The sequence below is a fragment of the Chionomys nivalis genome, chromosome 6, assembly GCF_950005125.1.
Source record: "Chionomys nivalis chromosome 6, mChiNiv1.1, whole genome shotgun sequence".
Taxonomy (NCBI): Eukaryota; Metazoa; Chordata; class Mammalia; order Rodentia; family Cricetidae; genus Chionomys; species Chionomys nivalis.
In genome coordinates this window covers 796417-940595 of record NC_080091.1, presented here as the reverse complement: position 1 = coordinate 940595, position 144179 = coordinate 796417, and the positions used below count along the sequence as shown (strand labels likewise).

General features: G+C 41.7%; 2 protein-coding genes and 1 pseudogene across 5 annotated transcripts; 1 reads left to right on the top strand and 2 right to left on the bottom strand.

Moving 5' to 3' along the window:
• Positions 1-28457: 28457 nt before the first annotated feature.
• On the top strand, positions 28458-31246 carry LOC130875395 (cartilage intermediate layer protein 2-like; the record flags this gene model as incomplete). The annotated part of the gene is made up of 5 exons (XM_057771097.1): positions 28458-28521; positions 29132-29230; positions 29402-29674; positions 30116-30271; positions 30402-31246. Coding segments are annotated over exons 1-5 (1437 nt in total), but the record flags the coding sequence as incomplete, so codon positions are not given.
• Positions 31247-39309: 8063 nt separating this feature from the next.
• On the bottom strand, positions 39310-98479 carry LOC130875741 (protection of telomeres protein 1-like). 4 transcript variants are annotated; one of them, XM_057771875.1, is made up of 17 exons: positions 98378-98479; positions 89192-89287; positions 87482-87529; positions 83257-83371; positions 74288-74418; positions 70558-70848; positions 66888-67043; positions 62595-62764; positions 58155-58243; positions 56955-57017; positions 54365-54521; positions 51002-51207; positions 49183-49318; positions 46967-47055; positions 45313-45404; positions 43198-43303; positions 39310-41908 (listed from the first exon to the last, which is right to left on the bottom strand). In XM_057771875.1, the coding sequence occupies exons 3-17, from the start codon at positions 87488-87490 to the stop codon at positions 41796-41798; spliced, it is 1923 nt and encodes a 640-aa protein (XP_057627858.1). In that variant the 5' UTR covers positions 87491-87529; positions 89192-89287; positions 98378-98479; the 3' UTR covers positions 39310-41795. The 4 variants fall into 4 exon arrangements, with proteins under 4 accessions (XP_057627858.1, XP_057627861.1, XP_057627859.1 ...); XM_057771878.1 differs by having other exon boundaries at positions 51128-51207; XM_057771876.1 differs by lacking the exon at positions 98378-98479 and adding an exon at positions 96281-96508.
• A 27200-nt stretch (positions 98480-125679) lies between these two features.
• LOC130875867 (tubulin alpha-1A chain-like) lies at positions 125680-127315 on the bottom strand (annotated as a pseudogene).
• Positions 127316-144179: the final 16864 nt, after the last annotated feature.

Here is a 144179-nt window from a genome sequence, read left to right as displayed (position 1 = left end):
TGAAAGCATGTAGAGAAATTGGAGGGCCATTATCCAACGCAGGCTTAGCAGCTGCAATACTAACTGCTGCCAGGTCCACAGGGGGAAAGAATGGAGCATGCTTTAAATGTGGGAAACCTGGACACATGAGAAAGAATTGCCCAAATGGAAGCCAGAGAATTGATGAGGGAGGCCGTCAACCCGGCTTATGCCCTTGATGTAAAAAGGGGAAACACTGGGCCAATGAATGTAGATCAGTCAAGGACATTAATGGGCGACCCATAACAACACCACCTGGGTCAAAAAACAGCAAACAGGGCCCTTGTCCCCAGAGCCCTCAAATGTATGGGGCATTGCAGGGTCAGACAGAACATTTCCCACAGAAGCCAGAAGAGCAACCTCAGGCTCCGCAGGGTTGGACATCTGTGCCACCACCTGGATGGTACTAACCCCTCAGATGGGGGTGCAACCCCTTGAATCTGACTTCCGAGGTCCCTTACCAAAGGACACGGTCGACCTCTTGTTGGGACGGTCCTCCTCAGCCTTGAGGGGATTGGTGGTGACTCCAGGAGTCATAGACCCAGATTATACAGGAGTAGTTAAAGTCATGTGTATATCCCCTTGAGGAATCTCAGTTATCTCGCCAGGGGATCGCATAGCCCAGTTATTAATATTGCCAAGCTTACACAACAAATTTCCTGCCAAAGAGACCATTAGAGGAGAAAAGGGGTTTGGATCCACAGGTGTAGATATGGTGTATCTGTCCCTGGAACTCGATAAACGACCCGTGCTAGGCCTAAAGATAGAAGGAAAACACTTCAAAGGCCTTTTGGATACTGGGGCAGATCGCAGCATCATTAGAAAGGAAGAGTGGCCAGCTCGCTGGCCCCTACAGTCTTCCTCACAACTCTTGCAAGGGCTGGGGTATGCAAATACACCAGAAGTCAGCGCCAAAGAGTTGGTTTGGGTTTGTGAGGAAGGACAGACCGGTAGAATACAGCCCTTTGTGCTCAGTCTACCAGTCTTTCTGTGGGGCTGGGACATATTGAGGCAGATGAAAATGAGGCTTACTACTGACTATTCTGAGACCAGTTAGCTCCTTATGCTTGATGCGGGTTATGTCCCAGGGAAAGGACTTGGAAAGAACCTCCAGGGAATAACATGCCCCCCTGGAGCCTGTAGGAAATCAGGGGCGAAAGGGGCTGGGTTTTTCATAGGGGCCACTGAGGATGCCATTCATATACCCTGGACCACAAACACTCTGGTCTGGGTCCATCCAAAGAAAAATTAGAAGCTGCCTACTCACTGGTCCAGGAGCAACTCTCCCTGGAACATTTAGAAGTTTTCCATTCTCCCTGGAATACTCCTATTTTTGTTATTAAAAAGAAGTCAGGCAAATGGAGGCTCTTACATGACCTTCGTGCTGTTAATCAACAAATGCAACTGTTAGGACCAGTACAGCGCGGCCTACCTTTACTCTCTAGCATTCCTAAGGACTGGGCAACAATTATTATTGACATTAAGGACTGTTTCTTTTCCATCCCACTAGCGAGGGAGGACTGTAAGCGTTTTGCCTTTACCATTCCATCTGTCAATCATGAAGAACCTGACAAGAGGTTTCAATGGAGAATTCTACTTCAAGGAATGGCCAATAGTCCTACCATGTGTCAGTTATATGTCCAATTAGCACTTGAGCCCATTCAAAAGGCTTACCCTATTGTTAGGATGTGCCATTATATGGATGACATTTTGATAGCAGCTCCATACAATGATGTGTTGGAAACAGTATTTGCTAGTACAGCAGAAGCTCTTAAGGCCAGAGGGTTGTTAATAGCCCCTGAGAAGGTACAGAGAGATCTCGTGGGCCGTTTTTTGGGAGCTGTTATATGTCCAAAGTATACACGCCCTCAAAAGGTACAGCTAAGAGTGGGTGCCTTAAAGACATTAAATGATTTTCAACGTCTCCTGGGAGACATAAACTGGCTTCGTCCGTACCTCAAAATAACCACTGTGGAACTCTGGCTGCTGTTTAAAATATTAGAAGGGGATTCCAGAGTTACCTCTCCCAGATATCTAACTGAGGAAGCTAGGTTGGCCCTCAGAAAAATGGAAAAGGCTATTGAAGAGGCACAATTACAACACATTGACTACAACAATCATTGTGTATCTTGCCAACTGAAGAAGCCCCTACTGCAGTACTCTGGCAGGAGGGACCTTTGTTGTGGATCCATGCCCATGCCTCCATCCCTAAGGTTATTCAATATTATCCTGCAGCAGTTGCTACAATTGCTATGATAGGCATAAAGTTGTCTTTGACATATTTCGCTATACAACCTCATTTGCTTATACAGCCATATAATCCTAAACAGATTCAAATTTTATGTGCCACCGTAGATGACTGGGCCGTGTTGATTACCACCTTTAATGGCAGATTTGATAATCACTATCCATCAGATAAATTGTTACAATTTATTATGCACCATCCGGTGATTTTTCCTAAAATAACAGCCTCACATCCGCTGGAAGCGGCGGCTACAGTTTTTATTGATGGTTTCAGCACAGGCAAAGGAGCTTATGTGATCCTGGGCTGAGAGACAGTGACGAAATGTTTCCAGTCCGACAGACCACAAATAGTTGAGTGTCAAATGGTGTTGGAGGTATTTCACAACTTCCCAGGACCCTTGAACATCTATTCGGATTCTCTTTATGTAGTTAATGCGGTCCGCTGTCTAGAGGCCTCAGCATTAATATCAACTACTAGTCCTGTATCCTGTGTTTTCCTGGCTCTTTGTCAAGAGATCAGGAGCAGGAAATATCCCTTCTATATTACCCATATTAGAGCTCATTCCCTTTTGCCCGGCCCTTTGGCAGATGCTAATGTGCAAGCTGATGCTGCAATAAAAGTTTTTCCATCTTTAATTATGGACCCCTTAGCAGCCGCAAAGCAGTTCCATCAATTATATCATGTGTCTGCTAAAGTCTTGAGATTAAAATTTGGCATAACCAGACAAAATGCCAGGGAAATAGTTAAGGCTTGTGAAGCATGTGTTTCCTTTCATCATCCTCCCCATGTTGGAGTCAATCCTAGGGGTCTTAAGCCTGGGGACCTTTGGTAGATGGACGTCACCCATGTGCCCGCCTTTGGGCGCCTTCGATATGTTCATGTATCAGTAGATACTTGTTCAGGGGTTATTCATGCCACACCCCTGACTGGGGAGAAGGTCACCAATGTGGTAACACATTGTTTGGAGGCTTGGGCCGCTTGGGGCAAGCCCCGGCGTTTAAAAACGGACAATGGCCCGGCTTATACATCCAGAATATTTAAAGGTTTCTGTGAACGCATGGGTGTTCAACATCATACTGGCCTGCCGTACAACCCACAAGGACAAGGAATAGTTGAGAGAGCTAATCGCTCCCTGAAGGAACTTTTACAAAAACAAAAAGGGGGAATAGGCCATGGCCTACTACCAAGGAATGCTATATCCTTGGCAACATTTACCTTGAATTTTTTAGCCTTGGACAATAAGGATAGCTCTCCTGCTGATAAACATGCGAGCATGAGCACCATAGAATCCACCCTAGTAAAGTGGAAAGATGTGTTAAAAAATAAATGGAGTGGATCGGATCTGGTGATGCCAGATCCAGGGGAGCTGTTTGTGTTTTCCCACAGGACCAGGAGGACTCAATCTGGGTGCCAGTAAGACTGACCAGAGAATTGAAGATCACTGCGGAGGATGAAGACAACCCAGTGGATGCTGATCATCCTGCTGTGGGTGACTCAAACAGATGTGAAGAATATGACACTCTGGGCAGTGACGAGGGCATGGCCCGTACCAATACCAGTTCATGTTAATTATCCCTTTTACCCACATTATTCTCCACCTCCTGCGATATGGATGCACCCTGTTTACCTAGCTCAGAACCAAAATCAGAAAAGTTTAATGCAACCAGAGTTGATTTAAATGGAACCATGTGCTTTTCCTTAGATAAGAAACCCCCTTGCATTTGGCTCCGACGTAAAAATCTTACTAATTGGATGGATCCTTTGGTGCATAGCAAGATAGGGACAAATATGTTGAGTGAAGCACTCAGTCAGGTAGCATCAGGAACATCACAAGGGTCTGGGTCAGGTAGTGATGCATCGGCCATAAATGTTACTACCTTGGCCATGTGAGTAGAATCCATGGTGCCTACTGGAACAGGATCACTCGTAAGGAATACAACTTATTTCAGAGCATCACCACATTGCAATCCGGATTTTTCGTTTCCACCCACCTTTACCACCTGCCAAGCAAGAACTTGGGAAAAGGAACAGGTTACATTTGGGTTTTCCTTATCCCCCTCTATGGAAAGCTATTTTTATAATAAAACCAATGAAAAATCCACAACAGGGTCAGGATGGTCCTGGTACCAATGGCTGCTCTCTAATGAGGCAGGAGCTATGGCAGATATTTCTGCTTTGGCACAACTTCGGCCAATTACAACATGGCTGCTCAATGTTACAGGCACTATTAGTGAACAGGCAGAATTAGGAAGGCGGCTTCATTATATTCAAGAAGAAGAGTTAAGTAATCATACTCTCCCAGAGGCCGCAGTCTGCTTGCCTTCCCCATTTGTTTTTTTACTTACTAATATTACCCATGGAAGCGAGGTTGATTGTAAGAATGCCTCAGTGGAGTGTTTTTTGTCTGAATGCTGGAATGGAACATGGAAACTGGCGATAGTGCTAAAAGGTCCTACGTTTGTACCCCTCCCTGTGGAGGCTGACCCTGAACAGTTCCCTATTGCTATGCTCCTACGTGAGCGGCGTGATCTTGGAATTACCACTGCCATAGTCACTGCCATTGTGGTGTCATCAGCAGCCGCTATTACAGCGGGAGTGGCGATGGCTAGCCAGACACAAACGGCTGCCGCCATTAACGAGATTGTTACCAAAACTGCAGATGTATTAGATACTCAGACCAAAATCAGCAAACACATGCTATCAGGCATAGTGGCTGCTAATCAGAGGATCGATTTCCTACAAACTCAGATTGATGAGTTAGCCAGCTTAGTTCAAGTTGGTTGCATAGCACATCAGAAACATGTTTGCATTACTTCTCTTGTTTTTAATAATTCCAGGAATGAGTCTGAACGAATTGGACGATACCTGGCAGGAAATTGGTCGCAAGAGACGGAACTGCTACTTCAAGAGCAGCTGTTTCAAATCACCATTTTGAATAGCACCCACGTGCAGCCTCTCACTCTTGGACAGTTTTCTGACTGGCTTTACTCTGCCTTTTCTTATTTCAAAGAGTGGGTGGGTGTGGGAATTTTCAGTGCCCTGTGCTGCCTTGGTGTGGTCATATGCTTATGGCTCCTTTGTCGATTTAGGACACACCTGCGCAGGGACAAAGCAATTATGGTACAGGCTCTTGCTGCCCTTGAACAAGGAGTCTCCCCCCAGGTCTGGCTAAGCAGCCTTAAAGATGACCTCTGAGCAAAATGCAGCCTCAGCACCTCCAGTCTTAGGACATTGCACGGAGATAGGTGCATCTTTGCTGATGGCCTCTGAGTAAGATGCAGCCTTGGCACCTCCAGCCTTAGGGCATTGCACGGAGATAGGTGCATCTTTGCTCCCCTCTTCTCTGTCTCTTTCACCCGGTCTAACAGTCCTTGCACCTCGTTGACCTTGTTGTCCTAGCAGTCGAGAGGATGTTGGACTAGGGTACTCTTGCACCCTTGATCGTGAGGAAGGTCATGAAATTCCCCGCTAGATCGGGTGTTCTGTTTTAAAACAAAAAAGGGGGAGATGTAGCGCCCATGGCGCTCTGCACGCCACGGTGCTGTCATGTTCTCAGGGTCTGGCACTAAGCCCGTTGCCGCCATTTGCTAGTTGTCCCTAGTTAGTAAACAACTTCTGTGCACGCTCGCCTCTGGCCCAAGAGTGGTTTGAATTCCACCTATCAATTGCTCACACGTCTTGCTCATGCGATCGCCTCAGTGTGGGCCAAGCCAATCAAGCAATGACACATCATAGGCAGACCAGGCGCCTATATATTCCCCGCGTGGTCGGGCTCGGGGTCTTTTCGCCTCCCTCTTATCTTCAGTCTTCTGCGCTCCAATAAAGTACGTTCCAAGAAGAATCCTGTTGTGGTCGTCTTCTCTGCTGGCAGAGTTGCATGTCACAGGCAGGAGCATTCCAGAAGGCTGTCAACAGCTCAGAATGGCAGTTCAGACTGCTTCACAGAGAGCGACAGGCATACAGTCTCCACGGCCAGGATAGAGTGGAGAGGCAGCCTTCAGAAGGGGGAAAGTGTCTGTTCCAGAATACACGAAGAAAGAAAAATCTTAAATACCCAAGTGTTCAATCCACTCATGTCTGCAAAAGTATTGAGCAAAAGACACAAAAAAGTAGGAAACACACAATTCAGTTTACAAAAATTTCAGAATTGTAACCTGATAGAGAAAGCACAAGTTAAATTCATATGAGATTTCTTTTCAACCCATTGAGAATGGCAAACACTCAGAAAATAAATGCAACCCAGTGGGTAGGATGCAGGGGGAAGAATTCCCTCTATTTCTAGTGGGAATGGAATCTAGCTACCGTGGCTATTATGAAAATTAGTATAAAGTTGGATCAAAAATTACAGTTCAAACTAAGTGATCCCTGTATACCGGTAACTCCTGGAAATGTAGCTGGCATGTGTAACTCCGAGTCCTATAGAGACAGCCGTATCTATTGCCATATCATCCAGGAGAGTCAAGATATGGGAATCACAAAATAACACCATAAGATAAAAGAGAAACATATGGGCTATATAACCTTCCAGAAATAACAGTGGAGCTCACTCATTTGATGCACTGTCTGTATCTTTTCTGTCCTCCTCAATGATACACGAAAGAGACTAACCCAACACTTGTTCATGGACTCTACCAGACAATGAGTTTCTACATTCCAAACAAAGAAAGGTTCTTTCTATAGTCAAAGTCTTAAAAGAAGAAACTCCATCTGGAAATTAGATATGATACCTAGAAGAGGAGCCTGTGTGGGGGAACCCACAGTTCTAAATGAAGAAGTGTTTTATTGGAAGACATTAAACATAGGAACTGAACAGCAGATGGAGGGATGATGTTTTAGAAATCAATTTGATTGTCTGCATTAGTACGCATATTGTATTGGGAAGGTGTTGAGTTACTATAATTATTAACTAATTAATTAATAAATTTCCTGGTACTAGCATGATGACAGATTCTCCAAAGGGCAGGAAACAGAGGTAGTTTGTTGTGTCCGGGCCCAGCCTGAGCCGAGACAAATTATTTCTCAGACTAGAGTGGAAGCATGGGAATAATTGAGGCACAACTTACATGACTTTATTGGGAAGGAATTTTCGGGGATTCCTCACAAAATCCTGAGTTCACATCCCGAAAAATAACCCATGTTTATTCTGCAAACAGCTTTTTTTTTTCCTTTCTCCTTTCTTTCTTTTTTTTTTTCATTCTTTTTTAATTAAAATTTCCACCTGGTCCCCGTTTCCCATTGCCCCCTCCCCCCAGTCCCCTCCCCCTATCCCCACTCCTCTTCTCCTCCCCCCACACCATTCCCCCTCCCTCTCGATACTGAAGAGCAGTCCAAATGCTCTGCCCTGCGGGAAGATGAAGGTCTTCTATCTATGTCCAGGAAGGTGAGCGTCTAAACAGGCTAAGCTCCCACAAAGCCAGTTCATGTATTAGGATCGAAACCTAGTGCCATTGTCCTTGGCTTCTCATCAGCCTTCATTGTCCGCCATGCTCAGAGAGTCCAGTTTCAACCCATGCTTATTCAGTCCCAGGCCAGCTGGCCTTGGTGGGCTCCCAATAAATCAGTTCCACTGTCACAGTGGGTGGGTGCATCCCTCGTGGTCCTGATTTCCTTGCTCATGTTCTCCCTCCTTCTGCTCCTCATTTGGACCTTAAGAGCTCAGACCGTTGCTCCAAACTGAGACTCTGTCTCTACCTCGATCCATTGCCAGATGAAGGTTCTAAGGTGATATGCAAATTCATCAGTATAGGATAGGGTCATTTCAGGTTCCCTCTCCTTAGTTGCCCAAGGTACCAGCTGGGGACATCTCCCTGGACACCTGCTAACCCCTCTAGAGTCAAGTTTCTTGCCAACCCTAAGATGGCTCTCTTAGTTAGGATATATACTTCGCTGCTCCCGTATCCTCCCTTCCTATATCCCAACCATCCTAATCCCCTGAGCTCCTCCCATCCTCCCCTTCTCATGTTTCTCATCCCATTTCCCCTTTGCCCCTTGCCACCTCACCCGCAAGTTCCCAGTTTTTGCCCTGCAATCTTGTCTACTTCCCCTCTCCAGGCGGATGACTATATGATTTTCTTTGGGTTCACTTTCTTATTTAGCTTCTCTAGGATCACAAATTATATGCTGAATGTCCTTTATTTATGGCTAGAAACCGATTATGAGTGAGTACATCCCATGTTCCTCTTTTTGGGTCTGGGATACCTCACTCAGGATAGTGTTTTCTATTTCCATCCATTTGCACGCAAAATTCGAGAAGTCATTGTTTTTTACCGCTGAGTAGTACTCTAATATGTATATATTCCACATTTTCGTCATCCATTCCTCCATTGAAGGGCATCTAGGTTGTTTCCAGGTCGCGCCCGATCTCGTCTGCAAACAGCTTTTTATACTAAAATGTAAACTGAGGGGGAAATTCATTAGCATCCTCTCTCCTAGATAGGCGGGAGAACGAGTATGGTCACATTCGCACCTTTCTATGCCCAACTTGTCAAGTCCTCCTGCTCTGTATGCCTGCTCTGCATGCCTGCTCTGTATGCCTGCTCCGCATGCCTGCTCTGTCATGTAGATTGAATCAACACCTTTTTCCCAGGCAATGTCCAAATGACAAAGAAGGAGCAGAGTGGCATTAGCATATCTTGACCCTTTGTTGAGGACGGCATCAGTTTGTCTCAAAAGGCTGGTGACCATCTTCTGTGTGGCAGGTGCAAACCGTGCCCTGAAAAATCTGTCTGCCATACAATGCAGAAATATGGGCCGGTACAATAGAACCCTGCAGTAGTTTCCTGAGATTCTGCACATGTGTCTCAAAGACATTAATAGATGAACAACACAGAGAGGGTTGCCCTGCTGCTGGCGGAACGTTGTAGGTGAGGCTGCCCTTCCATGTTATGGACGATGGAGGACATGTCCCATAGTTCAGCAATAGCTCTGACTAGCATGGGACTTTTATGACGGTCTCTCCTCTCATCTTACTATGGAGTTCTGATGAAATCCACTGAAATGATTGCCAATGGTGTTTATTCACATGGCTGTTGTCCCGGGGGGTGTCTGCAGTGCTCAGGAGGAGACTGTTCCTGGGGCATTTATGCCATGGGCATGGTTGAAATCATGTCACCTGAGGCTGCAGAACATGATCCTCACAGTATGTTTTCTGGCCTGTGCTGATGAAAATGTTGCAGACCTCAGATGCAGATCTTGAGGCCAGGATTTTCCAGGTGTATCCAGGGGCAAAAGTGAACTGGGGTACATGTATGTGCTTCTTAGTCAGCAGCGGCAATGAAACAGGCACATAGACATGAATGTGTGTGGAGTCTGTCTGCATGAGAAACAGGTTTCATCTCTGCTCTGTCTTACTTCCTGGTAGACATGAAGAAGCTGTGTGCTTTTATTATTGCCTTCTTGCTCCTGAAGTTTTCTCTCATTTTGTGCAGTTTGACAGAAACCAGCTGCTTTTGGATAATAAAGCACAGGAAGATGATGATGGAGGTTTGCGGACTGACTGTGTTTTTATTCTTTTTATGACTCCAGAACCTATAGAGGAAGATTTTTTATAATACTCTAGTCAAATTAAGGTAAGTCATTAGCTTCTTCATTTCTTGCACAAATATCATGACTTAGAAGTCTGTGCTTTCTGTCCTGCCTGTCTCTCTGTGACGTTAGTAACTACAGAAAATTTTCTTCTTTATTGATCCTTATTTTAATATTTTCTAATGCATTTCATAGTAGTGTGGTTTTTTCCCCATTAAGTAGGTTGTCTTTTTGTCTTATTGACTGTGTCCTTTGCTTTACAGAAACTTCTCAGTTTCAGGAGGTCCCATTTATTTATTGTTGCTACTGGGGTTATATTTAGGAAGTGGTCTCCTGTGATCATGTATTGCAGGCTAATTCCCACTTTCTCTTCTATCAGGTTCAGTGTGGTCGAATTTATATTGAGGTCTTTAATCCATTTGGACTTGAATTTTATGCATGGTGATAGATATGGATCTATTTTCATTCTTCTACAAGTTGACATCCAGTTATGCCAGCACCATTTGTTAAACCTGCTTTCTTTCTTCCATTGTATAATTTTAGTTCCTTTGTTGAAAATCAGGTGTTCATAGGTTTGTGGATTAATATCCGGATCTTTGATTCGATTGCATTGGTCAACATCTCTGTTTTTATGCCAATACCAAACTGTTTTCATTACTGTAGCTCTGTAATAAAGTTTGATGTCAGGGATGGTAATGCCTCCAGAAGTTTCTTTATTGTATAGGATTGTTTTGGCTATCCTGGGCTTTTTGTTTTTCCATATAAAGTTGATTATTGTTCTCTCAAGGTCTGTTAAGAATTTTGTTTGGATTTTAATGGGGATTGCATTGAATCTATAGATTGCCTTTGATAGAATTGCCATTTTTACTATGTTGATCCTACCAATCCAAGAGCATGGAAGATCCTTCCATTTTCTGGAGTCCTCTTCAATTTCTTTCTTCAAAGACTTAAAGTTCTTGTCAAATAGATCTTTCACTTCCTTGGTTAGAGTTACCCTAAGATACTTTATGCTATTTGTGGCTATCGTGAAAGGTGATGTTTCTCTGATTTCCCTCTCTGCTTCTTTATCCTTTGTGTATAGGAGGGCAACTTATTTTCTTTTTTTGAGTTGATCTTGTATCCTGCCACACCATTGAAGGTATTTATCAGCTGTAGGAGTTCTTTTGTAGAGTTTTTGGGGTCACTTATGTACACTATCATATCATCTGCAAATAATGAAACTTTGACTTCATCCTTTCCAATTCGAATCCTTTTGATCTCCTTATGTTGTCTTATTGTTATTGCTAGAACTTCAAGCACTATATTGAAGAGATATGCAGAGAGTGGACAGCCTTGTCTTGTTCCTGATTTTAGTGGAATGGCTTTGAGTTTCTCTCCATTTACTTTAATGTTGGCTGTTATATTGCTGTATATTGCTTTCATTGTATTTAGATATGATCCTTGTATCACTAATCTCTTTATCATAAAGTGGGTGTTGAATTTTGTCAAATGCTTTTTCAGCATCTAATGAAATGATCATATGGTTTTTTCTTTCAGTTTATTTATATGATGGATTATATTGATAGATTTTTGTATGTTTAACTAGCCCTGCATCTCTGGAATGAAGCCTAATTGATCATAATTGATAGATTTTCATATGTTAAACCAGCCCTGCATCTCTGGGATTAAGCCTGCTTGATCATAATGGATTTTTTTGACGTGTTCTTGGATTAGGTTTGCCAGTATTTTATTGAGAATTTTTGCATCAATGTTCATGAATGAGATTGGTCTGTAATTCTCTTTCTTGGTTGAGTCTTTGAGTGGTTTGGTATCAGGGTAACTGTAGCTTCACAAAAAGAGTTTGGCAATGACTCTTCTGTTTCTATTTTGTGGAATACATTAAGGAGTATAGGTATCAGCTCTTCCTGAAAGTTCTGGTAGAATTGTGCACTAAAATGATCTGGTCCTGGGTTTTTGTTTTGTTTTGTTTTGTTTTTTTTTGTAGGGATTTTTATGACGACAGCTTCTATTTCCTTGTGACTTATAGGTCTTGTTCACCTGGTCTTGATTTAATTTTGGTATATGGTATTTATCTTAAAACATGTCCATTTCTTTTACATTTTCCAATTTTGTGGAGTACAGGCTTTTGTAGTAAGACCTAACAATTCTCTGAATTTTCTCAGTATCTGTTCTTATGTCCCCATTTTCATTTCTGATCTTGTTAATTTGCATGTTCTCTTTCTGCCTTTTGATTAGTTTGGATAGGGGTTTGTCAATCTTGTTGATTTTCTCAAAGAACCAGCTCTTTGTTTCATTGATTCTTTGGATTGTTTTTTGTGTTTCTATTTTGTTGATTTCAGCCCTCAGTTTGATGATTTCCAGTCTTCTACTCCTCCTTGGTGAGTCTGCTTCTTTTTTTTTTTCTAGAATTTTCAGGTGTGCTGTTAAATCTCTAATGTGAGCTTTCTTCATTCTCTTTATGTGGGCACTTAGTGCTATGAACTTTCCTCTTACCACTGCTTTCATAGTGTCCTATTGGTTTGGGTATGTTGTGTCTTCATTTGCATTGAATTCAAGGAAGACTTTAATTTCTTTCTTTATTTCTTCCTTGACCCAGAGGTGGTTCAGTAGTTGACTGTTCAGTTTCCATGAATTTTTAGGCTTTCTGGAGGAAATTGTTGTTAAATTCTAACTTTATTCCATGGTGATATGATAACACACAGGTGGTTATTAATATTTTTTTCTGTATCTTTGGAAGTTTGCTTTGTTACCATTTATGTGATCAATTTTTGAGAAAACTCCATGAGACGCTGAGAAGAAGGTATATTCTTTTCTGTTTGGGTGGAATGTTCTATAGATGTCTGTTAAGTCCATTTGATTCATTACATCTGTTAGTTCTCTTATTTCTCTGTTAAGTTTCTGTCTGGTTGACTTGTTTATTAGTGAGAGAGGAATGTTGAAATCCCCTACTATTAGTGTGTGGGGTTTGATGTGTGCTTTGAGTTCTAGTAATGTTTTTTTTTTTTTCTTTTTTTTAACATATGTGGGTGATTTTGTATTAGGGGCATAGATATTCAGGACTGCGACTTCATCCTGATGAATTGTTCCTGTTATGAGTATAAAGTGTCCTTCTCCATCTCTTCTGATTGATTTTAGTTTGAAATCTATTTTGTTAGATATTAGTACAGCAACACCCACTTGTTTCTTAGGTCTGTTTGCTTGGAAAACCTTTTCTCAGCCCTTTACTCTGAGGTAGTGTCTGTCTTTGAGGTTGAGGTATGTTTCTTGTAAACAGCAGAATGTTGGATCCTGTTTTTGTATCCATTCTCTTAACTTGTGTCTTTTTATAGGTCAATTGAGTCCATTGATATTAGGCGATATTAATGACCAGTGGTTGCTAACTCCGGTTATTTTTTTGGTGGTAGTGTTGGTGTGTTTCCCTTTTTTGAGTTGTGTTGGTGGAGGATTGTCAGATGCTTGTGTTATTATGGGTGTTGTTGGCTTCCTTGGTTTGTGGTTTTCCTTCTAGTACTCCTTGTAAGGCTAAGTTTGTGACTACGGATTGTTTAAATCTGTTTTTGTCCTGGAATATCTTGTTTTCTCCATCAATAGTGAATGCAAGCTTTGCTGGGTATAGTAGTCTGGGCTTGCATCCATGGTCTCTTATTGTCTGCAGCACATCTATCCAGGACCTTCTGGCTCTCATGGTTTCCACAGAGAAGTCAGGTGTAATTCTTGTTTTTTTTTTTTTTTTTTCGAGACAGGGTTTCTCCGTAGCTTTTGGTTCCTGTCCTGGAACTAGCTGGAACTAGACCAGGCTGGCCTCGAACTCACAGAGATCTGCCTGCCTCTGCCTTTGAGTGCTGAGATTAAAGGCGTGCGCCACCACCGCCCGGCTCAGGTGTAATTCTGATAGGTTTACCTTTATATGTTACTTGACCTTTTTTCTTTGCAGCTCTTAATATTCTTTCTTTATTCTGTATGTTTTGTGTTTTGATTATTATATGGTAAGGGGATTTTTTTTTATCCAATATATTTGGTATTCTGTATGCTTCTTGTACCTTCATAGGAATATCCTTCTTTAGGTTGGAAAAGTTTTCTATAATTTTGTTGAATATATTTTCTGGGTCTTTGAGCTGTAATTCTTCTCCTTCTACTCCTATTATTCTTAGGTTTAGTCTTTTTATGGTGTCCCAGATTTTCTGGATGTTTTGTGTTAAGAATTTGTTGGATTTGCTGTTTTCTTTAAGCAATGAGTTTATTTCCTCTATAGTATTACCAGTATCTGAGATTCTTTCTTCTATGTCTTGTATTCTGTTGGTTATACTTGTCTCTGTGGTTCCTGTTCATTTACCCAGATTTTCCATATCCAGCCTTCCCTCGGTTTGTGTTTACTTCATTACCTCCTTTTCATTTTTCAAGTCTTGAACTGTTTCTATTACCTGTTTGATTGCTTTATCTTGGTTTTCTTAGGTATCTTTGAGAGATTTATTCATTTCTTCTACCTTTTTGTTTGCCTTCTCCATTTCTTTTTCTTTTCTTTTTTTAATTCTTTTTTTTATTAATTAATTTATTTAATTATTAAAGATTTCTGCCTCTTCCCCGCCACCACCTCCCATTCCCTCCCCCTCCCCCAATCAAGTCTTCCTTCCTCCTCAGCCCCAAGAGCAAGCAGGTTTCTCTGCCCTGTGGGAGGTCCAAGGACCACCCACCTCCATCCAGGTCTATTAAGGTGAGCATCCAAACTACCTGGGCTCCCACAAAGCCATTACGTGCAATAGGATCAAGAACCCATTGCCATTGTTCTTCAGTTCTCAGTAGTCCTCATTGTCCATTATGTTCAGCGAGACCGGTTTTGTCCCATGCTTTTTCAGTCCCCGGCCAGCTGGCCTTGGTGAGTTCCCGATAGAACATCCCCATTGCCTCAGTGTGTGGGTGCACCCCTCGCAGTCCTGAGTTCCTTGCTCGTGCTCACTCTCCTTCTGCTCCTCCTTTGGATCGTGAGACTTCAGTCCAGTGCTCCAATGTTGGTCTCTGTCTCTGTCTTCTTTCATCGCCTGATGAAGGTTAATATTCAGGGGGATGCTTATATGTTTTTCTTTGGGTTCACCTTCTTATTTAGCTTCTCTAGAATCATGAATTATAGTCTCAATGTCCTTTATTTATGGCTAGAAACCAAATATGAGTGAGTACATCCCATGTTCCTCTTTTTGGGTCTGGCTTACCTCACTCAGGATAGTGTTTTCAATTTCCGTCCATTTGTATGCAAAATTCAAGAAGTCATTGTTTTTTACTGTTGAGTAGTACTCTAATATGTACATATTCCATACTTTCTTCATCCATTCTTCCATTGAAGGACAACTAGGTTGTTTCCAGGTTCTGGCTATTACGAACAATGCTGCTATGAACATAGTTGAGCATATACTTTTGTTGTATGTTTGGGCATCTCTTGGGTATATTCCCAATAGTGGTATTGCTGGGTCGAGAGGTAGGTTGAACCCGACTTTCCTGAGAAACCGCCACACTGCCGTCCAAAGTGGTTGCACAAGTTTGCATTCCCACCAGCAATGGATGAGTGTGCCCCTTTCTCCACAACCTCTCCAGCAGAGGCTATCATTGGTGTTTTTGATTTTAGCCATTCTGACCGGTGTAAGATGGTATCTTAATGTTGTCTTGATTTGCATTTCCCTGATTGCTAAGGAAGTTGAGCACGATCTTAAGTGTCTTTTGGCCATTTGAACTTCTTCTGTTGAAAAGTCTCTGTTCAGCTCAGTGCCCCATTTTATAATTGGATTGATTAACCTTTTACGGTCTAATTTCTTGAGTTCTTTGTATATTTTGGATATCAGACCTTTGTCAGTTGCGGGGTTGGTGAAGATCTTCTCCCAGTCAGTGGGTTGCCTTTCTGTCTTAGTGACAGTGTCCTTTGCTTTACAGAAGCTTCTCAGTCTCAGGAGGTCCCATTTATTCAATGATGTCCTTAGTGTTTGTGCTGCTGGGGTTATACGTAGGAAGTGTTCTCCTGTGCCCATGTGTTGTAGAGTACTTCCCACTTTCTCTTCTATCAGGTTCAGTGTGTTTGGACTGATATTGAGGTCTTTAATCCATTTGGACTTGAGTTTTGTGCATGGTGATAGATATGGATCTATTTTCATTCTTCTACAGATTGACTTCCAGTTTTGCCAGCACAATTTGTTGAAGATGCTCTCTTTTTTCCATTGTATACTTTTAGCTCCTTTATCGAAAATCAGGTGTTCATAGGTTTGTGGGCTAAAGTCAGGGTCTTCTATTCTATTCCATTGGTCGACTTCTCTGTTTTTATGCCAGTACCAAGCCATTTTCAGTACTGTAGCTCTGTAATAGAGTTTGAAGTCAGGGATGGTAATGCCTCCAGACGATCCTTTATTGTATAAGATTGTTTTGGCTATCCTGGGTTTTTTGTTTTTCCATATAAAGTTGATTATTGTCTTCTCCAGATCTGTGAAGAATTTTGATGGGATTTTGATGGGGATTGCGTTGAATCTATAGATTGCTTTTGGTAGAATTGCCATTTTTACTATGTTGATCCTCCCAATCCAAGAGCAAGGGAGGTCCTTCCATTTTCTGGTGTCCTCTTCAATTTCTTTCTTCAAAGACTTAAAGTTCTTGTCAAATAGATCTTTCACTTCCTTGGTCAGAGTTACCCCAAGGTATTTTATGCTATTTGTGGCTATCGTGAAAGGTGATGCTTCTCTGATTTCCCTCTCTGCTTCCTTATCCTTAGTGTATAGGAAGGCAACTGATTTTTTGGAGTTGATTTTGTATCCTGCCACATTACCAAAGGTGTTTATCAGCTGTAGGAGTTCTTTGGTAGAGTTTTTGGGGTCGCTTATGTATACTATCATATCATCTGCAAATAATGAAAGCTTAACTTCTTCCTTTCCAATATGGATCCCCTTGATCCCCTTATGTTGTCTTATTGCTATTGCTAGAACTTCAAGCACTACATTGAAGAGGTATGGAGAGAGTGGACATCCTTGTCGTGTTCCTGATTTTAGTGGGATGGCTTTGAGTTTTTCTCCATTTAATTTAATGTTAGCTGTCGGCTTGCTGTAAATAGCTTTTATTATATTTAGGTATGACCCTTGGATCCCTAATCTCTCCAAGACCTTTATCATAAAGGAGTGTTGAATTTTGTCGAATGCTTTTTCAGCATCTAATGAAATGATCATATTGTTTTTTTCTTTCAGTTTATTTATATGGTTGATTACATTGATAGATTTGCGTATGTTGAACCAGCCCTGCATCTCTGGAATGAAGCCTACTTGATCATAATGGATAACTTTTCTAATGTGTTCTTGGATTCGGTTTGCCAGTATTTTATTGAGAATTTTTGCGTCGATGTTCATGAGTGAGATAGGCCTGTAATTCTCTTTCTTGGTTGGGTCTTTGTGTGGTTTTGGTATCAGGGTAACTGTAGCTTCATAAAAGGAATTTGGCAATGACTCTTCTGTTTCTATATTGTGAAATACATTAAGAAGTATAGGTATTAGCTCTTCTTGGAAGTTCTGGTAGAATTCTGCATTGAAACCATCTGGCCCTGGGCTTTTTTTGGAAGGGAGATTTTTGATAACTGTTTCTAATTCTTCGCGACTAACAGGTCTATTTAGATCGTTCACCTGGTCTTGGTTTAGGTTTGGTATATGGTACTTATCTAAAAAAGTGTCCATTTCTTTTGCATTTTCCAGTTTTGTGGCATACAGGCTTTTGTAGTAAGATCTAATGATTCTCTGAATTTCCTCTGTGTCTGTGGTTATGTCCCCCTTTTCATTTCTGATCTTATTTATTTGCGTGTTCTCTCTCTGTCGTTTAATTAGTTTGGATAGGGGTTTGTCAATCTTGTTGATTTTCTCCAAGAACCAACTTTTTGTTTCATTGATTCTTTGGACTGTTTTCTGTGTTTCTATTTTGTTGATTTCTGCCCTCAGTTTGATTATTTCCAGTCTTCTACTCCTCCTGGGTGCGTCTGCTTCTTTTTTTTCTAGAGCTTTCAGGTGTGCTGTTAAGTCCCCAATGTATGCTTTCTCCGTTTTCTTTAAGTGGGCACTTAGTGCTATGAACTTTCCTCTTAGCACTGCTTTCATCGTGTCCCATAGTTTTGAGTATGTTGTCTCTTTGTTTTCATTAAATTCAAGGAAGACTTTAATTTCTTTCTTAATTTCTTCCTTGACCCAGATGTGGTTCAGTAGTTGACTGTTCAGTTTCCATGAGTTTGTCAGCTTTCTGGGGGTAGCATTGTTGGTGGCTTCTAACTTTAATCCGTGGTGATCTGATAAGACACAGGTAGACACTGATATTTTTTTGTATCTGTAGAGGTTTCCTTTGTTTCCAAGTATGTGGTCAATTTTCGAGAAGGTTCCATGAGCTGCAGAGAAGAAGGTGTATTCTTTCCTATTTGGGTGGAGTGTTCTATAGATGTCTGTTAAGTCCATTTGATTCATTACCTCCAACAATTCTCTTAATTCTCTATTAGTTTTCTGTCTGATTGACCTGTCCATTGGTGAGAGAGGTGTTGAAGTCTCCTACTACTAGTGTGTGTGATTTGATGTCTGCCTTGAGTTTTAGCAATATTTCTTTTACATAAGTGGGTGCTTTTATATTAGGGGCATAGATATTCAGGATTGAGACTTCATCCTGCTGAATCGTTCCTGTTATGAGTATAAAGTGTCCCTGTCGATCTCTTCTGATTGATTTTAGTTTGAAGTCAGTTTTGTTAGAAATTAGTATGGCCACACCTGCTTTTTTCTTAGGACCATTTGCTTGAAAAACCTTTTCCCAACCCTTTACTCTGAGTAGATGCCTGTCTTTGTGGTTGAGATGAGTTTCTTGCAAACAGCAGACTGTTGGATCCTGTTTTTGTATCCAATCTCTTAGCCTGTGCCTTTTTATTGGTGAATTGAGACCATTAATATTAAGTGATATTAATGACCAGTGGTTGTTAACTCCGGTTATTCTTGCTGCTTTTGGTAGAAGAGTTTGTGTGTCTCCCTTCTTTGAGTTGTGCTGTTGAAGGGTCGCTAGATGCCTGGGTTATTGTAGGCAGTGTTGGCAATGTTGGATTCCTTGGGTTGTGATTTTCCTTCTATTACTTTCTGTAGGGCTGGATTTGTGGCAACGTATTGTTTAAATTTGTTCTTATCCTGGAATGTCTTGTTTTCTCCATTGATAGTGAACGATAGCTTGGCTGGGTATAGTAGTTTGGGTTTGCATCCATGGTCTCTTAGTTTCTGTAGTACCTCTATCCAGGACCTTCTGGCTTTCATGGTTTCCATAGAGAAGTCAGGTGTAAGTCTGATCGGTTTACCTTTATAAGTTACTTGGCCTTTTTCCTTTGCAGCTCTTAATATTCTTTCTTTAATCTGTATATTTTGTGTTTTGATTATTATATGGCGAGGGGACGTTTTTTTTTGATCCAGTCTGTTTGGTGTTCTGTATGCTTCTTGAATATTCAAAGGAATATCTTTCTTTATGTTGGGGAAGTTTTCTTCCATAATTTTGTTAAAAATGTTTTCTGGACCTTTGAGCTGTGACTCTTCTCCTTCTTCTATCCCTATTATTCTTAGGTTTGGCCTTTTTATTGTGTCCCATATTTCCTGAATGTTTTGTGATGAGAATTTGTTGGTTTTGGTGTTTTCTTTGATCAGTCCGTTTATTTTCTCTATGTTGTCTTCAGAATCTGAGAATCTTTCTTCTATCTCTTGTATTCTATTGATTATGCTTGTTTCTGCAGTCTCTGCTCGTTGACCTATATTTGCCATATCCAGCTGGTCCTCAGTTTGTGTTTTCTTCCTTGCTTCCATTTCAGTTTTCAATTCTTGGACTGCTTCCATTACCTGTTTGATCGTTTTTTCTTGGCTTCCCAGGGTATCATTTACGTATTTACTCATTTCTTCAAACTTTTTGTTATACTTCTCATCCATTTCTATGAGGGCGTTTTTTACATATTGTTTAAGGGACTCTATTGCTTTCAAAGAGTCAGTTTTTTTTCCTCTTCTCCTGTGTTAGGGTGTTCAAGTCCTTGTGTTGTAAGATCATTGGGTTCTGGTGTTTTCATGTTGTTTTTCAGATTGATGGGTGAATTCTTGCCTTGGCGTCTGCCCATCTCCTCTTACCGATGCTATCTATTGGGTTTGATTTAATTGTAGCGGGGCAATCTGCTCTCAGTGCAGGCTTCACTGTTTCTTGCCCGCACTATCCTGCATCCAGTGCCTCCGCCGCCCGGGTCTGCCTGCCGGTGCCTCCGCCGCCCGGAACTGTCTGTGCGCCGGTGCTTCCGCCGCCTAGGCCTGCCTGCCGGTGCCTCCGCCGCCCGGGCCTGCCTGCGCGCCGGTGCTTCCGCCGCCTAGGCCTGCCTGCCGGGCCTGACTGCCGGTGCCTCCGCCACCCGGGCCTGCCTGCACGCCGGTGCCTCCGCCGCCCGGACTTGCCTGCGTGCCGGTGCCTCCGCCGCCCGGGCCTACCTGCGCGCCGGTGCTTCCGCCGCCCGGAGGCCTGCCTGCCGGTGCCTCCGCCACCCGGGCCTGCCTGCCGGTGCCTCCGCCGCCCGGAACTGTCTGTACGCCGGTGCTTCCGCCGCCTAGGCCTGCCTGCCCGTGCCTCCGCCACCCAGGCCTGCCTGCCGGTGCCTCCGCCGCCCGGAACTGTCTGTGCGCCGGTGCTTCCCTTTTTAATTCTTTTTTAATTAAAATTTCCACCTGCTCCCCGTTTCCCATTTCCCTCCCCCTCCTCCCAAATATTGCCCCTCCCCCTACTCCCCTCCCCCTATCCCCACTCCTCTTGTCCTCCCCCCACTCCATTCCCCCTCCCTCTCGATACTGAAGAGCAGTCCAAATTCCCTGCCCTGTGGGAAGACCAAGGTCCTCCCACTTCTATCTAGGTCCAGGAAGGTGAGCATCCAAACAGGCTAAGGTCCCACAAAGCCAGTTCATGTATTAGGATCGAAACCTAGTGCCATTGTCCTTGGCTTCTCATCAGCCTTCATTGTCTGTCATGTTCACTGAGTCCAGTTTCAAATCATGCTTATTCAGTCCCAGTCCAGCTGGCCTTGGTGGGCTCCCAATAGATCAGTTACACTGTCACAGTGGGTGGGTGCACCCCTCGTGGTCCCGACTTCCTTGCTCATGTTCTCCCTCCTTCTGCTCCTCATTGGACCTTAAGAGCTCAGACCGTTGCTCCAAATTGGGTCTCTGTCTCTAGCTCGATCCATTGCCAGATGAAGGTTCTAAGGTGATATGCAAGATATTCATCAGTATAGGATAGGGTCATTTCAGGTTCCCTCTCCTCAGTTGCCCAAGGTACCAGCTGGGGACATCTCCCTGGACACCTGTGAGCCCCTCTAGAGTCAAGTCTCTTGCCAACCCTAAGATGGCTCCCTTAGTTAGGATATATACTTCACTGCTCCCGTATCCACCCTTTCTCTATCCCAACCATCCCATTCCCCCAAGCTCCTCCCATCCTCCCCTTCTCACGTTTCTCACCCCATTTCCCCTTAGCCCCATGCCACCTCACCCGCAAGTTCCCAGTTTTTGCCCGGCAATCTTGTCTACTTCCCCTATCCAGGCGGATGACTATATGATTTTCTTTGGGTTCACTTTCTTATTTAGCTTCTCTAGGATCACAAATTATATGCTGAATGTCCTTTATTTATGGCTAGAAACCGATTATGAGTGAGTACATCCCATGTTCCTCTTTTTGGGTCTGGGATACCTCACTCAGGATAGTGTTTTCTATTTCCATCCATTTGCATGCAAATTTCGAGAAGTCATTGTTTTTTACCGCTGAGTAGTACTCTAATATGTATATATTCCACACTTTCTTCATTCCTCCATAGAAGGGCATCTAGGTTGTTTCCAGGTTCTGGCTATTACAAACAATGCTGCTATGAACATGGTTGAAGAGATACTTTTGTCATATGATAGGGCATCTATTGGGTATATTCCCAAGAGTGGTATTACTGGATCTTGGGGTAGGTTGATCCCAAATTTCCTGAGAAATCGCCACACTGATTTCCAAAGTGGTTGCACTAGTTTGCATTCCCACCAGCAATGGATGAGTGTGCCCCTTTCTCCACATCCTCACCAGCAAAGGCTATCATTGGTGTTTTTTATTTTAGCCATTCTGACAGGTGTAAGATGGTATCTCAAAGTTGTTTTAATTTGCATTTCCCTTATCACTAAGGAGGTTGAGCATGACCTTAAGTGTCTTTTGGCCATTTGAATTTCTTTTGTTGAGAATTCTCTGTTCAGTTCAGTGCCCCATATTTTAATTGGGTTAATTAGCATTTTAAAGTCTAGTTTCTTGAGTTCTTTATATATTTTGGAGATCAGACCTTTGTCTGTTGCAGGGTTGGTGAATACCTTCTCCCAGTCAGTGGGTTGCCTTTTTGTCTTAGTGACAGTGTCCTTTGCTTTACAGAAGCCTCTCAGTTTCAGGAGGTCCCATTTATTCAATGTTGTCCTTAATATCTGTGCTGCTGGGGATATACGTAGGAAGTGATCTCCTGTACCCATATGTTGTAGAGTACTTCCCACTTTTTCTTCTATCAGGTTCAATGTGTTCGGACTGATATTGAGGTCTTTAATCCATTTGGACTTGAGTTTTGTGCATGGCGATAGATATGGATCTATTTTCATTCTTCTACATGTTGACAACCAGTTCTGCCAGCACCATTTGTTGAAGATGCTCTCTTTTTCCATTGAATACTTTTAGCTCCTTTATCAAAAATCAGGTGTTCATATATTTGTGGGTTAAAATCAGGGTCTTCTACTCGGTTCCATTGATCGACTTCTCTGTTTTTATGCCAATACCAAGCCAATACTGAAGCTCTGTAATAGAGTTTGAATTCAGGGATGGTAATGCCTCCAGATGATCCTTTATTATATAAGATTGCTTTGGCTATCCTGGGTTTTTTGTTTTTCCATATAAAGTTGATTAATGTCCTCTCAAGATCTGTGAAGAATTTTGATGGGATTTTAATGGGGATTGCATTGAATCTATAAATTGCCCTTGGTAGAATTGCCATTTTTACTATGTTGATCCTCCCAATCCAAGAGCAAGGGAGATCCTTCCATTTTCTGGTATCCTCCTCAATTTTTTTCTTCACAGACTTAAAGTTTTTTCAAATAGATCCTTCACTTCCTTGGTTAGAGTTACCCCAAGATATTTTATGCTATTTGTGGCTATCGTGAAGGGTGATGCTTCTCTGATTTCCCACTCTGCTTCCTTATCTTTTGTGTATAGAAGGGCAACTGATTTTTTGGAATTGATCTTGTATCCTGCCACACTACTAAAGGTGTTTATCCGCTGTAGGAGTTCTTTGCTGGAGTTTTTGGGGTTGCTTATGTACACTATCATATCGTCTGCAAATAATGAGAGTTTAACTTCTTCCTTTCCAATTTGAATCCCTTTGATCCCCTTATGTTGTCTTATTGCTATCGCTAGAATTTCAAGCACTATAGACCTGTTAGTCACGAAGAAGTAGAAGTTGTTATAAAAAACCTCCCTACCAAAAACATCCCAGGTCCAGACGGCTTCAATGCAGAATTCTACCAGAACTTCCAAGAAGACCTAATACCTATACTCCTTAATGTATTTCACAATATAGAAACAGAGGAGTCATTGCCAAATTCCTTTTATGAAGCTGCAGTTACTCTGATACCAAAACCACACAGAGACTCAACCAAGAAAGAGAATTACAGGCCAATCTCAGTCATGAACATCGACGCAAAAATCCTCAATAAAATACTGGCAAACCGAATCCAAGAACACATTAGAAAAATTATCCATTATGATCAAGTAGGCTTCATCCCAGAGATGCAGGGCTGGTTCAACATACGAAAATCTATCAATGTAATCCACCATATAAATAAACTGAATGAAAAAAACCATATGATCATTTCATTAGATGCTGAAAAAGCATTTGACAAAATTCAACATCCCTTTATGATAAAGGTCTTAGAGAGATTAGGGATACAAGGGTCGTACCTAAGCATAATAAAAGCTATTTATAGCAAGCTGACAGCTAACATCAAATTAAATGGAGAGAAACTCAAAGCTATTCCACTAAAGTCAGGAACGCGACTAGGCTGTCCACTCTCTCCATACCTTCTCCATTTCTTTAAAGGAGTTTTTCACATCCTGTTTAAGGTCCTCTATTATTTTCATAATGTTACGTTTAAAGTCGATTTTTTCTACTTCTTCTGAAATAGCGTGTTCAAGTCTTCTTGTTGCACGATCCCTGGATTCTGGTGTCATCATGTTGCCTTTCAGGTTGTTGGAGGAATTCTTGCATTGGTGCCTGTCCATCTCTTCCTTCAAATGCAGCCAGGAGAGTCTTGTCTTGGTCCAATCTTTGCTGTGAATGGCTGTGTACTTGGGGGATTTTCTTGGTCTGCCCTCTCTTAGGGGCCCTCAGCACTGGAGCAGGTTGTGTTGGTAGATCTAAGGACCCTGCAGATGGAAAGGAGTGCCCTCTGGCTTGATCTCCTCAGTGCAGGCGCAGGATCTGTTCCTGGGCCAAGGACCTTGCAGACAATAGGGCAGGCTTGGGGGAGGCAGGGTCGTGTGGAATAAAGAAGCCCCTGCAGCAGGAGCTAGAGGTGCCCTGCACTCCCTTCTGGAGATCTTCACACACTCACCCCTCTGGGTGGATCGCCTCAGCACAGGAGCCTTGACCTGCCCTCTTTAGAGTCCCGAAAATTGCTTTGAGAGTGCAACTGAGGTTGTGAGAGTGAAAAACCTAAGTTTGTTTTCAACATGAGCCGAAGATATTTTGAACAGGTTCTTTGTTGGCTGGCTGGCTTTTTCTGAAAATTCCTTTATTGAACAGGATTTATTTAGATGTCCTGGGTTTTGTTTTTCCATATGATGTGGATTTCATATGAAGCCATTCTTTTGAGGTTTGTGAAGAATTGAGTTGGGATTTTGATAGGGTTGCATTGAATCTTTAGGTTGCTTTTGGCAAGATTGTCATTTTTACTATATTAATCCTACCTATCAATATGCATGGGAGATCTTTCCATTTTCTGTTATCTTCTTCAATTTCTTTCACATGTTTGGTTAGAGTTTCTCCAAGATATTTTATGTTATTTTGGATACTGTAAAAAGTGTTCTTTCTCTGATTTTTTTCTCAGACCGTTTATCCATTGTATATAGGATGACTATGAATTTTTTAATTAATCTTGTATCCCACCACATTACTGAAAGTGTTTAACATCGGTAGGAATTCCCTAGTAGAATATTTGTGGTCACTTATGTATAGTATCATATCATCTGCAAATAGTGAAAGTTTGACTTCTTCCTTTCCAATTTGTATCTCCTTGATCTCCTAAGGGAACTACCAAATGTTATGACAAAATTGATGTATGAATGGGGGCAGTCAAGAGCATGATGGGGGAAATCCACAGAGATCTTACCCAAGCTAGTGAGAGCTCACAGATTATTGACTGACAGCTGGTGAACCTGCATGGTACCAAATAAGACCCTCTGAATGTGTTCATACAATCCTCCTCCCTCTCTTTAACAGATCTCCATGAGTACAGCCCAGTGCTTGGCAGAAGGTCACTGCATGAGCTTCCATCAGTTATTCGATGTAGGTTATCTGATGACAATTAGTTTAGTCAGTATTTTGAGAAGGTATTTTCTTTTGTGTTTAGGTGAAATGTTCTATAGATACCTATCCAATTTTGTAGTTCTCATATTTCTCTGTTTATTTTCTATCTGGCAGACTTGTCCCCTGGTGAGAGTGGAGTATTGAAATTTCCCACTATTAGACAGTAGAATCTTATGTATGATTTAAGTTTAAGTAATGCTTCTTATAAAAATGTGGTCCCCTTGTATTTGGGGCATAGATGATTAGAATTGAGATTTTTGTCTTGATGGATTTTTTTTCTTGTGATGAATATGAAATGTTCTTCCTCTCTTTTGATTACTATCAGCTTGAATCCTATTTTGTTATATATTAGGATAGTTACACCAGCTTGTTTCTTAGGTTTTGCTGGCTATAGTAGCTTGTCTGGCATCTGTAGTCTCTTAACATCCACAAACATCTGTCCAGGACCTTCTGGCTTTTATAGTCTCCATTGTAAACAAGGGCATAATTCTAAAGGTGAACCTCTATTTGGTATTTGGTTTTTCTTCTTGCAGCTCTTAGTATTCTTTTTTCACTCTGTATGTCTAGTGTTTTAATTACTATGTCTTGTGGTACTTTTTTCTTTTGGTCAAGTCTATTTGGTGGTTTGTTTTTTTTTTTTTTTTTTTTTTTTTTTTTGGTTTTTTGGTTTTTTTCAAGACAAGGTTTCTCTGTAGCTTTGGTGCCTGTCCTGGAACTAGCTCTTGTAGACCAGGTTGTCCTCTAGCTCACAGAGATCCACCTGTCTCTGCCTCCTGAGTGCTGGGATTAAAGGTGTGCGCCGCCACCACCTGGCAATGTGTAACTCATGATCCTCTTGCCTCTGCCTCCTTCAGCAAATACTACCAGCATGTGCCACCACAACCAGAAGCCCCTGTAAGCTTCTTGTATCTTCAAAGGCATGTCTCTCTTTAGGTTGCAAAAGTTTTCTTCTATGATTTTGTTGAATATAAATTCTGTGCCTTTGAGCTGGAATTCTTGTTCTTCTATCCCTATTACTCATAGGAAGGAGGGAGAATATGAACAAGGAAGTCAGGACCACGAGGTGTTGGTCCACCCACTGAGACAGTGTGCCTGCACTAATGGGAGCTCACCAAATCCAGCTGAACTGGGACTGAATGAGCATGGGATCAAACTGGACCCTCTGAATGTGGCTGACAAATGGGGAAGACTGAGAAGCCAATGATAATGGCACTGGGTTTTGTCTCTACTGCATGTACTGGCTTTCTGGGATCCTCTTCTATGTGGATGCACACCTTCCTAAGCCTGGATGGAGGGAGGAGGGCCTTGGACTTCCCACAGGGCAGGGTACCCTGCCCTCTCTTAGGACTGGAGGAGGAGGGAGAGGGGGAGTGGAGAAGTGGGAGGGAAGTGGGAGGAGGGGAGGAAGTGGAAATTTTGAATGGTATTATTTATAAAGTAATAAAAATATGTAATAATCTAAAAAATAAAAAAACGAGCAATGGGAAAATCATGTCCGTGTTCTCACAGATGCTGTTGATGACATTACTTCCATTGATGACTTCTTGGCTGTCTCAGAGAATCACATTTTAGAGCATGTGACCAAGTGTGTCATTGCTCTTCAAGAGAAAGATGTGGATGGGCTGAACCGTACTGCTGGCGCCATTCGAGGCATCCATGTAGTCACCTCAGAGATGCACAACTATGAGCCAGGAGTTTACATAGATAAGGTTCTGGAAGCCACCAAGCTGCTCTCCAATACAGTCATGCCACGGTTCTCTGAGCAAGCAGAAGCCCTTGGCCCAGCCTATGAATGAGTTTATCGATGCCTCCCATCTGGTATATGATGGCACCCGGGACATCGGGAAAGCAGTGCTGATAAGGACCCCCGAGGAACTGGATGACTCTGACTTTGAGACAGAAGATTTTTTTTTTTGGAAGCCTCTTGTTAGAGAGAGGAGCAGGTGGCTTATTTATTATGGTTAATGCCTGAGGCAGGAAGGAAGTCCGAGGTGCTTGTCCTCGGACAGGGTTGACAAAGACTCCTGGATGGTTTGGGATGGGCCAGAGGGCCAGGGAGACGTGAAACCCAGTGGGAGGTAAGGGCACAGTTCTGAGGGAGGGTCACAGGTACAGACAGGGTGGGAAACCTGGTCGGGGTGGGGGCTTGGGGGTGAGGAAGGTCTGGTCTGAGCAAGGCGGCTTCTGTCTGCTGGGACACAGACAGAGGGACGGTGGAAAGGGAGTAAGCGGTTCTGCGGTCAGCAAGTCTGACCGCTACCCACGTGTCGGAGGTTGAGGCACGGAACCTGGAGGGAGACAGGGCAGACCCTGTCCGGGAGCCGCGGTCCTTCCAGCTCCCCCCCTTCCGCCCTCAGGTTGGGACACCGAGGCTGGCGGCGACGCAAAGGATGAGGTGCAGCCCGACGTGCTAGTGTCCTTCGCTGCGCCCAAGAGCTGCGCGAGTCGCTTCTCCGGGCGCCACCACTTTGTGGTCGGAAGGTTCGTGCCTGACGACGTGCGCCGCAAGTTTGGCCTGCTCCTGCCAAAATATACTGGCACCGACTGCGTGGCCGCGCTGTGACCCGCACCAATAAACATCTCCACCACCTCTCCCTCCGCCTCCTTTGTGCGCCAGACCAAGGGGGTGAACGAGTGGAGAAGGAACTTCCCTCGCGGTTTGAGGAGAGGAGTTGCGCCGTGGAGCTTCCTAGAATAGAGGGTAGACTCGGGTGGGACTTCCGGCTGTCGGGAGTCTCTTAAGAGTTAAGACCGAAGTTAAACACGATAGATAAATTTCCAGCCGCCGAAGTGTCCAGCAGTTTCAAGTTTAAGACCAAATGGCGCCTCCCACGCGACGCGGGATCTAGTTGGAGAAGGCGGAGGAGGAACGTGGGACGCAGTCTAAGGGCGAGGCACCGCCGGAGGCCTCGAGGAAGGGCAACCTAGAGTAGTTTATAGGGGCGTGGCTTGCCGCCGCGTCCCGCCCCCATCAGTCCTTAGCAAGCGCTCGACCCGCCCCAGTCGGATCCGAGCGCTTTGCAGAGCCGCTGTGGCCTGGCGATGGCACCACCGCTGCCCTTGTTCTGTCTCTGCATCGCAGCCGCGCACCTAGTGGGAGCGCAAGGTGAGATGCCCTGGGGCCGGGAGGCTGATCACTGTGCGCGCATCAAAGGGGGTGGGTGGGGCACCTCACGAGCTTCACAGAGAGCAGAGCGACCGAAAGAGACCTCTTCTTTCCGTCCTCTCCGGGGATAGAGCACGAGGCCAGGAGTTGACCATGGATCGGAGCTGTCCCTATGCGTAGCTGGTGACAGGCCCATTTCTCAAAAGACTGAGGCTCCAGGAAGAAGGGGTTCGCCTGAACCTGTCACCCCTCCTACTCCATCTTGGAAAGTTGGAGACCAGAGAAGCCAAAGACTTCTTTGTTAACACCTTGAACCCCATCTAGAAAGACCGGGGAGAGTAGAGCAAAAGGAACTTCTAGGAAGAGAACGCAGCGGTCTGCGGGCAGAGGCACCGCCGAATGCACGCGACTAAGCTTGTGTTTGATGAGCACTTGAGTCTGATGGACAGGGCTTCAGGGTCCACTGCAAGGAATGGGACTAGCTGCCGAAGGCATAGCGCTGCAGACCCCAGGGCTAGAGCTGTTTCCTATCCCGTGAAGTGCAGTGGTCATGGTCCTCCCGTTGCACCAGAGGGGGGTCCCAGCGGTCCCCCACCTTGCACTCTTACAGATGCTAACCCCACCAAGGAGCGCACTGCAGCCACCAGGGAACTTGTAGGATGGCCGCCAGACCCCGGCCAGCCCTCGCCAGCCCTGGAGGACTGGGAGGGTAAGTCGTCTCTGCGACCGAGTTGTGTGACCTGGGCATGGTGTAGATATGGGGGAGGGTGGTGAGAGTAGTCCTTGGACATCGCAGCTTCTGGAAACCCTGACCCCAGGGCCCCAAGCTGGAGGGACTGACGGGAGGTGGGGACCCGGGCTCAACACGCGGTGCCCGCAGAGGCCAGCGAGTGGACGTCGTGGTTCAACGTAGACCACCCCGGAGGAGATGGCGACTTCGAGAGCCTGGCCGCCATCCGCTTCTACTACGGTCCCGCGCGCGTGTGCCCGCGGCCGCTGGCGCTGGAGGCGCGCACCACAGACTGGGCGCTACCGGCCTCCATGGGCGAGCGCGTGCACGCCAACCCGGCACGCGGTTTCTGGTGTCTCAATCGGGAGCAGCCCCGAGGCCGCCGCTGCTCCAACTACCACGTGCGCTTCCGCTGCCCAGTGGGTAAGGTAGTCCTTGGCGGGCGGGGACAAAGAAAGTGTGACCCTGAGGAGCAAGATCCGGTGAGAGCTGGGCCTGCGTTTCCACCGAGATGGGGTCGTTTCCACCGAGGTGGCTTCGATGAGACACACCTACACCCTGCGGGCATTGGTTTGAGGGGGCGGAGCTGGGCCCAGGTGGTAGTGTATCGACGTGCCAGGACCCCAACAATCCATCCTGAATAGCTCAGTGCTGGAGGATGGCTTGAGCCCCCTGTCATATTCAAGACTGATGGGGAACAGCAGGGCTAACCAGGAGTGCACCTGGCAGGGAGCCGGGGTGTGTTCTGCAGGACTCTGTGACCCTGCAGCCAGGGTGCGTATATGCCAGGGTACCGGATCCGCTTAGTCCAGAGAGCCCGCTGTAGGGGGCTGACAGCTCCTTATCTTCCTCCTTGCTCCGCAGGGGCCGCGTGGGGCGAATGGGGCGCGTGGGGTCTCTGCTCCAAGAGCTGCGGGCCAGGCCGTCGCCTGCGCCGCCGCAGCTGTCAAAGCTCTTCTGGGGATACGTGTCCTGGGAGCCCCCAGGAGGCGCAGAAGTGCGTGAGGTCCAGGTGTCCAGGTAGGAGGGGACGGGGCCTGAAGAGGGCCGGTCAGGGGTGGGGCCTGGTAAAGCACCCCGAGTCCCGAGTGAGAGAGGCAGGTCAGCACGTGATCTTCTGCTGCAAGGCTTCGGGGACCCCCATGCCTAGACGTGGGCCTGTACACGGACACGCGCTTCCCGGGCCCCGAGGGCTCCGGCCCTCGCTGTGGGGACGCGGGCGCTCGCTGCTGCTCGGTGCTGCGCCTGGAGAGCAGGGACATCCGCTGCTCCGGCTACGTACTCCCGGTGAAGGTGGTGGCCGAGTGTGGCTGTCGCAAGTGCCTGCCCCGACGGGGGCTGGTGAGGGGCCGGGTGGTGGCTGCGGACTCGGGGGAGCCCCTGCGCTTCGCCAGCATCCTGCTGGGCCGTGCGCCCATCGGCTTCACCTCCTACCAGGGCGACTTCACCATCGAGGTGCCGCCGGCCACCGAGCGCCTCGTGGTGACCTTCGTGGACCCGAGTGGAGAGTTCGTGGACAGCGTTCGCGTGCTGCCCTTCGACCCCCGCGGCGCCGGCGTGTACCACGAAGTCCGTGCGCTGCGCAAGGCGGCCACAGTGCTGCTGGACGCGGAGCGCGGCGGTGCAATCCCGCTGGGCGGCGTGGAAGAGGCGCCGGCTCCAGCGCTAGGTGAGCTGGTTTTGCCGCCCGGTACCTTCCGCCACCCCGACGGCCGTCCCTACGCCGGGCCGGTGGAGGCGCGTGTCACCTTCGTGGACCCCCGTGACCTGGCGTCGGCGCGCGCGGCGTCCAGCGACCTGCGCTTCCTGGACAGCTCGGGCGAACTGGCGCCGCTGCGCACCTACGGCATGTTCGCCGTCGACCTGCGCGCGCCCGGCTCTGCAGAGCAACTGCACGCGGCGCGCGCGACCGTGCGCGTGGACGCCGAGCACGTGCGCATGCCCGGCCATGCGGAGGCTCTGGCACTCTGGTCGCTGGAGCCGGAGACCGGCCTGTGGGGGAGACAGAAGATTTTGATGTTAGAAAAGGACAAGCATGGAGACAGAAGACAACTGGATGGCTGGACAAAGTACCCAGGCGATCATGGTTCAGTTTCCTTAGGAGCAAAAAGCAAAGATTGCAGAACAGGTGGCTAGCTTCTGGGAAGAAAAGAGCAAACTGGATGCTGAAGTATCCAAAATGGGATGACAGTGGCAATGACATCATCGTGCTGGCCAAGCAGATGTGCATGGTTATGATGGAGATGACCACTTCACCCGAGGTAAGTCACTCAAAAACACACCAGACAGCGAAACCCTGCCTCGAAAAACCAAAACCAACGAACCAACCAACCAACCAACCAACCAACCAACCGTCAGATATGATCGGTGCTGCCAAGAAATTCGCCGAGATGGGATCCAGGATGGAAAAGCTTGACCGAACAGCCGCAGATCCTTGCCCAGACTCCGCCTGCAAGCAGGACCTGCTGGCCTACCTTCAGTGCACCGCTCTCTACTGCCACCAGTTCAACACCTATAGTAAAGTCTGAAGTGCAGAACCTTCCTTGGTGGAGAGCTTGTTGTCCCCGGGGTGGACAGAGCCGTGTCCCTGTAAAACAAGAATCCACATCTGTTGTGGCTTCTGGCAAATGGTTTCCTTCCTCACCTTTCATTTGGCCACATGACCAACCAAGGGAAGATGTTCTGTGATGTGTGACATTCTGCCTGCTGATGCTCCCCAGCAGAGCCTACTCCCTAGAGGCAGCCCCTGCCTGCTGAGACCCAGGAGGAATACAAGAAGGAACATTAGAGACAGCAGCGGGTGCCAAGTCCTGGTGACACAGGTGGCATGCAGGCCAATGATTAGGAGAGGCGACAGTAATTGGTTTTGAAACCCAAAGTGGCTGTGATTCCTCAATGATACATAGAAATTACAGAGTTCATTCAAAAAAAGAATTTGTTGTGTTTAATTTTTTTGATTGATGAATGTATCCTCTATCGTATCTTCAGCGCCTAAGTTGACATATCCATATTCAGATGTGTCTGTGTCAATAAGCGGAGGTGATATTACCAGCCAGATTCCACAGAGAACAAGCTGAACCAGGGTACAGATGGGAACGACAAAGTTAGATGTCCCTGATACCAGGATCATTCTTGTCTTTCTTCCTGGAGCAGTGAGCTTGAAGGCCAGGACTACAGTAATTGTCTTTGCCAAGACAGTAGACATAGCAACTGAAAAAGACCCAAATGTGGTCTGCTTCAGGGCGCAGGTGACTATGTTGGGATGCCCAATGAAGAGCAGTGAACAGAGGATACAGAAAGCGGTGAAACCCAGCAGGATGTGGCTGAGAATGCAGTTATTGACCTTTACAAAGGGAGTATCATTGTACTTTACAAATGCACCAAGAACAAGAGCTGTGAGGGCAGAGAGGCACAGGGACATGCAGGCCAGTGTCATCCCCAGTGGGTCTTCAAAGCTAGAAAGGAGACATGTCTTTGCAGCCGTGTGTGCTCTGTGTTAGGATACTGTCATCTGGACGTCAGGCCGTGTGTGTGCTCTGTGTTAGGATACTGTCATCTGGACGTCAGGCCGTGTGTGTGCTCTGTGTTAGGATACTGGTCATCTGGACGTCAGGCCGTGTGTGTGCTCTGTGTTAGGATACTGGTCATCTGGATGTCTCACACACTGCTCCACATCTGCTGAAGGACATTGACAACAAATGGTCATAAAATCTCATCTTTATATATTAGCCATTTAGTATCTGTATTATCCGTGGATACCTCAATTAACCGTTTAGGTTTCTAGTAACACTTATCTTCCTTGTTGCTGTAGGGGCAGTGAGGCAAGGCTGCTCCAGAGCAGTCCATCCCTGGTGATGGAGCAACCACCTCATGATAAAGCAAGCTGAGAATTGATGTGTATTCTTGTTTATTATCTTCCTTATTCATGAAAGTTTTTTAAAATAAGAAAAGTACTTGGTTTCTTGCTCCACTAAAAATGGGAATTTAAAACATCTCATATTAACTTTTCAATGTTAAATTATTATGTACAGATCTGTGGACAGAGTGAGTATGGACACCATATGCTCACAGATTTGAATGCTTTGTACCAGGGAGTGGGCACATTGAAAAGTTTTGTCGTCTTATTGGAGTAGGTGTGGCCTTGCTGGATGAAGTGTGTCACAAAGGATGGGCTTTGGTTTCTCAAAAGGGGAAGCTAACCCAAGTGTCCTTATCTTCCTGCTGCCTGAGGGTCTGGGGGCAGAACACAGAGGTGCTTCTCCATACCCATGCCAGTGTCTGTGCTGCTGCGCTCCCTGACATGATAATGGACTAAACTTCTGAAACTGAAAGCAAGCACCAGTTAAATGGTTTATTTTGTAATGTTGTCATTGGCATGTTTTCTCGTCACAGCAATATAACATAGACTATATATTAAAATACTAGGGAGTGGGATATTGCTATAAAAGATCTGACCATGATTCTAGTTGGCAGAATGCGGACACTGGGACTCTGGATTAGGAAAGCAGTTGAAGGCTTTAAGTGAGGCTTAATAAACCATACTAACAGGAGCATGGAAGACAGTCCTGGGGGACATTTGAACTGTGGGCACACAGCTTAAACATTCTCAGAGGGGAAAAAAAGTAGTAAGTTGCCTAGAGACATTTTTAATATTTTGGCAAAGAATGTGGTTGATTTTTTCCCCTTGTCCAAAGCATCTGCCTGAGGTTAATTTGAGGGTGTGGATTAAGGGCATTAGCTGAGAAAATTTTAAGATAGCCACTCAGTGTTCACGCTCTCATGTGGCTGTTCGTGGTCACTCTTACAAACCTATAATGAAAAAAAACACTAGCTGAGCAAAGAGAATTACAAACTGTACAGTTTAAGAAAAGATGGAGCACCAGGAAGTGCAGTGGAGCTAATTCCAGAGCTCAGGGAGACAGAAAGTTTTCAGGAAAGCCGGATGCTAAATGGCATAGATGGAGCGGCAACCTCCGGGCAGGAACCCACTGATGTATGGAAATAAAGTCAAGAAAAAACTTTACACAGTGAAGTAAATCATAAAACACAGAAAAAATTTGAAAATGTATTTGAGAAAGGGGACCAAGTTTCAGCCTCACGTAGAAGACATCGGAAGATTTGGCCACATGGTTCTGACAGGAAATAATGAAAGAAAGGTTGTGGAATCTCCCTCCATGGCTAAGAAAAGCCACTAGAAATGGTATTTGTCAGGGGTGTCCCTGCATGAAGGCCAGGAGGGGCCACTGAGTGAAGCCCAGACTTTATTGGAAATCCCAAGGTATTGTAGAGCCACAGGCATGGTATACCTGCCAAGAAGAGCTGCTGACAGTTTGAACCAGTTCAAGAGAGGTTTGTTGCAGTCAGTAAAACAGAAAGGAATTGCAGATCCGAAGTGCTTTAGCATCAGATATGGAGATATGGAATTTGCAGCTTAAGTCCATCACCTCAACAATTGATGTAAGTATTTGGGAAAAAGGACATTACTTTTTCCACTAAGTTTTATTCCTTTGATGTCTGGTTGTCACTACTCACATGTGTATTAGAAGAAAAAAGAAGATCCAAACTATCCATCAATTTTGAATACATCACAAAATATGGATTTCTCAACATTATATTTAAAATTTACACACACATATAATGTACTTGTATTTAATCTGCATTTCTAATGCTTTTGCTATTGACTTGAGACTGAAAGGGACATGTCAAAGTGTTTCAAGTGAGGCTAATGGTAGATGCTGAAGGGAGAAATGAAGGGGATGAAAATAACTTTCAATTATTTAAATTAAGTATTTTCTTACATTTACATGGTATGCCTAAATGTTTATCCAAGTTGTATGTGTGAGTATTTTTGCATGTCAATGTGAGCACACTTGGATTTCTGCATGTATTTGCAGTTCAGAAGACTTTTTTTTTTTCATCAGGTGTTTTTCTTCATTTCTTTGATGTTATGGTAGTCTCTTCTTGTTTCCAACTATACATTCCAAGATAGATAGCATCCAAAATTATTTATATTCTGGATGCTTCTCTTATCTGTTGGTAGGGTGAGGTTGCTGAAGAATACTGCCACATGTTTATGTGTGTTCTTGAGATCTGCACTTCTATTTTAATCTTAACAGTAAATGCTGCATTCGATAAGCTAGTCCCCAAAATTTTAAACATATTTCATTAATAACGATAAGAGCCTGAACCTCTGGTGTTTGTCAGGGACCACACAAACACACACCTGTCTCATTAAAAACCTCATTCTCTGGGCACATCTGAGACCATTAGTCCTATCCAGATCCATGTAAAATAAAGCAGCAAAGAGACCATGGCATGGGGGCAAACATGTATTCTTGTGTGCTATCACAGGATAGGATGAAATTGTCCAAAGAAAACCTGAAGGATGAAGTACAGAAGAAGGAATGTGAGTAATATGATTGACAGGAAGTTCATTCTTAGATATGAGTAGTGTTACTCACCATCCAGGGCTCCTATCAGGGACAATAAGATCACCCTGTAAATGTTGTGTATTTGTTCTATTGTATTTTAGAATATTTCAGAGACGTCTGAATGCTTTACAAAACTTTTGCATGTTTTCCCCATTCATATATTCCTGTAATACAAGAAAATGTTGTTGACATCTGATTCCTTAATCCTTCAGAATTAGAATGTGTAGAACAGCACACACAAACGCATGCTACCCATTCATTCTCTGTAGGGACTGGGATTGGAATAGAAAAAACTGTTGCCTCTACTTTTACCACACAGCCTTACGGCTGGAGACCTGGCATAGGTTGCCAATTTTATATATGTAGTTTTTTATGGTCCTGTAAATTCTACAACACACACAGATATTCCACAGTCATAATTAAGAATTTTTGAGACGTTATTTTGTAGTGAAGTTAGTTGATTGATTATTTCCAATGTATCAAAACACACAGCAGCAGGGAAGGAAAATAACAAGGACATGTTGGGTAAAAGATAAAGGTTCCTGTTGATCTCATCAGTAGCAAAAAAACAATGTCAGAAAAAAACTTGTGTTTCCATGTTGTTATTCTAAAAGAAGACACATGAGCATCATGGAGGATGTTGCAAACATAAAATTTTCAAAGCAATTTAAGTAAACCTTTTTACATGACCCTTCTAAATTTCTGTATTAATTGTTTTTCCTAATGTAAGGGCACAGAAGAATAAATATTTTAAAACTGAAAGCATTTTCAGAATTCATCTAAATAGATTATTCTGATATAAGACTTTTTATCTTTGTGAAATCCTTAAAGAGCTTGTGGGAGCTCTGAATCCCCTAGACATTCAACCTGCTATATATTTGTCTAGGGATTCTCATTTTAGAGAAGCATTAAAAAACAATATATCTAATTGATGGCACCATATCCTTTAACTATTAAATGATAATTATCAAAGGATTAAATTTAACAGATTTTATTAATTAAATATTTTACTCATATATAGAAAGAATCTTGATCATGTTGAGTATATCAAAAGTTGTACAACAGATCCTGGCCCACAATCTTCACTAGAAGAACCCTGCTCTACCCTAGGCCACACTGATATTAGTAATTCCAGTCCCCGACAGCAATGCCTCATCTGGGCTCATTATTATGGCACACAACCCAGCAGAAATATTCCTCTCTATGGAAACCAAGGTGTACTAGGAATCCCAGAACACTCCCACTCTACCAGAGGCCACGCCAGTACCATCTACTGTCACAGGCTGCAACATCATCCTGTCTTCTGGGTTCTGTATTCTGACATACAATCCCGGTAGAAGACCCCTGCTCTACCAGAGGCCACACAGGTAATAGAAACTGCAGGTAAGATACTACCTACAACCCACTAATACCCCTTAAATCTCACCCAGAAATTCCCAATAGCACTTTCTCTCTTGGCTCCATATTCCAGTCCTAAATCTGGCAGAAGACTCCCACTACACCAGAGGCCATGCTGGTATTAAAAACTCCAGGTACCTGGAGGCCCATACTGGTAACCAGAATCCCAAAGGCTCACAGAATGTTCCCAGAATCCCCAAAGAAAAGGAAGCCCTCTAAATTGCATAGGCTATGCAGGCCTTGAAAACTGTACAGTGGTCATCAGAACCACAGGCCATTCAGTCCAGAAGACAAGAGAGGAAACAGAAAGCAAGGGAGAAAACATCCAAAAAATCCATACAACAAAGATAAACTCAGAAATTAGCATTTAAACTAATAGCTCCAAACCCACATGACTAGAGGTCAGAATAAGAGCACAACACCACCCAGGGACACATGGTACCCCACCAGAGATCCTACTACAGAAAGTCTTGGGTACTCCAGCACGGTGGAAACTCAAGGAAACGGTCTTAAATACAAGCCACGAAGATGGTAGATGCCCTTAAAGAGAAAATGAGCAAATTCGTTAAAGAAACCCAGGAAAACACAAACAGGTGCAGGAGATGAATAAAACCATTCAAGACCTTAAGATGGAAATAGAAAGAATAAAGAAAACACAAACCGAGGGACTCCTGGACATGGAAAATACAGGTTATTAAACAGGAGCTATAGGATGAAAGAGAGAATCTCAAGCATAGACAATATAATAAAAGAAATTGATTCAGTGGTCAAAAATTGTTAAATATAAAATCTTCTAACACAAAACATCCGGGAAATCTGGGGTACTATGGAAAGGCTAAACCTGAGAATAATAGGTATAGAAGAGGTAAGATTCACAGCTCAAAGCCTCAGAAAATATCTTCAATAAAATTATAAAAGAAAAATTTACTAACCTAAGGAAAGAAATGCATATAAAGGAACAAAAAGCATACAGAACACCAGTTCTGACCAAAAAGGACACACACAATCGTCAAAATACTAGACATACAGAACAAAGAAAGACTGTTAAAAGGCACAAGGGAGAAATGGGCAAGTAACAGAAAGGCAGACCTATTAGAATTTAACCCAACTTCTCAATGGAGACTATAAAATCCAGAAGGGTCTGGAAAGACGCCTTTAAGGCTCTAAGAGACTAAAAATACCAGCTCAGAATACTATTCCCAGCAAAACTTTCAGTCACCATAGATGGAGATGGAGAAAGCAAGTATTCTGTGACAGAGGATCTATCTACAAACCCAAACCTACAGATGATGTTAGGAGAAAAACTCCAACATAAAGAGGTGCCGCACTGACAACCCATCTACACAGATGCTACATAAACTGGGAAATTGAGTAAGAAGCTGTAAACAAAATACCTCATTAATTATGTATAACGGTTAATCAGGAAGATGTTACCAAACGAAAGATGGACAATTGGCCGTGGCGTGATGAGCTACCACTATACAAATGTTATAGGGGTGAAAATTCCCAGAGTAAGGATAATATGTGTATGTTGTCACTCGAAAAATACTATGTATTGGTGGAACACTCCTCCCCAATTGAGGACAAAAACCACCCAGCAAAGACAAAAATCACGCAATGAGCGCTTATTTAATGCAAATGGAAAGGAAAGCAAGGTTGAGTTTCCCTCTGTAAACCTGCAGGCATGACACATTCAGAGTGAGGGTGTGATAGCTGAGCCCTCCTGAGAGTAGACTGGGTGCTTCCTGACGGCAGAGGAACGTTTATTCCAAATCCCAAGAGTATGGGTAATTTTGAATATATTTACTCAATGGGTTCCCTATGAAAGATTTGAACCAAGAGTTCATTGACTGAACAGCATCAGTCTCTCACTATCTCAAATGAGGGACGGTGGGAGCTGGGTGTAGAAACATATTGACACAGCAAAGAAATGGAATTCGGGGCTATTGAAAGGGGTAATGAGTCATCTATGGTGACTTCTATAATGAGTCATCTATGGTGACTTCTATAATGAGTCATCTATGGTGACTTCTTTTTTTTTTTTTTATTCTTTTTTAATTAAAATTTCCAACTGCTCCCCGTTTCCCATTTCCCTCCCCCTCCTCCCACATATTGCCCCCTCCCCCCGCTCCCCTCCCCCTATCCCCACTCCTCTTCTCCTCCCCCTAGTCCACTCCCCCTCCCTCTCGATACTGAAGAGCAGTCCAAATTCCCTGCTCTACAGGAAGACCAAGGTCCTCCCACTTCTATCTAGGTCCAGGAAGGTGAGCATCCAAACAGGCTACGCTCCCACAAAGCCAGTTCATGTATTAGGATCGAAACCTAGTGCCATTGTCCGTGGCTTCTCATCAGCCTTCATTGTCCGCCTTGTTCAGAGAGTCCAGTTTCAACCCATGCTTATTCAGTCCCAGTCCAGCTGGCCTTGGAGAGCTCCCAATAGATCAGTTCCACTGTCACAGTGGGTGGGTGCACGCCTCGTGGTCCTGATTTCCTTGCTCATGTTCTCCCTCCTTCTGCTCCTCATTTGGACCTTAAGAGCTCAGACGGTTGATCCAAATTGGGTCTCTGTCTCTCTCTCGATCCATCGCCAGATGAAAGTTCCTGTGCCATTCTCCTTGGCCTCTCGTCAGCTCTCATTGTCCACCACATTCAGAGAGTCCGGTTTTATCCCATGTTTTTTTCAGTAGCAGTCCAGCTGGCCTTGGTGAGCTCCCAATAGATCGGCCCCCCTGTCTCAGTGGTTGGGTGCATCCCTCATGGTCCTGACTTCCTTGTTCATGTTCTCTCTCCTTCTGCTCCTCATTATAACCTTGGGAGCTCAGTCCGGTGCTCCAGTGTGGGTCTCTGTCTCTATCTCCATCCATCGCTAGATGAAGGTTCCGGCTGCTGTCTCTCCTGGTCTATGGTGACTTCTATAATGAGTCATCTATGGTGACTTCTGTAATGCAGGAGAGCACAGTGGCTCCTTTCGGTATTTCCTACAGCTGTCTGGAGTATGGCTCACAGCATCCTCACCTCAAGAGTCCTGGCTGGGGTGGCTACTCGTATAGACCGCGTGTACTCAACTCATAACTCCAGCACAGAGGAACATATGAATGTATTGAAGTCCGTTTTCCAAGAGGATTCAGCTATCTTATTAGATTATTTAGTTGTTCTGAGGTTTAAATATGTGAAGATTTGAGCATAGCATCTGGAATGCAGACAGTTCCAGTAACTGGTCTACAAGCACTATAGCCGAGTTAGATTTCTGTTACTGTGATAAAACATTTATAAAGAGGAAGCATTTAATTTGGCCCATGGTCTCAGAATTTCCAGTCCATGGTATTAGGCCCTGCTCTTTTGGGCCTGTGTCTGATACGATAGTCGGGTAACAGAAAGCAGGGAAGGCCCATTTGCCTCATGGCAGGAGGAAAGAGTGAGACAAGATGTAGTCAGGACCAGGGCATGCCACCCACAAACTAACTTCCTCCACAAGTTCCATACCTTAAGTTATCCACAACCCCTAATGATGCCATGGTTTTAATTTATGACCACCTGAAGGACAGTCAAGATTCAAACTACAGTAGCCACATCACCATATCATATCACCGCCAATCACTGAAGCTGTAGAAATACATGCATTTATTTCTTACTATTTTAAGCACACAGATCTGTTATCCCTCTATTTTTAGCAAATACACAAATGCATATAAACACATATGTACATGTTTGTGCAGAAGTAATTGACTACTCATGATTTTAAACTTGATAAACACTGAGTTAAAAAGCATATCATTCATTGCAATGTAGGAATATTTTTACATAAGGCTATTAAAAATATAATACTTTTTCAGCTAAGAAAAATCCTAAATTTAATCACCTCTTAGCTGGTATAGGATGGAATATTTACAGAGAGAAGTAGTATCAAATACATCTGGTTTAAAGTGACAGACTCATCCTAAAATGGGCAACTTAAGCAGCAAATAAAACTCCGCCACTCTTCCCTAAACCAAACACTCTCTTTAGTACATCATAGCTCACTCAGACAAACATTTGTTCAGCTGAACTCAAGCAAACACGTGCGTGTGAAGGTACAGGGAGACTTCCTTCCCAGGACTGGCTAAGCACTTCCTCTGTGCATAAATAAAGGAAAATGGAACAGGTTGAGAGAAAAGTAGCCACCACTGTTTTATCAGTGAACACAAGAACTCAAGAATATCTCATCTAAACCCACATTAACATCAAGTGCTGGTGTAAAACTCAGGATAGAAAAAGAAACCCAACGAGGGGACAGTGGGTGGCAGCATAGAAACAAGCGTCTCGGTGGGAGACGGAGCCTCGGGGTCCACCAGAAATAACACAGCTCTCTCGCAGGGGCGGAAATAACAGAGCTCTCCCGCAGGGGCGGAAATAACACAGCTCTCCTGCAGGGGCGGAAATAACAGAGCTCTCCCGCAGGGACAGAAATAACACAGCTCTCCCGCAGGGGCGGAAATAACAGAGCTCTCCCGCAGGGACGGAAAGAAGAATGAAAGTTTGGTCCCCACACAAAGTGTGCTCCTGTCTGTGACTGTAGTAGTAACCCTAGGCATGTTGAACAACAGGTGTTGTAGCATATTCACAAGAAATGTCTTTCTGTACAAAAGAACTTAAGCTGTAGTGAAAATCTAAAGGTACTTTAACAGCAGCAACGTGTGCTGTGACTGTAACCCCAGGCACGGCACCGAAGAGTCGCACTAGATGATGTCTTCCGCGACCGTGGTGTTGAATATCTGGTAACATATGCGCTGCTCTGTTCCGCTTGTGACGTTGTAGGACTTGACGAGGCACTCGAGCCACGGGTATGCATCTACACAACAAGAGCACCCCGATTAGCCATTGAACCAAGCATATAACGAGTAATGGCGATTAATTAGAATTTGTACCAGCCTCAGATGAAAGTGATTTAAGTTTCCCAACACTTGCCGCAGAGGCCACCAATCGTCTCGCCCACACTTTGCTCCGCTCCTTGTGCTGACTGCTTATGGGCTGCCCCCCGCTTCGCCTTGACTGACTACCAGCAGTCGGAACCTGAACTTAAGATCGTATCAGCTTCAGCCTTCTTGTGACTTGCCCAGGTGGGAGCAACTTTGGGCCTTGCAGTGATGGCACCACTGATGTCAACTCCATGTTTGGTGGGCAGTAGGACAGGCTCATTTCTTTCAGCAGAAAGCTCCGGTACATCCAAAAGGCATCTGGGACAGCACTTGAGCTCACCCAGGATAAAGTGAGGGGCTCCTGTGCATGACTGGTATCCAGTACATTGTACACACACACACACACACACACAAAATTTGCCTGTATATGACAAAAGTTACCATGCACAGAGACTTATTTCTGGAAATCTAAGCATGGTATGTGCAATAGCTAACACAAATTAAAATTGAAAACAAACGATGCATCTGGATTAAACTTTGCCTTAGGGGAGCAAAATTCCCCATGTCCTGGAAACGGATGTTACCATGCAGAGACCGACTGTGGAGGAAGAAAACATCTAAGAGACACATCAGCATCAGAGAGGCAGACAGAGAAGAGACTTCTCACTGAATCCAACAGCTTGACATAATTTATGTCTGCAGGTTCCAACAGAAAGGAATTGCTGGCCACAGAAGCACCTGCTAGCAGCAGCTACAATGGCCACAACTCTCACCTATGCACAAGCTGGTGTCTGTGCAGAACTAACTAAACTTCATAGGCTGTGCACAATGAAAATGGAAAATTCTAAAGATCACTAATATTACAGAGGAAACACATTGAGTCAAACAAGACAAATGCATTTTATTGGAGGGCATTTTTTTTTGTACAAACTGCATCCATTTGGTATAAAGAAATTTCACTTTAAAGAGTTTCAGTGTCTCTATGCTATATGGGCAAACTCTGAGTCAGAGGTGCTGTGGCCATAACTGCTATGCTTTAAGTGTTTCACAACATTTTAAACTTCTTTATTTCTATTAATTTTACTTCTGCTGTCATCCCATAAAGTTATTGGTCACATTTAGTAATTCCCACGGTTACAGAGTTCTCCTCCTTCCACCCACAGTCTACACAGTAGGTGATTTTTCAAGAAAGGGAAAGAAGCACCTTTAAAATACTGCCTACCAATTTTTATTCCCGGAGGACAAATCACATTCATGACCTTTTCCAGATTCCCCTGAAGGCTGTCATCAGTGAGGACTTCGGATGCTGGGATCTGGAAAAATTTCTCCTAAAAATGATGACAAACAAAGGAAATATTCATCATCTGAAAAGCTTTAATGCACAGAATGTCAGTAACTAATTTGCTAAAATGACCTTTTATACATGTATCAGTCTGTTAAGGATGTAGAATTCATAGATTGGAATTGCCTACGCTGAAGCCCAAGCCTCCACTTTAACTGTGAAACAGCCTTGGGACGCATACAGACACATGGTCAAGATCATGCAGCAGGGCTGATGACACTGGTTTACCCAGGAAGTGAATCCAGTGTTGAGTGCGAATGATGCAACATTAAGAAAAATTTATTTAATCTCTTCCCCTTCTACATTATGTTTAGGGGAAGGGATTTTTCTTGCCTTGCTAACTGTTTTATTTTGAACACAGACACGGCACACAGCAGCTGCTCAGTAAATATTCATTTAATAAGTGGTTACGTGAACTTTGCAGCCTGGAGGAAAAAAAACCACTTAACCTCAACTTGTATTGTTTTCCATTTTTTTGTTATTAAAAAACCAAACCAAACCAAACCCCAAATATAAAATAATAAATATATAAATAAATAAACAAAACAAAATAACAACAGCAAAACTGTCTTACTCAAACGAAACATTGGCCCTCCTCTCTGTATTTAGTGTGGCATGGCTTGTGGGAGCAGGTGGACTTTTCCTGCAGCTGCGGGTCACTCTGGAAAGCCTACGAATGCCATTTGAAGTTGGGGAGCTTGGGGTACGCAGGAGGAGAGCAATCAGCCACATGAGCAGTCAGCTATGACAATGTACGTGCTGAAATCACACCAGGGCCTAGGTCACTGGTACTCAGCCTGTGGGTCGCCACCTTTGCAGGGGTGGGGGTATGAAATGACCCTTTCACAGGGCTCACAAATCAGACACTGCACATCAGATATTTATATTACAATTCAAAACAGAAGCAAAATTAGTTACAAAGTAAAAACAAAATAATTTTATGGTTGGGGTCACCAAAAACGTTAGTTAGCAGGCAGAGAACTACTGGTCTAGCCTAGTCAAGCATCCCTAGCTGCCAGTACTCCATGTATACCGTTATATTCAGGGCAAGAGAATTAAGTCCATGTATTGAAAAACATCTGGACCTGCAGAGACCCACAGCCAGATACCATGAGGGGGGAAGAGTCTAAACTGGAGGTCCCCATTAAATCCCTCCCCCTCAGAGCTCAGGGAATCCTGCAGAAGAGGAGCAGGTAGAAAGATTCTAAGAGTCAGAGAGGATGGAGGGCAGCAGCAGAACACAGGCCTTTGAAACAACTATGCAAGGCGCGTGAGTTCACAGCCCAGCACGGGTCTCTACCAGGCCCTCTGTGTGTATGCTATCGCTATCGCTTATTTTCATGGGACTCCTGACTGTGAGAACAAGTTTGTCATGACTCTTGTGCCTGTTGTTGGGATTCTTTAACTCCTGCTGGGTTGCTGTGTCCAACTTCAATATTAAAGTTTTTGATTCATCTTATTATAAAAAAAAAAAAAAGAGGATGAGCTTGGGAATTCCAAAGCTAAGGGAGGCCTCAAGGAATTCTCAACTTAAAACTACTAATGTCAGAAATGACAGCAGTGTCTGGGGCTCCTCCACATCTCATACAACACTACATGTCTGCTTATCACGCAAGCTCAGTTCCTTTAAGAGGAAAGCACGGAGGCTTGCCCGGTGCAGTGAGCTCACGACGGAACGGCTCCATGGCTGCTCTTTGCAGAGCCCTGGAATTTCTGAAGGAATGGCTCCTCAGATATGGATTCCTCAACTTCATATTTTTAAAATTTTGATCTAATCAAAAGCTATAGACCATACAGTTTTAGATTTATGTGGCTGTATTGCTGTTATATATTCTAAGTTATTCTAAATCCTTTTAAAAACAAAATACAAAGAAATTGAGTTTTAAGGTTCAAAAGGATTCAGTAAGTTATACTGAAGTAAAACTAAGTAGGATTAATATTAAAAATTTGAAATAAAAACTTTAGTTAACTATTTTTACCAGGTCTCTTACTTACAGAATCCTTAAGGTAAGCGTCCAATACTCCTGTTCCATCATCAAAACTGAACGTCATGACAAACACATACTGCAGAGGAACAATGCCCAAAACTAGTGGAAAAAAAAGAGCATATTATTCCAGGCTGCTAGATTTTTCTATAACGTAAACCCAAAATACTCTACTGTAGTGAACAGGTGCAGACCATGACTACTCAGGGTATTACAACAAAGAACTGCTTTCTTCTCTAGGATCAATTTGTTAAAACCATGCAACAAAAACCCTCGAACATTCCACCATTTTTTTGCAGCTATAGTCTCATAATATAAGGAACTGCATTCTAATACTTGGTAGAACCATAACAATTAATTATTAATTAGCTAATGAATTAGGGCAATTCATTACATGTTAATTATATGAAAAATGAAATTAAAAGCATAGAATGCTCTAGAAAGCAACACACAATATTGTTAAAGGCTTATACCCCTTTATACTGAATAGAATATCCCTTATTATTATTAATTTTTTTCAGAGATGTCATCCGATTGAAAGAATAAACATGCTAGAATCTGGGGTTCCATAATTGCCAGGATGAGAAAGAGTGAATAAAGTGTAGGCACTGCACATGACAACTTTAGTTACAGGCAAACGTCTCTGAAGACACTGCCAGGCGTATGGGTTGTTTCATGACCTTCCATTCTCACAGACCATATTATGGCAGGAAGATTGATTAGGGAGGCAACACAGACGAATAAATTGGAGCACAGAAAAAAATTAGTATGGAAATTCTGGCTTAAAAAGGTCTCAGTAGTTTCACTGAAGCAACGCGAAGGATGAAACTCAAACCACGGTGGATGGGAAACGGTGTTGTCCAGCTCTGCAGGAGAAGCTCACGCGAAGTGACAGGGTATGAGACAATTGTACCACAAAACAAAACAGGATTTCAGTTTAGGAGAAAAAAGCTGGGTGTACACTCTCACAAAAATAGTAATTCTCACTGTATTTTGAGTTGCCCAAACTAAATTCACAGCTCTCAATCGCTGTAAAGGGCAAACTCAGAAAAACAATGGCAGAGTGAAGACTGATTGAGGAGACAAAGAAGTCAGGAAAACGGAAAAGCAATAAAGCAGAGGAGACGGCCAGCCTGAAAATGTGGACTCAACAGGGACACAACACTGAGGCCTCCGAAGAGCACTGTCCTTATAGAAGAGGAAAGACATACGTACACAAGAACAGGATCCATCTTAGTAGGCAGACCTGACTTGACTAATAAGGGCTTTCTAAACCTTATGCCTTATAATGTACCCTGCTCCTGGAAGCTAAAACCAAAGGCTGGGTGATTCATGTGTGCAGTCGTCAGCCTCCTATGTGCTGACTGAAACTCGAAGGTAACAGCCATCCTGACACTTTGTCCATCACTAGGTATGTGCCAGGATCTGTATCTGTCATCAGTGATTACATGGAAAACAAATGGCCGACACTGAGATGTGGTTCTGACTGCGGTCCTTGTAAAGGAACACGAGTCTCTTAAATACTTAGTCCTTATTTTAGTAAAATTGTTACAAATAGGATTAAGAAAAGTTAAGCTAGTTTTGACATAAGTATTCACAAATACTGAAATATAAGTCAGTGAGATGAAAGAGCATTAAACTTTTAGGACAAAGATCCGACTCACCTTCTGCCACAGAAGAAGGAATCCTCAGTCCTTTACTAGGAATGGTGCTTAGGTTTTGTATGGGTTTCAAGTTTGAGCACTGTTTACATCTAAAATGAGTAAACGAGTAAGAAGAAATGGGAAGTATTTCAATATAATCAAATTTATTCAACTATGACATCTGTTTAAGCACGGACAGTTTTAGAAGTCAGCTACTGAGCAGAAGAGCACCTCACTATCTACGCTCTAATGCGGTTGCTCCGATGAGAACGGCCCTCGGGGGCTCCTATGTTTGCGCGTTTCTCTCCCAGCTGGTGGAACTGTTAGGGAAGCTAGGAGGTGTGTGTGGCTGAGGTTTCAAAAGGCCCGGTTAACTTTTTTCCTCTCACTTGTGGATGTAGCTGGGAGCTCTCGGTCCCGGCCCCCTGCTACGCCAACCATGGACTAGCACTCTAAAACTGCACGCAGGTCCGGAACTAGAATGCTGCCTTCTATAAGACAGCTTGGGCATGGCGTCTCCTCACACTGTAAGAACAGTCACTGAGACAATGGGCTTCAAAATAAACAAACTTGAAGTTGAGAAGCAGGAACTGGACTCTTGGTCCTAATCATTACATAATTTGGCTGTTAAGTTTCTTATCTGTTAAAAAAAAAGACATAAGAGAGAGAAGTTGCAGGAACATTGAATTTATAGCTCTGTGAGCAATATCTAGTGGTCAGTCTTAAAAAATACAGTAAGAAAAAGTTATTCTGAATGAACATGGGGGACAAGTTGGATTTCAGGCAAATTACTATTTTTAGTGAGCACAAATTCAAAGGCATCATGTATGATGCCTGCAAGTCAGTTCCTGTCTGGAATATAGAACATCTGAAACAAGACAATTACTAAAACTGAATGTCATTTGGTACAACTTGTCCTGTTGATATAGCAGTAATTTAATTTTATTAGGCAAGATGAAATGTGTATGAGATGTAGTAAGAAAATATGCTTACAAAATATATTTGAATAAAAATTAGAACTCAAGAGTACCTGTAATTTATAAATTGGGAAAGAGGATTCATTTAATCATTAAATATATAGATATTTCTTCACTAACAGTAATAATGAAAAGATAATGGAATGAAAAAGAAATCACTAATATTAGACAAGTTGATAGTCAATCTGGTACCTAATTTTTGGTGTCCGGGGTTAGACTTTGGTACTGTGTACGAGGAAGATTAGAAGAAAGGAAGGGAGAGAAAAGAATGATGGATGATCCTGTCAGAAGCAAAGCCTAGTCCATGGACCTATTCAAAGAACAACAGAAAATGATGTGTTTTGATATTTCAACTAAGTGGTATATAACCTTCCAGGACATTCAGAGATATAAAGACACTGGGTGCTTCAGAGAATTAGGTACAGACATTCATTTTTATTTTATTGCTTAAGTTTTTCACCCATTGTGTATGAAAGAAAACCAAGGGCAAAGCCCATCGGTTACTCTGGTTACTCTAAGGGCCACAATCACGCAGCTATGATAATGGCAGAAAGTAATTTTTAATGAAAATTAAAATTTAGGTTCATCATAACAACAGCAACAAATGCTATACATTTAAAAAGAAAATGAGGGGGTCAAGGTATGGGATAACAAGATCTCTCTGGGTTACAGTTTCAGAGTGACTGTTTCATCAGAACTATAGGGCGCTTTACTTTGCCCTGCTTCTAGCCGTAGGCTCCACGCTTTCTGCCAGTCTTCAGTGGCAGTAACTCTGCAAAATGCTGTATGCAGTTCTGGAACTTACTCAGTTCGCAACTCTGAAATGTCCCCTTAGCTGATTCCTAAGTTCTTGTGTAAGAAACAAGTTTAGTTTGTGTCTGAGATACAAAATGTTGTAAGCCTTATATGTTGCACAGAGTGTTTAGATCTCTATAAACGTACAAGAAAAACTGAGTAAGGGCCCTCCAGAACTCCAATAGGGTTGCGTCAACACATCTAGACGTAGTGCTCCGCACAGCTGTTCACCCTGATGGACAGCCACTCCCTAGCATGCTGACTATTTCATCACACAGCACCAGACTAGACAGAGAGAGTTTGCTGCCCCTGTACCAGTCTGTATCTCTGGGACACAATCACTACTCCTTGGGAACTGTCTCTCGGTAGGAACTGGCACAATTGTATCAACTGCACACAGGGCACCTGGAGGACAAGCAATGGAGACACAGCTGTAATCCTCAGATGCTCGAGATGAACACACACCCATAGTGACACACCTTTCCTCGTATGAGGAATGGTGCTGCCAGGTCTAGGAGCTCCAGGTCCTCAGGGCCGGACCTCACAGGGATCACACCACGAAACATGCTTGACAGTTTAGAGATTTCACAGAGCCGTCCTCCTGTAAGACAATAGAGGAACTCTTCAAAGCTACACGGAATCAGAGCAAGACGCAGGATGTAAGTAACGTAAGTTGTTGGTTTAACTTAGCTGCCCCCAGAATCAAATGTCTCTTTGTAGTCAGAGAATTCAAGAAAACAATAATGTGCATCACCCAGACTCTGTGTGCATTCCATCTTTACATGGTTTATTTTCCTTTACTCCTTTAATCTAAGACTGTCTGTACTCTGTCTCTTTAAAGACTGCTTTATTCTTTAAACTATTTACTTCTTTTTATAACTTTCTATGCTCCTTTCCTTCTCTCTCGCAAGCCTACGTCCATTTTAAACACAGTGACCCGTTCAGAGGTTTATTTTTGTCTGAATCTGTCTTCACTGCATATCTGTAGTCATTTTCTGACCAAGAGCGCTTCTTAAAATGCTAATGGCGTGGCTACGACTAAAGCTGCTTTGACTTTTGGCTCTGCACAGTCGAGCGTGGTTGGAGGTCTGTTCTCTGCCAGCTCTGAGAGGCACGATCACGGACCCAGCCAGGGATGCAGCGGGTCCATGTCACCGTTAACCAACTTGTAGCGTACCGCTCACAAAACTCCATTTAAGTTCAGGGCGTCCCGGAAGAGCCAGAGTTTGTGCTACCAGCATGAACCAGAGAGCCGCTGTTTAAAGAGGTCTTGCAGTTTCTGCTGCTTATGCTGAGTCAGGAGGCCTCTCTTAGGGGAGCCACACCTCTGTTCAATGTAAACACTAGAAAACAGAACCTATCTGAAAGAAAAACGTGGCTACCAAGAAGCTGTGCTCAACTCTGTTCTCTTGTGTCTAGAATTCCTTCCCAAGCTCTCTCAGTTTTTATGTGGATGTAGTTGCCCCAAGCTGGTGCCATTTTGTAAACGGAGAGTACTCTTTAGTTTCCAGCCGCCCAGACTCAAATAATCACACAGAAACTATATTTATTACAACACTGCTTGGCTAATTAGCTCAGGCTTCTTATTAACTAATTCTTATATCTCAAATTAACCCATTTCTATCAATCTGTGCATTGGCACGAGGCTGTGGCTTACTGGTAAGGGTATCTATCTCCTTCGGCAGCTACACGGTGTGTCCCTGGCTCCGTCTACCCTCTCTCTATATCTCTTACAGCCTGGCTATATTCTGCCTTGCTAGAGGCCAAAGCAGCTTTATTCACTAACCAATAAAAGCAATACAAATACAGAAGGATCTCCCACAGCAATATGTGACACAGCAAAGGAAGTTACAAGTTTAGAAAAAATGTAAACTTTGCATGACAAAGAAAAAAATGAACTGTTACATAAGAATTAGATGGAAAAAGGACAAGAAATAGCACAATTTCCATCTATAGTTGGCGATTTTCATCCCAGTATTATGACTCAACAGTGACACCCAGAGGCCAAGATGACAGCTTCACATGATTTATGAAATCCACTCTGAGCTGATGAGATTAGACAGGAACCCAATAACGTAGGCATATGCAAGTTCAATGCTACTATGAAAGTGCAATTCAAGTAAATGTGTGAGCTCACACATTTGAATCTGATATACTGTGTTGAGAAATTTAAATTAAGAGCACTTTTACTTCATAGGTACAAAGTACCATAAAATATAGTCAACAATAACAGGGGAGAAAATATACAAAGACTAGTTGAAAAATCAAATCACAAGTGTCTTACCTTCTATCAAAATTAGACATTCATTTGAAAGAGGGAGGATGCCATCGTTTTTCACAAAATGGACAGCAACATGACGTCCTCCTTGACCTTTGGTGGTCCAGACCTCTGAGTCATACAATGACGTACCTTGCAGTTTGCTCTCTGGAGATTTAGTTGCAGCATCTTGAAAAATTTTATCCACGTTTTCCTCACATGGAACTTCTTGCCTAAAATGATTGATGACAAATTATTAGCAAAAAATGTAGGTATATTTTTAAAAATTCCAATTGAACAAATGACTCAAAAGCAAATTATTTTAGAGGCTGAAGAGATGGGTCAGAGGTTAAGAACACTTGATATTCCTGCAAAGGACCAAGGTTCATTCCCCAGCACCCATATGGTGACTTCCAAACATTTGTAACTCCAGTTCTGAAGTTTACTGGCTACCACAGCCTTGGGGATCAGCCTCAAGGCTATACAGGTCTCAAAGGGAAAGCCACAGCATCGGCGCAAAACTTTTCTATCTGAGAGGTTAGGGAAGAAGACATTCACATGCTTTCCTGATGGTTTCTCTTTATATTCTTTGTACTTCTGTGTTCTTCCTGTGTTCCTTCCAACACCATCTTTACTCTTGATATTTCCCTTCTAACTCTCTCATCCCTGGCGTTTTCTTTCTAGCCCATCTCAATTCCTTCTTCTGTTCCCCGTCTAGCTCTCTTCTTTCCCCCACAGCTTATATACCCTAACAAAATCTTTCAGGCCAAGCGGAAGTCGCAAATGGCTTACATTTCCTTTCTCAAGCGAATGATTAAAAACAGTCATCCCGACAACTCACATGCAATATATCTAAGTAATTTGTATCGTGGAGGGCTGCAAATTGCAGCTGTAAAGATCAGTCACTATATTATCTGTCTTGAGAGGTAATCTTATAGGAGTCATAAACTTAAACTAATGAGGAGTCCAAGGAAAATAAGAAAACATACTCACATATCCTTTATAAACGTTTGGTTCTCTCAGACTCAGAGGGAGGAGTCTAGGACAAGGAGCCTCTTGGTGACATAAATCCTCCAGTATGGGCTCAAATCAACACTCCTGAGATAACGTATGTCTTAGCTACAGCTTAGTGGGCACTCCCAAGACGTTGTGACACCAACAGTGTTTTATATCTCAGAAGTATACTTTCTTTACTGTAACTATTGACAGGAAGTGGAAACTTGTAGCTCTTTCTCAAGGCTATAAAGTCAAATTATTCTCTGTAGCCCTGACCAGCCGGAAATTCTCTTCCTGCTGTTTCTGTTTATAGACCTCGGGTTTGTGCTGCCATCAACACGATTCCAGGACCCATTTCATACATAAAGTCAGTCAGCTGAACCTGAGTCTCAGGGTGCATACCCACATCAGAATTTTATACATAAAAAGTCAGTCAGCTGAACCTTGAGTCTCAGGGTGCATACCCACATCAGAAAACGGAGGTCAAAATCTGCAGATAATTAACCAAGCAGACCTAGCAAGGAAAGTGCAAGCAGCAATCAGTTTGCTGTGCACTTTTAACCCTAGCCCAACAAATCAGACGCTCAGCTATCTGTCCTTGTAAACTTTTAAATTGTTTTTCTGGGGATGTATATCTTAAAAACCACTAGCAAGGCATCTGTTCTAAACTAACATCATTTTAAAGTTTTGTTTCTGCTAAATGGTGCACAACAAAATCTGAAAATGCATATTTTCAGCATTAAGATAATTCGAGCCAGCCTGCTCCTGGGGACCTCACAGGCCCTGACTGGGAGGCATGTCCTTGTGTTCATCACAGCATCACAGCCCTGCATCACCAACATCGTCAATGTCAATTAGACAGTACAGCTAAGAGGAGTCATCTTCTTAAAAATTCACAAATAAAAATGCTCAGTAGACTGAGAGATATTCATGAAATAAACAGTACAATATAGGCAGTGGGGACTCCCCACATCCACCAGGGAAAGACAGCAGGAACAGGCAAAGTTACAACAGAAGCAAAGAGAGATCGCAGAGTCTGCAGTCTTGTGACCTTAACGAGTTTTTAAGAGAGTTTTCCTCCTGGTGCGCCGACACCTTGAGTTTTAATTGCCATTTGCTGTTCTTGTGACATGGCTCCTGGAATCAGGCAATAGATAAGGTACACCCCCCCCCCCACAAACACACACAGGAAAAACACTCACACAAAATAAATTAATCTACAACAAACTTTAAATACTATTTTATATGCAGATTAAACTAGCTAAGCTTGTTTAAATTAAGGACTTAAGATTTAATGAATTTCATTTAATTTAATTTCAGATTTAACAAGTTTTATTCAATAGGTATTCAACATCGTATGGCTAGATAAATCCATTCCCATAATCACAGAGAGGTTGTATTTACAGGGTCTGTAGAGGTCAGACAACAATCTCCTACTATGGTGGTCACAAGCTTGGCAACAGGCATCTCCACCTACTGCCCAGTGTAGCGCCCAAGGTGACCTGTAGTTATTCCCAGGCCCAATTAGTTGTCCTGAACAAGTTTTTACCCCAGTTAATCTCATTGTCATGGGGGACCTACTTTAAAAAGTTATTAGCTTCATTGGAACGGAAAGGCTGGAGTGCTCATCCTGATTTTGTCAGCAGCTGGGCATCAGTGTCTCTTTAAGTTCTCTCTTACACTTTCTAAAACGCTTTGTCTAGAAGGACATCATAGCATAGCTTTATTCTGGAAAAGCTCTCAGTTACAGGGCATCTGCCCGAACACCACCATGCTCCCCATCATAAGGAAAACAAATTGAACCTCTGAAATCATAAGTGAGCCACCCTGATTACATGTTTTTCTTATAAGAGTTATGCGTTCATGCCGTCTCTTCACAGCAATAAAAACCCTAAGACACACACTATCCCAATGTGCATGTTTCTGCACTACCTGCATCTCCCCAAATGCCATTCTGTATTTTGAGGAACTATGGTTCACTGCATTGAAAAAATAAACAGGATTTAAAGTTCTTTTATCATGTTTTGAGATGAATATGCATTGTTGAGAATAAAAAACGCCCTGTGCCTGTGTTTATACATACAAGCTGATGTCTGGATTGAAGGCACTGCACTAACTACATTCGTATCAAAGCTACCAAACATTAGATTCCAAGCCTGAAAATATCCATTTTTATTTATTATTACTAAGAATGACCCAAAAAAATTTTTTGTAGGAATTTAGCACTTTCCCCCAAATCATTAGCATTCTTTTAAAATACAACAAATTAAATCATAATTTACCCATTTCTTAGGACTGAAAACCACATACACACACAAGCAAACACACATATGGGCATGCATAGAGTCAAACAATATGAGAAGAAAACTTTTTTTTTAATTGGAAAATACTTACAATGAATTACATTTAGGACAAAGAAGTTTAACAGACTGGAAAAGTCTTCTGGGCTCATATGATCTCAGTTTTGCTAGGATTCGATATTGTTGAGGAGCTCTTTGCTGCAAAATGGCACGCAGCGGTGTCTTCTCTAAATAGTGGTGATCTATAAGTTCTGTAAAGAATATTTGCATAAGAGTGAATAAAGTACAATGTCTTAGGTATGCTCAGCATGAATTTCCCTGAAACAAATATACACCATAGCATCAAGTTACTCTTGGCTACAGTCGCAGTGATGAGATGCGCACTTGGCCATGGACACAGAGCCAGGAGCACAGCAGGACAACAGACATGTTAATTACATACGAAGCACATAAGTATTTCTCTATGGGACTAATAGAAATTCCCAGGAAAACTCTAATTTGTGGGAAATAGTAAGGTTTATTTCGCCAATAAAATGAATGGTACCTGTATAACATGTAAAATTGTTCACTGCCAATCTCTTAGATAAATATTTTCAGGTGGTAGCTTATGCTATTTATAACTCGAATTTGATCAAGAGATATTAAAAAAACACATTCACCAAATATTATTTGTCACACGGTCTTTTGACCTGGGTTCAAGACTTTACTGAACTGTCCTTTATCAAAGAGCCAGAATGTGATGGAAACGGTTATTAGGAGGAACCCAATCATCACAGTGTTTGCACGAGAAGGGATTTATTTTGCAGGTAGAAAGGGAAGACGGTGGAAGAGGGATGATGAAGAGGGGAAGCAATCAGAATCACAAAGGAAGAGAAGGCCTGAGAACAGAGCAAATGACCGGCAAACAGAAATATGGAATTAGAAGTACAGGAAACTGGGGTGACTGGAACGAGTCTACCCTAAAGAGCTTAATACAGCAGGTGCTCCTCAGTCTCTTGATAGTCTAGGGTGCACTTTCCTTTTAGAGAACGAAACAATGCGTTTCCTTCACAGAGTTACAGTGCCTGCTTCAAATAATTAGCACAGATTTAAGACTATTATGGGATTGTCAGATACTTCCCTCTCTCCAATTGTCTTTGCCTTTCTGCTGTAATTCTAGACAATGCATATTTATCTTTCCTGTGTTCAGGCTTCAAAATCTAATGATCCTTTGTCTGCTTACCTGTTTACCTTATGACACTGATTTGAGAGGCGCAAGTGGTTGTTTTGCTGAATACAAATCTACTTAGGTGCAGCTAGTTTGTTTTTTCTCAGTTTGAGATTCTGATCTTGCTTTTTTGGCATAGAGACTACATATATGACATTATATTTCTCAGTACACCCAAAGAATGGATCCACGAGAATGGACCTTCTCTCCTCCTCCAGGGGAGGGAACTGGCGCAGCTGATTAAAGGGTGTTTAGCTTAATCTATTCTGAACGAATCCCCCATCCTTCTAACTTGCAAAGGTAAATGTGTTATTCTTTATCAAACATTTAGAACTTAGTAGTTTAAAAGCCACAGACTCACAAACCAATAATTACCAATAATTTTGTGTTGGCAAAATGATGTTATTTAGTATTTTTCTTTTTTACATTAGTTAGCCATTTTAGCCCACAGAGTTTTCATCCAATTCCAGTTTACTATTTCCTCATTATCAGCCAAGTTCAGACATCCTGGGCTGACTCACTGGACTCTAACCTATCACCAACATGATCTGATGAGCGGGTCAGACTGGCTGTTTACCATTAGCTGGGAATGTCTTTACTTTCTAGCAGTTCAGGATGTTCTTGATTTATCTCTAATTCCCTTAACCAAATTCTGGAATCCGTTTTTCCTCCAGAGATACCTGGAACTATTTTCATAAGTATATTTTCTGTGCACTATATATGCTTACTGCTTATGGAGGTCGCTGCCTCTGCACAGTGCACCTATGGCAATTTATGTATAACATCTAAGAACTGATTATAAGGCACCTTCTTTTCCGGCTCCCATTCCATGCTCACCACAGGAATAACTCCTACCGCGTAGCACCATACATTTAATGAAGTATTTCATGAACTTCTGATCACAACTTTTTTTTTCTGGATAAAAGCTTTGTGCCAACTTAGATGATGTAACAAGGGTCTATCTGGTAAATATGTACCATCATTGTTCCGGGGCACAGGGTAAAGAGTTTCTTACATGTACAATGTTAAACACAATACATAATTTTATTGAAATTAATGTCAGAGTAGAATTTATATCATTAAGCTTAGGACATGTTGAATACTACAAATTTTATAAATCTTAATTATTTATAAGTTAAAACACGTATTCAATTTAGAAATATGCACATATATGGGTTCTATCTTATATCACTGTAGGATGAGGCAGGGGAATAAAAGCTAAATATAAGCATTAAGTGTCCCTATGATGATCATAGGTCACTGGTAGGTACGAAGGGATCATTTGGGAGATGCAAAGCAGGTATCTGTGAGCTGGTTACTGCAATGGAAGTGGGCTTACTAAGCAGGCATATGCGCAGTAGTTACTGTACCGGAAGTGGGCTTACTAAGCAGGCATATGCGCAGTAGTTACTGTACCGGAAGTGGGCTTACTAAGCAGGCATATGCGCAGTAGTTACTGTACCGGAAGTGGGCTTACTTGTAGCACAGAATTGCTGACATCTTTCTACCGCATACAGTGAAACCAGGTCTGAGCCAGAGTCTACAGGAAGAGAAAAGAAAATAACACAATATGTAGCTCTTTAAGATATCTGTTAGAAACTTAATGTAAAGCCGAGACTACGTAACACTCTCCAGAGAAACTGAAGAAAGCATAAATAAATGTTCAAATGTCTTCCCCCCCCAATTTATTTGTAAATTCAACATAATTCTAATAAAAATAATAGGTTAGTCACAAAAATTGATAGGCAACATTTCTCCTGTGTTTAAGGGGAATTTAGATAATTGAAGATCATGACAGAAGAACATGAGTGTATTTATACTACATGACCTCGAGACACAGTAGTCAATAAAGTATTGTCATAAAGACTGGCAAACCAACATATCAAAGAGAACTTAGAAATCAACCCACACTTTGACTGCTGACAAAGAAAGGAAGACAATTCATAAAGAATATTTTTTTTTTACAAGAAACGATTTTGCAACCACTATTAGTAAGGGAGAGCACATACGTCACAATACACTCACAAGTGGAAAATAGAAGCCACAAAATAAACTCATTTAGCTCATTTGATGTTCTGGTGGCACTGAAGCTATTTAAATATGAAAAGGGAACAGGTACTCTAACTAGAAGTTCTTCCATTGCTCCTCGTCCCTCCACATCAAGTCAGGAGCTACTGACATATGCTCCATCACTGGCGACAGAGCCCAGCACAAAAGCCTACAGTCCACTAACTTCCACAAAGATACCTTTGTGAGATCTGGATGACTCCGTCTGCATCAAAATCCAAGATGCCCTTGAGCAAAAACCATGGACTGGTTAAGATAAAGGTAAAAGAACCTTTTGCTCCTTTTAGAAACTGATAAGCAAAACAGTTGTTGCCTAGGAAATCCAATTAGATTTTTTTTCAATGAATACGAAAAACTATACCCACATCATAAGTAAGTAATCACTGTTACTCTAATATGAAAGTGTGAATACATACTAAAAAGTGAGCTATGCTTAGTTTTGGATGTGACAAGGACAAAGGCTGAAGGTGTTGTTTTAATGTGAATACACATGCACAACATGTATAGACATATGAATTTAAAAAGAGACAGGGAAGAAAACATTCAAAAAGATAACTGTGCTCGTGGGATTATGAGGAAGTAAAATGCCAGTGCTACACATCATCCTTACTTGAAGATGTTAAACAGTCGTCTTCATCTTCTGATTGACAGGTATCATTTGAGGGCTGAATGGCTGCCAAATCTACAGATTCTAAAGCTCTGAAACACAAAAGTGTGAAGTCAAATGGAGTAAGAAAGTCAGTACGGCAGTTTATCTCTACTCATTAAATCCAGGAGTCCATACAATCATAAAATGTGCCAGATTCTACTCAGCTGTCTATGGCTTTTATAAAACTGTCTGAGGACTACAACACCCTCAAAATTAAGAGCAAAGGTAAGAAAGGTATTGCGTGGATGAGCCAGTCAGTATAATACCACAAAAACAAACACACTTGTCCGGGAATTGAATGGCTAACATTTGCAGTTGAGAGAATGTCACTCAAGTTTGGAAAAGCAAGCAGCATCAATGAGGGACACTGCCGGTTGGTATGAAAGAAGTCCCTGTTCTCCCCCAGAGCTAGACCTGGCAGTCTGCTTTAGCCTCCCCTTCCAGCTCAGCCCTCTTCATTCCTCTTTGACTCTTTGACTCCACCGACTAGCAGAACCCCTCTCTGCTGAGACCCAGGTGGGAGACCAACATCCCTCTTCCTGTCCTCCTCATTTTAGCCTCTCCACACTTGCCACTTACCTTTTGTATTGCTGCAGTCTGCCTGCCTAAGGAGCCCCTCCTCCCTGTTCACATCCACTTAGGACTCAGGGTCTTGGTACAGACCCAGGATCCCACTAATTCTTCAACATGACTCCTCTCAGCCTCTCCTTATAGCCCATCTCCATTCCTTTGTGACCCCTGCCAACGAGCAGAAAAGCTCTCTCTCTCTACAAGCCATCACGTTTCACTGAGACTCAGGGATCCCACAGTTGCCATACTTGGATAGGACACAGACTGGGCAAAACAACTCAAAGAACAGAACACCTACCCAACACAGACAAAACTAGATATCTACACCAAGAAACACCTGAAACACCCTCACACCAGATGCCTAGCTCACAGTGCAGAAACACAGACATGAGTACCCAAGACCAGAGGGCTCCCCCAGAAGGCAGCAACTCCTCTGCAATAGTCCCTGAGAAGAGCAATTTAGCCAAAATATAAAACAAGGACTTTAACATAGCAATTATGAATATGTTTAAAGACCTTAAAGATGATAGGAATAAATGTCTTAATGAAATATTTGAAAACTCAAACAGTTGAAATAATAAAAACAATTCAAGACATGAAAGTAGAATTTAATAAAGAAAAATACTAATGAAAACACAAACTCAAGTAAATCCTGAAAATGAAAAAGTAACGATGTCAAGCAAAGAACTCTAAGGTAAGTTTCACCAACAGAGTACAAGATATGGAAGAGAGGACTTTAGGTCTTAAAGACAGGGTAAAAGAACTGACAGAGAAGTCAGAACAGCCAGCAGACTGCGGCACTATGGACAGATCTTTTCCATGGGCCAGAAAATACTTTCAACAAAATAATAACAGAGAATTTTTCCAACCTAAAGAGATGTTTATCAAAGTATAAGAAGCATACAGAACACCAAATAGAAAGGACCATGAAAGAAACTCCCCATGATCCTCACAATGGAAACACTAGACAAACAGAACAAAGAAAGAATATTAAAGGGTGGAAGGGAAAAGGACCAAGTATCAGATAACAACAGACTTTAGAGTGAAGACTCCAAAAGCCAGAAGGGCCTGGACTGAGATCATGGATGCCAGCTCAGACAAATGTACCAGTGAAACTACCAATCACAATAGATGATGAAAGGAAACATTTCAATCAATTTCTGTGCACTAATACAACTCCATGGAAAGGAGGAAAAAGAAAACTTCAGTCTGAAGAGAAGGTTAATTACACCAAAGAGGATACAAGGAATAAATAACCCCAGAAGTTGGTCTAAATTGAGGAGGGGGGGAAGCCCACACCACGATAAGAAAACATTAAGAATTAATAAATACTAACTATTCATTAATAACTCTCCATATTAATGACTCCAATTCCTAAATAAAAAGACATACTAACTGACTGGATTACAAAACAGGATCAATCCTTTGTACCCAAGAAACACACCATAACATCAAGAATAGATACCACCTCAGGCAAAAGAATGGAAAAAGGTATTTCAAGGAAATGGAACCAAGAAGAAAGCAAGTGTAGCGATTTTAATATCTGACAAATTGAATTCAACCCAAAACAAAGCAGAAAAGATAGAAAGACACTACCACACTCAACAGAAAAACCCAAGAGGATATTGTAATTCTAAATATTTATGCACCAAACACAAAGACATCCAAATTCATAAAAGAAACATTACTGTAGGTAAAACAACATACCAACCCTCACACCTTAATAGTGACTGACCTCAATTCCTCACCCCTGATAACAGGCAGGTCCTTCCGATAAAACAGAGAAATGGTTGAATTGAACAACATCATAAGCTAAGTGGACCTAACAGCATTTACAGAACAGTCCACCCCAATACCAAAGATCATGCTTTCTCTTCAGCAGTCATCGAGTTTCCTCCAAAACTGACTACATATTAGGACAAAACCAACTCTCAACAGATACGAGCAAACTGAAATAACTTCCTGTATCCCATCTGACCTCTGTGGATTAAAGCTGAATATCAACAACAGAAACAACAGAAAGCTTATGAATTCATGGAAACTGAAGAAACCACGATTGAAAAGAAAACTGGGTCAAGGGAGAAATTAAGGAAACAAGAAACTTTCTAGAATTCAATGACAATGAAAATATAACAAACCCAAACTTCCGGGACACTATGAAAGTGGTTCTAAGAGGTAAATTTAGAGCCAACATCAAAACACTGGAGAAATTTCGTACTAATAATGTAAGAACATGCTTAAAAGCTCTAGAAAAACAAGAAGAAATAATACCTAAAAGAAAAAAGTGATAGAAAAAATTATGAAGCTCAAAGCTAAAATGAATTTCACCCAGCTACAAACCATGTAGCCTGCAGCAGATACTTGTTTGCAATATATACCAGTGCAATATTAGCACAAAAGTTATAGAAGTTACTCACCACTTTTAAAAATTGGATTTAAGACCTACTCCCTTACATGGTACCCATACATGACAATGTTACGTGGACAAGAACCAAAGACTAGATAGGTCATGGGCCTTATGGGAAAAATATTTTTCTGTTAAAGGAACATAGCAATAAAATGACTCCCAATGACACATCAGTCTACCCATCAAGCAGAGCACCATTCAGCCTCGTCAGGAGAGTTTCCTTTTGCGGTAGATAGCAATTAATAGAGAGATCACAACTCGACAGTGTGCAGATAGTTGAGACTTTGAAGCAGTCAGGTCTGAATCAAAGCCCTCCCCTCAAAGCTCAGAAATCTATGCAAAAGAGGAAGCAGAAAACTCTGAGAGTCAGAGGTGTTAATGTCTCCAATGATATAGCACCTTCCAGGAACAACAGGTGGATGTATTCATGACCTCTCAGAGACTGCAACAGCATTCATAAGACCCACACATGTTTAAATTAGACCAATTCCCAGCCCTGAGAGGGGAAGGTGGACACAAAGTCCCACCCCAAACCAAGATGCTACTTAACAAAGAACACACGCTGACAAGGGAAGTCAGTGCTCTGCAGTGCGGTGCCCCTGAGTACGTTGACCACACACTAGGGGGCAGGACTCATGCCGGGAGTATTTGGTCAATACAAAAGGAACTCTGTAATTTTTTTGGATGCACTTTTTGTTTTGTTATTTTCAGTCTCTGTTGATTTTTTTCTTGTGTATGTGTGTGTGTTTTGATTTGTCTTTCTGTTTGTTTTGTTGTTGTTTATTTTAAGAGAGAGAAAATATGGAGTTAGGCGTGTAGGAAGGAGGGAAAAATCTGTGAAGAGATAGGGAAAGATAATTAAAATGTATTGTATGAAAAAGATGCAATTAAGAAAAAATAATGGAAAAGTTAAATAATATGCTGTACACTGTGAGCCACAATAATATGGAACTAGTAAAATAGAAACTTAATGTTAAAAGCAATTGAAATGAATTAAAACTGATATGACAATAATTTTGTCAGTTTACAGAATGGTGTGCTTTCTCTTTGAAGATGCATTGATTCTCCCTTTAGAATATGAAAGTTGTTCTGTACACAGTAGACTGACAGAAGTTTAATTGTTGAAAACTTATATAATAATACTGGACCAAGAGTCACGTTCACTTGGCTCACCATTAGAATAATAAACACTATGGGGATGGGTCTAAGGTATATCAGTGACCCAGTCTGCCTAGACTGGGATGGGAAGATCAGAGGCCCAGTTGGCCTAGTCAGGGCGAGAGTCTGAGTTAAATTCTCCACAAGTCCATGAGAAGAATCAGGGAAAAGACAAAGGCCACACACAGCCCAGGAATGATACTTCCTTATAAATAACCTAATGATGATCATATTTATATTTTCTAAGAAGAGAATAAAAAACTCACCTTTTCAGCTGATCTACGTCAGGGTTACTTTCTGGTAAGACTCTGATCCCCCGACCATAGCTGGTCCCTCCATGAAGATGGAATTCCAACCTTACCAGTGAAGTCATGGACTCCGAATTAACTGGCTGAAGTCTGGTATGGAGGCTATAGATTCTAAGAAAGCTTCCAATCTGAAAGATTTTTAAAGAAGATCATTTCAGAAAAGGGGCCTAATGAAAACAATTTCTGATATTTGATAATTCAAAACCAAAATGAGGTAGCAATTCGACAAGCAAGGACGGCATCTACCCAGGGGAGAGTGGCAGCAGGGACACACTGGGCCTGCACAGCAGCTTCAGAGGCCCTTATCAGATCGTCACCAGGGGCATGCCTGTGCACACACCCATGCGCTCACTACACAACGCAAGCAGGCCCAATCCCAGAGGGCCATCAATAAAATATACGCAAGGAATCCAAGACCTAAATAAAATTCTTTTTGATAGTTATTTCTGAAAAGAATTTGCTTGAATAAATTTAAATGAGATTAAATATGAGGAATAATATCCTCTCACTATGAGACAGGAGAAAAACTTTATAAACATGTAACTACATAAAAATGGCCTTCATTTCTTTTCACAAGATAATTTTCCTGATAGCTACAGCAATGCTTGTGCCTTAGTCTTCTGACTGATGAGATTATAGGTATGTGCCACTATGTGCTTTCCCCATCCTACAAATTCTATTGATATCAAAGTTTTTTTTTTAATAAAGCACTTGTACTTTTATCACAATCTTACAAAATATATTCTATAAAGTAAAATATAGGGTTAAGCCAGAATTTTGAAATAACGATATTAGACTTAGTCTTGGCTATTTTGCTACATTTAGTGTAAGAAACAACTAGAGATTTTTTTTTCAATGACGATTTCAAGTAAGAACATGTAGTAGGTTAGTCAAAGCCACAGGCGATGTGGGAGAGTCTTCTGTTTTGTGTTGATTTCATTGGTTAATAAAGAAACTGCCTTGGCCCTTTAATAGGACAGAATATTAGGTAGGCGGAGTAGACAGAACAGAATGCTGGGAGAAAGAAGCCGAGTCAGGCAGTCGTCATGATTCTCCCACCTGACACAAACACAGGTTAAGAACTTCCCTGGTAAGCCACCTTGTGGTGCTACACACATTTTTAAAAATGGGTTAAAGCAAGATGTGAAAATTAGCCAATAAGAGGCTACAGATAATGGGCCAGACAGTGTTTAAAAGAATACAGTTTCCGTGTAATTATTTTGGGGCATAGGCTAGCCAGGCGGCCAGGAGCTGGGGTGGCAGGGAAGCGGCCCGTCACTCCTCACTACACACAGGCATTTAGATAGAGTGCTGTGGTATAAGTCTCTATTACCAGGTACTGGGGAATACTGTGTATTGTTTATGTCATGGTTCAAACCTAGCCTGGACAACCCCATTTAAACAGAGACTGCCACTCCACCTAATGGGAAAAGATACACAATGTGAACTGCGTTGCCGTTTATGTAGATGTGAACAAAGGGCTGCAGAAAAGGAGACTTCATTCACTTGCATAAAAATAGCATTCCTGACTGCAGCAGGTGAGAAGGCGCCCTTGAAGCACAATTAATACAAACTCAGAGAGAAATTGGTGTTCAAACTGAAGATCTGAAAAGCAAAGCAGTCAGCCATTGGCTCTGACCACGACCGCAGTCCAAAAATGGCGCTCCTGCCTCCAGGAATCTCAGAATGAGACAGAGCTGTCTCCTCTCATTTTGTAATCCTGTCTAGTTCTGAGATTAAAGGCGTGAACCCTGGGATAAAAGGTATGCACCACCTGGTTTCATTGTGGTGACATAATACAGTGGAAAGAGGCATCAAATGGAGGGAGAGGGGAGGGGTAGAAGGGAGAGACAAGGAGCCCAAGCCAGCTTCTACTCCGCACTCCCCGACGGAGCAGAGTGGTCAGGGTGAAGGTCCACCCTCCCACCACCACCCCTCATGCCAGGGCACCTCACTTTCTGTGGCCTGTGTGCTTCTGAGGACAGGGAGGCAAGAGGAGGGATCAAGTCCACTCTTTCCCAACTTCCTTTACTGGCTCCTCAGAAAAACAAAGCAGAAAACCACGAGGGAAATATGCATTTTCTAAGAAGGATCCAAAGTGAGATACTAGGATAGTAAATGAAGCAATTTCGACTTCTCAATGATTTTTGGAATGCTTCTTACTTTTTTATTAGTAGAGCAGATTTTTGTAACCTTTGAAGGATCAGAAAGAAGACTGAAATTTGGAGAGAAAAATTACATTAATAAACACGAATTTAACTGCCAAAACCATGGTTTCCTTACCATTAACTTTTAAATTTAAGAAAATCAGAGGCAGAAATTTCAGTGTCTTTCATGACATCTGAAAATGTCTTTTTTTTTATTCTAAAAATGAGAATGAAAGACAAAGGTCAAGAGCACTCTGGAGAGCAAGAGGCAGAGACAGTGGGGACACCAGAAGGTTCCACATGCAGCTTTGCTTCAGAGGAACCTGTGGTAAATCGTCAAGAGGAAGTTTCATAGTGAATGCCGGGGTTTATTATCCTGCACCACACTGCACGATCCGGATCTACAGGCCAGAGAGAACCTATCTTTCTGAACACATCACAGAGTAAAGATGACAAGTTGCTCTTATCAGAAATGCCTTCTGGAGACAATGCTGTATCTTGTTAAAGTTTGAGTAAACGTTACTGTGCAATGTGCCTGATGCTTATTACTTGCGTGGTCTTGTCAATAATGCAGTAGGGTTCCACAAGCAGAGGAATGACAGTAAAAACATAAAATGCAAAAGTCTAACCAATATAGAACTATTAAAAACAAGAGTTTTCTCATCAAAAAAAGTACAATATCTTTATTTTTTCCTGTAGTCAATCTACAATTATTGGTTCACAACTGGCCAAGATGTAATAACAACTATGAGTATTTTACACTGTTTTAAGACTGCATCGAGATATGAGTGTGTAATTAGTAAGTATGATTTTAGCTTATAGACAAAAAGTTTAAAATGTCATTTTGTACTTGTACATCTGTAAAAAATACTAGAAGAATAGCTTAATACAAAATGAATTTCACAGAGAACCTGAGCTGAAACTGACCTGAGGGCCCCTTCCTTGAAGACGAGCTTTCATGGTACTAGAAGGTGTCATGTGAGGCTCCAAAGAAAAGCAACCGAGAGTCCTACCCTGCTACGATGCCCGTGAACCCCAACAACGACCAGCATGGCACAGTAACCCCAAGGATGCAGCAGTAGCCTGCGTACCTTAGTGGGAACCAACAGCTCTGTAATCGGATTAGAGTCAGTTTAACAAGAGGGGAACCTCGTCAGCCGCCCAGGGTTAGAGGAGAACCCACAACTGCTACTCTAACAGACCAGCACAATTCCTAACTACACTCGAAATACACGGCCTCACACCCGCAAGTGTGCTCATCACCACTCATCAAGGGAACTTCTTTATAATGGACAAAGATCACTACCAGAAAGCCACAACCAAAATGTAGAATTGTAGAGCCCAGTCCTGATAAATACACACCAACAGTACAAGCCTCACACCTAAAGTTCAGGGATCATTTCAGATGACATGAGATAACATTATAAGAGCCAGAGGAACTGGAACTTTGTGGTGACAATATGTCTTCTAGAAATGTAAGAGAACTAAACCCATGAAGTCTTATCTCTGAGGCTGCCTAAACATGACCTGAACAAGGATGATATGAACAGACAGCTAATGTGGAAGGGAGAGAGGCCGTGACACTTCATTCCTAAACAAAGAACTTCAGGCAACCCAGCGGTGCCGAGAGTGGAGAAAGAGTCTCCAGGGATGAGCTCATCAATTGGTTATCCAATACCAAATGTCACACTAAAACATACATGCAAGTAACACTATAAAGATCAAACATATAGTATTTATATATTTATGAATCAACACAATAATATACACATTAACAACAAAGAAAAAGAGGCCAAGAATTGGAAGGAAGTAAGGGGAATGGATACATGGCAGGGTTTGGAGGAAGAAAGGGATAAATAATGTGATATAATTTTATTCTCAAAAATTACAATAAAGATTTATGGCTGCATAAGATGGGTTCAGAGTTTTCTTTAACTTAGACACATATATGTTTTCTAAACTTAAAAGCTGAAACAAGTAAATCTGAAATGAATTTCTAGACTCTAAATAACAAATAAATCTACAAATAAAATTATATCAACAAAAATTACAACTGAAAAGAACACAGAAACAAAATAGCATACATCTTTCTAGTCAACATCACCTTCAGGGATTTTGCCATTTGGACATGATTATCATAAACTACAACGTCTATCACCAGATTCTGTAGCCGCAGGATGTGACTTAAGTCACCTTCGAGCACAAGGTCTTGGATGCAGACTCTCCAAGAGGGAAACTTCGTCCTGGTGCCATCCCATACCTGTCATAGGGTAGTAAAGCAAATCTTAGGAATATTTTTGCAAAAACAGAGTCAAATTTAAAAATAAACAGACATACGCTGGTATCTATAATGCTTTAAAGTGTGAAGTCCCTTATTCTGTGATCATGGAGCAACTAAACAGGTACTGTCTTGATGGAGGTGGGTCTTGTATTCTGTTGCTTTCATTGGTTAATTAATAAAGAAACTGCCTAAGCCCATTTGATAGGCCAACCCTTAGGTGGGTGGAGTAAACAGAACAGAATGCTGGGAGAAAGAAGCCGAGTCAGGGAGTCGCCATGATTCTCTCACTCCAGACAGACGCAGGTTAAGATCTTTCTTGGTAAGCCAGCCCGTGGTGCTACACAGAATATTAAAAATGGGTTAGATCAATATGTAAGAGCTAGCCAATAAGAGGCTAGAGCTAATGGGCCAAACAGTGTTTAAAAAGATACAGTTTCCGTGTAATTATTTCTGGTAAAGCCATGAAGGCGGCCGGGTGCTGGGGACGCAGCCCCGCCGCTCTTATTACAACAGTGTCTGTCACATAACAAATGTAGGAAGATGTGAAAATCACCATACGATGCCACACGAAACTAACCTGGTGCAGACTTTAGACTGACTTTTTTTTTCTATTCTGGGCTCAAAGACACTGTGGTCACACCCCACCTCTTGGGGATGTATGACTTCTGCATTGCTACCAAAGATAAAGCTCTGAGATGGAATGGAGGTGTTAAGTCATGAAACTATAACAGTTTCAACTGAATAACAAAACAAAACTAAACAGAACAGAATATGCTTGAACAAATTACAACTGAAAAGCATTTGCTCTGCACATGCACTGTATAAATACAACAGGCTGAAAGTACAATGATTTTTAAAGATCACTGAAGCCGGAGAGCTGACAATGCATGCTGCTCTGGCAGAAGTCATGAGTTTGATTCCCACTACCCATGTCAAACATCTGACAACTGCCTGTAACCTCAACCTTAGGGGGTCAGACACGCTCCTACAGCCTCCCTAGGCATCTGTACAAATGTGCATATTCCCACACATATACATGTAATAAAAAATACATTTGTAAGCCACTGGTAAAACATGGTGATCTGGTTAACTCTCAACTTGACACAGCCCAGATCCGTCTGAGAAGAGAGCCTCACTTAACTGCCGAGATCAGACTGGCTTGTGTGACGAAGACTGCTTTGATTATTCATGGATACAGGAGGGCCCAGTCCACTGTGGGCTACATCATCCTTAGGCAGGTAGTCCGGAACCAAGAAAAAAAACTGCTCAGCACAAGCTGGTCTATAAACCAGTGAACAAGTGGTAGCATCCTCCATGCTTTCTGCCATACTTACTGAGTTTTGCATGAATTCTACGTTTAAAGTTAGAGGATTTTTGGTGTGGAATTTCAAGCTTCAAGTTCCTGATTGAATACCTGCCCTCATATCCTTTGGACTGTGACCTAAAAGTATAAACCAGATTAACCCTTCTCTAGGTTGCTTGTGGTCTTATCACAGCAACAGAAATGATACGAGAACACATGGCTGCTGAGAAAACTGGAAATGAATGCACCATGATTACTAAAAAGTGGGCCACAGTTAGTACTGTGCTAAGGTTGAATAAGAAAATAATTATATTATTTTACATACTAACCAGGTATAATTCAGAGAGAATAATGTCTGCTTGCTTCTGTTTTTAATAGTTAATTAAAAAATTATGTCTGAGGTCAGTAGTAATAGTGCAGACCTTTAATACCAGATGTAGGCAGATCTCTGTGAGTTCAAGGCCAGTCTGGTCTAAATAGTGAGCCAGGACAGCAAGGGCTTTGTACAGAGACCATATCTCAAAGAACAAAATTATCAGAAAAAAAAAATCAAAATTCCATTCTGAAAAAGTCATTAAGAGAATATTGTTATTTATCTCCAAAGACATTTTTGCTATTGTATGGACATTTTCAGTCTATGAATGAAGGCATATCAATAAGCAGACTATTACTAAAGTTTATTTCAACAAGTCCATGTCTGTAACTTCACATATAGTTAAAGAACATTCTAGCACACAGAAGTAGTCTTTTGTTTTGTTTCAAGTGCACTTTTCCCAAACATTTAAAAGAATTTCTACACAGGAAATTTATAAAATTAAAATTGTTAGATCATATGCAGAGACTTGAGACATAATTTTAAACTATCCCTAAGAAAACTTAACTTTTTTACATTCACTTCTTAATGCTGATTTTCAAATAATTCCTTGATCTTGTTCATACTCATCAACACTGCAGCCTCAAGGCAGAGGACCCGCCCAGGCTTCACCCCTAACCGAGAAGTGACTGGCAGCTGCTGGCTGCTGCAAGAGGAAGTAGGGATGCGGGACAGTTAGAGGAGATGTGGGAGTGGACTGTGATCACGTTTCATTGCATGCAAGCACGAAATTCTCAAAGAGTAAATTGTTTAAAGAAAAACTCTTTCTCCAAGGTAAAATAAGTTACTCAAGAGCTGGATGACTTATGTGAAAAAAATCAATCTATCTACTCACACGGTGCTTGAGAGAGAAACAATCTATCTACTCACACGGTGCTTGAGAGAGAAAAACAATCTATCTACTCACACGGTGCTTGAGAGAGAAACAATCTATCTACTCACACGGTGCTTGAGAGAGAAATGCACTCTTGCCGCTATTCACTGAGCTCGCAAGGCTTTAGCTCAGAATTCAACTGCTTTTCTCAGCACAATCGTCTAAAGGAACCCGGCACAGAGTCAGCATCTCTGTTCTCTGGAACGTTTAGTGGCTGGTCAGGGGACATCAGTTCCGGGTAGCCTCCCTTCACTCGCTCACTTTAAGTATTTGCTTTCTCACAGCACTGTTTCTGTGAAGCTGGACTTTCACTTTGAGGGTTCCTTCGAAACGTGCCAGCAGTATGGGTAAGCCCTTAATCTTGTCCAAGCACCACGACATTTCACTGACGGTCTGATTATTTATTACAAGTGACAGAGAATTAAGCACAGGACCTTGGTCATATAGCAGTACTGCTCAAAAAATCCTGAAAAGTATGGTCCAGCAAAGAATTTGATTAAGTAATGACCTTCTGCAGGTCATTCATGGGCATTACTTATGTTCCTATTTTTTTTTTTTTGGCTGCTTTAAAAACAAGAAAGATAAGAAATATCTCAGTATTACCTGTGCCTCTCCCGTGAGTCAGGCAGTTATGACAGGGCCAGAACTGAAGTGGATTGGGGACAACATAGCTAACTTTCACAGAGCAGCAGAAACACACCCTGGAGTGTCACTAAAAGAACTCGTGGGTTTTATTATTAAAATAAGAAATAAATGCAGATATCATACCATTTGTAAAGTACACATCTGACAATGGTGTTCTCTCCGGAGGGAAGGCACAGAGAAATGCAGGAGCACAGCATCAAGAATTTTAACTCAGTATAAAATAGCTTGTAAATCAGTTATGGGAGGGCCGCAGGCTCCTTACTGTGCGTTAGCACCGCCTCAAGGATTTAAAACGTACCTTCAGAAGAAAAGATGTCCCATCCACTTCTGCTTTGCCGAGGAGCTGACAGGTCAGGTCACAGTACTGCATGGGGTGGACGTCAGAGAGCGGCAGTAGGGTGGAGGAAGGTGGCACATGTGTGGATGCCCAAGCCCGCAAGGCTTCTACCATATTGTGGTCCAGAGCAGTGATGCTATAGTTTTTGCCAGAAGTGCGCAGTGTCATAGGAGACAGTAAAGTACCATCAAATGTCAAAGATGCAAAACCATACTTGCTGATTGCCTGAAGTTCGTTTTTATATACTTGGATCTAATAACGTGGGACAAAGCAGAAAACAAACAAAACAGCTGATATGAAACCCAGGAACCAAAGAACTTGAGATGTTAAGTTTTTCTAGTGTGAGAAGCAGAGTGACCCTTTACTATTTCTTACTGAATTAATTCATGAAACAATACAATCAACACATACTGTATCAGAGTATAGAAGCATTCAACTTTAAAACAGTACAATTGATACTTTTTAGACCAGTAGCTAACTAATAGTTATCCCGATTCTCTAAACTTGCACTCTTACATTTGTGTGTTTAATTTATTGAAGTATAATTTTCCTAGAGGAAAATATAATGTGCCAGTTATTTCTGTGGTATAGTGGAATCCAGAACCCACCAATGTGTGAAGCAAGCACACGCAACAGAGGCTAAGTCACCCTCGCTATGAGTGAGCTGGGCCATGCCGGAAGGACTTTAGCTGCCTGAGTCTTCAGGCTCATTTATCAAATAAGTGGTTTTAGTATTTTCTTCCCAAACTGACTTTGTTCATATAAAATGCTCCCCTTTCTCTTCACAAATTTCTGGTGGTTCTTCATGTCTGATAGTAAGATATAGCCATTTCATTTTGTTGTTGCTTGACAATTATTTCTTATAGTTTTAGTTCCAATTTATGTCTTCATATTAAGCGCAGTTTGTAGGTAGCACATGACACTTGATATTTACTTATTTATACTCTGCTGTTAGTCAGGACATATTCACTCTAAACACATTATTGCAGGTCCAGGAGTGCTGCACAGGGCCGATTCCCTTTTGGCCCCCAGTCTGTGCTGCTCAGCAGCTGTGTCCTATTGTTCTTTTGCTGTTCTTAGGGTACCGCTTACTCCTGGGGTACAAATGATCCTTGCGTCTCAGTGGGTGCCGAATCAGTGTTTTCTACCTCACTCCCTGCTTTCCATCCCACTGCCCTCTGCACACTCTACTACACAACACTGTCATCTTACATGACTGCTCTTGCCCCAAACACTCATTTATCTCAGTGAAATTGCTAGAATAATAACAAAAAAGCTTCATATTTATTCACTCTCAAATAGCTTTGCCACTTCTTAACAAGATTCTATTTGGAAAGGTTTCACTTTACTGAAGAATATTTTATTTAGAAATAAAATTATACGTAAATGAAATTTTATCAAAAATCATTGCAGATGTTCTCCCATATGGTTTCTCCAAACATTGCTGACTTTCTAAGATTGGATGTGTGTGTGTGTATGTATCCGCACCTCCCATTCACTTCTTTTCTCCTGTATCATAACTACATGCAAATGACATTATTAGATATTGTCACCAAGCCCACTGTGGTCCATTTATTTTTATCTAGTACTGGTACTTTGATGGAGGAAGGTCATTTGTCAATAAACAAACTGCCTTGGCCCATTTGATAGGCCATCCCTTAGGTGGGTGGAGTAGACAGAATAGAATGCTGGTAGGAAGAGGAAGTGAGCTCAGATGCAGGGTAGCTCCTCTGAGAGACAGACGCCATGCTCTCCTCTCCAGAGCAGATGCGATGAAGCTCTGATCCAGGATGGACGTAGGCTAGAATCTTCCCGGTAAGCGCATCTTGGGGTGCTACACACATGAACAGAAATGGGCCAAGCAGTGTTTAAATGAATAGAGTTTGTGTGTTGTTATTTCGTGTATAAAGCTAACCATGCGGGAGCCGGGCTGTGGGAAGAGGCCCGCAGCTCCCCACTACAGTACTTCATACCTGGTAATGTCTTAGGCTCTATCTTTAAAGTCTCTTCCATATCAACCCCTCCAGTAGACTTTTCATTTGCTGTTCCTTTTAGGTACTGGATTTCTATTTGCTTCTTTTTCAGATTCTATTTGTCTGTTTCTGTGACTGATTTCTTTTCACTCATTTAATATTTTTTAATTTGCTGAAAGTGGTGCTCTGCTTAATCTTTTGGGAAAATTACAGTATCTGCTGATAAATTACTGTTTAACAGACTTAATGTCTGCGCCCCTGTGGAATTAATTTGGAAAGTCTAATTGCTTTTTAAAAACTGTCTCTTCTAAGTTCCTCTACTTGTACCCAGAGCTTCTCTTCTTGACTAGACCCCGTAGTGGAGCACTGCCAAGGTTCTGAGCTGTCACCTCCTCTGGAGGGGCAGTTTTGTCATTTTGGCAAGTTGCTAGCTGAGCTCCTGAAATGGACAAAAGCTTGAACTTATGTCTTCTTAGGGTGAATTTGTAGCAAGCTCAGGGTTTCCCCAAAGCCCTTCCTCCTTAGTGGGACTCACCCTGCAAACAGTTGTGGACTCATGTAGGGTTTTAACAGATGTGCACGAGAAGCCTTCCTATGATCTTGGCGAGATAAGGCTGACTTTGTGATGTATTACTGTAGTGGACAAGGTACCTGGTACTGTGTGTGTTTGTGATGTCTCACTGTAGTGGACAAGGTGCCTGGTACTGTGTGTGCAAGACTTGCCTCGTACTCCTGTGGTAGCAGCCCTGTCTGTGGCTGCTATGCAGCACTGGGCCTAGGTTGTTGGAAGGAGGGTCCATACCATTCCAGTTTCTACTCTTGCTTTCTCTGCTTCCTGCTCTGGCAGCATTGTGAGGAAAAATGCCAACATCTCTACTACGAAACTGAGCCACACTGAACTTTATGTAAATTGCATCTGATAATATTTTGTCATAGTAATGAGGAAAATAATACGGTGTCAAAGAGGTGCAGACTCACTAGGATGGTTCTGCAGCATCCTACTGCATCCCTTTTCTGTTTCCGGTTCTTGCAATCCTCAAGTGACCTTGCCCTGCCCGTACAGCACAGCTTTCAATCAAGTACGCATGCGCACAAAGCAGACTCCTCGTGCAGTCCGCACAGTCTTTTCTTTCAGCGCTTTGTCCAGAAGAGGATGGGCGCAAAGCGGACTCTTGGTGCAGTCCGTACAGTCAAGTACGCATGCGCACAAAGCAGACTCCTGGTGCAGTCCGTACAGTCAACTACGCATGCGCACAAAGCAGACTCCTGGTGCAGTCCGTATAGTCTTTTTTCTCTCAGTGCTTTGTCCAGAAGAGTCAAGTTCTTTTAGCCGAACTGAATTTTAATCTTCCCCTTCTCAGTTTACCAGAACTACACTGCTCACACTTCAGGAGTTTAAAGTTAGACAGGGCAACAGCAAGACCCCAACTTAAAACTAAATTAATTAAAAAGAAGTTATGAGGATGTATGCCCCTATCCTTGACAAATTCCACATGGAAACTTGGTAACACCAACTATACTTGGAAGTGAGAGGACAAACTGAAACGAGTTAGAAAGACAGCTTCAAGTGCGTGCTTCGGGAAAGAGAGCAGGCAAATTCATTCACATGATTGATAGCTGATACCATCGCGCTCTAAGAAGGCGGTCATACAGTTAGTACTAGATACTTTTGGTGAATGATGTAGACGTCTAGTAAATGTAGAAAGTACGAATCATACCTTCAGTCCGCGGAAACAAACAATGTCTCCAACTTTATAAATGACTGGAAGGTCTTCATAGTTCCTACTAAAGAGCATGCATGTTAACTTCACATCTGTCTGGTCCACAATTGTTACAACTGAACAATAATCTGGGAAACAAAAAATATTTAACACAGATTAAGAAATTTCAAAGCATTTATAAAATAAGAATATGCTAATTTAAGAATGTCAAACAAATACTACTCTACCCTATTATTGCCTTTTAAGAAAATGTGATACCATTCCCAAATTAATTCACAAAAATTAACCTTCAGACTTGTAATGAAACAAAAATAAATATGCTTATTTTTCTAGAGAACAAATAACTTTTTCATAATGTTAAAATCAAAAAGGGAGAAAAGCAAATCATTGCCACCAAATATCCAAAGAAATAATTAGTGTAGATATTTTTAAATGACAAAATATGTAAGAGTCAATAAGGAAAAAGGAAGCAATGGTGTTCTAAAGGAATAACATTTTCCTTAGGAGAAAAAAAAAGTCTGATTTAAAATATTCCCCTTCTGAAGATACTGACATCTGGAGGTTGTGTACCCTAAAGAGTCACCTGTTGACCCTTAAGACATCGGATACAGAAACCAGAGGCAGGAAACGGGCCAGAGCAGGAAGCAAATGCAGTGTTTCCCCAGGTTCTTCAAAAGTTACAAACCAAGCCTGAGAAGGAAACTGCACCTAGGATACAGTGAGAAATGTATCCTAGGTACAAATGAGCCTCAGCCACCTACAAAGAAGGCCAGGGCAAAAATCCACCTGCTAGAATAGGAAGACAGAAGACTGTCCAGGAGTTTCATAAGAAATAACTGATTTGGGAATATACCCAAGAGATACCCTATCATATGACAAAAGCATTTGTTCAACTATGTTCATAGCAGCATTATTTGTAATAGGCAGAACCTGGAAGCAACCTAGATGTCCTTCAATGGAAGAATGGATGAAGAAAGTGTGGAATATATATACATTAGAGTACTACTCTGCGGTAAAAAACAATGACTTCTCGAATTTTGCATGCAAATGGATGGAAATAGAAAATACTATCCTGAGTGAGGTAACCCAGACCCAAAAAGAAGATCATGGGATGTACTCACTCATAATTGGTTTCTAGCCGTGGATAGGGGCCACTGAGTCTATAATTTGTGATCCTAAAGAAGCTAAATAAGAGGGTGAGCCCAAGGAAAAACATATAGTTATCCTCCTGGCTATGGGAAGTAGACAAGATTGCCGGGCAATAAATTGGAATCTTGGGGGTGGGGTGGGATGGGGGTAAGGGAAGATGGGGAGAGAAAAGTGTGAAGGAGAGGATGTGGGGAACTTGGGGAAACGGGATGATTGGAGATAAAGGAAGGTTGGATAGGTGAGCAGGGAAGCACATATCTTAGTTAAGGGAGCCACCTAAGGGTTGGCAAGAGACTTGAACCTGGAGTGGCTACCAGGTGCCCAGGGCAATGTTCCCAGTTATTTCCTTGGGCAGCTGAGGATAGGGAACCTGAAATGAACCTATCCTATAGACATACTGATGAATATCTTGCATATCACCATAGAACCTTCATCTAGCGATGGATGGAGATAGAGACAGAGGCCCACACTGGAGCACCAGACTGAGCTCCCAAGGTCCTAACGAGGAGCAGAAGGAGGGAGAACATGAGCAAGGAAGTCAGGACCATGAGGGGTGCACCCACCCACTGAGACAGTGGGTCTGATCTATTGGGAGCTCACCAAGGCCAGCTGGACTGTGACTGAAAAAGCATGGGATAAAATCAGACTCTCTGAACATGGCGGACAATGAGAGCTGATGAGAGGCCAAGGACAATGGCACGGGGTTTTGATCCTACTTCATGTTCTGGCTTTGTGGGAGCCTAGACAGTTTGGATGTTCACCTTCCTAGACCTGGATGGAGTGGGGAGGACCTTGGACTTTCCACAGGGCAGGGAACCCTGACTGCTCCTGGGGCTGGAGAGGGAGGAGAAGAGGAGTAGGGGGAGGGGGAGAGGGGCGGGAGGAGGGGGAGGGAAATGGGAGGCGGGGAGGAGGCGGAAAATTTTTTTTCAATAAAAAAAAAAGAATAATGGAAAAAGAACATTAAATTTTTACCTAAAAGCAAAAAAAAAAAAAAAAGAAATAACTGATTTGTGGGGAACAGTATCAACACAATCAGTGAAACTCATAGCCATTTGATTCTCCTTGCCTTTTTTGTTTTGTCCAGTGCTTGTTAATTGTAGTAGATTCTGGAGTTTATTTGGCAATGAGAAAATAGATTAGAACATTTGCCCTCCTACTGAAGAACAATGAAAAGTTAAAGAAATCAGGGTAGGAAACGTCTTAGTTGGTGCTTCTATTACTGTGATGAAAATACCATGGCCAAAAGCACCTTGGGAGGAAAGACTGTATTTCAGTTTACACTTCATCCCTGAAGGAAGTCAGGCAGGAACCAAAGTGGGAACTGAAGCCTAGGCCATGGGTAAATGTTGTTTATGCTTGCTCCCATGACTTTTTCAGTATCCTTTCTTAGACAGCCCAGGGCCACCTGGCACTACCCACATTGGGCTGAGTTCCCCATATCAATCTTCAAACAAGAAAATACCCCCACAGATTTGGCAACAGCCAAACTGATGGAGGCATTTTTGCAATTAAGATTGTTCTCTTTCAAGATACATCTAGCTTTGTGGCAAGATGACAAACACCAACCAATAGGGGGGTTATTTCCTATATATATATCTGACAACATGAATTTTCAGTGGCAAAATAAACATAAGAACGCTAACAGCAGCTGAACTGGTAAGGAGCACGCATAGGACCAAACTAGTCCCTCTGAATGTGGCATGGCTGGGGCAGACTGAGGGGCCACTGGCAGTGGCACCAGGATTTATCCCTACTGCATGTACTGGCTTTTGGGAATCTATTCCTTTTAGATGGATACCTTGCTCAGTCTAGATATAGTAGGGAGGGCCTCAGACCTTCCCCAAAGCAATGTGCCTTACTCTCTCTGGAGAGTGGATGGAGGCGGGGAGAAGGGTAGGTGGACGGAATTGGAGGAGGGGAGGGAGTGGGAACTTGGATTGATATGTATAATGAAAAAAGATAGTTTATTTTCTTTTTTAAAAATATATAAAGAACTCAAGAAACTAGACATTAAAATTCTAAATAACCTAATTAAAAAATGGGGTACTGAACTGAACAGAGAATTCTCAACAGAAGTATTTCAAATGGCCAAAAGATACTTAAGGTCATGTTCAATTTCCTTAGCTATCAGGGAAATGCAAATCAAAACAACCATCTTACACCTGTCAGAATGGCTAAAATCAAAAACACCAATGATAACCTATGCTGGAGAGGATGTGGAGTAAGGGGAACACTCATCCATTGCTGGTGGGAATACAAACTCGTGCAAACCACTTTGGAAATCAGTGTGGCAGTTTTTCAGAAAATTGGGAGTCAACCTACCTCAGGATCCAGCAATACCACTCTTGGGAATATACCCAAGAGATGCCCTATCATACTACAAAAGCATTTGTTCAACTACGTTCATAGCAGCATTATTTGTAATAGCCAGAACCTGGAAACAACCTAGATGCCCCTCAATGGAAGAATGGATAATTCTTTCTAGTGTGGCACATCTACACATTAGAGTACTACTCAGCGGTAAAAAACAATGACATTTTGAATTTTGCATGCAAATGGATGGAAATCGAAAACACTATCCTGAGTGAGATAACGCAGACCCAAAAAGATGAATATGGTATGTATTCACTCATAAGTGGATTCTAGCCATAAATAAAGGACATTGAGCCTATAATTTGTGATCCTAGAGAAGCTAAATAAGAAGGTGAACCCAAAGAAAATCATATATAGATCCTCCTGGAAATTGGAAGCAGACAAGATCGCTGGGCAAAAGTTGGGAGCATGGGGGTGGGGGAAGGGGAGACGGGGAGAGAGAAGGGAGAAGGGGAGGATTGGGGAGAGCTTGGGGGAAGAAGGGCAGATATGGGAGCAGGGAAGAAGATATCTTAATTCAGGGGGCCATTTTAGAGTTGGCAAGAGACTTGGCTCTAGAGGGGATCCCAGCTAGGTCCTTGGGCAGTAGAGGAAAGGGACCCTGAACTGGCCTTGTCCTATAGTCACACTGATGAATATCTTGAATATCACCATAGAACCTTCGTCTGGCGATGGATGGAGATAGAGACAGAGACTCACATCGGAGCACTGGACTGAGCTCCCAGGTCCAGCTGAAGAGCAGAATGAGGGAGAATATGAGCAAGGAAGTCAGGACCACGAGGGGTTGGTCCACCCACTGAGACAGTGTGCCTGAGCTAATGGGAGCTCACCAAGGCAAGCTGGACTGGGACTGAATGAGCATGTGATCAAACCGGACTCACTGAATGTGGCTGACAATGGGGGCTGACTGAGAAGCTAAGGATAATGGTACTGGGATTTGATTCTAATGCATGTACTGGCTTTTTGGGATCCTAGTCTGACTGGATGCTCACCTTCCTAGGCCTGGATGGAGGGGGAGGGCCTTGGACTTCCCACAGGGCAGGGCACCCTGACTTCTCTTAGGACTGGAGTGGGAGGGAGAAGGGTGAGTGGGGGAGCAGGAGGGAAATGGGAGGAGGGGAGGAGGTGAAAATTTTGAATGGTATTATTTGTAAAGCAATAGAAAGAGGAAAAAATAGAAAAAAATTAAAAATTTAAAAAACAAGCATCATTTATCACTTCTCTTTTTGTACTTTACTTTTATAAACATTAATTCTTTAATTCTTAAATTGAAAGTATTTTGTATAATATATTCTGATCAGTTTTCCTTTCTCCAACTCCTCTCAGATCCTCCACATCCAAATCCATCCCCTTTCTTTCCCTATCTCATTAGAAAACAAACAGGCAACAAAACCAAAAGCAGAATAGAGCAAAACAAACATAAGAAGGAGCCAAAGAGAAAGCAGAAGAAATGTATACATGCATAGAAACATGTACACTCACACACAGAAATACCATAAAATACAAAATCAGAAAGCACAATATATAAACCTGTAAGAAAATAAAACAAAACAAGCAACAACAACAAAACAGAGAAAAGCATTTTATTTGTCATCTTCTGCTGGGCATGGAGACTGGTGCTCTGCTGGAGAAAACTCATTGGCTTGTGTCAGGGCCAGGGGCTTGTGTTCATTTCAGCACCGGGACCGCAGCTGGCCTAGCCCTGTGCATGCTGCTACAGTCTATGAACTCGTGTGTGCACCAGTCCTGCTGTGCCTGGAAGACCTGACTCCTTACATTCGCTGTCTCCTTTTCCACAGGGTTCTCTGAGCCCAGAGGGGAGGAATGTGATGGAGACATCCCATTTAGGGCCAATTATTCCAAGGTCTCTAATCTGTATATTATATGGTTGTGGGTCTCGGCTTTTGGTCTCATGTGCTACAGAAAGAAGCTTCTCGGATGATGGCTGAGCAAGACAGTGATCTAGGAGTACAACAGAATGCTACCAGGAGTCATGTTATTGCTACATTCTATTAGCAGACCGGTAGCAGTTTTCTCCTAGGTCCACGGCCTATCTAGTCTCGAGTTCTTGGCTCGCTGAGCACTGTCAGGCATGGGCTCCATCTCATGGAGTAGGCCTTACATCTAATGGGCAGTAGCTGGTTACTCCCACAGCTTTTGCTCCAGCACATCATGCAAACAGCGTGGCTGTAGATCAAGGTGTTGTTTACCTTTCTCCTCTTCCACTAGTGAGTGCATGAAGACTATGTATTCAGAAGGAAGTACCAACAAACACTGAACACACCTGGCAATCGCTCTTCCCATGTACCATCACCATCCCGATCTTAGTTAGGTTTTTATTCCTGGGAACAGACACCATGACCATGGCAACTTTGTAAAGAAAACATTTAATTCAGAGGGCTTGCTTACAGTTTCAGAGTTCAGTTAATTTGGGGCATGGAGGCATGCAGGCAGAAGTGGTGCTGAAGCTGAAGAGTCCTGAATCCTGACTCAGAGACAACAGGAAGTCTACTGACTCACTGGGCCACATCCTGAGTATATGAACCTCAAAGCCCACCCCGACAGTGACGCACTTCCTCCAACAAGGCCACACCTCCTAATAGTGCCGCTCCCTTTGGGATTACGGGGTCAAATACATTCAAACTACCACAATCCCCAAAGTACTTTCTGAAGCAGTTGCAGTTTCTCAGAGCCCACCCTGCACCTAACTCTCCAGCTGGGTTTTGACGTACGTCCAAAGCTGGTGCTGGAACTGCCCATGCTGGAACTGCAATTGAAGCCACATCTTTTCAATTTTAGCCCATTTCTTGCTAATGGTGAAAACAAGGATTTTGTAGTCAGACATGTGGCTGCTTTGCCAGAAACAATGGTGTACTTTGATAAACTGCCACTTTTTTTTTTGGTTTTTCGAGACAGGGTTTCTCTGTAGCTTTGGAGTCTGTCCTGGAACTAGCTCTTGTAGACCAGGCTGGTCTCGAACTCACAGAGATCCACCTGCCTCTGCCTCCCGAATGCTGGGATTAAAGGCGTGCGCCACCATCACCCGGCTAACCTGCCACTTTTACATAGAATCTTCACTGAGGCTAAGAGAAGCCTTGGTTACCCACATGCACATGCGCACACACACATGTGCGTAGGTACAAAGACCATGAGTGCTGCTTTCCTGTCTACATCATACCACACACCCATACAGAGTCACCTTGAAGACAAAATGACATCATGAAGAATCCAAAAGGAGAGCAAGGGAGCAAGGAAGATATCTTGGTTATGGAGGGGGTTGCTTAGTAACACTGAGGACTCATGTTTGATCCCCAGAACCCAGACATAAAATTAAAACAAACAAAAAACAAACCACCAAACAAAACCACCTCTGGTATAGTGGCTTTTAGAAAGCAATCTGTATGACTTTCCCTGGGGAAGGCTATTTTCTTGCGCTCACATCTCCTCAGTTGCCGTGGTTCTAAATATAGTGGGGTTAGGGCCTCACGGGTTTTTCCTGTCTACTTTGTTGTATCTCCAGTTCACCTCACATTTGGGCAGCCATGTTGTTTAAAATTGACAGGTGCAGCCTCTGGTGTGATCTATTTCATCATCATCCACAGAGAAAATCATCATTCTTGTATACTAATAAAATAAGAATACGTGATCCCTTCTCCTTCAGCCCACGCAAGCTTATTCCTATGTATTTGAGGACTGATTTTTTTTCTTTTCCTATTAAAAAAAATCCCCTGAAATTTTTCAGAGCGATTGTGATATATCTTCACATTGCTTTGAAGACTGTAAATGTAAAGACTATTGAGTCTTGCTATCCATGAGCATAGGACATTATTTCATTTGTTTGTATCATCTCTAATCAATTCCAGCAATATTCTGAGCGTTCAGAACACGAGCCTTGACTTCCCTGAATGAGGTCATTCCAATGCACACTGCAGTACGGATGCTCTTCTAAATCGTAGTACTCCGCTACCTCTGAAACTGTTCATCAATACAGTACGGATGCTCTTCTAAATCGTGGTGCTCCGCTACCTCTGAAACTGTTCATCAATACAGTATGGATGCTCTTCTAAATCGTGGTGCTCTGCTACCTCTGAAACTGTTCATCACTGCAGTATGGATGCTCTTCTAAATCGTGGTGCTCTGCTACCTCTGAAACTGTTCATCACTGCAGTATGGATGCTCTTCTAAATCGTGGTGCTCCGCTACCTCTGAAACTGTTCATCACTACAACATGGATGCTCTTCTAAATCGTGGTGCTCCGCTACCTCTGAAACTGTTCATCACTGCAGTACGGATGCTCTTCTAAATCGTAGTGCTCTGTTACCCTCTGAAACTGTTCATCACTGCAGTATGGATGCTCTTCTAAATCGTGGTGCTCCGCTACCTCTGAAACTGTTCATCACTGCAGTACGGATGCTCTTCTAAATCGTAGTGCTCTGTTACCCTCTGAAACTGTTCATCACTGCAGTATGGATGCTCTTCTAAATCGTAGTGCTCTGTTACCCTCTGAAACTGTTCATCACTACAACATGGATGCTCTTCTAAATCGTAGTGCTCCGCTACCTCTGAAAGTGTTCATCAATACAGTACGGATGCTCTTCTAAATCGTGGTGCTCCGTTACCCCTGAAACTGTTCATCACTGGTCTGCAGAAATGCAATTTATATAACGCTAAGTTTGAATCTTGAAACATTTATTAGTTCTCAAAGGCTCTGCATGGCACAGTATTTAGGGTTTCTATTTACAATTTTACATTCTCTCAAACACAATTTAATTTCTTCTTTCTCAGTTAGTTGCCATTGTTTTTATGCCCCAGCCTTCCCCTAACCCACCATGTTAAATACAGCAACAAAACACTGGCTACCCTGACAAACTGTCTTTTTTCCTGACTGTATTAATTATGCTTTGAGAGACTCATATCCAGGTGAATTTATGGTAATTTCTTCTACTGTCTACACTGAGCTTCTGTAATGACATTCTTTGATTATTGTTCTAAAGTTGCGGAAATTTAACTTCAATTACATAAATACTCTCACTCCCCCAGCCAGCACACTTCATCATCACAATGTAGCCTATACAGATGCTATAGTAATGTCTTTTTCTGTTTAGTTTTCATTTCTCTGCAGACTTGAGAGTAACTGACGTGCGGTCACTACAGTACTGTGATGTTCAGTACGTGGTAACATACTAACCTTCACCAACAAATGTTAGACTTCTGAATGTTTTCATGTCACTTCGCACTCTTCTAAAATATGCATTCGTATTGTGTTGAACAAGACTCTGGAATCTAAAGACCACATTCACTTCATAAATTAAAATGACCAAAACCAGACATCAGTTTCATGACATTGACACTGTTCTCAGACCCAGGACACTGAAGGCGTTGTGGCCCTGAGACCAACAATGCAGCTCTTGTTCATAAAACATGCCCATTCTGACACCTACCAGTTCCTTTGCTTAAGTAGGGAGGCTTAAAGAACTTCACAACACCACAGACATTGACAACTGTGCCATCCTTAAGTAGATTCAGAGGTGTGTATGTATAAGGTGCTACTGGGACCTAAAGAAAGAAAAGATAGCAAATTTACCAGTCAATATTTATATTTTATAATATTATGATAACAACTGTGAATTACTAAGTTTGTACCAATTCATTTTAAAAGATTTATCCTAAAAAAAAAAAAAAAAAGAAAGAAAGAAAGAAATGACTTTCGGGGTGGTATGACTGGGAACAATAAGGCTACCATACCAATTGATTTTCTTGAAACAATTCTGCTCATAAACAGAAATCAACACCACAGTCTATAAAAGTTTAAACATTCATTATATTTCTTCAACAAGAAAGTACAAAAAAATTCCACTAAAATGCAGAAGCTGAGGCAGTAGCAGAAAGGAAATTCTTACTTTTAACTCAATTTTACAGATCTAAGAGAATCTTCCAGATGGCGATGACAAAGTGTGATGAAGTCTCTGGACATCCAGGGGACAACCAGAGCTCTCTGCTATCGAGGACCTAAAGCTCAATTATGACAGAGCAATGTTCAGCAAAAGAAACAGAAAAGCTCTGTGCCTAAGCTCAAGATAGACCCATACGCCACCTCAATGATCTTGTTCCTGACTCTGAGATGCATGGGAAAGCCACACAGGGACATGAACCACTATCCACCTAACTGCTTACTCAAAAACCCAACCAACCAAATAAACAACAAAATACTCGGAAATGATTAATTTGACAGTCCATTGAAATTAGTCACTACCTATTTATATAGCTAAGTTACTCTTCAATATAAATTAATAAATGGATTTTTCTGCATAGTCATTCTCTTACTAACTGGGTTAATGTACTCTTGAATGGAAATCATCTAGAACATTATATATAAATTTACAAAATAAATACAAATGAGTTAATTTTTTTCCCTGGCTGACAGCAAAATGTGACTTCCCTAAGAGGAGACTGCAGAGGGTAGGAGGCCGAGACAAATGCTGTTATGGGAGAGTTAACAGGGTAGGAAAGGCAGTGGTAAGCAAATGTGTATCAGCAATAGGTGGTAACAGGGAACTAAGCCACAGAGCAGACAGAACTTACAAGCAATTGTACATAACCTACACCGGAGATCTACAAGCAGTCTGATGAGCCGATGTCTAATATCTATAACAACAGGTGTGTAGTATTACAGCATCCTACCTTGTGTTTGGCTAACGTGATCTCACATTCCCTTTCTTGACAGTGCCTCCTAAGGCATGCTACTGCTCTATGACGACCCCTAGAAGAACTATAATGTTCCTGTTCAATAAGGCCTAGCAAACACAACGGCAAAGACAGAACTTAAGTATAACCAGTGCAGCTATGAAATAACATGTTATTTTCTGGCTTGAGGCAGGGTCTCCTCCTGAGACGCAGGGTGTGATGTTCCAGCTGCATTCTCTGGCATGCTGGGACCACAGCATGTGCCACCACTCTCAAGCAAGGACGATTTATTTACTTTGTGTGGTTTCTCTGTGTGGTCCTGGATGTCCCTAGAGTGTGTGTAGATCATGCTGACCTCACACTCTGATATCCACCTGTCTCTCCCTCCTAAATGCTGGGATTTAAGGTGCACACCACTCCACCAGGCTACAGAGAACTACTTTTATTATTTATTTCTGTATTTTTATTTTAATAGTCATACATGACCAGCCTCTATGGCATTAGACTGCACAGGTCTAGAAAATCACTTACCCTAAGCTATACTAAAACATATTCATGAGAAAGCTACAGGCTTTATATTATACTATATGGTAATAAACTAAAGATAATCTGATAACATCTTCAAAAAGCATTCAGCATATTGGTCATCATACTTATTTCACAAAGACATGAAAGGCTTCTACTATGTTTTGAAGGCTTGAGAAAAAGTTTGTTATACAATGGGGGCATAAGAATGTAAGGACTGGTGACTGAAGGTACAGTTCAGAGGGTTTTGACTGTCACTCACAAAATCTGTGTTTAATCCCTAGAACCAACTATACAAGCAAACAATAATATAACCACCACAACTGAACCTTACAAACAAAACCAAACCTCATCCCCGAACAGTGATGTGGGATTCCCCTCTGTGTGCTGTCAATATATTTCATTACCATTGGTTAATAAAGAAGCTGCTTTGGCCTATGGCAGGGCGGAATAAGGCTAGGAAGGAAAAGAAAGTGGAGTCAGAGAGATGCTATGTAGCTGCCAAAGGAGACAGATGCTGGAACCTTACTGATGGGCCACAGCCTCATTGCAATACATAAATTAATAAAAATGGGTTTGATAGAGGTTAATAAAGAAACTGCCTTGGCCCATTTGGTAGGCCATCCCTTAGGTGGGTGGAGTAAACAGAACAAAATGCTGGGAGGAAGAGGAAGTGAGGTAAGACGCCTCAGAGAGACGCCATTTCCTCTCCTCTCTGGGGCAGATGCGATGAAGCTCCGACCCAGGATGGATGTAGGCTAGAATCTTCCTGGTAAGCACACCTTGGGGTGCTACACACATTAATAGAAATGGGTAATCAAGATGTAAGAATTAGCCAGTAAGAAGCTAGAGCTAATGGGCCAGGCAGTGTCAGTGTTTAAATGAATACAATTTGTGTGTTGTTATTTCGGGGCATAAGCTAGCCAGATGGCCGGGAGCCGGGGTGGCAGGAACGCAGCCCGCAGCTCCCTCACTACATGGGTTAATTTAAGATGCAAGAGTTAGTTAACAGGAAGGCTGCCTGACCTAACAGGCCAAACCGTGTAGTAATTAATTCTGTGCGATTAATTTGGGTCTGGGTGGCCAGGAACGAAAGAGCAGTCTCTGTCAGAACAGCATTATTAAAGAAAATATAGTTTAAAGCAGTGTATAAAAGTCAAGACAATATATGCCTAAAAAATGAAAATCCACCTTCTCAGCAGGGCTGAGCAGAAGGTCAGCAGAAGCGCTGGCCGTGCATGTGAGAGGGATACAGCGCCCAGGTCAGTGCTGATTGAGTCTGCAGCTCACCAGTAAGCACACTGCTTTGGAGGCAGACTCAGAGGACCCTGGGAGCAAGCTGGCTGCTGGACTAGAGTTCGCAAGCTCTGTGTTTGATAAGATATCAATGCTTCACGATATACTGTGGACAGAATACAGCAAGACACCTACCCATCAGTCGTTGGTATCCACATGCACTTTCTGTGCACATATAGTGGTTAAAAGCTTCCCTTACTTGCAGAAAGGACCCAAGCTTGGTTTCCAGTACCCATACTGAGTGGTGCACAGAACACCTATAACTCCAGTTCAGGAGCCGAACACCTCTGACTCTGTGCACAGTGCACGTAAACTCAAGCAGGCACATGCACGCACACAGAAACATAAGTCAGTACCAAATGCAGGTATTTCCTATATTAACTTTATCAACACACGGCATTCTTTCTAGGTTCACTCAGCTGTGCATATGGGAACCTTTCCAATGCTGCCTGAAACGTCAAACTTTTATAAAACAATGAAAATTTGGCTTAAGAAAATGTATCACAAATATAAAGATTTTCATTGATACAATCTGGTACGTCATAATTTAGCACATAAAAATCTAATGTGATACAAACTGACAGAAAGCAAAAGAAAAGAATTTGCCTGTGGTTTAAACTAATAAAAACTGTAATGTCTTCATAAAGTATTTATTTATTTATTTATTTATTTATTTATTTATTTTTTGGTTTTTCGAGACAGGGTTTCTCTGTGGCTTTGGAGCCTGTCCTGGAACTAGCTCTGTAGACCAGGCTGGTCTCAAACTCACAGAGATCCGCCTGCCTCTGCGTCCTGAGTGCTGGGATTAAAGGCGTGCACCACCATCGCCCAGCCAAATTGAAGAATTTTTTTTTTTTTTTTTTTGTTTTTCGAGACAGGGTTTCTCTGTAACTTTGGAGCCTGTCTTGGAACTCCCTTTGTAGACCAGGCTGGCCTCGATTCATAAAGTATTTATGAAGCGCTTAGGCAGAGATATTTATAGATAATGCAGGCAATAAAACAATCAATTACTAGGTAAATATAGAACTATAATACAATATCATCATATAAAAAAGTGAAGGTATCAGTTTTCCACTGTATTGACACTACAGTAAATGTCAAGTATGAAGAAAGTTAAATTTAAAATCTATGTATCCCAAATGAAATTAAGTATCACCTTACCAAAGACATTGCTTCTGTGGAAAATCCTCTTACAGACTTATGAAAACCCTGAAAACAGAAACCAAAAGGCAAATTTATATCCAGGCTACATCCAGCACGATCACAGGCTTCCAGACAGCATTAACTACACATTTGGCAAAGCGGGAATTCTCTACGATGTTGCTCACGATTGCCCGGGATGCCAGCTGCAGGGGCTGACACCCCACCTCCACTTGGACACATACACATACATAATTTAAAAAGTTCTAAGAGATAGAAAATGGAGTTAATACTCAATATTTCCTCCTGCATAGAACTACACCCAGAGTTTTCCCAAATAGCAATCACTTTAACTACACATTTGATGGCTGTCAAGCTGATTCATTGTTTTGTTATCACAAAAAAACACCTCAGCCATATAAGACTTTTGGGATACTAAAACCTAGGATCAACTGTTCCTCATCGAAGTCTTTATCACGGAGGTAGTTTATAACTGTGGTATGGAAAGAAGTGAAAAGGAAGAAAGAAATGATTTATATTCACAAAGAATAAAGTAAGAGAAAAATCCATTTTCCCTAAAAGAGCCAATTGGTTAACTTAAAATGAACTTAAGTTTCTATCAAAAGTACCTGCACACAGAAATCCCTGCAATCAGTGCCGAGATCTGGATGTCTAGTTTTATAAGCCTCATTAATAAGTGTGCCAAAGGGCATGTCAAGCTAAGGACTACTTCCAGGATGATGGTCTCATGGCTGAACACTCAGTTTGTTAAGCACACACTGCAAGGTTCACAGAGTCCGAATCGCCCACAACGCATTTCTCTGTCACTGAGAGATACACAATCACACTTTAAAAGAGCCTCACCTCCACTGGAGTCATTTTAAAAGCAGAAACCCAGTTTAATATTTTTTAAACATGTTTTTTTAAACAGTTTTTTTAAATATTTTATTTATTTATTTATTACGTATACAGTGTTGTATCTGTGTGTATGCCTGAAGGCCAGAAGAGGGCACCAGATCTCATTACAGATGGTTGTGAGCCACCATGTGGTTGCTGGGAATTGAACTCAGGACCTCTGGAAGAGCAGTCAGTGCTCTTAACCGCTGAGCCATCTCTCCAACTCCCCCAGTTTAATATTTTTTAATTTAAAATGTTCACCTGTTTAAGGACCCAGAAAACGCTGCTTTCACATATTCTGCTTTGGACCTCAAACTGCGAGCATTCAGGGAGCAGCAGAGGACTCTGTCTGAGATTCCTTAACCTAATTAGAGACTGAAGGGTCACAGACAGAAACACCCACTTTGCCGGTTATGGTAACTTTGTTAACCAAGCTCAGACACAGCAGAGAGGAAGAGACTAACAACACAATGTCACACTCAAGCACAGAGGAGTTCTGTGGTATCTACTGCTTAGGAAAATTTTTTATTTATATTTATTATTAATATTATTTTGCTATTTTATTGGGGTAGTAAATGATTCTGAAGGGGAGAAGAGGGTATTCAAGCCTCAATGTGTCATTTTTATGGCTCATGTGCACTGCTAACATTTTTATTTCTTCCTAATCCATCTATTATCAGGAATTCTATTTGATGAGAACATTTCAAATTTCATATGTAAATTAAAAACCCAGTTCAACTAAGCAGTTTACCCAGACTTATAGAAACAGTATTCTATCCAATAACTTTGCCCATTAAAATCAAACATGTCAAGAGGGTAAAGGTGTGCACTTACATAAACAGTGAGTAGAAAATCTTCAAATGCTGTCAAAACACTGCCGTCCGTTTTTATTACCTCTGCTTGCTACTGACATGACTCCAAATCCAGACACTGCAACGGTACCCAACATGGGAAAATTAGAGTTCATCCATCAGTAAACACACATAACGCCGAGCACCACAAGTTCATGTTCACAGCATGTTTGGCAGGCACATCTACAAAGCAGAGTCTGGTTAACCTAAACTTGTTTAATGCTTACTGAATATGCGAGTCAGACCACAACCTTCCTTAAGAGCCTCCTTCACTAACAGATACAGGACAGCCACAGATGGCTGTAATGCCTGCACCATGGATGGAAAAAGCGCTAAAAACACTTCTTAGACAATTGCATTGAGACTTCCAGAATCACTGCCTCCAATTCTGTAAACGAGCAGTGTGAGTGAGTCCTGTGATGAGGCAGCAGATGACACAACAGTAGGAGAGACAGAACTGAAATGAAACTAAATCTAGAGCAGACACAGCGCCGAGACAGGGTCACCAGTACCAGTAGACACAGCGCCGAGACAGGGTCACCAGTACCCAGTAGAGTAGAGACAGCGCCGAGACAGGGTCACCAGTACCCAGTAGACACAGCGCCGAGACAGGGTCACCAGTACCCAGTAGACACAGCGCCGAGACAGGGTCACCAGTACCCAGTAGAGTAGACACAGCGCCGAGACAGGGTTATCAGTACCCAGTAGAGTAGACACAGCGCCGAGACAGGGTCACCAGTACCAGTAGACACAGCGCCGAGACAGGGTCACCAGTACCAGTAGACACAGCGCCGAGACAGGGTCACCAGTACCCAGTAGAGTAGACACAGCGCCGAGACAGGGTTATCAGTACCCAGTAGAGTAGACACAGCGCCGAGACAGGGTCACCAGTACCCAGTAGAGTAGACACAGCGCCGAGACAGGGTCACCAGTACCCAGTAGAGTAGACACAGCGCCGAGACAGGGTCACCAGTACCAGTAGAGTAGACACAGCACCGAGACAGGGTTACCAGTACCCAGTAGAGACAGCGCCGAGACAGGGTCACCAGTACCCAGTAGAGTAGACACAGCGCCGAGACAGGGTCACCAGTACCCAGTAGAGTAGACACAGCGCCGAGACAGGGTCACCAGTACCCAGTAGAGTAGACACAGCGCCGAGACAGGGTCACCAGTACCCAGTAGAGACAGCGCCGAGACAGGGTCACCAGTACCCAGTAGAGACAGCGCCGAGACAGGGTCACCAGTACCCAGTAGAGTAGAGACAGCACCGAGACAGGGTTACCAGTACCCAGTAGACACAGCACCGAGACAGGGTTACCAGTACCCAGTAGAGTAGAGACAGCACCGAGACAGGGTCATCAGTACCCAGTAGAGTAGAGACAGCACTGAGACAGGGTCACCAGTACCCAGTAGAGTAGAGACAGCACCGAGACAGGGTCACCAGTACCCAGTAGAGTAGACACAGCGCCGAGACAGGGTCACCAGTACCCAGTAGAGTAGACACAGCGCCGAGACAGGGTTACCAGTACCCAGTAGAGTAGAGACAGCACCGAGACAGGGTTATCAGTACCCAGTAGACACAGCACCGAGACAGGGTCACCAGTACCCAGTAGACACAGCACCGAGACAGGGTTACCAGTACCCAGTAGAGACAGCACCGAGACAGGGTTATCAGTACCCAGTACAGTAGACACAGCACACCGAGACAGGGTTATCAGTACCCAGTAGAGTAGAAACAGCACACCGAGACAGGGTTACCAGTACCCAGTAGAAACAGCACACCGAGACAGGGTTATCAGTACCCAGGAGGTCAGACCTAAGAATTGATCCAGGACATCGACGGAAGCACTCTGTATTTTTACACCAGAGAAAATTAGGACTCCCCTTTTGTTTTTAGCTATCAGGTCATTATCCTTTAATTTTATTTCATTGTCTTTTAATTCTTGTCTTCCATAAACTAAAATGAGGAGGCTTTTATCTGTTGCATTATATTATTAACTTTACTGATCCAATTTTAGCAACAAATTCATAAGATAGCTATAAAATTCCTGGGCTCCATCTCTTTCCACCTTTACTATGTACCATGTGGAAGTCTTCTGTGCACTGGGCCTGAGGCCCACTTCCAGTGCGCTCTATTCTACTCGCTATGGTGAGCAGTCCCTCAGTCCAGAAAGGGCTACCACCTATGTGTGGCTGCGCTGCGCCTGGGAGAGGTGCAATGCTGTGAAACGCAAAGAAAAACAACAATCTGCGGACTAGAAGAGCAGTTATCACTGGGAGCGCAGGACTACAAGAGCTATCCTTATAACATCTTTTCTTTTCTTTTTTTTTTTTTTTTTTTTTTGGTTTTTCGAGACAGGGTTTCTCTGTGGTTTTGGAGCCTGTCCTGGTACTAGCTCTTGTAGACCTCACAGAGATCCGCCTGCCTCTGCCTCCCGAGTGCTGGGATTAAAGGCGTGCGCCACCACCGCCCGGCTTATAACATCTTTTCTGGAGTAGATACTAATTACAAGTTTCTGTTTCCTTTGTAAAATCCGTATGATGCAACTTGTTCATTTTCCCATAGGCATGGTATGTCTATTTAATGAAACTTAATGGCTTGAAGAAATAGACTTAGATGGTCTGAAACACCAGTGTTTTTTCCTGTTAGACTATACTCATTTGTATTTGTTTTCTTAATTAATGAATGGCTTCTCTGAGATCTAAGTTCACAACTGCGCCTTCTAGTTACTTGCTCTGTGCCCTGCCTGAACTTTACAGTCTACTTAACAGTTGTTTACCAAACCTAACTACTAAAAATCCCAAAAGAGAGACACATTGCAATTTTCTATCAATCTTCTTACTTGATAAATAGCACAGATACATTAGATTTCCTCAGAAAATTTATTTAAATATGTCTTTATAGTTCACAAACTTGTTTTTTTATCAAGACCACACTCATATCCTGGCACAGCCATAACTGGTGGGAACGGCAAAGTGATAAAGCCAGTGTTGGGGTTCCTGCATTTCCCGGCCCGTCCTGCTCGGGCGGACAATGCTCCTGCCACAGCACCACAGTGACAGCACCAGCAGCACGGTAACGGCACAATAGATGCACACTGCTGCACAGCAGCGAGAAGCACACCAGTAACCGCTGCCTCAGGGGAGACGCCACAGTCCCGGACCCCCTCCAGAACTGCGCACCATAGGACTGCCTGTGTTCTCCGTGACTGCTGGTGGGCCGCACTGCCCTCCCCTTATCCCAGCCCTTCCCTAATAAACTCCTGTGTGGTTTTGTCCAGCTCTGCGGTTTACTTCTCATGGTCACAGAGAAACAGTAGCCAGCACGGCCGTGTGACAAAGATCCAGCAAACCCATGCCATTTTTGGTTTTGCTTTCCACAGGTTGCATGCTTGGGGGATTTTTAATATTTATACAACCTGGGAAAACTGGATTGATGGGAAATTTCTTATGAATCATTAATGCCTTCTCCCAAAAGTACTGCTGCTTAGCTTCCCCAGGGAAGTCCTGAGCATACCTCTCCTCCCACTCATCTACATGAAGGTCTTCCTTACGCCTTGGAGGTTGTGTCGCACATAAAGCAGCCAGAGTTCTCTTTATGAGGCTCTGAGATAGTCTCGAAAATCTTCTCCTGGACTTACTCAGGAACAATACAATCAGAACACGGTGCAAGTTTCTTCCTATTATACCCTCGGGCGATTACACGACATATACATCAACAAAGTTAGATTAGCTGAAGTTACCTCTGCCCTACACAGGGGCTTATCCTGGTGGGCAAAAAATGGTGTAGAAAGATGATAAAAGAATGAGGTGTCAGGACCTCCCTTTCTTAGAGTTAACTCCCACACAGCCACTGTGATGTCATATGACCACACAGCAGAAGAATGACAGGATTAAAGATACAAATGAATCCTCTAAGGATATGAAATGCAATCCTTTTATTGTGCTAAAAATTGAATAATTATAACATCAGCACTGGCCTGAGGATTTTTCTTGGGCCTACTGACAACAATAATACAGTGCTTTGGATATAGCAATCTACCTGGGCTAGTTTATAGATGTTCTTTCTGTCTAGTGTCCTTGAAGCTACAAGAGCTGCCTAGAAGTTGGGCTATGTGATTGATGAGGGAAAATGACTGTAAAAGATAATTCTGTCCAAAGATAAATATGGTATATGGATATTAGACATTAACTAAATGATAACCATGCCACAATCCATCCCCAACTCTACCCATAAGATCTCGCAGGGAGATCCTTGTGTCCCCTAGTCCCTTCCTCAATACCCAATCTCCTGGGGAGGGCGAGAATCAGACGGGAGGACTACGGGGGATGAGAGGATAAAGAAAACAGGTAACGTGCTCTGTCATGGTTTGTTAATGATAACTAAACGTAGATATGTAAAAGGAAGTTAAACATGTGCCCAGGGACAGAAATGATGGGATCTGTTTTGGAACAACATGAAGTTATCCCCGATTACAGTACTGAATTTTGTACAAATAAGGATGTACTCTGACTGCCAATTAGTAAGGCTGCGAGATTTCCCCAATATCCGTGGCCTGGCTCAGCTTTCCCTCACCTACTCCTTGCATCCTTTCTGGAACCGGTAAACCACCAAGGTCAGCTCCCAGCAATATCCTGTACTATTTCTTATAATTATTTATTTCATTGACCTCTCCAACATGACATAAACTCCAGGAAGCAATCATTAAGTCTGACTCACCACTGCACGCGCAGTCTATTCCACTGCTGGTTGTAACAGCTGGAGCTCACAGTCTGCCTCCCGTCTAAGCCAATCACAAGCTTTATAGTTATCTTTTTTTAAGATTTATATATGGTGTTCTGCCTGCATGTATGCCTGCAGGTCAGAAGAGGGCTCCAGATCTCATTACAGATGGTTGTGAGCCATCATGTGGTTGTTAGGAATTCAACTCAGGACCTCTAGAAGAGCAGTCAGTGCTCTTAACCTCTGAGCCATCTCTCCAGCCTCCAATTAAAGGCTTTACATGAGATGGGTTGGTAGCATCTAAACTTCCAAAGGAGTCCTCCCAGCTTGTCAGGATTACTTGAGCAATAATAGAGAATTCTCTCTACATGAAGACACCTATGTAAAAAGTTACATATTGAAGCCAAACTTTTAACAAAGTTACTAAGGTGATTAGTTCACGCCAATTAAACTACAAACAGATAGGGCAGTTAGCTACTGCCACAGCCTGGATTATGAGTTGAAAGGTGAAGGGGTCTAGCAAGCCCAAGCATGGCAAACATGTCACCTGCGGGTTTTACCTTTTACCCTTCTCTCCCATTCCTCTGCCTGGCTAAACCATTAGATTACAATCCTAAAGCTAGCCACCAAGGTCCATTCCATTATTTGACCACTTCCTCCTCTTGAGGCTGACTACCAACATCCAGCTATTAAAGCATTTAAATCCAGCAATCAAAAGCCCCTCATTTGGCTATCCGAATTAACATGCCCAATCAAAACAAAGCAACAACATCCTAACGCGGGGTTTCTCCTCTTCCCTGTGTGAACTGCCATTTGCCTACAGCCTATCTCCTCTCTACTCAGAGGAAGTCTTTTGCTCCTCAGATCAAATATTCCTTCCCTCTCTCACTTGCCCCTTTTCTCTTCTCCCTAATCCTCTATCCCCTATCTTTGTCTCTTATTACCTGACCTTTGTCCCTCTATGGCAAATAAACCTCCTTTGTGTTGAAATCTTCGTCTTAGGGTATCTTGTGCCAACTTCCAGGTTCTTTCAATAGGAATCTCACCTATTATTGAAACGAAAGGAGGCTTAGGGAGACACTACAACAAGCTGTTAGCAAAGGAAAAGCTGCTTTGCTTTCTGCAGATACTGTCTCCACTATGAGTCACCCATATGTGTATGTCCTTGTGAAACACACATCTAAAACGTTATCTGTTTCGAGAGGACAAGTTAAACGCTAAGTCAGTATACCCAGTTCAAGTAAATATTAAGTCACCTGAGAAAAAACTGAGGACCTAAAAATACATATGGTTCATAATAACTTGATTTCTTAATCCTTACTTAAGATGCAAAAAGAGTGAAGTTAATCAGTTTCTCCAAGCTTTGTTTCATTTAACAGTATATCTTACAAAATCAAAGAAAATTTGCTTTTAGGAAGCCATGGTAATTGAAAAAGGAAGGAAACCCCAAATGTGAAATGAAAACCTCATCAACTAGGACATGCCAAGTCAACAACTAAGAAACAAGTACAATTTATCTCTGCTCCAGCCTGTCAACTTAAAAATAGTTATCTAGTCAAAAGTACAGACAGAGTGATCCATCACAATACTTTTCATAGTTCCTTCTCACTCCCGCTCACATGAAAACCTCTCTCTCACACCGTGGATTCTTTGTCAACATCCACATGGGTATCTGTTTCATTTATTGGAAAAAGTTTAAAAGTCGATGCTCAACAATACTCTTCCACATTACATTCCAGACTTAACACAATTAACAGAAACTGATAAGACAGAAATGATGAGAACCTTATTCCTTTCTAGTCTCCGTAAGCCAGTTGTGGTGGTGTACACCTTTAATCCCAGGCAGAGGAGGCAGATCCCAGGCATGTTCCAAGACACCCAGAGCTATACAGGCAGACAGTATTTTTTTTTAAAAAGTAAAACAAAACAAAACACACAAAAAAGTTATCATAGACTACACATAGACTATGTAAATAATGCACAATTGAGAAGAAATAATAACAACAAACAGTTCGACAATCTGCAAAATTTCAAAACTTTCCTTGACCCATTAAGGAGGTTCAGGATAATAAAACTACCATAGAGTAAAGGAAAGATATTCTTCAACGAGACGTGCTTCATCTAAAGCAAAAGGCAGACACTGCCTAGTACCTGAGAGAAAATTTATGGAGCACTTTTAATGGATTTTGGGGGCCAAGAAATGGCTTTAGAAAAATACAGGACATGCTGGAGCTGCTAAGCACGGGGATCAGTCATGCAGAACAAATGTGGGGAATAGGGAAACAAGCCTGTGCATTTGGTGAAAATCCAGTGTGGCTGGAAAAGAGATAGAAACAAAACCAAACCCACCTTCTACTCCTCTTTGGAAAGGGACAGAGGAGCAAAGCCCAAGACGACAGTTAGAGGCAGGCCAAGACGGTCCCATGCCAAAGTCCTCATGAACATATCCAGACTTGAACTCAGGGCTTAAATGTGAATCTCCTCTCATCTTGCCCAGAACAGACGGGAGTTACAGACAGTTACGCTTCCCGAACTCACTGACTCTGTAGTCTGATTGACCTCCAAGACCTTTAACTCTTGATTTTTATCTCAAGTCTGAAAAACATGTTTAAATGTCACCTCTAACACTTATGAGCTATCTGACCTCAGGAAAATGACTTAACCCTTCTGAAATACAGTATCTCCAGATGTAGAGATAAGGTATAAAGCACCAACATCATAAAGCTTTGTGATAGTCACTCAATACCTAAGATGTCACCAGGCATAGAGAAAGCAATAACTGCTAAGCTTTGTTGTTACTGGCATTAGATTGCTATTCTTTTCTACCCACCTACGCCCGTTGTCCCTTTTACCACCAACGAAAATCAGTGATCACCTCTTCCCTGCACAACTGCCACTGCCCAATTGGGTTTTCTTCCACGGCACTGGCTATTCCATATCTACACCATAAACTCTTTGTGTGGGAGACAGAGTGGTTTAAACTCAAAGTGAGTCATGTCTTTCTCCTGCTCATATTGCTGTGAGACTCCCATATCGCTACTGTAGCATCCAAATTTCTCAGCACACACGATTGTTCTCATCATCCCAAAAAAGTAAAATACAGTTACCCCGAAGTCCAGCTCATCTCTCATAATCTAACCATCAAAACAAAAATTCTCTAATGTTCATATCTTAAAGTGCTACTGTTTCTTATTAAAATCACTTTTAGGTAATTAATTAATATCACCTTTAGTATGGTGACTAGATTATCTTTGTACCTCAGAAACATAGTCTAGTATATCACAAACAATAATTGTTTGCTAAGTCAAAGTTGGAAAATCATGAATAAGCATTGAAATATCAAAATCAGTTGTAGTGGCAAAAATAAAAACCTACTTTAAGCGCTCTCATAAAGATATTAAATATAAAGTATGTGCATAGTTTTTAGGAGGAAAATGCAATCTGAGTTAACTTACACGGATATACATCTTGCTATACTCACTTCCCTGCTACACAGATCTAAAACCAAGTTTCTGCAATTTATTCAGTGGCTGAACTTCCGCAATCCCTTAGAATTCCTTTATTAGTTGAAGTGGCAAAAATCCTGCTTCATAATGATGTCCAAATAAAATTAAACAGAAATAGAAAATTCAAGCTGATAATAGCTGCTGAGGACACAAAGAGAAACATTTTATCCAAAGTATAGTTCATAATTTTCCTTAAATATCTTTGACATAATTTTGGTTTTGCTTTCTTTAATACGTTAATTTCAGTGTTTGGGTGGAGGTAACAAAAGAACATACAACTTTACAAGTTTACTGCAATTATAAACACATAGCACATGTCTAAGGGGCTGAACGGGAATTAACAACTCTTCACTTAGCTTTTGTATTAAAAGTACTCCTAAAACCTAGTTTTAAGGTCTGTAGCCCGGCACAATGGTTCACGCCTTTAATTCTAGCATTAAGAGTCAAAAGCAGGTGGATCTCTGTGAGTTCGAGGCGAGCATGGTCAGCATAGACGATTTCAGGACAGCAAAAGATACATAAACACTCACTCAAAACAACAACAGAAATCTGTGAAAAGTCTCACTAACTTCACCACGGTACGGTATTTTAAAATATACAGACAATGGGCGGAGCTAGTTTGGTTTCTGTTATGTAATACCTTGGCAAATTCTAAAATGTTGTGCATGCATCTTGTACCAAAAGCTTCTCCTCGAACTCGTAAATAACCCAGAGAATCTTTCTTCTGAAACCTCTGTCAGAGCCACCCACCAACATCACTAACATACGTGAGGGCGCACTTCCCAAACCAGTCGGCCCCTGGACGGGTACCTGGAGCCACTCGCCCCGCCCCCCACGCTGTGCACAGCGGGTTAACGCTGCCAGCAACACTTAACGCATTTTCTGCACAGTATCCCAAAGGTGAAACTAAACAACCCGGTTACATCACCCAGGGCCCTACCAGCCGCGAGACCAGCATTCGCTGGCCAACAGGACATCCGGAAACCTGGCAACTGTTGCAACGCACACAGCCGTGACTTCCGAGTGCGCCCGAACACGCGCGTGCGCACTGCACTAGCGCGCTCTCCCGGAGTCGCCGCGCTGACAGGACTAGGGGGCGGGGCCTCGGCCGAGCGCCTCCCTGGTCAGCACCGCGACGCCCCACGCGCGCCAGCTTTCCTCCAAGCCTTCAGTGGATCCTCTGAGCACACGGGAGAAACATCGTAAGAATCAGCGAGGGGGGTTCTTGCTTTTAAAGAGATCCACAGCGGAGCACCGGGCTGAGCTCCCAAAGTCCGTTATCAAAGAGTGGGATGAGTGAGAATACAAGCAAAGAGATCAAGACCATGATGGGGACACCCACTGAAAGCTGACCTGAGCTAAGGGAAGCCACCAACTCCAGCCTGACAGCGAAGGAACCATTAGAGGACCAAACTAGTCCCTCACAGTTGTATGTCTGGGGCAGACTGTGGGGCCACTGACAGTGAGACCAGGATTTATCCCTACCGCTTGTACTGACTTTTTGGAAACACATTCTCTTTGGAGGGATACCTTGCTCAGCCTACATATAGTGGGAAGGGCCTTGGTCCTGCCTCACAGCAATGTGCTAGACTTTGTTGACTCCCCCATGGGATGGGATGTGGATGGGTGTGGGGAAGAAGTGGAGGGAATGGGAGGAGGGGAGGGAGTGGGAATTGGGATTGGTAAGTAAAATGAGAAAAGATTTAAAAAAAAGTGCTCTAAATCCTGAAGCCAATAGCAACCCTATTCCTAACCAGAGTCCAGATTCTGTATGGTTGACTGAAGCCCTTCTAAGTTAAGAACCCAAAGGCACTTTATGCAAGAATGTAAATATACAAAAATAACAATGTTATTAAGTATTATTATCCCAATTTAGGGCTATTTATGCTATTTTCAGGTAAGTTGAAGAACACAACAGAAAGGATTTTGTTGGCATGAATATTTTTCTTTTTTGACTGTATTTTTGGGTGACCAAAAGATCATCATAATTTTAGAAACTTTATAGTGAATAAAGTTTTGGATTATAGAAAACTGAACAAAAGTGTGTATACTTCACAGGTTTATCGTAACTATTTGGAATAATTGGGAACCATCTATCAGTTTCCAAGGTATTTTTAACACAATAACATTTTTGTATCATTGTCAAAACGTTCCCTTATTAATTTAAATGGAACCTAAAATGTATTCATTATGTTCACCCATTTTTTCTAGAAAAGGGAAGAATATTGAAATCATCTTAATGAAAATGTAGGTCCTTTGCTCATTGCTTTCAGTTGCACACAGCAATAGCTACACTGTCTAATGGCAAATGTTACTTTCTTCCTGACAGTGTATCCATCCAAGACTGCACTGGCGAGAAAGACGAGATTGTGTGCATTGATTGGAGAGTGAAATTTATCTTTCGTGTTTTTTAATAAATTAAAAAATCAAAACCAAACAAATAAAAACCAAAACATTTCAATTACATTTTATCAAATAATACATTTTATCATATTTTCTCCTCCACAAACTAACCCTATTCTCCCCACATATTTATGCATCCAATTTCTTGGTTTTTCTTCTTTCTCCTAAAAAATTTAGCAAATCATAAAGTGAAAATTGTAACAAACAAAAACCCAGTAAGACAAAAGAGTGCTCCAAAGAGAACAAAACAACAAATCCCCCGAGCCACACACACACACACACACACACACACACACACACACAGAGAGAGAGAGAGAGAGAAAGAGAGAGAGAGAGAGAGAGAGAGAGAGAGAGAGAGAGAGAGAGAGAGAGAGAGAGAGAACATGCCAAAATGGAAGGGACAAGGCTCACAAGGTCTCACACCTGCACACCCATCTAGAGGAAAACTGGTAAATCTAGGGATGGAAAAGTTTTGACCACAAGGGAAGGGAACACAGATTGGCTGCCTAGTGCCAAAAAATGATCCCTGACAACATACATACATGTAATACAGTTTATATTTAGAAATGTATATGTATACACAAACATGTATATACACGCATTAACAGTTAATGAAATAAGATGCCATGTGTATTTTAGGAGTGCAAGGATGGGTATAAGGGGGTTTGGGAGACAGGAAAGGTAATGGAGAAACAATTATATTACAATCCCAAAAATAAACAAAATAACAGTTAATAACAACAAAATAATTAACAAAATTTGAGAAAAAAATGACACTGACCTTCAACAACTGATTTCAGAATTTGTGTGTGTGTGTAAGGGAGAGAGAGAGAGAGAGAGAGAGAGAGAGAGAGAGAGAGAGAGAGGTGTATAATGTTAAGCTCAAAAAATTTAGTAGCTCCTATTTGATAAAAATCAATACAAAGACCCTTCAGCTAGAGTGAATTATGTGTTCGCAGACCCCCTGACCTTGTTGAAAAGGTGTTATGGATGACATGATTTTCACTATGGATTCTCTCAGTGTTGTCCAGTTCTCAATGAAATGGTGTTTTCACATAGAACGCAAGGTCCATTACTTTAGGCACAATCTGAACCTCATTTTCCTTTTCATAAACTGTGTCCTTCTTAGTATGTTAGCTAATATTCCTAACATCCCTTTGAATTAAAGCTGATTCAAATTCCAGCACTGATGTGAGGGTCATTCACAATATGTAATGTTGTTGCTATGCTCCACATTTTGCTAACATTCACTCTTAATGTTAATCTTAATTTAATCTTTTCAAAACAGTTCCTTTTATTGCATCAGTAGTCTATGATATTCCAAATTCCCAACTGAGGCAATTTACCACCTTGCTGATGTCTTGGTTTCTGTTGCTGTAAGAAAATACCATGATCAAAAGCAGCATATGATAAAATGGTTTATTTACTTATATACCTCGGGCCAACTTCACTGATAGAAGACAAGGAATGACCATGGATGCGGAAATTCAATCAGAGTGCATTTAAGAATGATGCGTACTGGTTTCACCTCCGTGATAGCCACAGTTCTCTCATTCTTATAACTCTCAGAACAACTTCCCAAGTGTTGGCTCTGTCCACAGCAGTAAGGTCATCTCATATCAATCATTAATTAAGAACATGCAACACACATGTCTACAGGTCAAAACAATGGTAGCCATTCCTCAATTCCCTGTTCTCAATGTGTCTAGGTTTGTGCAGAACTGACAAAGATCAAGCAGCGTAACAGAACATCACCATCAGCAAGACTGGAAATGCTAATAATTTCCTTCGCAATACACAATCATCTCAAGAAGAAAGAGGCACTTAGATTGGAACTATTTTCACCATAACTTAGTAATTAATAGTCCCATGTTGAAAGCACTAACTTTGTATATTACTTAAGATTTTTGTATAGCTTAGTAGTACTCTTGTTTAGACAAAGGATAAAGATATACTGTATATGATCTAAAAACTTAAAACTATTTAAATTTCAATAAAGCAATTTATACCTGTACTTTACAAGAGAATTTGAATCTGGTCTTATCAAAATAATGTAACACTTTAGGACAAAGATACACCCTAGCAACCCTTCACTAGAGACCAAAATGGAGAAGACCTCCACAGCCACCATGACCTTCTATGGTAGACAGGAAGGAAGGTAACCCAGACCCTGCAGAACACCAGCATGCTGAATGCCAGGTGTTGGGTCCCTAGAGGACAGACCTTCGCACCCCCACTTGATCTGTTTTGCACTCTTGAGGTTGGTTGAAAACAACCTCCCACCGAGATCTGAGAAAGAAGGGGTAGCGGACGGGGTCGTTCTAGGCCAGTAAGGACGGATTGGGGTAAAATGGGATCCACAAGCAGTAAGAGAGACCTGATATGTCAGATAACTAAATTGTTAGAGAAACAAGGAACCGCGGTCAAAGAGAGAACTATAGAAGATTTTCTTAAGAATATAGCCGCAGCAAGCCCATGGTTTTTGACAGGTGGAGGTTTGAACATCTCCGATTGGAAACAGGTAAAAACAGATTTGCAGAAATGGCTGCAAAAGGAGGGTGCCGATAGCGTCCCTATATCTACCTTTTCGCTATGGCGCCTGGTTCGCGATGCCCTACTTACTGATAAAGTGAAAGTGAGACCGGAGGTCATCGCGGCTAAAGAGATACTTGTAGAAATGCAGGAGGAAGAGACTCGCCCGTCCATAGGATTGGCAGAGTCACATAAGGACCAAAAGGAAATGTCAGAGGTGCCAGGGGGAACTTTGGAATCTGGTGCCGGACTAAGGCTAGCGCCAAAGTCTGCCCGCTTTCGGGCGCAAAACCAGATAGCAATAACCCCCGAGTGATTAGAGGATCTCCCATCCCCTCAGCTCGCTGCTGTCTTTACAGATGCTTCCCCTAAAGGTAATGTAGTAGTGGTTTCTGGAGGAAAAGTATGGAAACGTCCTGTGGGGGATGATCAGCCCAAGCTGCAGAGGTAACAGCTGCCTCCTTGCACTCCAGCTCTTCCCTGGGGAACCTGTAAATCTGTATACTGATAGTGTGTATATGATCCATATCTTTAAGCCATTGGAGACATCTGCCTATATATCACCTACCTCTAAGGTCCATCATTTGCTCAGCTGTGTTCAGCATTTGATTTGGCAGCGAACTGAGCCTTTATTTGTTGGACATATCCGCAGGCATACCCAGCTGCCGGGGCCATTGTCAGCAAGTAATGATTTAGCTGATAAAAATACACGTGTTTGCTTTACTTCTGACCGTGCCCAAGAAATACATGATAAATTTCACCTTAATGCGCGCTCCCTTCGACATCATACTCGATGCACGCGAGAAGTAGCACAAGCCATTACATCATCTTGTCCTCAGTGTGCCCCTTTCCTAAGCAGCCCCAATTTAGGAGTTAACCCACGAGAATTACGACCAAATCAGTTATGGCAGATGGATGTTACACACCTGCCCGCTGCAGGGAAACTCAAGTTTGTCCATGTGTGAGTAGACACCTTTTCAGGAGTAATTTTCACATCCTTGCATTCAGGAGAATGAGCAAAAGATGCCATTGCATACTGCCTATCGGTTTTTGTATATATGGACAAACCTGAGGTTATTAAGACAGATAATTAGCATATATCAGCAAAAAATCCTTTTGTTCATTCTATGAAATTTTCCATAAAACAGGCATTCTATATAACCCAATGGGTCAAGCAATCGTGGAAAGAGCCAATCAGACCCTCAGACCCTCAAACAATATTTTCTTTTCTTTTTTTTTTTTTTTTTTTTTTGGTTTTTCGAGACAGGGTTTCTCTGTGGCTTTGGAGCCTGTCCTGGAACTAGCTCTGTAGACCAGGCTGGTCTCGAACTCACAGAGATCCGCCTGCCTCTGCCTCCCGAGTGCTGGGATTAAAGGCGTGCGCCACCATCGCCCGGCTCAAACAATATTTTCAAAAATTAAAAAGGGAGGAGTTCATATCCTCCCCGGCAACTCAATTATCCACCATTCTCTTTATTTTAAAATTTTTGACTGTGGATGCTGAAGGGCGCTCGCCTATGGAACGACATACACAGGTTAGGGCTCAGAGCCCAGGATGGGTTCGTTGGAAAGATCTGCAAACAGGAAGATGGATGGAACCAACCCCCTTGTTGGCAAAGGTGAGGGGGGCTGTATGTGTTTTTCCTCCAGGAGCTGATAAACCAATTTGGGTGCCAGAGCGGTGTGTAAGGTCAGTGACCCAGGATGAAGACTGCGATGCTCCTTCTACTTTAGGTGATGACTCTGGTAACAACAACAGAATTATGAGTGATGGGAGTCTGGTGAGAAACCCTCCCACTTTTAATGCCAGTTAGTATTGCGTAATACCTATGGTCCCAAACCTGCTCCTTGGTGTTGGGATGCTGATAGAAATTTTAATCTCCACCCCACAGTTATGTGGGAGAATGTATCACTGAAGATCCTGATTTGTTATATTACTGGACGCAATGACTATTTGATCCTCTGCTTGCGTTCCTGCCTCATTTTTTCTTTGTATTGTGGAATGGCACTTTGGGGGGCGATATTCTTAATTGTTCTTCCAGGATCTGCAAGCTGAGTAATTGCTGGGACAGTTCTGATGGAGCTTTGATCATTCGAGTGCCTGCTGTGATTCCTCTGCCGGTGCTGGTGTCTCAAGAACACCAGGAGATCATCCTTTATCGACAGCGGGCGAACAGCTGCAATTGTTGCTGCTATTGCTGTCGCTGCCACTGTGGGTGCAGTCGCTGGAGTTGCCATTTCACAGACAGCTGTGACTGCAGAGACTGTGGATCATCTGTCTGGAAGGGTTAGCGAGTCCCTGCAGACACGGAGTGTTCTGGACTCTCATATTGGACTTGGACTTTTAAATTTAAATCAACAAACTGTGCTTTTGCAAGAACAGGTAGATTCCCTTTGACTCCTGCAACAAGCGTCTTGTACGTTACACCTGCTAAGGTTATAAATGCTTCTGATGTGGTTAAAAAGTTGAATGTATGTTTGGATGGCCCTTGGGATTCCTCCTTTTTGAATTTCACCCTGTAGACAGCTTATCATATTGTTAGTATTAATAGCACATGGGTCCCTGCTGTGTCTGGATCCAGTCAGTAGAATGCCATGGCCCAGCTTGGGGGCTGGGTCCAGCAAATGTCTGGAATGCTCTCACTTGTACTGATATTGCTATTGGGGTTATCTGTTTTGGGTTCTGTGCTGCTCTATGTGGCAATCCCACACAGTACACTGTCACTGACAAGTGTTGCTCGGGTTGTCTTCCGGTAATCAGGAAGTGCCCCAAGTCTGGCTGCAGATGCTGCAGAAGTCATGAGGGATCCCTATGACAAGCAACTGTCCTGGTATAGAGAGCTCGCCTAAGACAGGGATTAAGGCCTCCCGTAGACGGGTAAGAGTCTCTATCTGGGGGAGTCCTAAGACAGGGGCTCTCATGCTTTTAAAATAAAAAGGGGGGGGAGGAATTGCTGGGTTCCTGGAGGACAGGCCTTCGCACCCCCACTTGATCTGTTTTGCACTCTTGAGGTTGGTTGAAAACAGGAACAAAAACAGGAACAATCTGTTGTCTTCAGCAATGTTTCTAAGGATGTTCACCCCTAAGCCATTGAGTTACAGTGATGATCTTCTTGCTATTGCTGATTTGGCCTCCCCTGCTGAGGGCTATATATATACTTGTGAGAAAGTGGGAAAAAAAAAGGCTTGTCTGCAGAACCTGAAGTTGTGTTGTGTGTTAATCCCGACGTCCGTCGCTCAGAAGAATGACAGTTGCCCTGCTGGCGCGGCACCAGGAACTTGACTTCACTGAATCACTCAGGAATATTCATGGCAAAAAAAAAAAAAAAAAAAAAAAAAAAAGAAAAGCCAGAGTAAAGCTCCCAGAACCAAGCAACCCCAGTATCCCAGGACAGAGTGGAACGCAGTGACTGAGCTTTTGTTGATCTTTAGAATTAGATTCAATTTAAGGATTCATAAAAATAGGTCATTCTGATACAAATATTTTTGTATTTGTAGTTTCCTAGAGAACTTGTTTTACTTCTGAATGCCACCCGTGAATAGATCACAGCGCTAGAGAATGAGTCTCTGCTGTATTTGTCTTAGAATTCTCATTCCTCAGAAACATGGAAAATCCATGACTTGAACCATATGTCTAGTTGATGATATTTTCTCCTTAAAATTTTTTATTAAAATTTACACTTATGTATAAAGTATTTTTAAAATACTATTTTAAGAATCAGATCCGGGACTCACTGCTGCAGGATGGGGAATTTACAATGGATCTTCGTACCAAGAGCACCGGAGGAGCCCCTACCTTCAATGTCACTGTCACCATGACTGCCAAGACGCTAGTCCTGTTGATGGGCAAAGAAGGTGTCCACGGTGGTTTGATCAACAAGAAATGTTATGAAATGGCCTCCCACCTGCGGCGTTCCCAGTACTGACCTCATCTGTCCCCTCCCCCACCGCTCCCTTCAGCTTTTGCACCCTTTCTTTACATACACACACATACCATTATTTTTTGGGCCATTATCCCATTTCCCTTATTGCTGCCAAAACCACATGGGCCGGGGGCTGGGTCTGGACAGACAGATACGTCCCCTTACCCATGCCCCCTCCTGTGTGTGTTTGGAAAAAAATTGTTTTGGTTTTTTTTTTTCTGAATAAAAAAGATTCTACTAACAACAACAACAAAAGAATCAAATAATACTTCATGATATTGTATTCAATTTTCATATTTATGTCCTTCAGTTCCTGAAAACATCTCATTAAAGCATATTTAATAGTATACGTAACTCAGACTCATAATACTAATGCATGAGTATTGAATTATATTTCTGAACTTATAAAGTATTCTTTGAAATGAAACATAATAAAATATCTCAAAATAGCAAAGACTGAATCACTCGACTCTCTCTGGAAGACAGAGCAAGAGGACTCAAAATCTATTATATGTTTGTATAAATTGTCTAAGAATCAGTTTACTAAAATTTTAGCCATGTTTTTTTAAAGAATTTGTTTAATCAGTGAAAAAACTTTTATAAAGATCAAAATAGGAGAAACTTTCAAGTAAAATATCCAGAAAAGTGCTAATTTTATTAATAGAAAAATTATCAGTAATAACATTTCCATCTGTTTTTAAAATGTGCTTTTAATACTTTTAAAATGTTAATGTTTTAAAACATAATTTTAACAATCATGTCTTTTAGTTTTGTATCATTCTCATCATATATAAAAATACAATATACCACATAATAATATTATTATATCATCTTTTGGGTTTACTTGCAAATCAGTTTCCTGTTTGACATTTGTGTGAATGTTACTAGGCCAATTTACTGAAAAAACTATTAGACTGCTTGCTTTTTTAATTCATTTTATTGAAGTATGCATTTTTCTCTGCTCCCCTCCCTGTCTCTCCTCTCCCCTTCAACCCTCTCCCAAGGTCCCCATGCTCCCAATTTACTCAGGAGATCTTGTCTTTTTCTACTTCCCATGTAGATTAGATCTATGTAAGTCTCTCTTAGGGTCCTCATTGTTGTCTAGGTTCTCTAGGATTGTGATTTGTAGGTTGTGTTTCTTTGCTTTATGTCTAAAAGTCACTTATTAATGAGTAGATATGATATTTGTCTTTCGGGGTCTGGGTTACCTCACTCAATATGATGGTGTTTTCTTTCTTTCTTTCTTCTTCTTCTTCTTCTTCTTCTTCTTCTTCTTCTTCTTCTTCTTCTTCTTCTTCTTCTTCTTCTTCTTCTTCTTCTTTTTTTTTTTACAATTTTATCATTTTTATTTATTTATTTATTTATTTATTGATTGATTGATTTCTTAAAGATTTCTGCCTCTTCCCCGCCACCGCCTCCCATTTCTCTCCCCCTCCCCCGATCAAGTCTCCCTCCCTCGTCAGCCCAAAGAGCAATCAGGGTTCCCTGTCCTGTGGGAAGTCCAAGGACCACCCACCTCCATCCAGGTCTAGTAAGGTGAGCATCCAAACTGCCTAGGCTCCCACAAAGCCAGTACATGCAGTAGGATCAAAAACCCATTGCCATTGTTCTTGAGTTCTCAGTAGTCCTCATTGTCCGCTATGTTCAGCGAGTCCGGTTTTATCCCATGCTTTTTCAGACCCAGGCCAGCTGGCCTTGGTGAGTTCCTGATAGAACATCCCCATTGTCTCAGTGTGTGGGTGCACCCCTCCCGGCCCTGAGTTCCTTGCTCGTGCTCTCTCTCCTGCTCCTGATTTGGACCTTGAGATTTCAGTCCGGTGCTCCAATGTGGGTCTCTGTCTCTGTCTCCTTTCATCGCCTGATGAAGGTTAATATCCAGGAGGATGCCTATATGTTTTTCTTAGGGTTCACCTTCTTATTTAGCTTCTCTAGGATCACGAATTATAGGCTCAATGTCCTTTATTTATGGCTAGAAACCAAATATGAGTGAGTACATCCCATGTTCCTCTTTTTGGGTCTGGCTTACCTCACTCAGGATAGTGTTTTCTATTTCCATCCATTTGCATGCAAAATTCAAGAAGTCATTGTTTTTTACTGCTGAGTAGTACTCTAATATGTATATATTCCATACTTTCTTCATCCATTCTTCCATTGAAGGGCATCTAGGTTGTTTCCAGGTTCTGGCGCTTACAAACAATGCTGCTATGAACATAGTTGAGCATATACTTTTGTTGTATGATAGGGCATCTCTTGGGTATATTCCCAAGAGTGGTAATGCTGGGTCCAGAGGTAGGTTGATCCCGAATTTCCTGAGAAACTGCCATACTGTTTTCCAAAGTGGTTGCACAAGTTTGTATTCCCACCATCAATGGATGAGTGTACCCCTTTCTCCACAACCTCTCCAGCAAAGGCTATCATTGGTGTTTTTGATTTTAGCCTTTCTGACAGGTGTAAGATGGTATCTTAAAGTAGTCTTGATTTGCATTTCCCTAATCGCTAAGGAAGTTGAGCATGATCTTAAGTGTCTTTTGGCCATTTGAACTTCATCTGTTGAGAATTCTCTGTTCAGCTCAGTGCCCCACTATATAATTGGGTTGATTAGCCTTTTACGGTCTAGTTTCTTGAGTTCTTTATATATTTTGGAGATCAGACCTTTGTCTGATGCGGGGTTGGTGAAGATCTTCTCCCAGTCAGTCTTATTACAAGGCAAGTTAAGATCGGGGTCCCTCTCCTGTATTGCTTAAGGTCTTAGCTGGGCAGACACAAACTTCTAATTCAAGATATTTATGAAGGAAATGAAGAAGCTAATAACTTACCTAAAATTAATTAGAGGATTGTAACAATTGTAACTGCAAAAGATAAGAGAAAACTTCAGGAGCAAGAAGGCAATAATGAAAACACACAGCTTCCTCGTGTGATCTGAGATTCCCCTCTATATGCTGTGAATGCCATTTTAATAAAGAAGCTGCTTTGGGCCTATCGCAGTGCAGAACAGGGCAAGGGGGGAATTCCAAGCAGAGATAGAGAAGAAAAGAAGGCAGAGTTAGGGGGAAACCATGTAGCCACCGCAGGAGACAGATGCTGGATGCTGGAAGGAACCTTATTGATAAGGCACCACCACTTGACGGTATACAAATTAACAGAAATGGGTTAATTTAAGATGTAAGAGCTGGCTAGAAATATGTTTAAACTGTTCAAATAATATTGCAATTAATATAGTTTCTTTTATAGTTGCAATTAATATAGATTATTTTGGGTCTGGGTGGCCGGGAAATGAATGAGCAGCCTCCAACTACACCCATGCTGGCCAGAACCTATGATGGAGCGGTTGTGAAACTTACTTCTCATACCGACAAACATCGCCCACACATTTATGTCTGCATGTTCACTTTTTACTGTTGGTGACTGGAGGTTCACATATATCCCAGTTTCTTCCCACCCATCCAGTGCAATGCTTCCTGGATACATTTGGGAAATTCTGGCCTCAGGATCTGCATCTGAGGTCTAGAACTTATGATCAACATTTGTCAGAAAACATGTTGGGAAGATTATGGGCTCCATCCTCAGGTGCCATGACTTTATTCATGTCCATGACATAAATGATCTCCTCTTCAGTAGCTCGGACCACACCCTGTGTCAACAGCCATGTGCATGCACCTCATTTGTGATCATTTCAGTGGGTTTCATCAGAAATTCCACAGTTAAATGAGAATCAATATGGACATAAAAGGCCCATATCATTCAGAGAGCCAAGGGCTGTCTATATTGTTCCTAACTATTGTGTGCTGGTCATGTGTATAGAATCTCAATCTTCCTGAAATTCCTGCTGTTGTGCTCAATCCAGCAATGCCTGGAATTACACAGATTCAACTCCAGCCCTGTCCAGGATCAGAACCCGTGTGGACATTCATGATCAGTCCTGCTTATAATGCTTATCTCTTGCCTGATCCTCAGTCCCTATTGAGCAGTGCTTTTTGATGAAACATCTCTTTGGTTGACGTTTCTCCACACCTGTAATGAGTCTTTCTCTGTTCCATCAGCCCCCTCCCAAATAGTGACACAGAGACTTCTTATTAATTATGAAAGATTGACATTAGCCTAGACTTGTTTCTTACTAAGTCTTATAATTTAAATTAACCATTTCTATTAATCTACATGCTGCCACAGGGCTCATGGCTTTTACCTCTCCTCCTGTATATCCTGCTTTCTCTGCATCCTGCTGGCTACTCTGCCTCACTTCTTCCTAGACTGCTCTGGAAGTCATACTTATACCTCCTACCACTTAGTTTTTGGCTTTTTAGCATTTTATTAAACCATCACAGTGACATATCTTTACACACTATAATCAAATATCCTGGAACATACATCTCATTAAGATATTAAGATTACAGAGAAAAATTTCATACTTTTTTCTCAAAATGAAAAGGAGAGACCTTCAGTGTCATTTATGGGAGAATTTATTTCTTATGTTTTCTTCTTTTTTTTTTTTCTGGAACAGGGATTCTCTGTATAATAACCATGGCAGTACTGGAACTTACTCTAATATTAGGCTGACCTTGAACTCACAGATATCACACTGCCTCTGACTCCCAAGGGCTGGTACTAAAGGCGTGTGTTATTACAGCTGGTGAGAATTTTATATCTAATATTACCAAATACTTTATTCTTTTTCGTTCATCTCTAACTGACATTTGTTTTGATTCAATACCTTGACTGTATTGGATTACATGGAAATAACACAGATGCATGTTTGATTGCTTATTTATGTAATTTAGTTAAATTCTAAGGAGTCATCACAGAATGGTCATTGAGTTTGATTTTGTAACCTTTTGAACTACTTCATACCAATGTCCATAGTGGCCACACTGCATTGCATCCCCTTAAAAATGATGTAGCATCATTAACTCCATCTCTCCATCACCACTGAATACATTTTCTGCATGGTTGATATTTCACTGGGTTGTAACAGAATCTTACAATGTAAAATATTTCAGTTTCTTGGTAACTATGCTTTGAACTTGTTCCATATTTTGGTTGAATAATACTTTTGTCAGCCTAAATATTTTTTGTTTAGTACTTTTGCAGATTTATTGATTGGGTGAATTGCGCATATGCTTGACATTTTCAGTCTTTATGTATTCTGGATGGTAATGTCAAGCGAATTGAGAATAGGTATTCTCTCCATTATGGGGACTGTCTCTTTAATTCCACTATGTCTACTACACATGCACTTCCTGAAGGTATCATCCCATGCAACAGCTATTGACATGACTTTCTGAGCTCTGTTACTCTTTCAGGATGTCAATAGCTCCACATGAGCATTGAACTGGGATCTATAAAGCACCAAGTTATGTCAAACCTACAGCTTCAACACTGAACCCTTTCAAAGTAATTGTTGGATTTGTTTTGCCTAGACTGAGAGATGAGTTCCAATATGTTTTTTTTTTTTTATAAAGACATCCTTTTTGTTGTTTAGAACATAAGTGGTATCACTTGCACTGTCTTACTCTTCCTGTCTGAAGATCATGTCATTGATCTGGCTTGTTGAATAGAGTAAACAACGCACACCTCTGTATTCTTCCAGAATATCAAGGAAGAACTTTTTTTTCTCTATTGATTATACTGTTGGCTGACAATTTTAAGCCAACTCACTAAATACTTAATGTGTATTTGAAATGCAAATTTGTTTCCATGTTTAACAGACAGTATTCCATAGTTTTCTTATGGTTTTGTTGTATCTTTATCTAATGTTGCTAACATGTTATCTTTGGCTTCATGGAAAAGTGTAATGGTCTTTATCACTTTTTTATTTCATAGAAGACTAGAAGAATTGGTGTTATATTTTCTTATTCAATATATTCATTTATTTGTTTACTTACTTATTTATTTATTATTCCGATTCTCCTTGCCCCCGGGTTGCCCAGGAGATTTCATCTAATTCCCCTTCCCAGAGCAGTACATGTGTCTCTCTTAGGGTCTTTCTTGTTACCTAGCTTCTGTGGAGCTGTGGGTTGTAGTCTGGTTATTCTTTGCTTTATGCTAATACCTACTTATTAGTGAGTACGCACCATGTTCGTTTTTCTGAGTCTTGGTTGCCTCACTCAGGATGCCTTTTTTTTAGTTCTATCCATTTTCCTGAAATTTCCATGATGTCATTTTTTTTTACAGCTGACAAATATTCAATTGTATAAATAAACCACATTTTCTTTATCCATTCATCTGGTGAGAGACATCTAGGTTGTTTACAGGTTTTGGTTATTAGAAATAATGCTGCTATGAACATTGTTGAGGAAGTGTCCTTGTGGAAGGATTGAGTATCCTTTGAGTATATGCCCAAGAGTGGTATCCATGGGTCTTGAGGTAGATTGAGAACCAATTTTCTGAAAAACCACCATACTGATTTCCAAAGTGGTTGTATAAATTTTCAGTCCCACAAGCAATGAAGGAGTATTCCCCTGAATCTACATTCTCTCCAACATAAGATCTTCAGTATTTTTGACCTTAACAATTCTGACAGGTGTAAGACAATATCTCAGAGTGGTCTTGATTTGCATTTCCCTGATGATTAAGGATGTTGTACATTTCCTTAAATGTCTTTTGGCCTTTTGAGATTCTTTTGCTGTGAATTCTCTTTAGCTTTTTATCCCATTTTTAGTTGAATTATTTTGTATTTTGATGTTTAGTTTCTTGAGTTCCTAATATATTCTGTCAGATGTGGGCTTGGTGAAGATCTTTTTTAAAATTAATTAATTAATTTTTTAAATAAAATTTTCCACCTCCTCCCCTTCTTCCATTTTCCTTCCCATCACCCCACTCCCTCCCCTCCAGTCTAAAGAGCAGTCAGGGTTCCCTGCCCTGTGGGAAGTCCAAATTCCTCCTCCCTCCATCCAGGTCTAGGAAAGTGAGCATCCAAACAGACTAGGCTCCCACAAAGCCAGTACATGCAGTAGAATCAAAACCCAGTGCCATTGTCCTTGGCTTCTGACTTAGCCCTCATTGTCCACCATGTTCAGAGAGTCCGGTTTGATCACATGTTCCTTCAGTCCCAGTCCAGCTGGCCTTGGTGGGCTCCCATTAGATCAGCCCCACCATCTGAGTGGGTTGGTGCACCCCTCACAGTCCTGACTTCCTTGCTCATGTTCTCTGTCCTTCTGCTCCTCATTTGGACCTTGGGAACTCAGTCCAGTGTTCCAATGTGGGTCTCTGTCTCTATCTCCATCCATCGCCAGATCTTGGTGAAGATCTTTTTCCACTCTGTAGGCTGTCATTTTGTCTTATTTACCATGTCCTTGCCTTACAGAAGCTTTTCAGTTTCAGGAGGTCCCTTTTATTGATTATTGTTCTCATTGTCTGTACTACTGGCTTTATATTTAGGAAGTGATCTCCTGTGCCAATGTATTTAATATTACCCACTTACTCTTCTATGTCACTGGATCTATGTTGAGGTCCTTGATGCATTTGGACTTGAGTTTTGTGTTTGGTGATAGATATGGACCTATTTTCATTCTTCTGCATGTTGACATCCAGTTATGCCAGCACCATTTGCTAAAGACGCTTTCCTTTCTCCATTGTACCATATTGAGTTCTTTGTCAAAACTCAGGAGTTCATAGGTGTGTGGATTAATATCAAGGTCTTGGATTTGATTCCATTGATCCACATGTCTGATTTTATACCAATACCTAGCTGTTTTTTATTACTATTGTTATATAGTAGAGTTTGAAGTACAGGACAGTTTTAGCTATTCTGGGTTTTTCTGTTTTTCCGTATGAAATTGAGTATTGTGTTTTCAATGTTTGTGAAGGATTGTGTTGGGGTTTTGATGGGAATTGCAGTGAAATGGTAGATTGCTTTTGCTAAGATTGCTATTTTCATCTTGTTGATTCTACTTATTTGAGAGCATGGAAGACCTCTCCATTTTCTGATATCTTCTTCAATTTATTTCTCTAGAGACTTAAAGTTCTTTGTCGTACAGATTTTTCACTTGCTTGGTCAGAGTTACCGCAAGATACTTATATTTGTCACTATTGTACATGGTGATGTTTCACTTGTTTGTTTATCATTTGTATATAGGAGGGCTACTGAATTTTTTAAAGTTACTTTTATATCTTGGTACATTACTGAAGGTGTTTATCAGCTGTAGGGATTTTCAGGTAGAATTTTTGGACTCATTTATGTATACTATCATATCATCTGCAAATAGTGAAAATTGGACTTCTTCCTTCCCAATTTGTATTCCCTTGATCTCCTTTTGTTGTCTTATTGATCTAGCTAGAACATTGAGTACGATGTTGAATAGATATGGAGAGAGTGGACAGTCATATCTTGTTTCTGATTTTAGTGGAATCACTGAGTTTCTCTCTATTTAATTAGATGTTGACTGTCAGCTTGCTGAATATTGCTTTTAGTATGTTTAGATGTGTTCCTTGTATCCCTGATCTCTCCAAGGGGTGTTGGATTTTGTCAAAACCTTTTTCAGCATCTAATGAGATGATCATGGATTTTTTCATTCTGTTTGTTTATATGGTGGATTACATTGACAGATTTCCATATACTAAACCAACCCTGTATCCCTGGGTTGAAGCCTACCTGGTCACGGTGGGCAATTCATTTATTTATTTATTTTTGGCACGGTAAATTTTTACTGACTGCTTCTATTTCCTTAAGGGCTATAGGTTTATTTAAATTGCTTCTCTTGATCCACTCTGTGCAGTTGTAGTTGTGTCTCTGGGAGCCACTGAGGTCATGGGAAATAGGTGTGTTTGGGGGCAGAGTGGAATGTGTAGATTTCAGTGTTTGATGATGTCGTGCTGCGGCAGCCTGCCTTCAGAAGGCTTGGCAACTGACCAGGTATTGTGACTGAGGCAGGTGGAGGAGGGGCATGGGGATTTGCCCAGGGGCCTAGTGCCTAGAGACTGAACTGTCCAGTCAGGAAGTTGGTCACTTACCTCTTGGTCCTTTTTGCACATTTGTAATCTGTGTCTCCACAAACCTTGAAAGGACAATACACAACTTCGTATGAAAAATCAAAAATCTGGGATTGACAAAAGAATCGTGTACAATAACAGAATTCCGGACGCATCACTATTCTGATTTCAAGTTCTACTACATAGCTATAGTAATAAAACCAGCTAGGTAGTAGCACAAAAACAAACATGTGGATCAATGGGATAGAAGTGAAGACCCTGACACTAATCCACACACCTATGAATATCTGATTTTTGACAAGAAGCTAAAATTGTACAATGGAAAAAAGCAAACATCTTCAACAAATAGTGCTTGGCGTAACTGGATGTCAACATGTGGAAGAATGCAAATATATCCATATCTATGCCCATGCATAAAACTAAAGTACAAATGGATCAAAGACTTCAACATAAATCCAGTTACACTTAACCTGCCATAAAAGAAAGTAGAAAGTAGCCTACATCAATAGTAGACACTGAAAGCAGCAATTTATACATGGGACCTCCTGAATTTAAGAAGCTTTTATAAGGCAAAGGATATTGCTGCGGAAAGGTTTACAGCTTGTAATTACCTGCTTACTGGGGCATGGCCTCTTATACTATATACCTGGATGCAGCTTCAGAGTCTGCCCCTTCTCTCCTTCCCCCTGGTTTTTTGTTTGCTCGTTCAGATTGCTTGGATCCCATCTCCATCCACCGTTCAAGCAGAGAATCCTGATTTGTAAGTTTTCCTCCTGAACTGGTGTATGAGTGTCTTCTATTTATCTGTTGCTTTCATTGGTTAATTAACAGAGAAAACTGCTTGGCCTGATAGGTCAGAACATAGGTAGGTGGGGAAGACAGAACAGAATGCTAGGAGGAAGAAAGCAGAGTAAAGCAGATGCCATGAAGCTCCGGCCCAAGATGGACGTAGGTTAGAATCTTCCCGGTAAGCCACCACCTCATGGTGCTACACAGATTACTAGATATGGGTTAAAGTGAGATATGAGAGTTATCCAAGAAAAGGCTAGATATAATGGGCCAGGCAGTGTTTAAATGAATAGTTTGTGTGTTGTTATTTCGGGTGTAAAACTAGCCGTGCAGAAGCCGGGCGGGACAAAAAGCAGGCCTGCTCGCCTCATCACTACACTACATAACTATATATCTCTCAGTGTGGGATTTCTTTTAAGCATCCTATCACTCTGCCATCAGGATGTGGTCAATAAGACAAAATGGCAGCCTACAGAATTGAAAAAGATCTTCACCAACTCTACATCTGACAGAGGGCTAATCTTCTAAATATATAAAGAACTCGAGAAACTAGACATCAAAATACCAAATGATCCATTTTAAAAATGGGATACAGATCTAAATAGAAAATTTTCAACAGAAGAATCTCAAATGCCCAATAAGACATTTAGGGAATCACTCAAAATCCTTAGATATCAGGAAAATGCAAATTAAAACCACCATCTTATACCTTTCAGAATGGCTAAGATCATACACTGATGACAGCTTATGCTGGATAGGATCTGGAGTAAGGGGAACACTCATCTGTTGCTGGTGGGAATGCAAACTTGTGCAACCACTTTGGAAATCAGTGGGGCAGTTTCTCAGGAAATTTGGGATCAACCTACCCCAGGATCCAGTAATATCACTCTTGGGAATATACCCAAGAGATGCCCTATCATACTACAAAAGCATTTGTTTAACTATGTTCATAGCAGCATTATTTGTAATAGCCAGAACCTGGAAACAATCTAGATGCCCCTCAATGAAAGAATGGATAAAGTGTGGAATATATACACATAGAGTACTACTCAGCAGTAAAAAGCGATGACCTCTTGAATTTTGCATGCAAATGGATGGAAATAGAAAACACTATCCTGAGTGAGGTAACCCAGACCAGAAAAGATGAATATGGTATATACTCACTCATAAGTGGATTCTAACCATAAATAAAGGACATTGAGCCTATAACTTGTGATCCTAGAGAAACTAAATAAAAAGGTGAACCCAAAGAAAAAGACATAGTTATCCTCTTGGATATTGGAAGTAGACAAGATTGCTAGGCAAAAATTGGGAGCTTGGGGGTAGGGGTGGAGTGGGAGTAAGGGGAGATGGGGAGAGTTTGGGGGAATGGAACGGTTAGGATGGAGGAAGGGTGGATATTGGAGCAGGGAAGTATATATCTTAATTAAGGGAGCTATTTTAGGGTTGGCAAGAGACTTGACTCTAGAGGGGTTCCCAGGTGTCCAAGGAGAGGTCCCCAGCTTGTTCCTTGGGCAGCTGAGGAGAGGGCACCTGAACTGGCCCTATCCTATAGCCAACTGATGAATATCTTGCATATCACCATAGGACCTTCATCTGGTGATGGATGGAGATAGAGACAGAGACCCACATTGGAGCACCGGACTGAGCTCCCAAGGTCCAAATGAGGAGCAGAAGGACAGAGAACATGAGCAAGGAAGTCAGGACCGCGAGGGGTGCGTCCACCCACTGAGGCATGGAGCTGATCTACTGGGAGCCCACCAAGGCCAGCTGAACTGGGACTGATGGAGCAGTGATCAAACCGGACTCTCTGAACATGGTGGACAGTGAGGGCTGACTGAGAAGCCAAGGACAATGGCACTGGGATTTGATTCTACTGCATGAACTGGCTTTGTGGGAGCCTAGTCTGTTTGGATGCTCACCTTCCTAGACCTGGATGGAGGGGGGAGGAATTTGGACTTCCCACAGGGCAGGGAACCCTGACTGCTCTTTGGACTGGCAAGGGAGGGAGAGGGGGAGTGTGGGGTGGGGGAGGGAAATGGGAGGAGGGGAGGAGGTGGAAATTTTTAATAAAAATAAAAAAATAAATGTGGTACATTTACACAAAGGACTATTACTCAGTTTTTTAGAAAAACAATGACATCTTGAAATTTACAGACAAATGGATGGAACTAGAAAAAAAGGATACTTGGTGAATTAACCCAAACCCAGAAAGGCAAACATAGTATGTACTCACTCATAAGTGGACATTAGCGTATCTAGGCTATAATCCGTAACTCCAGAGATGCTAGGTGAAAAGGAGCACACTAAGAGGGATTTACATAGAAGGCCCCAGAAAGAGAAATAATTAAATTCTCCTGGGTAAACTGGGAAGGGGCGTAGAAAGGAGAGGAGTTGGGGGAGGGAAAGAGTGGGAGAACAATGAAAAAGATGTCTTGATTGAGGGAGACATTATGGGGATAGGGAGAAGCAAGATGCTAGGGGAATTCCCAGAAATCCACAAGGATGACCTCACCTAAGACTCCTAGCAATTGTGGAGAGGGTGCCTGAGCTGGCCTTGACTATAATCAGATTAGTGACTATCGTAATGGTCATCATAGAACCTATATCCAGTAACTGATGGAAGTAGATGCAATATCCACAGCCAAGCACTGGGCTGAGCTCCTGGAGCTTAGTTGAAGAGAGGGAGGAGGAATCATATGAACAAGGGGGATCAAGGTCATTATTGGGAAATCCACAGTGACAGCTCACAGACTCTGGACTGACAGCTGGGCATCCTGCATGGACCGAAATAAGCCATCTAAATGTGAGTGACAGATGTGTGGCTTGATTTGTTGGAGGGTCCTGACAGTGGGACCAGGACTTATCCTGAGTGCCTGAACTGGTTTTTGGATTCCATTCTGTGTGGTAGGATACATTGCTTAGCTTTGCTACAGGGTGGAGGGGTTTGGTCCTGCCTCAACTTGGTATACCAGATTCTGTTGAGTCCTTAAAAGAGGCCTTACCTCCTCTGAGGAGTGAATGAGGACTGGATTGTGGGGAGGGGAGATGGGGGGAGGGATAACGGGAGGGAGGTGAAACTGGGGCTACTACATAAAATTTAAGAAAAATAAAATAATAATATGAAAAATTAGCCCTGTATACATAATGAACAAGCATTACATGTCACATAAATCATAGCTCATAAGTGTGCTAGCACAGCTAACTGAATCCCAGTAAAGACTATGATGGATGATTCATGGGAAAGAAGCAGTTCAAGATGATTCCCTGTTACAACCAGTACATCCTTCTTAGTAATATTCCTTCAGACACACAAAATCTTTCTCTGTTTCTTCATTTGACCTGTAAAGCATCAAACTTTGTTGAAAAGTGTGTAAGCTTCAAAATATTATCATTTATTTCTGACAGATTTTAGATTTCTAGCAATTTCCTGTAAGTCTCATCCTTTCTTAAAACTGCATAATGTTATTGTTTATTTTATATGAAACTCTCATTTATAGACAAATTAAACTTTATTATTTCTCTTGTGTTTTTAAAGTATGCAATCTGTACATGTATTTAGCAGGTAGTGGTTGCTGAACTTTACGGGACAAAGGAAAAATGTTTCTTCTTGAAATATATCCATGCTAACTGGTCTGAAGAGATGAATAAAGCTGCTATGTAAGTAGAATTTCTCAGGGAAACTGTACTTGAAGTTAAAGGTAAACTGAGACTTCCTTTTATGAGGGGTACCAATGGATTGCTAGTGGAATAATAGGAGCAGTAAAAGGAGGAAAAATAAGGAGCAATGTAGGAGAGGATTTTGAAAATGAAGAAAGAAGAGTATATACTAAGATATAACAGCCAGGAAAGACCTGGAGGCAGTGTTCAGCTGAAGAACAAGCGTTACGTGATTGGAAGCCAATGGATATTACTGAGAAAAGACAAAGGAGTGAACAGATAAATCCAGGTTTGCATCATCACTTAAAGGCATTGGATTTTATTTTAAAAAAAATAAGGGAACAATATTTTCCCCAAACTTTACTTTATGACTACCTAGACATGTCTAAGCCTTCCATCCCTCAACGGCCACATCCTCCTAGGCAATGCTTTTGGGATTGCCCACAGTTCTGACCACGGTCCAGACATATTGACCAAAATAATTGGTATTTTAAACAAATCTAAAATAACTAAGAGGAAGTCTAAATAAAAGATTATTGCCATGTGGTGTCTGGAAAATGCTGCTGAGCTTTGCAAGAAAATAGACTTTATTAGGTGACCCCATATCTCTCACTGATATAACTCGACCTCTGGCACTGATGTATTATGGTATTGTATTTTGAAAATCTGCACCCCTGAGCTTATTAAGCAATAGACTTTTCAGAGATCTGAGCCTGCTCTTTGTCTGGCCATTAATGAAAGGACTCAAAAATTTTAGTTGGTTTAATTAACATGGTTGTCAATACTACTTCTAGTGGATCATTTCAGTTAAGAAATGTAGATTACTGGGTGATCATTACAAGTCCCTCTCTTCTCTCTGTAATGATTTTCTAGCGTTTTGTCTTTCCATTTCTCTGTGCTCCATCCACAACAATAACATTATTCAGGGTACTTTGACAATGACAAGAAAATGCCTTTTTGATGCACACAGATTCCAATGTCGTTTGATGACCAGAACAACATAATACAAAGTAGATTCCCAGTGCATGAGAAAAGCAATGGTCATTCCAATGAATTCAGAGATCAGCATATGGAATCTAGCATTAAGATGTGAGTGATTTGCATGACTTGCCATGTAGGAGAGAGTTTATGACCTAGATGTATATTTACTAAAAATCCTGGTAATGATTAATGAGTAGTAATGACAAAAAAGAGATGGAAAGCAAGACAACGAGAGAACAATATTGGGAGTGGAGATACAAGTAACTAACTACATCCAACTAACCCCAGCCAGGTAACCACAAATAAATGCAAAATAGAAGTTATAAGTATCAAAGAATATTTTCAATGAAGTCACAGACAAAATCCCCAAATCCTAAAGAGATGCCCAGCCATGAACAAGCAGTCCACAGAGCAAACACCAAATACAGAGGATCAGAAAAGAAAATCCCATGATTTAACAAAAACAGAGTAAAGCATGACACTGAAAGCTTCAGGAAAGGTAAAGTCACTTATAAAACAAGAACTGTTACATTTGCTACAAAATCTTTTCATCCTAATCTTTATAAATAAGGAGGATGTGGACTCTTTAGGCCATAGTTCAGAGACGACATCCCATGCCCCTCCCCACACAGTGAAGCCCCAGAGACCTGGGAGCAACCTCTTCACACCCCCAGTCATCCCTCAAAGCATCTGCATTCAGCAGAGCTTTGTCCCACCCCCACCCGGAGAGGCGAGTTTTGGGCTCTCCAGCTGGTGAGTCTTACTCTCTAGGCCATAGTTTTTTGAGGACATTCCATGCCCCCACTTCACTCAGCAAATCCCCAGAGACCTGGGAGCAACCTTTCTACACCTCCAACCACCCCCACATCATCTACAACCACTGAATCCTTGGCTCTGCTCCCACCTCTCCGAGAAGTGCGCATCTGGCTCCCTGGCTGGAGAGCCCTACCCTCTAGGCCACCGTCTTCAGAGGCACATCCAATGACTAATCACCACTTATCAAAGCCACAGAGACCTGGGAGCAGTCTCCCCACACAACCAACCACCCCCTCCCACAGCTTCTGAGTCCACAATAACCTTGGCCCCACCTCCACTTGGAAAGAGCCTTGGCCCTGAATGCACCTGCATGGGTGAGTGTCTGGGTTGCCAGCTAGAGGACCCTACATTTTAGACCCTGACCCCCAGAGGCACATCCTGCACACTACCCACACCCAGTGATGGCCCAGAGATCTGTGAGAAGCCTCCCCACACTCCTGACCACCTAAGACAGCATCTGCAACCACTGGACCCTTTTCCCACCTATACCTGGAGGAGCTTCAGAGCCACATCAACATCCACCCGAGGCATGGACCCTCTGAACCATAAGGAAGAGTGACCACTTACATCACAGGCCCCACCTACACCCATTGAAGGGAAAGATGGTCAGGCAGCAGTGTAAGAACACATTCAACAACATTAAGAACAATATGCATCACCAGAAATGAGTGGTTCTACACCAGCAAGACATGAACAGCTAATACAGATGATGCAGAAGAAAACGACCTTAAATATAACTTTATATTAACTGGATAGATGTGCTGCAGACACTAAGAGACCATGGATACAAGCCCAGATTACTATATCCAGCAAAGCTTTCATTCCCCATTGATGGGGAAAACAAGATATTAAATGACAAAATAGATTTAAACAATACGTATCCACAACCCAGCCTTACAAAAAGTACTAGAAACAAACCACAACCCAAGGACGATAACTACACCCACAATAACAAAGGCATCTGATAACGTGCCCCTCCTCACCAACATGACCAAGTAGGCTTCATCCCAGAGATGCAGAGCTGGTTCAACATATGAAAATCTATCAATGTAATCCATCATATAAATAAACTGAAAGAAAAAACATATGATTATTTCATTAGATGCTGAAAAAAGCATTTGACAAAATTCAACACCCCTTCATCATAATAAAGGTCTTGGAGAGATTAGTGATACAAAGATCATATCTAAATATAATAAAAGCAATATACAGCAAGCTGACAGCTAAAATCAAATTAAATGGAGAAAAACTCAAAACGATTCCACTAAAATCAGGAGCAAGACAAGGCTGACCACTCTCTCCATATCTCTTCAATATAGTGCTTGAAGTTCTAGCAATAGCAATAAGACAACATAAGGAGATAAAGGGGATTAAAATTGGAAAGGAAGAAGTCAAACTTTTGTTATTTACAGATGATATGATAGTGTACATAAGTGACCCCAAAAACTCTACCAGGGAACTCCTACAGCTGATAAATACCTTTAGTGATATGGCAGGTTACAAGATCAACTCAAAAAATCAGTAGCCCTTTTATACAAAAAAATAAAGAAGCTGAGAGGGAAATCAGAGAAATATCACCTTTCACAATAGCCACAAATAACATAAAATATTTTGGGTTACACTAACCAAGGAAGTGAAAGACCTATTTAACAAGAACTTTAAGTCTTTAAAGAAAGAAATTGAAGAAGATACCAGAAAATGAAAAGATTTCCCAGCTCTTGGATAGGAAGGATCAACATTAGTAAAAATGGCAATGCTATCAAAACCAATCTATAGATTCAATGCCATCCCCATCAAAATCCCAACACAATTCTTCATAGACCTTGAAAGAACAATAATCAACTTCATATGGAAAAAAAAAAACAAGATAGCCCAAACAATCCTGTACAATAAAGGAACTGTCGGAGATATTACCATCCCTGACTTCAAACTCTAGTACAGAGCTACAGTACTGAAAACAGCTTGGTATTAACATAAAAACAGAGACGTTGACCAATGGAATCAAATTGTAGATTCAGATATTAATCCACAAACCTATGAATACCTGATTTTTGACAAAGAAGCTAAAATTATATAATGGAAAAAAGAAATCATCTTCAACAAATGGTGCTGCCATAACTGGATGTCAAACTGTAGAAGAATAAAAACAGATCTATATCTAACACCATGCACAAAACTCAAGTCCAAAAGGACTGACGGCCTCAATATAAATCCGACCACACTGAACCTGATAGAGGAGAAAGTGGGAAGTAATCTTCAATGCATGGGCACAGAAGATCACTTCCTAAATATAACCCCAGAAGCACAGACAATAAGAGAAACAATAAATAAATGGGGCCTCCTGAAACAGAGAAGCATTTGTAAAGCAAAGGACACAGTCAATGAGACAAAAAGGCAGCCTACTGAATGGGTAAAGATCTTCATCAACCCCACATCAGACAAATGACTGATCTCCAAAATATATAAAGAACTCAAAAATTAGATATTAAAGTTCTAAATAACCCAATTAAAAATTTGTGTACTGAACTAAACAGAGAATTCTCAACAGAAAAATTTCAAATGGCCAAAAGATACTTAAGGACATGTTCAACTTCATTAGCTATTAGGGAAATGCAAATAGAAATAACTCTGAGATAGCATCTTATTCCTGTCAGAATGGTTAAGATCAAAAACACTAAGGATAACTTCTGCTGGAGATGTGGAGTAAGGGGAACACTCATCCATTGCTGGTGGGAATGGAAACTTGTTCAACCACTTTGAAAATCAGTGTGGCAGTTTCTCAGAAAACTGGGAATCAACCTACTGCAGGATTCAGCAATACCACTCTTGGGAATATACCTAAAAGATGCTCAATCATACTACAAAAGCATTTGTTCAACCATGTTCCTAGATGCCCCTCATCTGAAGAATGGATAAGAAAGTGTGGCACATCTGCACATTAGAGTACTACTCAGCAGAAAAAAAAAATAACATCTTGAATTTTGCATGCAAATGGATGAAATTAAAAAACATTATCCTGAGTGAGGTAACCTAGACCCCCCAAAATGAATATGATATGTACTCACTCGTAAGTGGATACTAGTCATAAACAAAGGACATTGAGCCTATAGTTTGAAAAACATATATAGACCCACCTGGAAATTGGAAACAGACAGGATCACCTGACAAAATTAGAATGGGGGCGGAAGGTAGAAAGAAGAGGAGAAGCAGAGGTTTGAGGAGAACTTGAGGGAATGGGATAGTTGAGATGGAGGAAGATCAGATATGATAGCAGGGAAAGAGATATCTTGATTGAGGGAGCCATTATGGGGTTAGCAAGAAACCTGGCTCTAGAAAAATTCCCAGGAATCCACAAGGATGACGCCAGCTAAGACCCTAAGCAATAGAACAGAGGGTGCCTGAACTGGCCTTGGCCTGTAGTAAGACTGATGATTATCTTAAATATCACCATAAAACCATCCAACAACAGATGGAAACAGAGGCAGAGAACCACATCGGAGCACTGGACTAAACTCCCATGGTCCAGTTGAAGAGTGGAAGGAGTGAGAATATGAGCAAGGAGGTCAAGACCATGAGGGGTTCACCGACCGAGACAGATTGCCTGAGTTAATGGGAGCTCACCAACTCCAACTGGACTGGGAGTGAATGAGCATGGGATCAAACTAATCCCTCTGAATGTGGTTGACAGTTGGGGCAGACTGAGGGGCCACTGACAGCGGCACTAAGATTTGTCTCTACTGCATGGACTGGCTTCTTGGGATCCTTTTCTCTTTGGTTGTATACTTTGCCCAATCTAGATGTACTAGGAAGGGCCTTGGACTTTCCACAGGGCAGGGTACCTTACACTCTCTTAGGGTTGGAGGGTGTGGGGTGGGAGGGTGTGTGGAGGGAGTGGGAATTTGGATTGATATTTTTTAAAGTAATAAAATAAATAAATAAACTCTTTTTAAAAAGATCAACAAGATAGACAAACCCTTATCCAAATTAGGTACAAGGCAGAGAGAGAATATGCAAATTAACAAAATCAGAAATGAAAAGGAGGACATAATAATAATAATTATAACCACAGAAAAAATCCAGAAAATCATTAGACCATACTTCAGAAACCTGTACTCCACAAAATTGGAAAATGGACAATTTCCTGGTTAGGTACCACATACCAAAATTAAATCAAGAACAGATAAACAATTTATTTTATTTTATTATTTTTTTTAAGACAGGGAATATTTTATTTAAAATCCATCAGTGAAATGGACGGCTTGGGTCTATGACAAATCCTTCATTTTAAAGCATAAGTCAGTAACTGTATGAAAGCACACATTGCCACATACAGATCAGCTGATCAGACCACATTTTTTATGTTGGAACAATAAACTTCCCTGTAAAAGCAGCACCTTTGTGACATTTAATTTAGTATTCCTCTCCTTCTTCCTCACCCTCTCCTTCAACAGAATCCACACCAACCTCCTCATAATCCTTCTCAAGGGCAGCCATGTCTTCACGGGCCTCAGAGAACTCCCCCTCCTCCATACCCTCACCCACATACCAGTGCACAAAGGCACACTTGGCATACATCAGATCAAACTTGTGATCTAGGCGGGCCCAAGCCTCAGCGATGGCTGTGGTGTTGCTCAGCATGCACACAGCTCTCTGGACCTTGGCCAGGTCTCCACCAGGTACCACAGTGGGAGGCTGGTAATTAATGCCAACCTTGAAGCCAGTGGGGCACCAGTCCACAAACTGGATGGTACGCTTGGTCTTGATGGTGGCAATGGCAGCATTGACATCTTTGGGAACCACGTCACCACGGTACAGCAGGCAGCAAGCCATGTATTTACCGTGGCGAGGGTCACATTTCACCATCTGGTTGGCTGGCTCAAAGCAGGCATTGGTGATCTCTGCTACAGAAAGCTGCTCATGGTAGGCTTTCTCAGCAGAGATGACAGGGGCATATGTGGCCAGAGGGAAGTGGATGCGAGGGTAGGGCACCAGGTTGGTCTGGAATTCTGTCAGGTCAACATTCAGGGCTCCATCAAATCTGAGGGAAGCAGTGATGGAGGACACGATTTGACCTATCAACCTATTTAGGTTAGTGTAGGTGGGGCGCTCAATGTCGAGGTTTCTACAGACAGATGTCATAGATGGCCTCGTTGTCCACCATGAAGGCACAATCAGAGTGCTCCAGGGTGGTGTGGGTGGTGAGGATGGAGTTGTAGGGCTCAACCACAGCGGTGGAAACCTGGGAGGCTGGGTAGTTCTCACTCCAGCTTGGACTTCTTTCCATAATCAACAGAGAGCCTCTCCATCAGCAGGGAGGTGAACCCAGACCCAGTTCCCCCGCCAAAGCTGTGGAAGACCAAGAAGCCCTGAAGACCTGTGCACTGGTCGGCCAGCTTGCGAATTCTGTCCAAGACGAGGTCAATGATCTCCTTGCCAATGGTGTAGTGGCCACGGGCATAGTTATTGGCAGCATCTTCCTTGCCTGTGATGAGCTGCTCAGGGTGGAAGAGCTGGCGGTAGTTACCAGTGCGAACTTCATCAATAACCGTGGGTTCCAGGTCTACAAACACCGCCCGGGGCACGTGCTTGCCAGCGCCCGTCTCACTGAAGAAGGTGTTGAAGGAGTCATCTCCTCCCCCCAATGGTCTTGTCACTTGGCATCTGGCCGTCAGGCTGGATGCCATGTTCCAGGCAGTAGAGTTCCCAGCAGGCATTGCCGATCTGGACACCAGCCTGGCCAACGTGGATGGAGATGCACTCACGCATGGTTGCTGTTTCGCTGCTTCCCGGAGGAATGCGGAGATGAGGAGGAGGTGTTGCTTCTTACAGCGCGACTCTTAGGCGGTCGATGTAAGAGAACCTGCCCAGATAAACAATTTAAATAGACCTATAAGCCTTAAGGAACTAGAAGCAGTCATCAAAAATCTCCCAACAACAACAACAACAACAAAATCCTAAGGCCAGATGGCTTCAGAATAAAATTCTACCAAAATTTCAAAAAACTAATATCAATACTCTTTAAATTGTTCAGTACAATAGAAACAGAAGGGACATTGCCAAACTCTTTTTCCAAGATGAGTGTTATCCTGGTATCCAATCCCCAAAAAGACATTACTAAGAAAAAGAATTATAGCCCATGTCCCTCATGAACATTGAGGTAAAAATACTCAATAAAATACTTGCAAACCGAATCCAAGAATAAATCAGAAAAATTATCCACCATGGTCAAGTAGGCTTCATTCCAGTGATACAGAGATGATTCAACATATGAAAATCCATCAATGTAATCCATGATATAAACAAGCTGAAAGAAAAAAAAATGACATGATCATTTCATTAGATGCTGTAAAAGCTTTGGATAAAATCCAAAACCCCTTCATGACAAAGGTATTGGAGTGAGCAGGGATACAAGGAACATACCTAAACATAATAAAGGCAATATACACCAAGCCAACAGTCAACATCAAACTAAATGGAGAGAAACTTAAAGCAATTTCACTAAAATCAGGATCAGGACAAGGCTGTCAACTCTCTCGATATCTATTTAATATAGTACTTGTGGTTACCTATCCATCTGGAATATATCACTGCATATGTAGAAAACCTAAGTAACATGTCTATAAGTTTGACTATTATATGTGACTATTTGTATTTCTTAACTATACATTACATTTAAAATGAACTGCATAGGCATAATACTTAAACAAGAGGTATGCGAGGTCCCTGGCCAGCAAGGGGCCCTGATCCTGTACCAGAAGATCCTTTGGAGGGGTGAGTGTGTTCCTGCCTGGCTGGCAGTAGCCCTGGAAGGGAACACAGACATTCCTCAACCCAGGGCCCTCGCAGAGAAAAGGACTAGCTTGCTGTGTGCTGGCTCAGTGAAACAAAGGAACTCCCGCACAGTTGCACTCACCATTTTGTCCCCAGAGCCTCAGCCCCAAAAGAGGCTGAGTTGGGGGATCTTATGACCCCATAGAAGGGAGGGGGTATCTGGGAGCAATCTGGGATAGGATAGGAAGAGAGAGGCAGTATCCAGGGAGAGAAGCCCTTGCAGAATGACCAGAAAGTTTAGGGGGTTGTTATTTCAAAGATTTAATGGGTTAAGTACTTGTTAGGCAAACACGGGCAACTGAGTTTAATTCCTGGCAACCCAGTAAAATCTAGAAGTGAGAGCATGTGTCTGTGGAAAAAAAAATTAGTAACCACCTATGTCTTATCGGATCACCATGAATTAAAGTTAGAATTCAACAACAGAAAGCCTACAAACTCAAGGAAACTGAACAGTCAACTACTGAACCACACCTGATTCAAGGAAGAAATAAAGAAAGAAATTAAAGTCTTCGTTGAATTCAATGAAAATAAAGACACAACATACTCAAACCTATGGGAAACTATGAAACCAGTGCTAAGAGGAAAGTTCATAGCACTAAGTGCCCACTTAAAGAAAACAGAGAAAGCACACATTGGAGACTTAACAGCCCACCTGAAAGCTCTAGAAAAAAAAGAAGCAGACTCACCTAGTAGAAGACTGGAAATAATCAAACTGAGGGCTGAAATCAACAAAATAGAAATACAGAAAACAATCCAAAGAATCAATGAAACACAAAGCTGGTTCTTGGAGAAAATCAACAAGATTGACAAACCCCTATCCAAACTAATCAAATGGCAGAGAGAGAATATGCAAATTAAGAAGATCAGAAATGAAAAGAGAGACATAACCACAGACACAGAGGAAATTCAGAGAATCATTAGATCTTACTATAAAAGCCTATATGCCACAAAATTGGAAAATGTAAAAGAAATGGACACTTTTTTAAGATAAGTATCATATACCAAAGTTAAACCAGGACCAGGTGAACTATCTATATAGACCTGTTAGTCGCAAAGAATTAGAAGCTGTTATCAAAAATCTCCCTACCAAAAAAAGCCCAGGTCCAGATGGTTTCAATGCAGAATTCTACCAGAACTTCCAAGAAGAGCTAATACCTATACTCCTTAATGTATTTCACAATATAGAAACAGAAGAGTCATTGCCAAATTCCTTTTATGAAGCTACAGTTACCCTGATACCAAAACCACACAAAGTATCAACCAAGAAAGAGAATTATAGGCCAATCTCACTCATGAACATCGATGCAAAAATCCGCAATAAAATACTGGCAAACCGAATCCAAGAACACATTAGAAAAATTATCCATTATGATCAAGTAGGCTTCATCCTAGAAATGCAGGGCTGGTTCAACATATGCAAATCTATCAATGTAATCCATCATATAAATAAACTGAAAGAAAAAAACCATATGATGATTTCATTAGATGCTGAAAAAGCATTTGACAAAATTCAACATCCCTTTATGATAAAAGTCTTGGAGAGATTAGGGATACAAGGGTCATACCTAAATATAATAAAAGCTATTTACAGCAAGCAGACAACTAACATCAAATTAAACAGAGAGAAATTCAAAGCATCCCACTAAAATCAGGAACACGACAAGGCTGTCCACTCTCTATATACCTCTTCAATATAGTTCTTGAAGTTCTAGCAATAGCAATAAGACAACATAAGGGGATCAAGGGGATTCAAATTGGAAGGAAGAAGTTAAACTTTCGTTATTTGCAGATGATATGATAGTGTACATAAGCCACCCCAAAAACTCCAGCAAAGAACTCCTACAGCTGATAAACACCTTTAGTAACGTGGCAGGATACAAGATCAACTGAAAAAAAATAAGTTGCCCTCCTATACACAAAGGATAAGGAAGCAGAGATGGAAATCAGAGAAGCATCACCTTTCACGATAGCCACAAATAGCATAAAATATCTTGGAGTAACTCTAACCAAAGAAGTGAAAGATCTATTTGACAAGAACTTTAAGTCTTTGAAGAAAGAACTTGAAGAGGATACCAGAAAATGGAAGGATCTCCCTTGCTCTTGGATTGGGAGGATTAACATAGTAAAAATGGCAATTCTATTAAAGGCAATCTATAGATACAATGCAATCCCCATCAAGGTCCCATCAAAATTCTTCACAGATCTTGAGAGGACAATAATCAACTTTATATGGAAAAACAAAATACCCAGGATAGCTAAAACAATCTTATACAATAAAGGAACTTCTAGAGGCATTACCTTGCCTGACTTCAAACTCTATTACAGAGTTACAGTATTGAAAACAGCTTGGTATTGGCATAAAAACGGAGAACTCGACCAATAGAATCGAATAGAAGACCAGGATTTTAACCCTCAATTCTATGAACACCTGATTTTTGATAAAGGAGCTAAAAGTATACAATGGAAGAAAGAAAGCATTTTCAACAAATGGTGCTGGCACAACTGGATATCAACTTGTAGAAGAATAAAAATAGATCCATATCTATCTCCATGCACAAAACTCAAGTCCAAATGGATCAAAGACCTCAATATCAATCTGAACACACTGAACCTGATAGAAGAGAAAGTGGGAAGTACTCTACAACACATGGGCACAGGAGATCGCTTCCTATGTATAACCCCAGCAGCACAGACATTAAGGGCAACATTGATTAAATGGGACCTACTGAAACTGAGAAGCTTCTGTAAAGCAAAGGACACTGTCACTAAAACAAAAAGGCAACCTACTGACTGGGAGAAGATCTTCATCAACCCCGCATGAGACAAAGGTCTGATCTCCAAAATATATAAAGAACTCAAGAAACTAGACTTGAAATGCTAATGAACCCAATAAAAATGGGGCACTGAACTGGACAGAGAATTCTCAACAGAAGAAATTCAAATGGCCAAAAGACGCTTAAGGTGATGCTCAACCTCCTTAGCGATAAGGGAAATGCAAATTAAAACAACTTTGAGATACCATCTTACACCTGTCAGAATGGCTAAAATCAAAAACACCAATGATAGCCTTTGCTGGAGAGGTTGTGGAGAAAGGGGCACACTCATTCATTGCTGGTGGGAATGCAAACTTGTGCAACCACTTTGGAAATCAGTGTGGCGATTTCTCAGGAAATTTGGGATCAACCTACCCCAAGATCCAGTAATACCACTATTGGGAATATACCCAAGAGATGCCCCATCAAATGACAAAAGTATCTGTTAAACTATGTTCATAGCAGCATTGTTTGTAATAGCCAAAACCTGGAAACAACCTAGATGCCCTTCAATGGAGGAATGGATGAAAAAAGTGAGGAATATATACATATTAGAGTACTACTCAGCGGTAAAAAACAATGACTTCTCGAATTTTGCGTGCAAATGGATGGAAATGAAAAACAGTATCCTGAGTGAGGTATCCCAGACCCAAAAAGAGGAACATGGGATGTACTCACTCATAATCGGTTTCTAGCCATAAATAAAGGACATTGAGCATATAATTTGTGATCCTAGAGAAGCTAAATAAGAAAGTGAACCCAAAGAAAATCGTATAGTCATCTGCCTGGAGAGGGGAAGTAGACAAGATTGCAGGGCAAAAACTGGGAACTTGCGGGTGAGGTGGCATGGGGCAAAGGGGAAATGGGATGAGAAACATGAGAAGGGGAGGATGGGAGGAGCTCGGGGGATTGGGATGGTTGGGATATAGGAAGGGTGGATGCGGGAGCAGCGAAGTATATATCCTAACTAAAGGAGCCATCTTAGGGTTGGCAAGAGACTTGACTCTAGAGGGGTTCGTAGGTGTCCAGGGAGATGTCCCCAGCTGGTACCTTGGAGCAACGGTCTGAGCTCTTAAGGTCCAAATGAGGAGCAGAAGGAGGGAGAACATGAGCAAGGAAACCAGGACCACGAGGGATGCACCCACCCACTGTGACAGTGGAACTGATTTATTGGGAGCCCACCAAGGCCAGCTGGTCTGGCACTGAATAAGCAGGGGTTGAAACTGGACTATCTGAGCATGGCGGACAATGAAGGCTGATGAGAAGCCAAGGACAATGGCACTAGGTTTCGATCCTAATACATGAACTGGCTTTGTGGGTGCTTAGCTTGTTTAGACGCTCACCTTCCTGGACATAGATAGAAGACCTTCGTCTTCCCGCAGGGCAGAGAATTTGGACTGCTCTTCAGTATCCAGAGGGAGGGGGAATGGAGTGGGGGGGATGAGAAGAGGAGTGGGGATGGGGGAGGGGACTGGCGGGAGGGGGCAATATTTGGGAGGAGGGGAGGGAAATGGGAAACGGGGAGCAGGTGGAAATTTTAATTAAAAAAGAATAAAAATAATAATAAAAAAGAATAAAAAAATGCAGTTTTTTCCTGTTAAAAAACAAAAACAATTTTTTCCTTAAAAAATCCAAAGAGGAGATTCTATTAATTTTTTTGAATATAATATAGATCTACAAATAATTAGTCTCCAAAATGTATAATTAGATAAGATTAATTGCAGACTCAAAGATTGCTACGAGACATTCCCAATATACAGCCCATTATTGGGTAAAATCTGATGACTATGTAATCTGTTCAAAATCTTAGATGGTGACAAGGACGTAAGTAGTCCAAGATAATGATCAACTCTTGCTGAGACTGGATTAACTGGTGGGATAGAAATTGCAGAACGCTCATGTGTCCAACGGTTGATTGCATTTCTGTTATTTTACCCTTTAAGCATTCTTCTACACGAATATTAAAACAGAGGGAAGATAATATCTTAAAAATTGATCTTTTTACCACATAAACAGAGTAAGAAATTTAAGAATTATGTGGGAAAGGTCTCTGAATGATTCTAAAAGAAAAACTGAGACTCCGTCAATAAGCATGAACAGACCCAATAGAAATTGTAGTAACTTTTACTAATGATGAAACTGACAAATTATGGGCAGAGAGTTAACCGTGGTAAAAAATTGCAGCAATTTTGTGACGTTTAACAACAAATATTCCAGAAACAAGAGAATTCAATTTATAGACGACTAACTGCATCCTTCCTTGCATTGTACAGTGAACACCAATGTCTGGAGTCCTGACATATTATACTGATGCAAATAAATCAGAAAAGCAGTTTACAAATCATAAAATTTAAACAAATTAGATGAAACCCTTCTGACTCTATCCAAAAGTCAGAATTATATGCTCATGATATTATTCTCATGCTATTAATGGATTTTGTGGAACCTCTCAACATATTTAGTGATTTGAAATATGCAGGAAAAGTTATTTTGCATATTGAAACTGCCTAATTTATATCAGATGATACAGAATTAACTTTATTATTTATTCTGTTACAAGAAATAATCAAAAATAGGAATCATCCCATAAGACACATCTAAATCCATATATGTCTGGGAGGCTCTCTAGCATAAGATAATAAAGAAATTGATCAACTATTCATAGGAAATATGCTGGACACCTCAGAATTTCATAATAAAACATCATCCAATAGAAAAGTTTTTTTTAAAAGATTTCTTCATCACTTGGCAACAAGCCAAGGAAATTATAAGGCAATGTCCTACTTGTTGTTTATACAACCAAACTGCACTACACGAAAAAGTAACCCAAAAGGTACTCAAAGGAATGAAATCTGGCATATGGATGTGTTCCATTTTGTAGAAGTTAGAAATTTAAAATATGTATACCACATCTTGATAGCCATTCAGGGTTTCAATAGGCAAAAGCTTTAAGTTCAGAAAAGGCTGATTAAGTAATCACATTTTTTGTTTTGTTTTTTTGTTTTGTTTTGTTTTGTTTTGTTTTGTTCTGTTTGAGACAGGATTTCTCTGTGTATCTCTGGCTGTCCTGAAACTCACTCTGTAGATCAGGCTGGCCTTTAACTCACAAAGCTATTCTTGCCTCTGGCTCTTTGAGTACTGGGATTAAAGACATGTGCCATCACCACCTGGCTGGTAATCACACATTTGCTAGAAGTTATAGACATCTTATGTATATCTGTACAAATTAAGACTGACAATGCTCCAGTATATGTCTCTAGTAAAATAAAATATGGTTTGCTTGTTACAATATAAAGCATATTACAGGTATACCACACAATCCTACAGGACAAGCATTTATAGAAAGATCAAATCAAACTCTAAAGGACATGCTAAATAAACAGAAAGGAGTAATAAAGACCCTCAGAAATAGAATGCATTGTGCTCTCTTTTATTAAATTTAAATTTCCCATATGCTAATAAGAAAATAACAACAGCTGTGGAGAGACATTTGGTAATAGAAAAAAACTAGAGAATTAAATAACCTGATATACTTTAAAGATATGTTCAATTCAGAATAGAAACCAGGACATGTGTTACCTTGGGGAATGGGTTTTGCTTTTGTTTCCAAAGGAGAAGAAAAGCTATGGATATGATCAAAATTGATAAAGGTTTGATTTGAACAAGAGAGACTTCTTGATTATAAGAGGTGATAGTTCATCAAACAGTGTGACCATTCAATCTAAACTAACTTATTAACAAATATTATTTATTAACAAATGATTTTTATTTGGTCAGATATAACTTGTCAAATGGAATCTCCCAGAAATTTAGGTTGGGGAAGTGGGTTTTTTGTTTTGTGTTTTTTCATTTTTTTGTCTTTTTAGGAGAATATGGTCTTTTCACCTAGGAATATGAAGACCACTAAAAAAGTGAGACATCTGAAGGAAAAAGAACGATAATGTCCCAAGAAAAAGAATAAGTTGTCCTGTTGATATATCACATCTCCAAAGGATAAAACTTCAAATCTTCACAAATGATTGTTTTTGCTGTTCTCTACAGACATATAATACAAATGGTCTTTTTGTAGTCTCAGTCTAAATAAAATTAAAGCTGGCTTTGGAGCTGGAGTGCTGCTCTCTCTTTCTCTAAACACTAGCATGCTTGTGAATTCAAAATTCAAAATCTCTATTTTATGACAGAAGAGTCAGCTGATATGGAAATAAGAAAAACAATAATTTAGAGACTATTGTTTTGTCACTTACCTCAAAATCCAGTGGTTTGGTTTTATTTTGAGTCTTTAAATTTTTTCTTAAGATAAACATTTTTTTTTATTTTTTTTAAAGATTTATTTATTTATTTTGTTTATAGTGCTCTGTCTGCGTGTGTGCCTGCAGGCCAGAAGAGAGCACCAGATTTCATTACAGATGGTTGTGAGCCACCATGTGGTTGCTGGGAATTGAACTCAGGACCTCTGGAAGAACAATCAGTGCTCTTAACCTCTGAGCCATCTCTCCAGCCCCCTTAAGATAAAATTAATATAGCAAAATTTATAAGATTAATCTATATGTATTTAATGTTTTTGTCATGATATTAATGTTCACATAGAGTACTATTTCCATAGAAAGGCTTCATCTAGTTTCCTATACATGATTTCAGATTTGAGTGTCTATCACGTAACTAGTGTTGGGTCCCTTGAGGACAGGCCTTTGCACCCCCACTGTTTTGCACTCTTGTGGTTGGTTGTTCTGAAAACAGGAACAAAAGCAGGAATAATCTGTTGTTTTCAGCACTGTTTCTAAGCATGTTTACCCCTAAGCTATGTGAGTTATGGTGATGAGCTTCCTGCTTTTGCTGGCTTGGCCTCCCGTGCTGAGGGGCTATCTATACTGTGTGAGAAAGTGGAATAAAGGCTTGTCTGCAGTACCTGAAGTTGTGTTGTGTGTTAATCCTGATGTCCCTCGCTCAGAGAACTATAGTTGCCGTGCTGTATTAAGTCTTGTACTCCAGATGTACATAACAAAGTATGGTCCTTTAACCTTTTTGAGATCTCCTGCATATGACATTTAAAATGTTTAAGTTTTATGCAATGAATCAAGACCATGCCTAACAGTGACCTTTGAAGTCTCCAAAAGGAGGAAGGGGCCCCACAATAATGATTTCCCAGGACGATGATAATGCCACTAAGCTGAAAACACTACCTAAACATTAACTTAAGACTCCAAACTGCTCAGGACAATTTCGAGGTTTCTAGCTGAGATAATCCAGCTTCACAGACTACTGGTGTAGGAGATCCTTCTGTATTTGTGCTGCTTTCATTGGTTATTAAAGATACTGCTTTGGCCCAGTTGATAGGGCAGAATTAGGTAGGCAGAGAAAACAGAACTGGATGCTGGGAAGAAGGGCAGTGTGACAGACGCCATGGTTCTCCTGCCTGAGATGGACACTGGTATACTCATGCCAGTAAGCCACAGTCAAATGGCGATACACATTAATGGCGATGGGTTAAATCAAGATGTGAGAGTTAGCCAATAAGAGGCTAGAGATAACGGGCTAGGCAGTGTTTAAATGAAAGCAGTTTCTGTGTGATTATTTCAGGGCTAAGCTAGCTGGGCAGCCAGGACAAACAAGCAAGCCCTCATGCTACAAAATGGAGCCCACGTGGACAACTGCATCCACATAAAACCTGAGAGAGCTTGGGAAGTAATTTTGGGAAAAAAAGAATAGAGTAAAGCATGGCTTCTTGGTAGCAGCAATTTCTGGGGTCTGCTCTCCTTGCTAGAGGCAAGCAAGAGCTCTCATTTAAGAGAGGCCTCCTCACTCAGCTTTAGCTTCAAAACCTTAAGCTCTTTTAAGAGGTCCTGCCATGAAACACTTAAATAGTGTTGATGAAAAGCTGACCACATGCTTTTTGATTTTCAGTCATAGCAGGAAAAAAGCCACGCTGTTTTAAAATGCTGGCTTTCTGAGCCATCCTGCCAGGGCAAACTCTAACTCTTTCAGGCAGGTGGTCCAACTACAGATCATTTGGGTGTGGTTTGTGAGCATACTGCTGCAGCTTGCTTGCTGGCAGGGACCTTGTATCACCATAGAGTTGTGGCAATAAACATGGCTACAGCTGGTACCTCTGCCATGAGGCTGGAATCGCAGAAAGCTAAGGAATGGGCTGGATCCAGTTGTCAAAGCCACGGCTTTAATCCTACCCATATTGCTTGGTAAATTAAAGACTCATTGTGGTCAGAAAAAGAGAGATATACGATAAAGAGAGATTAAAAGACAAAGAAAACCTCTAAATGGTTTACAGTGTGTTAAAAACATATGCAGGATTGAAAAAAGGTTAAAGTTCTTAAAATAAAAAAGAAAGAAAGAGAGTAGTTGGGTATGGTTGTACACACCTTTAATCCCAACATTTGGGAGACAGAGGTAGACAGACTTCTGTGACTTCAAGGTGTGGTAGCACACACCTTTTATGCCTGGGAGCCAGAGACAGACAGATCTCTGTGAGTTCAAGAATAGCCTGGTTTACAGAGGGAGTTCCAGGACAAAGATACACAGAGAACCTGTCTCAAAAAGCCAAAAGTTAAAAGTAAAAATAAAAGAAATAGAGGTTAAAATAAAGCTATGTAAAGATGAAAAATACACAAAGAATCTTGATACTGTATGTTATTATGCTCTCTTTGAATTGAAATGCTGAGGAAGGAGCAACAGCTGCTAAAAGATACTTGCTTATAAATGCTGCTGAATTAATCCAAGATAGGTATTTTGAAAATACCTAGACTTCAAAATTGAAGTCAAAAGATATGTTACTTTGGAGAAGAGGATTTGCTTTTGTTTCCAAAGGAAATGAGAAGCTATGGTTTCATTCTGAGTTAAGAAAATCAGGTTTGATCAAGGAAGACAACCTGAGAAATCTCCAGTAGGAACAGATGACCCAGATGTCAGAGTTCTACATCCAGAACAGATTCAAGATGCTGCCTGAGATGATCAAGCCTCACAGGATACTCCAGTCAGGACTCAATCATAATTCTAAATTTTCTTTAGGTCCCCATAAGATTGTGCGCCCAACCAGCAGGAAGTAGCCTGGAATACTACACACACATTCCTAAAAAATGGACTATGGACATTTTCCTTTGTTTAAAAAAAAAGAAGGGGAAGTGGTGTGGGAGAATTGTCTGTATTCTGTCAATCATGTTTTAAATAAATGCTGATTGGCTAGGCAGGAAGTATAGGTGGATCAACCAGACAGGAAGTAGAGGTGGGGCAAAGAGAACAGGAGAATTCTAGGAAGGAGGAAGCACATTCCCCCCAGTTCTGACCAGACCACAAAAGAAGCAGGATGTAACCTACCCCACTGAAAAAGGTACCGAGCCATGTGGCTAACATAGATAAGAATAATGGGTTAATATAAGTTTCAAGAGTTAATAAGAAGCCTGAGCTAATGAGCCAATCAGTTTATAACTTATGGAAACCTCTGTGTGATTTTCTTTGGGACTTGCCGGCTGTGGGAACTGGGCAAGACAAAAACCCCAACAAGCAGCCTCTCCATGTTACAGACTACTTTAGCCATGGTTGAGACAATTCCTGCACTTATGCATTACACAGAGACTGAAAAACAAATGATACAGCTACCTCTCCCAGGGACTTGATAACTAATACAAAATTTTCTTTGCAGGATTCCCTAAAGATGCTGTTGACCCCAGACAGCAGGAAGTAAATTTAAGAACATAACACCCACTCTTTCTGCACACCGACTTCCAACTTCACCAGGCCTGTACACATCTCTTCTAATAATCTCCTAAGTGGGGGAAGAGGAGAACATAACACCCACATTCCCCAGAAGTGGGGTGGGAGGTTTTTGGTCTTTCATTGGGTTGTGGATATTTGTCTTTGTTTAGGGGGGCTGATTACAAGTTGCTATTGGTAATGGTCAGTAAAAAATGAAGATTCAGAGTTCTTGTTTTTAGGGGGATATAGATATGGTAAGCTATAAAGGTAGATTATTGAACCTACTCTGAAAAGAAAAGGGGGAAATGTAGAAATAGGATAAAAAGGTAAATTATTGAATCTACTTTTAAAACAAAAAGCAACTACTTGTTTTAAATATTTTACATTGATATGGATCTTTGTATATTGATACAAATTTGAGATTAATTTTTTAGAACATATTGTACTTAACATTTCTAATCTTGTTCAAGATATTATATATTATAGCTCATTTAACAATGTGATATATATTTTTAGTTCTTGAAAGTTATTATTACTAACTGGATAATAAGGAAATGAAGGTTAGTAATTAGTCACCTATTACAATTTAACTTGTAGTCATATTAGGTAAGTTTTCAAGGTCAATAGAGATATATTTTAGATAGACAGGTCATCTTCAAACACTTCAGAGATCTATAGAATGGGGCATTTAAGATGTTTTAATAATGTAGGTTCTTTTTTAGGACAATGAGAAATGTTTGCTCCTGGCAGCATCAATGTACTTCAGAGAAGATGATGGGCACCAAAGAAAATTCACATGCATTTTAAGTTCTTTGTGGCAAAAGAAAGCCACTGGACAAAAAAGTGTCCTTGCCTCAACTTCTTACAGTATGTTGTCCAAATTGGACAAGAAGGACATAAAGGAAATGATTGTCAAACTTTGCCAAGACAAAGCAGGATAGCCCTTCAGAATAACCTGCTTCATAGAACACTCTGTCCGATATGCTAGCCCTGTAGAGTGAAGATGGATATCCCCAACATTGTGGAAAAACCTTGGGTGAATGTTTGGGCAGCCAGCTGTTTCTGCCATATCTTACATATCTTGGAAGTCACTTTCTTGCACTTCCTACTTACTCAGGCAATATTATTTCCTTCTCCAGTGTCTGATGGAGTTGAAGACTTCATAGTTATAGCTATAGTTTTCCTCGTTACCAGATTAAGAAATTTACTAAAGAGGTATAAAGCATATAAGGTAGAGAGACATTAAAAGATAGTTTTGGTAATGTAAGTTAGAATAGAAAGTGAATTAGCTACAAACTTTTAGACTCATCAAGATAGGATAGGTATGGATTATTTTCTCTAAATTTGTAATTTACTAGTGAACTAGAGATTGTTGATGTATTTATTGCCTGTAAATATTGTATATAGTTATTGTGTATATTTTTTCTTGTATTATAACTTTCCTTTTATTTTGGACAAAATTGTGGAGGCCCAAAAATATAAGTCTATTTCCACCTTGACCATAGTTCAGAGAGTTGTAATTATCTCTATTCCTTCAAGGATGTTGTCTGTTTCTACCTCGAGCAAAGATTCCACCTAGATTTAGATCAGAGAGTTCTGCTCTCTCAACATTATTGTCAGCAGGTGTGGATAATATCCAGACCTTGTATTTCAGGAAATAGAGAAGTAGATATGTTTTTTTACCACAAACAAAAGTCTAAGGATCCAACTAAGTCCCTGCTCCCTTAAGGAGAGAACAATGAATTCTACCCAGGGAGTGTTTTGCCTACAGAATGTTTTGGTCTAGGGTGTGATTGTGACTTGTCTTATCCTGGCAAATTGATGTTTAACTAAGAATGTAGCCTGCAACCTTCAATTGGTATGTTCACTTCCTTATATCATGCTAATACAGTCTTTTGTTTCCTTCCCCGTCTTGTGTTGGGGTATAAAAGTGTATGGAAAATTAAGCATGGGAAGATTTCAGTATTCACTGGAACTTCCTCCTGATACTGTCCTATGTTTCTGTTTTATTATTTTTACTCACGACTTCATGCCCTTTACTCTTCTAGTCCCCAAGCCCTTGCCCTGGTAAGTGGTATTTTTGCCGAAACTGGTCTCTGACACATAAAAAAGGGAAATGTGGTAATATCTTGTTTGTATTTGAACAAATAAAGCTTTCCTGAAGATAAGAGAGGGTAGCTAGTCACTAGTCAAGCACTGGATGTTTATACAGACAGACAGGAAGTATATGGCTGGGTGAAGAGAGAAAAATGAGTTGGGAGAAGACATGAGTTCAGTCCCTTTTCAACAGAGAAGTTAGCAAGGTAAGGTTGTTTGTGGCTTACTCCTTTCTCTCTCTGGTCTTTCAGCATTTTCCCTGATATCTGGCTCTGGGTTTTTATTAATATTATGAATTGGAGCTCTTGTAACAATAAAATTATCTCCCTTTCCAGTTAGAGTGGTAATTTGACAGAATTGAAAATGCTGTTCAGGATGTGAAGAAAAAGAGATTCTTGTTTGGTTTCAATGGGAGGATAACTGTTATGCCACTATAAAAAGTGTGATACTTCTTCAGTCTCTTCCTCTGTGTCCTCCTTTTGGTGATGGGATTGTATACTAGAGTCCAGCACCCACTGGACCGAGGCACTATCAGTCAGCTACAACAACTGTCTCAACTGTCTGAATTATTTCTTCTTCTTACTCATCCACGTCTTTTCCCAGTAGGATCATGTGTAAATCTGAAGCTTGTCATGAGGCTTTGGTTTTATATAAAAAATAATAATTAAAAAGGGAAATCATGGGTTTTATAATTAAAACCTGTTCTTCGATTTTGGCCTCAATATGTTCTCTTCTGACACTATCACTTTCTATTAGATCAACATAAATTTAGAATGAAAGACCATTTTTTCTAAACATAGAAAGTCAATAGTATCAGCAAACTATGACAATGACACACATGATTTTTCCAAAATGAAAACAGGAAACCAAGGTTCTGCTTAGGCCTCCATGTTGCATCATTTTTTATTTATTACTAAGATAAAAGTCATACAAACAAAGATAAGAATTTAAGTCATTTAATATGTTTAACTCACTGTGTTTAATTTCAGGCATTTCCATGACATCAGGAGGGAGTTCCAGACTTGTTGTTTTTTCAAACCTGTAGTGAACATTAAATATAGTTCTTGTTATGGGGATTTCTTGATTTGAATCGTTCTTATCGGTAGAATTACAAAATACATATGGCCCACTGTGTCCGGGTTATCTATGCCTTGCAGGAACGGGAGTATGTGTATTAGATATCCTTACTGTGGCCTCAGGTGCCATCATTTTAACTGAGAGAATGACTCTCATTGGTCTGGAGTGTATAAAGCAAGCTAATTTGGCTGATCAAGAAACTCCAAGCATTCATCTGTTGCTGTTTTTTCTGCTCTGTGATTCCAAGTACGCACCACCATGCATGTTTTTTGTTTTTGTTTGTTTTTATTGTTTCTTTTGTTTGTTTTTCTGAGTCATAAGAACTTTTTGTTTGTTTTTCTGAGTCATAAGAACTTAACTCAAGTCCACTTATCTGCCAGGCAAGCACTTTACTGACTGAGGTCCCTCTCCTCCTAGTCTCTACACTTGACTTCTTCAAAGAACACAATACTTTCTAGCTTCATCCACGCTGGGACACCCATTGTGCCTTATTCTTTAAAGGCCTCACAGTATTCTGTGAATGGACGAATCCGTTGATTATTCACTATGTTTCTACACTGTGACTTTCTGAGCCATGCTGCTACGAACACGCCTTTGTGTGATCCTGGTTGAACACGTATTCACACTTTTCCTGGGAATAATCAGAGATGAAATAGTAACTTTTTTTTTCATTTTTAATCGCTGTCTCGGAACAACTTCATCTCATATACTTATTAAGAAGTTGGTTGTCTGTATTTCCTATCAGGTTACACAGGTTTTGTAGATTTTCATCTTGAGTGTCTGCTGAGCACTATTTTTCCATGCAAGAAAGCATTTTTGCTTGAGGACAGCATTTAAAAGGCCAACTGCATTATTTTTGATATGGAAAATACCATATCAGCTAAACTCATGTTAACCTTTGACATCTGATTGAAAATTGAAACCTGTAGTAAGCAAACATTACATGCCTTTGAAATTTAGTTAAGGAAACAGTACATAAATATATTCAAAAAGTATATGTATACATACATGATAAATACATAATGGTCATACAAGGCAAATGGAAATGGATCAGTGGTTACTCTGATAGTTTGGGTGGGTCAGTACAGCCTGATAGTTTTTATTTGTAAGTCCCAGAGTATTGAACATCCCCAGAAATCACTTCACTACTGGCACCTCTCCAGGCTTAAATTCCATGTCTTTCCATAGCCTCACAGATGGGCCTGACATGGGGCAGAAAGAGAATGAGGAAAAGACATGGACACGCATAAGGAACAAAGACTGGGGTGGGGCAGTCCTGGTGCTTTAGAGTACCCCAGAAGCTTGTTGAGTTTGTTATATACAGTTGAACAAGAAGACAAAGTTATTTCAATTAACTGCGAAAGAAAAGATGATTGTTATGTACATCTAAACCAGGAGGCCTTGTTTGCACACAACTTTGGATTAAGGGGACCCTTTTAGATAATCTTGGTAGTCTTCAGTCTGTTGACATCCAGAATGAGACAGCTATGGTGGAAATTTTCTGCACATTATCAAACCCACACGTTGATCAGAGGAAGGCTTTTTCATCCCCTCTGAGCATCACCCCAGTTGTTTTGCAGTTCATCCCTGGATGTCACAATACATATTCACTCAGAGATTTCTCTGCTTCTTAGATAAAATCATGATGGGAGAACGCTTTGTGACTTTTCATGCTGTTATGTAAAAAAATTAGATGGACGTTTCCTTTTCACCTCCCTTCCAGGTGTGCAGAGCTTTGTGGCATGCACAGCGTGATGACAGGAGCACGAGACTGTTGATTATTTTGAATCTGCAGTTGGGAAGCAGAGAACTATGTACTTGTCTGCTCAGATGGCTTTCTCCTTCTTATTCAGTTCTGAACCCCAGGCCATAGAATGGTCCACCCACATTTATGATGACCTTTCTACCTCTATTGTCTCAGTCTAGAAATTTCCTCTACACATATGGCCAGAATTTTGTTTTCACTGTGATTCAAAATTCCATCAAGGACTTGGGTTAATTATTTCAGACACAAATTGAAGACAAAGTAGGCTGTGGCAGGACAGGTATGGGAAGACTTGCAAGCTTACTTGAGGAATTTTGTTATAAAGAGGATAGGTAATGACTGAGACCTCAATGGTATAAAACAACCTGAACTGAAATCTTGTTTTAACTGCTTGGGTTCTTCCAAATGCCAAAAACTAGAGTCCAG

What these genes read in the sequence shown, in the direction of transcription:
- LOC130875741 (XM_057771875.1), bottom strand. An exon ending in TGTCCTAAATGTAATTCATT is followed by an intron (nt 51,208 to 54,364) that starts GTAAGTATTTTC and finishes CAATCATTTTAG; the next exon opens with GCAAGAAGTTCCATGTGAGG. An exon ending in TCCTTCTTCTGTGGCAGAAG is followed by an intron (nt 45,405 to 46,966) that starts GTGAGTCGGATC and finishes TTTTTCCACTAG; the next exon opens with TTTTGGGCATTGTTCCTCTG.